Genomic DNA, 104,245 nt, shown 5'->3' with positions numbered 1-104,245 from the left:
AAATACAACATCATTCAAATGTCCACCTAGGGCTTCCACGCACACCTTGATCCGGAACAGGTAATTTTCGATGACTTTTCGGCACACGAATGTTGTCTTTCAAATGTTCAATAGTTTGCGGAGAGTTGGCATAGAAACGGTCTTTCGCATAACCCCACAAAAAAAAATCTAGCGGGTTCAAATCGCATGATCTGGACGGCCAATTGGCATCACCAAAACGCGAAATTATGCGTCCCTCAAATTTCGTTCACAATATAGCCATGTTCGGTCGTGTTGTGTGGCACACACATGTCATCCGTATCCATATCTTCAATTTGTGGCAAAATAAATCGGTTAACATGCGGCCATAGCGCTCACCATTCACAGTTACCGTCTCGCCGTCCTCATTTTCAAAGAAATACGGCCCGATGACTCCACCAGACCATAATGCGCACCAAACAGTGACTTTTGGCGGATGCAATGGCCTCTCAACAATCACGTGTGGATTTTCTGAGCCCCATATACGGAAATTTTGGGTGTTCACAAAATGTGCCTCATCGCTGAAGAAAATTTGATGCGAAAATTCAGCATTTTGCTGCTGTTGTTCGTTCACCCAATCGACGTATGCCCGACACATTCCATGGTCACCACGCTCTAATTTTTGTACCAGTTGGACTTTATATGGATGTAGGTGCAAGTCCAAATGCAAAATTCGCCACAATGATGTGTTTTACAAGCCCAATTGCTGAGCACGCCGTGGAATCGAAACATTCGGGTCATCCCCCACACTGGCAGCAACAGCAGCAATATTTTCGGCCGAGCGCACATTACGATGATGGACAGGTTTCACAATATCCGCTACGGATCCAGTTTGTTCGAATTTACGCACTACATTAGCGATTGTGTGCTCTGTAGGCCGTCCATGACGACCAAAATCCGTCCGTAATGCTCGAAAAACATTTGTTTTTCATCATTTTTATAGTATAATTTAACAAAATTAACACGTTGTGCGATGCTAAAACGATCCATATTGTAAAATGGCAGACATTCAACTAACGATATGACGCTTTGGTTGACAGCTATGTCAAACGGTTGTCAGCGCAGGGCTGTATACTTTCGGAAGCCCGAAATGGAAAACCCTGTATAAAGTCGTTAAGATGGATTTTACAATAGTGTATATCATAAAACCGGCTGCTCCGGTGGCCGAGTGGTTAGCGTCCCACATTATCATTCCCGTTCTGTACTACTGTCTTCGTGAATATCCAATTACTGGTCAAAATCGCCTCTAATGCAATACAGAGTGGTTTCTCGGCATGTCGAATTAAATGTAAATTACTATATAAACAAATTAATGTATAAAGCAACCAAAGTGAATTATGTTGAACACTCATGTGTTGTTTTGTACAACGTCAAATTTTATGGAGAATTATGCATGATTAAAAAAATATAACGAAATTGAATCATAACAGGAATTCATCAATAAAAATATTTGTAAAATTTTAACATGTGAAACTCAGGGTGCTCATACACTGTTTGACCGAAGCCAAATATTTGACTCTTTTTGACAGATAAAATTTGGTCAACGTGTACTGATCAAATATATTCTACACAAAACACGACAAGCAAATATTCAATTATTGGATGCCTAAAATATTTTTTCAGTCTGTTCTTCGAACCTGTCGGTACATGGTTAGGTTACCTTGGATATTTCAGTTGATTTTTTTCCATGTTCGGTGTTTGATATTGTTTACTACTGTTTAAAATTGAAGAGTGGCAAACAAAATAGTGATTGTACAAATATCAAATCAAACCTTATCTGTCAAAAAATATCAAATATTTGACCTCCGGGTAAACAGTGTACGGCCACCTTCAACAAAAACGAAAATCCCCTAAATGTTTGCCTAGCAATCGACTCAGTATTCACACCTTATTTCTACCTAGTACAACACTTTCATGTATCCGCCACCAGACGTCGCCCCGTTTCGCATGATAAAAAAATTCCGTCAAATCTCGGCGTCAGTCAAGGTCGCAAAGTGATATTTGTTTACAAATTCGTCACCGGCAATACACAAAAGTATAAGCGGCATATATTTTTTTGTTCGTGTACTGGACTATTTCACCGTTTTTCTTCACTTTCGTTCACACATAGATATTTCCTACGCACGAACGAAAAAATCTTGAAATGTCCAAAAATGAAGTCATCAGTCGTGTAGTGCTATTATTTGAGTTCAGTGCATGAACGTTGTGTGAAAAACCAAGCCGGGAACAGTTTTCATCACAGAAGAAATTTTCACCAGCAAAGGATGGAGAAGAATCCTGGCGCAACGCTTTTTAATGACCCGGGTAGTATCCACGTTAATAACACAAGTGCATTCCAGCAAGCCGAGGAAGAGGAGGCAATACAGGACCAAAAACGTCGTAATGCAGAGCTGGCCAAACAGATGTATAACGCGTTTGATGATTTGGTCGATGATGACGATCAGAATGATACCTTGAATTCCGTCAACTATTTGTCCAACTATTCCGAGAATCCGGTGGAGTCTCCACCACCACCGCTCCCGCAGAATGATGGAACCACAGACGGTCAAAGGTAAAATATTGATCTGTTGACGATCGAACCAAATGATAATTTAGTTTGTTTTACAGAGTCAACCATAACATGAACACAAGGCATGTAATCAAAATCACTGGCGATGGTCGTCATATGCAAGAGAATGTGCATTGGAAAAGTATGTTTGAGTCAAAATCACGGGAATTCGAACATGTGACCAAACTTTTGCATGAAAAGACTAGAGAATACGAAAAGCAAACGGGTGAATTCAAAAAGCGGTTGCTGCTAGCTGAGGGAGAGCGAGATCGAGCAGAAATGACTCGTACCCAAACGCATGCTCTGCTGGTTGAGAGTAAAACCAAAATATCCGAACAAGAGGACACACTGGCGAAGATGAAAACGAAAATCCAAACGCTCGAGGAAGATAATCTTAAACTTGAAACCGAACTTGAGAATAAAAAGACAATGCTCCAGGATACCCTCCACAAGTATCGCATGGTGGAACAAAATGTCCACCAAAAGGCGGACAGACATACCGATCAATTGCTGAAGCAAACGGAAGAAAGGCATAGCGCGAAAATCACAATGATGCAACAGCAAATAGACAATCTGCGCTCGGAGCTGGACGACAGAACACGAGAAGTGCGTCAGTTCGAAGCCCGCTATAATGAGCTCAAATCATTGCGGGACGCGTTGTTGGTTGAAAAAAGCGAAACAATCCAACGATTGCAGATGAATCTCGAGGAATCTCAGCAGCAGTGTGGGAATCTCATGGCAAAAACGACGAACATCACCGCCTTCAGTCAGGATAATTTACGACTGCAAACCAAGGTGAATGCGCTGGAACAGCAGACACATGATATGCAGCGGACGATCGACAGCCTCACCCATAGGTAACGGAATCAATTCTATCCTGCGTGAACTCGCATTTAATTTTCATTTTTTTCGTAGATTGGAAACAACGAATGCCGAGCTCGAGATGATGGACAGTGTACTCAGTTCGAACGAAGATCACAACGACTCGAATACCTTCGCGGCCACACGTAAGAATCTCATTGGTAGCACTCCGATAAACTCCAACTTGAAGAACACTGAGAATCGAATCGCCAAGCTGAAGCAGGAACTGCTTATCTGCATGAGTGGTCAAAAGGAGAAGCGTGAAACCATCAAGCGTCTGGAGACAGATCTGGCGGCTCGGGACCGTGAGCTCGAGCAGTTGAAAAAAGACGAGAGTCACGCTCTGGTTCAGATGAATCAATACAAGGAAGAAGCGTTTCGATTGAATTCCAAGCTGAAAATCCTCGAGAATGAACTTGACAAGTGCTACAAGAAGGATCACAATGGATCCAAGCAATCGCGGCGATCCAGTTTCGACAAACAGGAAGTGCTGGAGAGCAAAATCTTTGCACTTAAACAGGAAAAGGTGGATTTGGAGGATCAACTGGGCAAATCCGAAAACGAAAGGCAACGGTTGGAAGAAAGATACAAATTATTAGAATCCGATTCAAAAGCACTCGACGCAGTCAAATTGGAACTGGAAAAGCACAAATTTCTTCTCCACGATTCGCAGGGCGAATGTGAAAGATTGAAAAATCTCTACATTGAAATGTCCAGCAGTAAGGATGCCGTGGGCAGGGAACTCGCAGCGTTGAAATCTCAGGATGTGGTAAAAGAGGTGTCGATTTTGAACGATAAACTGTCATCGCTGGAACGGGCCTTGCAGTTGGCGGAGTTCAAATCTTCCGAGCTGGGAAAGCTGCTTGAGAAGGAGAAGGTCGAACACGAGAAATTGCTTAGGGAAGTTCGTGAACGGCACGAAAGCAGTCGGGAAATCAAAGACCAAAAACAATCCGCTAACAGTTGTACCAAATGTATAAATAGTTTAGCGGAAATTTCTAAGGTAAGAAAATTTTGTTATCCGGCGAGGAGCTGTCCACATCACACGTGGACAACTTTAGGCAGGAATAGGGGTTACGACAATGTCTACGCCTTTCCGCGGTGAGGTGGGAGGGAGTAGTAATAATGTCCACGTGGACACGTGAGACAAATATTGAAAAAGAATCCATTCACACCTACCGTAACTCAACTATATTTTGCACAGTTGAGGCTTTTCAAAGTTTAAACCCACCATATCACAAAACAGTAAATGCGGTTTTGAAACTATATCAATAGTAGTAACATTGAAAATGAAAACCGTGAACAATTATTCAGAAAACTACTCAAACAATTTGTTTCTGGAAACATATAATGTGTGTCTAATTCGGCACACTTGAATTTTATTATTCCTAACTCTACACAGGTGTGTATCATTCCTAATTCTGCGCCCCTATAAAATGCAAATTTGAAATAACATCACAAATATTTGCATTGTATGTTTTATTTATGACCCACAAAAAGATCCTCCTGGGAAATTCTTATTTCGCGGGTGAGATTTGATGGAAAATTGGAGATCATTTATTAAAATTATTTAAATTATTGCACATGTAATAGGTAATCACAAATTACCAGCAGTAATTCGGTTTTGACGTGGGACTACGTCTAACCGGAATATATGGAGGGTAAAATGAAAACCTAAACACAGAACATTCAGGAAAAAATGAAAGATTTCGAATGTTTAGCTCGAACATTTCGTACTGGATAGGAGAGATGTTTGCATCACTTGATAGGGAATATTTCTACGCATCTATCGCAACTAACAAAATGTTGTTTTTCATTAGATAAACAATTGAATAACTGTAAAATATTAGGCGTTATCTAAACGCCCTAACTGCATCGTTTTGATTGGCCCGATTTACGGTTTCCCTAACACAGCCATCAAAACCAAGCAGCGTTGGGGAAATCGGCATTGCAAATACATGAAAGTAGGGGGACTTTTGTTCTCATCGAAACATGTTTCCTAACACAGACTTTAAAACCAAGCAGCGAAATCGGCATTGCAAGCACACGAAAGAGCCTAGAGGCGAGTGAACTGAAAAGTTTAAACCCTCTTAAAGCCAAAAAGAAGAAAAAGAACACACGAAAGTAGGGGGAGCTTTTGTTCCCACCGAAATGTGTTCCCTAATAGAGATTTCTAAACCAAGGTGCCTGGAGAAATCGGTATTTCAAATTCATGCAAGTCGGGGGTATTTTTGTTCCGACTGGAATGTGTTTCCCTAACACAGACTTCAAATCCATGAAGCGTGGGGAAATCGGCATTGCGAATTCATACAAATCGGGGGTATTTTTGTTCCGATTGAAATGTGTTTCCCTAACACAGACTTCAAAACCGAGGTTTCTGGGGAAATCGGCTCTGCAAATAAATGCAAACTGCGAGTACTTTTGTCCTCGCTTGCCTTTGTGCAGAGTGGAATATGTCTGTCCTAACATGATCTTCTAAACTTAGGAACCTGGGAAAATCGTGCAGCCACTAGAAGCGAATGAACTTCCCAGTTTCAAGCAAATTCGAGATTCGAGAAGTATGTACACTTTTGGGATGTAAACTTCAGAGGGAAATGTAAAATAAAATAATCGTTTGATAATTTTGTTGTTGTCTTTATTGGAAAGATTTTCAGCCTTAGGCTGGTTCATCAAACGTTTGATAATTCTTCCGTACATATATTTTGTTCTAGTCATCATACCAAACGTAAAAGGTCCGTCATTAAATTTACTTGTAACGAAGAACAATCAATCACAATAAATGAATTGACTTTACACGGCATTTGTTCATTTTTTTCACTCACAGAGCAAATATATTGAACTCAATTGAATTTGGAAACTGTTTCATTCAATCAAGAATTTAATCAATACAAACGAATGATTGCTAAGCTAAGGTAGTTCCACGTGAACCTTGCGGTTATATCATAGATATAACCCACTAATTTTTTTTTGCTCTTTCTGTGGGATTGGGCCTTAAGCTTTTCATTCATCAGTTATCTTTTCTCGCGGTCAATCTTCTTCTGCGATCGTTGTTTTTGATTCTGTTTTTCAAATCACTGTAATACTTCTTGTACTCTTCACTAGTGGTCATAACGGGTGCCTGTGGACGAGTTTTAGCTCCGCTTGGTTTTTACATTGGCAAGGAGTATTTTGGAAAAGTCCTTTAGAATGCTTGCCGTAAGTAGCACTTCGTAGACCATTTGCAGATTCCATGTTTCCCGAAAGAAGCGAGTTTTTAACGTAGGATTACGTCTTTCGGGAACATATTGGGATACAAATTGAAAATCGAAAATCTAGCACATCGTGAAAATTGTCCAATTTCAAACGCTTATCGCTCAGTCATTTCATGATGGATTGATGAGATTTTCGCGTCAATCGATTTCGGCACTCCATAACAATTTTTTATATTGAAGTAAAAAATATTTATCATGAAACTAACTATCGAACAATTGAAAAATCTCAACTCCTATCCTAACGGAAATAACCACTTCTGATTGGTCGAAATTGACGACACATGCGGTGGGTCCCTAACAGAGACATCAAAACCAAGTTGCCTGGGGGAAATCGGCATTGCAAATACATGAAAGTAGGGGGAACTTTTGTTACTACCGAAATGTATTCCCTAACAGAGACATCAAGACCAAGCTGCCTGGAGGAAATTAGAGGTGGGCAAAACGGTTCACTTTAATGAACCGTTCAGTGACCAACCGTTCACTTAAGTGAACTAGTTCTTTTGAGCAGTTCACTCACTCTTTTGTACAGTGGCGGGATATGTCCGATATTTGTTAGAAATAACTTAGCACAATAGAAAATCAAACTTTGATTTTGAAATTTTAATTTTGTTTGAGTCGTTATTCATTATTTTCAGCATAAGCTAGCATTGTGCTGCTTTGCTTACGATGTATTGCAATAAATGCTATAGCAAAACTGTACCCAAACCGCGAACGTCCATCTCAAAATTATCGAGCACAATATGATATAATATAAAACATGTTTCATATTAGCGACGCGAATTTTACTGTTTAACAAGACTGTTTAAATCAACTTTCAGCTTTCAACTATATTTTATAAGTGAGGTAGATTGGCATAACAACTTACTGAAATAATTACCCTGAACTCCAAAATATGAAATTTGATAAATAATTTAACAATCCAATTTAAAACCATCGTATCCTAAACGCAACATAAAAAACGCAACAAGCGTTTTTTATGAAGCGACAATACTGACATATTATTTTTGATGTTTCATGGGGCTATTGTTTATTTCCATTCGTTAATTTGAGAACTATTTACCTTGCAGCACCATTCATCTATCACTCGTTCGTTTTCTTTCCTTTTACGCACCGCTTACCGTACACAGTTCGTTCTGAACTGCATGCACAGTTCTGTATACACAGTTCAGTCGGCGGTCAGTTCGCTCTGAATTGTATTATCAGTTCATTCACCGTACACAGTTCGTTCTGAACTGGGTATACAGTTCATATGAACTGTTGCCCAGCAAAAAAGAACGGCAGTTCGTTCACTCTTTTGGGTGAACTCGTTCTTTTGATCTGTTCATGAACGGTTTGCCCATCTCTAGAGGAAATCGACATTGCAAATACATGAAAATAGGGGGAGCTTTTGTTTCTACCGAAATGTATTCCCTAACAGAGACATCTAAACCAAACTGCCTGAGGAAATCGGCATTGCAAATATATGCATGTCGGGGGTATTTTTATATTGCAAGCGAGGTGAGTGATACGATAAATTCTAGCAAATAAAATTTTAATTTGGAACTTGAATGTTGGTTGCTTCGTGAAATTTCATATAAATGATCGATCGTTCATTGTGAAAAATTTAGCACAAGTGTGAGTATGATGTATGGTAGCAGCTGTGTTGAAAATGACTTGATATATGAAACGATTTATTTCAATTTTAATAAATAAAAACCAAGGTTTGTTCGCGCTCGCGAACGGGTCGTTAGGTTTAATCTTGTTGTGTTTATTTTCACCCAAGGAAAGTTAATACGGCAGAAAAATTGGAAAAGTGAAGATATATTAGAAAAAATGATTTTCCATATGCTCTACATTTAGTATTAATTGTTGTTGTACAAAATTCGCATTGGGTTGAATAAACACCCAGAAAGTAAAAAAATATAGAAGAAAATTACCTTTTCCATTTCAAATACGTTTTCTCTATATCAAAGCAAAATTGATAATTGTGTTCGGTATTATCTTATATTACAGTGGTGAGTTTTTTTTATTTATTTCATCCATACATAACACAGGAGCCATCTCGTCTAGGATCACAAAGGGCAGTTTCAATCATATCTCGTTCCACTTTGGTATCTTTTATCTGATACGCACCATCCAACGACTGTTTACCATCCTTGTGTCATCATCACTCGGTAAACACTGGTGGAGTGAACAAACCATACCCAACAACCAAACAAAACGGCTCTTTTCAGGGCCACCAAATCATTATCAAAGAGTTTTACGATGTAATTCTTCAAACATAAGCAAAATCAACAGATAGCCTAACGGAATCCTACGTCAACTATCACGACCCTGCTGTGACTTTTTTTATATCGTGTTTCAGTGGGCTCGATTTCTCTTGATACTGTTGATTACGGAACGCCGAATCAATACGATAACGTTGATCTGAAATAGGTAATAAAATGAATATAAGTGATCCTTCCATACTTTCTACTGGTACAAACTTCCTACCATTTATATTTGATTCGGTAAATCCATAGAACGCTTCGGATTCGTCCTGATTTGGTGATGCTTCACGGTTTCTCTGTTGTGTATATAACAGATTTGTATAGTTGACAGGATCGGGTCAAGTCCCATTCAGAAAGTTTTCTTCGAACCGCTTTAGGTGAGCCACATAGAGAAATTCTCCCATACCAACCAAAGCTTAGCCACTTGTATCCTGTAACATCTCCCTTGAAATATGCAACGGACGTCTTCAAACGTTTCGTATCAATCGGCCACTGTCACCCACTAAACAATGCTTTCTTCCTGTTCCTTCCTCAAAACTGAGTGCTTTCCATGGCGTTTCACGTTATCATTCAGTTTCAGTTGTGCACGGAGAGTACTTTCCGGGATTTCTTGATATTTTGCTGCTCGACGTTTTGAAATACTTTTTCTTGTCATCTACATGGCCAAGACAAGCTGCTGACGGAAATAGCGCATACGTTGCTTTCCCTGGGCCGTATCTGTTTCATCTTGCGCAGAGTAAGGAACATAAACAAAACATTAACCCGTTTTATGCCAAGCGTTCGAAAAGTTGAGCAGCAACTTTGATAATTTTCCATGACTTTTTGCATAACCTCACAAAACCTAATAAAAACAAAACCTTATAAAATTCTAAAACATATAATCTTTTCTACAGTAATCTTCTAACTTCTATATACATAAAAATGGGTTTCTGTCTGTCTGATTCGTATGGACTCGAAAACTACTCAACCGATCAACATGAAAATTGGTATGTAGGGGTTTTTGGGGCCGGGGAAGGTAATCATGCAAATAAAACCAAATTGGGTATATTGCGGTTTTAGGGTGCAATTAATGATTCTATGGTGGTTAGACTCTCCACCACCCCTCTCTAAGGGGGGGCCGTCATACAAATAAAACACAAATTTCTGCATTACTCGAGAATTAATCAAGCACATGAAACCAGGTTTGGCATGTGGAGATTTTAGGGTTCAATAAATGTTTTTACGGTGGTTAGATACTCCTCCCTCCTCTTTCAGGGGAGGCTGCCATACAAATGAAACACCAATTTATGCATTACAGGAGAATTAATCAAGCAAATGAAACCAAATTCGGCATGTGGAGTTTTTAGGGTCCAATAAATGTTTCTAGGGTAGTTAGACTCTCTACTCCCTCTCTAAGGGAGGACTGACAAACAAATACAAATGGATACAAATGAAACACAAATTTCTGCGTAGCTCGAGAATTAATCAAATAAAACGAGCCAAGTTTGGCAGGTGGAGGTTTTAGGGGGCAATAAATGTTTCTATGGTGGTTTGACACTCCTCCCCCTCTCAAAAAAAGGGGTGGGGGTTGAATAACTCGAGAACTAATCAAGCAATTGGAATCAAACTTGACATATAAAGATTTTTGGGATCGATAAACGTTTCTTTGGTGGTTCGACACTCCTCCCCTCTCTCTAAGGAGAGGCTATCATACAAATGAAACACAAATTTCAACATAATTCGAAAACTATTCAAGCAAATCGAGCGAAATTTGGGTTTTGAGGGTTTTTGGGTACGAAAAATGTTTCTATGATGGTATGACACCCCTTCCTCTTCTGGAATCGAGAGGGGTCCCGTAAAAATGATACACATATTCGGCCAAACATGACAATTGAAATTTTTGGGAAATAGGAAAAGGGGAAAATGGGAAAATTCAATTCACATATGTTCTACAATTACATAGTGACAAGCGTTATTAGATCATTTGATGCTTGCGCAAACGAAATCGATCTTAGTTCGAAAGTCAAAATGGATTACAATGCGATAAAACTCACTCCTAGATCTTCTTATATCTCTATAAATAAAAATGAATCGCCGAATGTGTTGATTAGAGCAAAACTCGAGAAAGGATTTGTACGATTTAGGGCTGTCTTTATTATCATATTTTCTGTATCAAACATTTATTCCATGTAACGGAGAAACATGTTATTTGCAAGTGGTTGAAAAATCTTGAACGAGAATTGTGTCTTAAAATAATCTGATATTATAATGACGAGTTTTGGTAGAAGTGCTAGGAATTTTATAGTAAAAGGTTATTTGAAGGGTAGATTAGAAGATCAATCAATGAACAGTTCTGCGATTGGACCCATGAACGTGCGCTTAGTAAGAAAACGTGAATGTGATTACGAAAAATAAGTTTTAGGGCGGGACGAAGTTTGCAGGGTCAGCTAGTACTTTGATAAAAGATCACACAATGTGGTGTAGGAAAAAACCATTGGTTTAAACCCCCTACAGGAACAAAAATTTAAGTTTTGATCAATGTTTTTGTTTGGTGGTTTTTCGATTTTTGACGTAGGACTACGTCTTACATTAAGGGTGCCAAATCAGAAAACGTTTTTATGAAATAAAGTTAACGTTAATAACTATTTTTGCTGCGAACGGAATTTAACGATTTGCAATCAATCGAATCGGATTTTTTCTAAGATTTGTTTGATATGCTATACATTACAATCCCATAGTCTGTATATGGTTTAAATTGATGAAAATTGCCATTCCCATTTCCCCATATATTTGTTCTGTCCATTTGTGTGCTTTCCCGAACAGAGCTGTCAATAACGGGCAACTTTTGTCGCTAGAAAAGAAACAACGAAGGGTAAGAAACTTGCATAGTAAGTGAGATGTCGCTAGCGTATAAGTATTGCATCTCCTCTGAGGAAAATTCTCAGAATCGTTTCTTCTCGAAATGATTCTACAAAACCACGCGAGCCAGGGTCCCGGAACTTTTTACTAAAGAGTTATTTATGTAATTCCGACGTATTATCAAATAATATCCGAAATGATAAACCAACAAATTAAAAAAAAAGATTGCGTAGTCCTACGTTCTAAGCGGTCGTGTCTCGGATACAACCCCTCGAATTTTTTGCCATTTTTCGGGAAACGGAAGAACGGAATTTTTTTTTATATTAAATTTAGGGTTTCTGTAACACCAATAATCAAAATTACACCAATGGTTTTTGTTTAACACTCCTATACTCGCGCATTGGTCTGTCAGACCGAGAAATCAATAATTAGTTCATTTCTCAGAAAATATTAACACTACGACTTTGCGATTCTCTCTATCTTCGTTATTCGTCGTTCGTCATCGTTTAGCGTAGCGCATGTGTTGGTACAAAGGGGACGTGTGCCACTTTTTTAACACTTTCGGTCTGACACACCGACGCGAGTATAGGAGTAACTTTTTTGGACAAGTGCCTTTTTTCATATTCTAGAATTGTTGTTGAATGAAATGTATAAATTAATGTTAGTGGCGTGAAATATTTATTGCATATAATGCATAAAATCATTACCGGACTATTCTTATTTGATTTCAGTCCCTTTTGTAACTGGATTGAACGGATCCATATATTGCCTATTCGTCGATATATTCGTCGTAAGATTCATACGTTCAAAAGCAAAATATAAATGTTTGACTTTCGTATAGTTATTCGCTAAATATAATGGTCATACATACACACACTTGTGAAAGAATTTCACTTGTGGAATAATTGTGAACAGTAAACTATAAACTAATCGGTAGCTTATGCTAATTTTTAATAGTTACAGTTTCGGGGATATTTTTTTTATAATGGACAATATCGACAAGAAAACAAGAAAAAGAAAAGAATGTTCTTAGAAATCTTTTTTTATATCATCTTTTCATGCCCCATCTAAAAAAGGCATTAATTCTTAGTTTACCAATAGTACAGAGACAAAGAATATTAGAAATAGGCAAACTTTATATTCCAGAACCTTTATTATCTGGTAATTATCTAGAAGATCGTTATACATTCTTCTCTTTGATAAAAGACCCGAAAAATACGCAACAACTACATGAAATGTAAAAAATATGTTTGTTTCGAACATGCAGTTATGGTATGTTCTGATTCTTACTCCAATGAACCCACAATCGAATAATACGTTTTTATGTTTTTTTTCCATGAATTATATTCAGTTGCTTACTTTTAATTTATAACAGTGAAAAATCCGAATTTCGTTATTTGGGTTGGAGTATCAAAAATTACTCTGTTTTGAGGAGGCAGAATTAGATGACTATTGAAACATAATAAAGATGAAGAAAACATATTTTTTTGAGTTTTTTCATTCAATCATACCCTCTCCTTCAAATAAATGCCAATATAGCCTGAAAAATACACAATGGCAACATTACAGTGAAGTTCAATTTTCGGTCTGTGACACCGTGCGCGAGTATACGTGTTATGATTTTGCACACGAGTACAGGAGGGTTAAGAATAATTTTTACAGCTTGGTTCTTAATGGGTACGTTATAGATCCTCTTTTTCTGAAAGTTTATTTTAATCACTTCAAATAAGTCATATTCAGATACAAAACATTTGAAACTAACAAACTAAAATACCTTTTTTCGCTAAATTGGTGAGAAGAAAGAACTCGTTGCGTCTTAGCGTCGATGCCAACAGGCAGGCGCCCGAAATTTTCGAAGATGAAAAATGAAAATAGATTCTCTTCTCAGTAGCTCCACTTCGACCAGGACTACTTCGGTATTCGTCATCAACAAGATTTGAATTGATGAGAAAATGAATTGACGAGCGTTGAGAGCGAGGATGACTGATGCACTATCTAGTAAACGGTCATTCTAATTGACGTGACTAATGAATACAAATCTGCCTCTTTTTTCAACCTGACTTCAATCCACACTTCTACTCCCCCTGACATAAATCTTGTTACCCGATTACACAATTTTTTTTAATGTACATTTAAATGAGTACACGATTTCTGATGCAAAAAAGTAGTTACATCATTAATGGGCTGTTTATTGTTTACCCATAGTGAACTCAAACCAACGAACTTAGACAGTTATCAAGTATGCTATAAAATTATCAAATTATCAATTTCCACGAAAATCTGAGAACCACTATATCGGTTTGGCATGGAATTGCTGTATATAGATACAAAAAAAATAAAATCTGAAATGGAATATAGGCGCAAAACAATTATTTCCTTGATTTTATAATGAAAAAATATGGAAAAATGTCCACGTGGTTAACAGGGGGAAGGGTGTAGCAATTATCCACGGTGGGAGATGGGGAAGTCTAAAAATTGTGCTTTTCCTGTTCACGTTGCCATCCACACCCATTATACGATTTTTTTTTGTTTTCATCTTCAGCTAGAGATCCAGAACCTTCAACTGCAAAACTCTTGCGCAACTCATCTTCGCGAAATCAACGATCTGAAAATAGCTTTAAATGAATCTCGCGCAACGATACACGAGTTGCACGGAAAGCTTGATTTGAAGGCCGAACGAGATCAACTGATCGACCAGTTGAAGGAGAAAGCGGCCCAATTTGAAGAGTTTATGCGTCATAGAAACGACAACGCCAGCAACAGCAGCAGCGGAAATAGCTCGACAAGAGATAGCGCTACTTCTCCACCACCGCATCACTCACGAGACCAAAGCGTTAATACCTCTCCGGAGCTGCAAGAAATGGGCGAGATCGAGAGCAGAAAAGCAGCTCGAGCACAGGAGCACAGTATACGTGAAGAAATGGCTCGAGCATTCGCTGCCGAGATTAAAGTGATAGAAGAAAAGTTTAGGGCGCAATTTTCGAAATTCGAAGAAAACATCAGCGCGCTGAAGAATGAGTTGCACGACAAAAGTAACGAACTGCATGTACGCAACCATGAGGTAGAGGTACTGAAGTACGCCATCGTAACCGAGCGCGAAAAGATAAGCGAGATTCTGGCAAAAAAAGACACCGATGCCCGAGCCCTCTTCGAGAAGCAAGCGGAGGTGATGAAGAAGTACAAAAGCGAGCTGGATAATTCCCAACGCAAGGTGCAATTTCTCGAGGGTGAACTGCAAGAAAAACAAGAACTCATCCAATCCGAACGGGAATCGATGGACAAGCTTGTCAAACAAATCACCGAAGAGAGGAAAATGTTCCACGAGCGAGAGATTGAAGTGATTGACAAGTTCAAAGAGATCGAACAGGAGTACAACAAAAGTCTGGAGATGGTTACCGAGAAGTACAACTCGGTGAAAAAGACGGCCCTCAACTATAAGGTAGGATTTTTTCGGGACTTGTTTCTATTTCATATAATTGATATTTGTATGATGTTACAAATAGTTCATCGACAGGAAATAATATCATGAAAAACAATATCAAATACTTATTTTGAAACGAATACCCTTTCTTTGCTGCAGAAATACGCCGAAGATAAAGAGCAACACATGCTCAAAGAGTACGACCGCATCAAGGAGGGCTACAACGCAGCTCTTCTAAAAGTACAAAATCGCATGAAGGAAGCGCTGGAAAGCAAAGACCGCAGCATGAAAGAGCAGATCTCCAAGCTGGAATCCGAATACCAGTCCAAACTGAGCGTATTGAAGGGCACTGCCTAGGTGAAACCAAATCAAAGTATTGTGCCTCTCGCGGGTCGAACGCCTAATGTGTTAAGTAGTATATAACATATCCTAAAATGATTGGAAATGATAGCAAAAACTGCCTTCTACGTCTGCCATATCCCTGTAAGACCGTTCTGTTCCGTTATAACATAGTTTAATACGCTGAGAAAAACCCAGTGTAAGAGTGTAGACTAGCACTTCTCAAAGGTCATGAAAAATATTTTATCAACTGCTGTACTATTCATAGGTATTATCAACTGAATAGCTTTAGATGTTGTATACAACCACACGATAAATGTTAGCGTTATCAAAATGTTTTTTGTCTTGTTTTTTCTTGTATTGAGAAATTCATTCGTATTTTCAGAGTGCGGCATCATTAAAGCTTGCATTAAAAAAATGGACAAATTTTACCAATTTTTCATGCGTTAACCTTAACATCACCTTTGCAGCGCTATCAATTGAACTGTGTATGTTATGGCGAAAACAGTGGAGTAACTGTGCTCCATTGTTTGTGCGTACTGGAAGCTTCATTCCGTTGCGATAAAAGTGGATGTTGTCAAGTACTTCGAGTTCGCCGGATACGCCGGAATTTGTAATATCCTTACAATTCTGAAGAAGAATGCGAGCATTGAACAGAAGCCTGGTTCCATTCATTCGATGGTGCTACACGATTTTCAAGTGCAGCTGAAGCTAAAGCAAAAAAGGAGGGAAAGATGGCTACATCGTTTGAGCCTTCGGGCAAAAATGTCAGAGCAACGGTCCAGACAGTGAAGAATATCTAGCCGAGATGGACATCATCATGCGGAAACGTAAGTCAACGCCAGTGGTGATGCTAAACGAATTTTTCCGGTGTAGCAGAACGTCGCGGTCGTCATGGACGAGACGTACTTAACGCTGGATTTGGCAGGGAACCACCTACTTACGTCCCCATCAAAGAGGTAAGTTCCGACGTGAAGTACATCTCCCCATGTTTCTAAAGACGGGCTTCGGTGGCTAACCATCATCAAAAAGGGGACATCAAAGCCGCTCTTTTTTTCATTCAGGACTTGCGGTATACGAGAAGATTTACAGCACCAACTGGTTGCCAAAAGTTACCTCTTTCATCCAAAAATATCATCCGGACAAGGACGTGTTGTTTTGGCCAGGCTTCGCCTCCGCCCATTACGAGAAGAAGTTACTGGAGGAGATAAACTACTTGAAGATAGAGGTTCCGTATGTTTTCGACAGCTATGGTGAAAGTTCTGGTCAAATGTTGGAAGACCGCCCGACAGGGCGTCGAAATATTTTTTTAACATGATCAATAAAATTATGGTTTATAACAAACTAGCTGATCCGACACACTTCGTCCCGACCAAAATGGATTGTTATCAATAGCTTCAAACATTCACGTTACCACCACATTCTTTGTGTGGACACCGACTGGACAACATCGTTGCTGGACGAGCTGGACGGCGAGGGATCGAGTGCCTTTCTCAAGGCAAGAGGGCGGAGGTGGTAGCGCTGGAGTAGAGTAATAGAGTAGAGTAGGGTTCCCGGAATAAATCGCCACAGAAAACGACTGCAACAGAAACCACCGCTTATAAAATGTGTAGTAGGCTATAAATATTGTGGCGCGGTATTGTATTTCAAAACAAGAATTAACCGGGCAAACGTATCGCCCCAGGCAAACGTAACGCCCCGGGCAGACGTATACCGTCCGACGCTCGCTAGAGCTCGGTCGGACATTGCTAAAGGATCGTATCCTATGTTTCAAACTAACCGGGCAATCAGTGGATCCCAGGTTTGCGTGCGAGACACCGCCGCTTCCGACGGCGGGTCGGCGGTGGACTCGGATTGCGTCATCTTGGCGGCATGGGCCGCCTCGATTCCTTATCCTCGCCAAATGGGGACTTCGTCCCCATTACATTGTCCTCAGAATAAATTTCGAAAAACGAGAACAAGAGAATAAATTTATAATAGAAATATGAGGCACATGATGTTTTTCCCGCGCCAAATATTTCTAGCCTACTACACTTTTTCTAAGCGGTTGTTTCTGTTGCAGTTGTTTACTGTGGCGATTTATTCCGGTCACCGTAGAGTAGAGTTTTCAAAGGACCTTTCTCAAGGCTAGAGACGAATGAACTGCAAAAGTTTAAAGTCTCTATAATACAAGACCTTCCTTCCTTCCGTTACCACCATAAAAACATTTCTTGCCCCCTGAAATCTCGACGTGCCAATTTTGGTTCCATTTGCTCGATTAGCTCTTGAGTTATGCAGAAATTTGTGTTTCATTTGTCATTTGTATTGTTCTTTTTTTTTTAACGCAAGCGTTACTACCAATTGAATCATTTAATCGAGAAACCCCATAAGTCCATTTGACACACTTGCGAGAAAACGTCAAAAATTGCTTTTCTCGAAATTTGCTGAAAGTTAAAATGGGTTATGGGGGTGAAATTGAGTCAAAAATGGTTACTATTAGTAATATGTTGACAAATATTGTGAATATTTTTGAAAGCTGTGGGCCGTTTAATAGGAGACATATTTCCACAACTTCCAATGCGTAACACTTAACGGTAGTCTTCTTCTTCTTCAATGGCACTAACGTTCCTAGAGGAACTTCGCCGTCTCAACGTAGTATTACTTGCGTCATTTTTATTAGTACTTAGTTGAGATTTCTATGCCAAATAACACGCCTTGAATGCATTCTGAGTGGCAAGTTCTAGAATACGCGTGATCACAGTGCAAGTCGGAGGAAATTTCTTTGACGAAAAATTCCCCCGACCAGAACGGGAATCGAACCCGAACACCCGGCATGTTAGTTATGACGCTAACCACTCGGTCAAGGGAGCACAGTAGTACAAATGGTTATTTTTGAATAATTCATCAAAGTTTGATATGTAAGTAGCCATCAAAAAACACCTCAGAAAAAATCTCATGCCCAGCATCATACAAAACTACGTAAATTGTAAATATTGGATAGAATTATTCTTGAAAGTCTTGCCAGATGAGCCATTACTGATTTTGAACATCAATTTTTTTCCATTCGAATTTATTTTTTTTTCGAAATAATCTCTTATTTTCACTGAATGGGGGTGAGAATGGGTCAAGCACAAAATTGAATTCCATGCCAAACCGATGCCGACATGATTGTTTTCAGATTTTCATAGTTTTATTCCTCATCGTGAAATATTAGACCCGTATATTTTATTTCTTTCATCAGGGTGGCCATTTTTATTTTATGGTGATCGGAAAAATTAACTTTTCCCCCTTTTTCAATAATTCAGAACTACTGGACCGATTTAGATGATCGATATATCAAATTAAGATCAATGAGGTCAATGATGCATCCAATCGTGCATTGTGTGGCAGGACAAGTACAACGATACGCTTATTGCTCCAGGACTGCCGTATAAATTTCCAACCCGAAAAAGGCGTTAGACAGTGGCGAGATTTGAACATTTCCCTTCCTGTTTTTGTATGCGGTTCTATTGATTCTTGCCCTTTTTATGACTTCCATTTTGTATTCTGCTGTCCGCCGAACACCACACTTACATTTCGGTGTCGTGTCCAGGTCGCAATCCGAATCAAAATACATTCCACTTAAGTTGATTTGCGCATGCTTCTTATGGCACCGGTAAACAATGAACGAAATTGTATATCTATCGCAGTGCCGCCCTTGGTGATAATTGGAAACATTGAACTTATGGGGTTTCTCAAACAAACGACTAATTGAAACCCCAATTGAAGGGGGTTCGTAGAACTAACTTTTTCTGAAATTTTGATAGTCAATGTAGGTATCCTCAAGGATTCAAAAACTGCCAAAAAGTCAATTTTGATAAAAGTGGCGTTTATGGGGTTTCCCAAACAAACAAAAGAATATTTTTTTCGGTCTTTTCTTCGAATATTCGAACCGGTACATGGCAATAAAGTATATATCAAGGTGAAGCAGTACTCGAATTATATTTGTATTGACGAGCCAACTTATGGTGTCGTAATTATGTGCATCCAATATGAAGCGACTTCAAATCTCACCTACACTGAGAGGAAAATTTAGTCAATATGACGAATTTTTTGGTACATGTTACCAATTCTCTAGTCATTTTCTACCCTACTAATCATTGGTACATGTTACAAAAAAAGAATGGTAGGCACATATGCAGTGTTTGCCAAATGATCCACTCATTGAAAAAATCGCTTTCGTTCGTTCAAATATGATCTTTCAGGAAACATTTCCCCCAGCGGTATTCTATTATTGTTATGTGCTGCAAATCACGACACAAAAGAGACCGAGACAACTCTGCATCGGCTCGCACTTCATTGCACACCAGCATGCAAGCAAAGCTATCATATACGCTTTCAGTGCAGAAAGCTTATTTTCTTCTTTGCCTCTAACATATGCATACCGACCTCTCCATGCATCATGAAACAGCAGATTCATACGGACAACGCAAAGCGAAAGATTCATATTCAGCTAATGTAGCAGATCCTGATTTTTAAGTCTCAGAGAGTGCAAACTATATGATTATTTAGCTCGATAGAGGCTAAGGGAAGGGTAGTCAGATTATATTTTCCATTTTTAACGCCGCTATCCCTTGAAATGTGTATATTCATATAGACCGCATAGTTTTACTAGCAACACCACTCCAGTGAGAAGCAAAAACTCTCGCGTTTTATCTCTTTTCCCATTCGCTGCTCTCCGCAAATGGTGACGTAATGATGACGTAATTTTTCTTGTATCATTTATTGCTTTACACTTGTCTGTGCAGTGGGTTTCGCTATAGTAAAATGAGACGATATATGCGGTTCAAACTTGTATGCAGGCTTCGAAAATAGTGTGCCATGTTTGATACAACTCGAATATGCAAACAACAGTCTTCGTTCCTCTCTTAGTTTAATCACTAAATATTACACAAGTGATTACTGACATTCATACAAGTATCTGAATGATCCTCTCATATTTGGTTATATGTTCGTGAGAGTTTACTTGCATGACACATTGTGTATCATTTGATTTTGATCGAAAGCCAAAACACTGCACATATGTCAAACAAACTACAAATTGTTGGTCCAACATTTTTTGCTTCATATTTGTGAGAAGTAATCATCAGGGATAATGACAATATTTTTTAATGATTATTTTTAATTTAAAAAATTGTATTTGATTGCGTTTAATTCTACATACTTAGAATACATTATACTAATAACTTATTCTATAAACAACATCAATAATTCTCGTTGGAATCATTCTATAAACTGCGTACAAGAGGCAAATTTTAATCGCAGCCTCAACCACCTCAATTTGATGAGCATTTCCAAAGCAAGTTCCCGTTCCCGTTCTGCTGCATCGCTCTGATTTGCATTAGCTGATTAGCAGCTGATTAGCAGAGTGACGGTAGAATTAGCACGTTTCATCCGTATTTTGTTCTCTCGTGTCCCTATGAAGAATAGAAATACATATGTTAATGATATTAAATATGCAATAAATTATGTATGTTCACCTTAAGTTTTTTACGGTCGATGATGTGTTGAAGAAAGATTCCAATCTTAGCGACAAACTCGCCGTTACCTTCAATCCCATAACTTGGATGGTTTTTGGTAAATAAGTATTACGAGTCTGGGATCATGCCAGCTGTAAAGACAAGGAAAAAGGTCAAAAGTGTTGTAATGTATAGAATATAACTGATGTTTATCCTTGGCGGGAATATGAAAATAGTTTCCCGACCGAGGTGACTGATGTAATGATGTAAAAAAAACGAACTCTTATCTCCGATTTGTTTATGATGAATGATTGTACTGCATATAATTTTAAGGTCAACTAAAAAAGAAAAAAATGGTATTAGGTCAATTATGTTAATATGGATCAACATTTTTTGTGATATTTTCCCCGCCGAAAATATGAACATAAATTCTCGGGGGAGATGAATACATAATTGAATTCAATAAAAACAAAGTGCTTACCTCCGAATCGCTTCGTCTCCAAAAGACAAAAGACAAAGTGCGCACATCACAGTTGTTAGGTATGACAATAAAAACAAACTTACTAATGGTATGAAGTAAAATATACGAATTCCTGGTAGGAACATTCATTGCGTCTGACATCTTTTTTACGCAATTTTAGTAATATTTACAAAAAATGTGTATATTTTACCAATGTTTTTGCTACCAAAGATTTGGTAGCTGCTTTTACTAAACTATTTCTCCAGTGTAGTGACAAACTATAGTCACGCCATTCGCCTACGGGAATGCTGAGACTTGGGCCATTTCACCTCATTCGCCGCGCGGAATAAAGGGGAGTGTTTGTACGAATTTCAAATCAAATTTTATCTGTCAAAAAGCGTCAAATATTTGACCTCCGGACAAACAGTTTACCCAGCCACCTTTAGTACATAAATAGTTCGTTCGCGAGTTTAAGCGTGAAGAAAGACGGGAGGAAGACAGCAAGGTAAACGAGCAGTATTTTTTTTTCGAATTCTATTCTGAACATTGCAAACGCGACATGATTGTATAATTACAGTGATATAATCACTTTAAAAATATATTATATTTTCACATCAAGCTCTGTGGTACAGTTTGCATTTCAGTTTGTGTGATATCAAATTGTGATTATATTTATTTAGCCAAAAAAAATATTTTCAACCACTGTTTGACGTTGATCAAACTCGTTCTGATTTGTAGGTTATGTTGAAAACAAAACAATTTGTTTCCAGTTCTAGGAGCCAACAACAACAGTGAACGAAATGGAGAACAATTCCAATGATCGCAGGGGAAGCACTGATCAATTGCAGAAGATCATAAATCGGGTTTTAGAGCTACGAGGTAGGTAATCTATCAGCGGCCCTCTTACCAGCACAGTATCAGCAGCAATGGTTTTTGTTTCTTCTCATTCTTACAGTAAACACCAATGAAATGACATCGCGTATTATTTTAGCAAACACCATCGAGTACCTCGAAGAGATTTATTACTTTCGCCAGAAGCAATGCGCGAAAACTAAATCCATGACCACTCCACCCTCGCTGGCGACCTCCGCCGACAACACCCAGCAAAACACAAACGGACCGAAAGAGAAAACAGTGACGAACGTTACTGAATCAGAAAATTTTTAATTTTTCTTTCTTTTCATCTGCTTCTTTTTTGTTTTCTGCATTTTTTCTTTTAATTACAAATTAATAAATATTATACAGGCTGTCCACTCATCGTAACGTAAGCACTTAGATTTGGACATTTGTCTAACTTCACTGTATCCACTTGAAATTCTTTTGGCACTCGTCGCCAATTTTGCGCATCAAAGTAGTAATACGTGCCACGCTCGGTTGTGCCATTCTTCTCGTACGGTGTCATGCCTGGCACACGTGTTATCCACACCTTTTCCTCCAGATGATATCGCCAATCTCTACTATGTCTGTGAATAGGATCAGGAAAGAAAAAAGGAGGGTATAATTTATGGATTTCATTCATCATTTTCAGAGGCAGGATTTTTCTGAACTTACAGCTCTGCTGCGGCGGCTAACTGCATCACATCACCAACGTTCGTGTAAAATAAATAAAATAATAGATCATCCTTATATTTCTGCAACGTTAGCTTCGACAGCTTATCCCTTATTGACATGTTGATCAAATACTCTGGTGGTACGTTGTATTCCATATCTTGGGGTCTGTAATGAAACGAAGAGTATGGAGTTATTTTTGGTATAGTTTAATTTTTTGGAAGAATTCACTAAAATGACAGATTTGCCAAAGCCTAACTCCCGCATTTTCCCTGAGCCAGCAAAGACTGTAGAGACTAGACAGTGAAACCAAGTCGGAGTGAAGCGCACAACTTTTTCAAACTACTCGATCAGCAAGATTCACAGTCGTCTTTCGCCAATTAAAACATTATGAGAAGTTTTCAGTCCCGTCCAATGGCTGAGAATCCTCAACAGTGTAAAATGTACTACTGCCCATGTTTTCATAGGAGACATTTTTGTTGTTTTTTTCCTACAAGCATAACCATGCAAATTTTCCAATGAAATGATCTGTCCAGTTGAAGGATATTATCGGCAAAAAGAGAGCCTATGAGATATTGCGGATCAAAACATATTTTTCCCTTTGGAAAACGCTTGCGTCTATTTATGCGGACAATCAATCGTTTCAATGAACATTTGTTCGTATAGCTAGACATAACCACCAGGTTGTTTTGTCTGTACTGTCGGCATTTACCTTTCCGATAATAGTCTAAACGTATTCGTCGATAGTTTCAGTTGCTGTCGGATGAAATCAAATAGGTTAGGATAAAATTCCAATGAACTAACCGTCACATGACGATATTGACAAAAAACAACTTAGAGATGTTTTAAAGCTTTCATTCAATTTCATTGACAAGCTTCAGCTTAAAAAATCATAAAAGGATTTTATCATTAAAATTGTTTTGGTTATAATACCGATAGATAAACATGACTATTGGATTAATTTGCCAGAGACTCAAATAGATTAAAATTTTACGATTAGTTGTATTAAATCATTAAATAAAGAATTAAATGTGAAATAGGTTTAAAAAAATATCGATGTGTTTTATTGAACTTGGGTTAAGTATTCAAAATAGATGTTTGCAAAATGTTCGTAAGTCTTTGGCTGGATACCATTTAGACTGAAGAAATATTGTTTATATTGATAACGCATGATAAAATGAGCTCTTCACTTATGTAACTGATTATTATAAAAATAAGTAAATGAAACTGACTGGTTATTTAAAGTCTGATTTTATTTAATTACGCCAACGTTATGAGTGAATGTTGAGTTCGTTGTATTATTCGATGTCGAATTTGATGAGTAATAATGCTAAGAACCAATATTATATATATTTTACTACTGATCTGATTGTTTCATTATCTACTTGAAAATTAGAATGCAGAAATTTGAGTAGTCACAACATAAAAAACGAAACTGCTTCTCTACGTTTATCGTAGTGCAGTGAACTGAGAATAGTAACTCTATAAACAGCGTTTCAATGGTTTCATATATTCGATATAACGATAAGTGATAAGATATTATCATAAAGCATATTTGGACTCTACAAAGAATGTGATTCAAATGTAGATGTAGAATGTAGAGCTTATATTTAGTACATAATTCTGGTAATTGTTGATTTTCGAGCGAATTATGAAAACTGTATGGAATTACACCTGTTATGCGTACAAACAGTGATTTTTCGAAAAGGTGTTTTTTTTCAAAATGGCTCAAATGTTTTCGAACAAAAAATGTTTGTTCGTATATTGAGCATACGTATTACATTGTGTAGAATGCGTAACAGCGAAAAAGTCGATTTTATTCATTTTGTCGTTTACGTCTCCTATACAAACATGGGCAGACCAGATGTATCAGTTGCATACGCACTACATACATACAGTGATACACATTCGTTTAGCCGCACTCGAAAAAAAAATTGAAACACTTACAAAACATCTAGGAATGTTCTTTTTATCGGGATACTTATATGTTGTAGTGATAGTATATTTAAGTCACTTTTATTGAAAGGACGTGCGTCACAATCACACACATCGGTGGGTATAAATATTCAAACGTCGTTTTTTCCCGAGACATACGTTTAGCCGCAGGGCATAAAAATCGAGTTTTCGCATAATCACCAAGTCTGAGAATGTTCAATTTGCAAGATAAATATTAGGTGTGCAACGTAAGAAGTTGGTCAGATTAGTGATTTACGTAGAATTTAGAGGAATGGCGAAAGGTATTCTATTGACGGAAGAGGAGCGGAAAATAATAAAGATATTCAGTGAACAAAAGTTTTCTAATCGCTCGATCGTAACAAAAATTGGTCTATCTGAGGAAGTGGTACGGAATTTCTTTAAATGGTGCCAAAAATACGGGATATAACGACCAACAAATGGGAACACCAAAGTTACTTAACGTCTTAATAGTCGAATAAGACACGAAGCAACCAGGAAACGATGTCCTGGTCATACATTAAGGCAGAATCGGTTGTTCCAGTAACGAACAGGGATATTGCGCGCATCTTGAATGAGTCACCAAACATCATGTGGAAGAAACCTAAAGGGAAGCCGAAACTGACCGCCACCCATAAGCAGAACCGTCTCATTTTCGCCCGGCAATACATGGAATGGAAACTAGAATGGAGAAATGTTGTATTTTCCGGCGAAAAAAGTTCAATTTGGATGGTTCGGACTGTTACAGTTGCTATTGGTACAATTTAAGTCAACGGCATGTCGTGAGATCGAAGCGAAACTTTGGGGGCGGAAGTTTGACAGTGTGGGGAGCCGTTTCATATCACAGCAAGCTTCTCATTTGTTTCATTTTCACCCGAATGAACTCCGAAAAGTATCTAGTTTTAGAAAGTTTTGATTGGCCATATTGAGATTAACGCTACCGAGGATGTCGTTTTTTCAGCATAATCCTGCATAGATCCACGTTTCCAAGCAATCGAAGGCATGGTTGGCCGAGAAGGACATTTCGCTTCTTGAATGACCTGTTGGCAGTCGATTGCAGTCCCATAGAGAACCTATGGAGAATCTTGGCCGAGATGGTCTATGCAAACGGATGACAATTTGACAACATTTCCAGTCTCAAGGCAGTAAATCAGGAATGTTCGGCTATAATCAATATGGCAACACTTCAAAAGCTGTCTGACTCGATGCCAAATCGAGTTTTCAAAGTGATCCGAAATAGAGGTGGACATACTAAATATTAGCTACCGATTGGACTCGAAATTTGCCGCACAAATTTTCTTTTATTGAAATTTTAGGATGTGGCTAAACGAATGTCCACCCTGATTCCACATATTTGAATTACTTAGAAAACAAAAAGTTAATTTATACTTTTTTTTTAAATGAATTCGATGGAAATAAACAATAATCGTCTTTTATGAGCAAAACTGTACAAAGAATTGACTTATTTTTAAAAATATTGAGGAAAAATAGGGTGCGGCTAAACGAATGTCTACCACTGTATTCGTCGACTCAATCGAACGAAAAAATCAACGCAGACGAACACGACTTTCCCAGAAGCTCACCAGACTTGACAGAGGAACATTAGACGGTTGAAATGTCAGGAGCGAAACTTGGGCGACTTGTCGGAACGGATCATGACAAGTGTTGCCACACGTACAGATTTATCTAGAAAGGTACAGATTTTCTCGTTATTTTTGGTACAGATTCTGTACCAAAAATTTTCGTTAAAATTACAAATTAATAGATTGTTTTCCGCGTGTGAAATGTCTTACATTTGAACATAGCAACACTAAGATACATGACGACTTTTACGCCACAGTATCGCTCTGTGCTGCTGATCATAAAAGCATCAACAATGCAATAATTGATCAGTTTCATAAGAATGGAATTCCTTACAAGAATCGTCTGAAAGGATTCGAGTCGAACGATGCGACCGAGATGATAGGGGTTTCAAATTCCGTAATGTGCTTGATAAAAACAGATTGCCCAGATCTAGTAGTGGGCTGAAAAATTTCAGGATTTTTAATGAAAACAATCGTTTTTTGGGCAAAACCGTATTTATTTCTCAACATAGTTTCCTTCGAGGGTAATACACTTGGTATAGCGAGTTTCCAACATTTCGATTCCTTTCTGCAGTACGAAACGTCTAAGTGTTCGAAATATGTTTCAACTTTAATCTGCAGACTGTCTAGTGGACTCAGGAGTGTGATGATGGATACACGTTTTATTAATTATCACAAAACATCGAAAGAAGCCCACTCAACAACGCCAAACCGACTGTTAAGTCATGAACGTGCCGCTGTTTTTGGTTGACGGTCAGCAAACGCGGCACCCGTCGCGCGGATAGCTTTTTCATGTCCAAAATGTCGTGTAAAATGTAATATATGTTTTGAAATGCCTATGGCCTTAGCTAACTCGCGTAACTTCATTTTACGATTGTTCAAGACGAGTCGATGCACTTGTTTTACGATTTCTGGATTCGTAGCCTCTTCTGGCATTCCAGAGAGAGGTGCATCTGCGGTACTAGTGCGGCACATTTTAAATTCACTAAACCATCGATTAACTGTTGTTCTCGAAGGAGCAGAAGTGGAATAACATTTCATGATTGTTGAGGAGTTTTTCCAATCAAAAAACAATGTTTGATCATAATACGATATCCCCCTTTTCCATTTTTTATACGAATGCTCAGGTAGTAACACTTAAAGAACTGTAGTTTGTGAACAAATGAACAAAATGTCATGAAACTTCACACATAAGCTAGTGACAGAGGAACCTCTCGAAATGAATCTTGTTCATTTTTAGTGGCGCTATCCGCTGAAAAATCTCGAGTCTTTTCAGCCCATGTAGGGTAACATTTGGATTGATGAATGAAAGTTATCTTTTCTCGATATTGATATGTAGCGTGATGTCCTGCTTTTCCATGTTCGATCTCAGGTGAAAACAGACAAAAGTCTGCGTCGTACATGGATTGATAAGTGTAAAATAAATAAAGAGCATTGTGTGTCTTCTTCTTACTAAAGCACAGTTAATCTGAAGATCGAAAGTCCGCTCATACTGTCTATTTTGCTTTGTAAGGATTGAAAATATCTAAAAAAAACTATCGATAGGTTTAGAGAACATATTGAGATCACAAACTGAAAAACTAAACATCGAGGAAGTTGTGCAATTTTGTCATTTCTTCATGGATTTGTGTACACCGGAAAGTAGTTTACTTAACACGAACTAGAAAACCTAGTTCTACTTCTTGTTAGCATTACTGTCTACACAAATAAGGTAGTTGACCAGGTTTGGAATTATGGCAATCAGACAAACTGTATGTAGCAGAATTGAAAATTTATTGTTTGAACACAACATTCCATTCGCGATTGTTGATAAGCTGCCTAATGTGCTTAAAACGCTCGACCCCAATTCTATTTTTTTACCAATGATAAGATTACTCCGAATGAGTACCGATTTTTTTTATTAATTCCGCGTGATTATCCCATTAACGGATAATCGGATAATCCCAGACTCCCCCAGACTGAATTCATTTTTCTCTCCCATGTATCTTATATGAATGTATCACCATAAATAGAATACCAGGTATATTACATCGTCTGTGTGACACACACATTCTCCAATACAAAGAAGTTTATTTTTAAAACACTGTACAACTTGTACTTGAAATTATGTTTTGTTTTTTTCTTTGCCTACATGTAATGGTAGGAAAAAAGCGGGGAGTAATACACCTGGTATTCTATTTACGTTGTGCATGTATCGATGTTTGAGTTCACGGTGGGTAAACAATGGAGTACGACAACTGCGCGAGTACTTCGCAGAACGCGCGAACCAAAACATGGCGCTCTCAGCGGAGCTTTCTTCAGCAATAGAAGTCGGCACGAGAGCCATACAGGACGGGATAATGCCAACAAGGAACTGCAGGCGGTACGTCCGGCATCAAGACGTTGATAACATTTACAGGATGTGCCCGGGGAAAATATAGAACACATTCTAGCAGGATGCCCGTTTTGACCAGTGCAGCCTACACGAACAAATATTATGGTTTAAGACAAGGGCGACCGAAAAGTCGTAGTGTCAATGATGGGGCACATTTGAATGCGAGTTTTTCAATAACATCTGGAGCGTTTTAGGTGATGATGATGTTTTCCCATATCATAGAAATCTAGAGCACTCAACAAATTAGTGGAAAAGCTGGATGCAGGACCGATCAAAGTTTTTGGGTTTGATCGGCTTTGTTGCAAATTAAATCGTAGGTTAAGGGATTAGAACAATAAACCAATGATTTTTTTAAATGCAATTTTGTTCGTGAACTACCTCCAAAATGACAACCAAAGCCCCTTTTTTAACACATCTCAAAAAACCCACTGCAGAAATTTGTATGAATTCCGAAACGTGAATTCAACTAAGAATGAACTTCATCAGATGTCTGCTCTCACATCCTCAACAAAAACTCGCGTGGGTATTGAATTATTGAATTGAAAGTATTATCTCTTCTTCAGCCGTGGAAGCGGTATGGATACCATAAATAAGAAGATCGCCTGAATAAGTATATTGATTTCAGGAAGAATTTATTGAATAATAGGATATATTTGTAATGTAATGTATTGTAATTGGTCGTTGCATTTTTCTTATCGCACGAAAAGGTTTCCGAACAAACTAGGCGTTTAAATCAGGAACAGAATATGACTTGGAAAGAATCGGCGCTATTAAATGGTTTTCATTTTAATCATGGAATATGCCATCTCTGTGAACATGAAGTAAACGTGTTTGACTTTAATACTACAACCTTTGGAAACGATCTCTTCAAATGAACCATTAAATGATCGCACAGTTTTTAGGTATTTTATGACTCCGCGAAATTAATCGTTGTGCTATAACTGTGGTAGTATATCGCTTTCTGAAGCACCAACTACGAATAATTTATTCATGTCGAGTATGTGACAAGAACGAATTTCGGAAACAACCTTGAATACATCCGTTAGACAGGAGTTCTTGATATTTATCTAACGTTTAAAGCGTATACATTTCAAGCTATGTTAAGGTATTCTTAGGGATTTTTGTTGCCACACAGGTCAAATTGGAGTCCGCTTGCTAGCGAACAATTCTGAGTTCAAAACACGGTCCAAAACTCATGCAGCCTCTCTCTATAAACACGCGCTCTGCTGCTTGTGACAAGAAACACCGGGCTATTTATAATATTAATAATCAAATAGTGGATCCTTCAGCTATCCTGCAGTTCGGTACAGCTGAATAGTGGATCAAAAGGAATACTCCCACATCCTCAAACTTTCCTTCCAAGCCATCTTACAAATTTTGAAAACTAACGGAACTTATCGTATTATTTGTTTTTTTTTTCGTTCAAGACACTAATACATACCTCGCCGGAGAATCGGAGAAGGGACCGCCGAAGCTTGGATAGAGGTTTTCGACCGACGTCAGGTTCAGTCCGAGTGCCGTCAGGTCCTGGCCCATCGCTAACGTCACCAGGTTTGGATCGGATTCGGCGGCGCGGATGAACGTTAACAGACCAACCATACCGAACTGGTTATTGACCATACTAGCAGGAATATTCGTGACCATTCCTGAAAACAGAACCATCAGTAACATACAACGAGGAAATTTTCTTAGTTAATATACCATTAGGTGATGTGTGTACGCCTCGTTTCATAGCTCCTTTGTCCGTGTTCCCGTTCGCACTGCCCGCGTCACTCTGCAAGTCCATTCCCATGCCGGCAGCACCCCCGATCGGACCGACCGATTTACTTAGACTATCGGCACCATGATGATCTGAATGATGATGATGATGAACGCCTTGCAGACCTTGACTCGCCGCCAGCTGGGCATTCTCCGTGTTCTGGGTACCGGGCAGCGCCGGGAAGTCTTCGCTCGACATCGTAAACTCCGTTTGCTCCGACGTTGGCTGTTTTACCATACCAACTGGAAAGATTGGGGAATGAACGGAATGGAATGCTAAGCGGAATGAAAGACGATTGTAGTAGGTTTACTTGTAACAACTAACAGGGGTGTGGTGTGTTGAAAGTCATTTTCAAATTTTTATACTATATAGGATCGTATAACGGTTATAAATATGAAAGTCGGAACGCTCCCCCTCCCACCATCATCTGGCACGGCTTTCACATGTGGAGTTGGTCATTTTTTGGCGTAGTGGTTCAAGACACGAAAGAACATACACGCATGCCTTGACGATTTCTCGGTTTGTCTTAACATGGTAATTAATATAACAATTGATTTTCAGTTCAGGAAAAGGAACCGTCTGGCTCATTACAGTTATTTCGGGAGGAGTGCTCATAGAGAATCGGACTGTACTATTTCTATGGACATGGAGTCATCTTCTCCTTCCTAAATGACACTAATGTTTCTAGAGTAACTTTGCCATCGCAATGTAGTATTACTTGCGTCATTTTTACTGGTACTTTGTTGAGATTTGTATGCCAAATAACACGCCTTGAATGCATTCTGAGTGGCAAGCTCTAGAATACGCGTGGCTACAGTGCAAGTCGGAAGAAATTTATTTGACGAAAAAATTCCCCGGCATGTTAGGCGTGATTCTAACCTCTCGACCACTGAAGCACCCGGGAGTCATCTGCCCAACGCTTATCAACGCCGCCCACAAGAAAAACTCACTAAAATCCTATTCTGACGTCCATCACCGTTAACCAACAGACTCGTGGGCCGGTACAAAGCGGACTCAATGGAAGCCTTTACTGCCACGGATCAGATATTTAGAATCCACGATTTTTACACACATGCCGTAAGTACAAAGTGTTCACGCATCACATTTTCATCGACTTGAATGCAGTGTATGACACAGTAGATCTAGAACAGCTAAGGTCTGTTCCATTTTGAATTTGACTCACAAAATTTACAATTTCTCCATGAGGAAATGAAGTACAAAATCGTTAAAAATATATTCTTGTGGGTTTTTAATCAAGCTTTAAGGGAAAAATATAAGAAAAAATATTCCTCTTTTCTGGTGAACTTTCTAACTTTTCGCTGAATATCTGTAATCGTTTTCTGCACAGTGATTTTGTTAACTGAATCTGACATCTTTTTCCACAACTTTTCCATGTCAGATGATGTTTTGATTGTTTAGTCACGCTTGACAGTCGTCCTAAATTTTTCGATGGGACGAAACTTTGGACAATTTGGTGAATTCATGTTATTTTATCCGGAGAATCCCCCTTATGTATAGTAAAGTATAATTTTTGACCCGGGATTTGTCCGAAATTCATTTTTACATATGAGGGGCTTAGAATGCAAGGGGTGTAAGTGACTTGATCGATTTTTCTTCATCAACTTTTTCTTCAGTTAATAACTCAACTGCAAAAACGTTCCAATTTCAGTTTGCTATAGAATCCGATAGATGAGGTTCTGACCTATCTTCCGCATTGTCAAATACAGCTGGGAATGTATTTGCAGCTAAGTTATGACCAAAAGAGAAAGTCGATGTAGAGAAATCGATCAAATCACTTACACCCCTTTCATTCTAAGCCCCTCATATGTTTTATCATCCATCAAAATACATCAGTTGTACTCAATGTGCTGGAAAAAAAGGTAATGAAGATGGTAGAGTTTTGAGCAACATAGCATGCGCTGCCATAACTATTTCTCAAATAGTGACGTCAGTCGTTGTGTTTATCTTCGATTGCCCACCGCATCCATGTGAAAATGCTATTTTCAGGAAGTAATTTATCAATTAAAAGCGTACATTGTTTTAGAGTTCCCGCTGGATATGAGGCTAATGCGAAAGCGTGCAGTGAATACTTGTCACGTCGAAAAAGTTGAAGTTGATTAAAAAATTAAGTAAAAAGTAAATTAAAACAGTTGTTAAAGCCATAGATCGTTCTGTGGAAAGGAATAAGGAATAATGGGGAATTCCGGAAACGACGAGGAGGAATATTCCACGGAACCTGCTGTAGCAATTCGGGCAATCCACGTTGTCAGTAATTACGGTCGAAGATAAATAGTCGCTGTTGTTTTTTAGGCCTATCAGAGAGGATTTCTAAATCGATCAACTTGCAGCGATCAGGGGATAGCTGGGAAGATTGATTGGATCATTTCATGGGAGCTGATGCAAGGCAAACCGCATGAATTTCTTCTGAATTCGCTCGATCGCAAGGATATGCGTAACCTGGAACTGAGTCCAAACCGGGGAGGCATATTCCAAAATACTGCGAACGAACGACCAGTACAGCGTCTTGAGGCAATATACGTCGGTGAAACCAGAAGCATGCCGACGACTATGTATGCTCTAGCGGTTACGATACTTATATGTTCGTTGAATTTAAGCTTAGAATCGATAGTAACTCCAAGATCGCAAATTGAATTAACACGTTCCAGAGGATCCAGTCCCATGTGATAGTGATGACTAATAACATTTTTGCAGCGTGTGAAGGATATTGTTTTTCACTTTTTGCTGTTTACGCGCATGTCGTTGTCATCGTACCAGATTAGCAGTCGATTTATATCCTCCTGTAATGCAGCACAATCGTTGACGGATGCGATCACCCGGAAAAATTTCAAATCATCGGCGAAAGCAAGTTTTGATGGAGAAAGCAGCTCACACAGTCATTTACATACATAATAAATATTAGTGGGCCCAAAACAAAGAACAGAAAATCGATATTCATGATAGTTGTCGTTGTTATCCGAGTATTAGTATTAGTCACATCATATGTTCTTTTTTGCTAGTGAAAATTTGAAAACCAGTAAAACCAGATCTTTATATGGAGAATGAAAAAAACAGCTGACTTCAAATTAAATTTCATTCAATATGAAACAAAACCAACTGAACATTTAAGACTAACAAACAATAAGTGTATGGACATTCAGTTTGGGTTTCGATCTTTCTCTCATTTTTTCCAGCTCCCGAAAAAGCCCGTCCGGATTCGACGAATATGAAGTTGCCCTACCCCTAGGTTGTTGTGAAGTAAACTGAGATATTTTCCGTTATTTTTCTTCGGAAATCGAACTCAAATTATATAGCCTCTATTAATGGACACCATGAAGACATATCTAATCATGAACTAGTTGAATGGTCCAGCAATATCAGAAGCGATATCCAAAAAAGAATCTGATTTATCCAGATTTAATTTATCATCAGTATTCAGAAGAATCGCTACTAAAGAGTTCCAGTCCAACAAGATGAGATGGATTCAATGTCCTAGAAAAAAGGTAATGAAGATGGTCGAGTTTCGAGTGACATAAAGGGTGTGTCACATCAAATTGCATCACGGAAAAAACGCTGTAGAAATTCGCCCAGTAGACCGATCCTTTTGAAAATTTTAGACAGTAAAATAAAAACTATTAAACAACTTTTGGCATTTTCTTTTTATTCATACTTCGAGCCCAAGCCCGTATGCTCGCACCTTCCTCTTTACCCCGTCCATAAGGTTCTGTACAACGTCAGGTTGTAGTTTTTTTTTTGGACAGAAGTCCATTTTCTCTTGAAGTCCGCCTCCGATTTGACAACTTTTGGGTTTTTCCGGAGGGCCTGCTTCATAATCGCCCAATATTTCTCTATTGGGCGAAGCTCCGGCGCGTTGGGCGGGTTCATTTTCTTTGGCACGAAGGTGACCCCGTTGGCTTCGTACCACTCCAACACGTCCTTTGAATAGTGGCATGAAGCGAGATCCGGCCAGAAGATGGTCGGGCCCTCGTGCTGCTTCAATAGTGGTAGTAAGCGCTTCTGTAGGCACTCCTTAAGGTAAACCTGCCCGTTTACCGTGCCGGTCATCACGAAGGGGGCGCTCCGCTTTCCGCAAGAGCAGATCGCTTGCCACACCATGTACTTTTTGGCAAACTTGGATAGTTTCTGCTTGCGAATCTCCTCCGGAACGCTGAATTTGTCCTCTGCGGAGAAGAACAACAGGCCCGGCAGCTGACGAAAGTTCGCTTTGACGTAGGTTTCGTCGTCCATTACCAGGCAATGTGGCTTCGTCAGCATTTTGGTGTACAGCTTCCGGGCTCGCGTCTTCCCCACCATGTTTTGCCTTTCGTCGCGGTTAGGAGCCTTCTGAACCTTGTATGTACGCAGGCCCTCCCGCTGCTTGGTCCGCTGGACGAATGAACTTGACAAATTCAGCTTATTGGCGACATCCCGGACCGAACTTCTCGGATCACGTCTAAACTGCTTAACTACGCGCTTGTGATCTTTTTCACTGACGGAGCATCCATTTTTGCCGTTCTTCACCTTCCGGTCGATGGTTAGGTTCTCGAAGTATCGTTTTAGTACTCTGCTGACCGTGGATTGGACGATTCCCAGCATCTTACCGATGTCCCGATGTGACAACTCCGGATTCTCGAAATGAGTGCACAGGATTAATTCACGACGCTCTTTTTCGTTCGACGACATTTTTCCAAATTTACGAAAAATTGACAGTGAAGCATGGCCAACGTGATCTATACACTCTTATCTTATTATAAGCGAAAGCTGAAGATATAATTCCTAAAAATTAAATTTCTACAGCGTTTTTCCGTGATGCAACTTGATGTGACACACCCTTTAGCACATAGTGACGTCAGTCGTTGTGTTTATCTTTGATTGCCCATCGCATCCATGTGAAAATGCTTTTTTCAGGAAGTAATTTATCAATTAAAAATGTACATTTTTGTAGAGCTCCCGCTGAATATGAGGCTAATGTGATAGCATGGAGTGAATATTTGTGAAATCACGTCGAAAAAGACAGATAATAGTGATATTTCCATGTGCCATTTTCACTCCCTTACGTTCATAGAAACAAACGAAGCTTCATTATTCTACCGTTATGAAGTTGATGTTTCGAAGGCTCTCAGTGTCGGTGTGTATGTTGTGAGATAATAATCACCAATTAATCAAAATTTCACCGAAAATGTTACTGCTTTCGAGAACTAAGCATACGACTGCTCCCTGGACCTTTTTACCACATAAATAATCGAAATAAGCCACGATATAATTGTCATCTGTTAAAAAACAACCTGTGGAATGATTTCATGAGAATTTTGGCTCAAATTATCATGCTATCGTGAGTACTTTCAACATTGTTTTGTTTTTCCCATATACATTCCATTCCTCTATATCAGGGTTTCTCAAAGTGGTAGATATCGACCCCCTGGGGTCGATTTCGGTCTCCCAGGGGTCGACATGAACGAAAAATGATTTTGGGGGTCAACGAGGTCTGAAAATCGACCCCTGTTGAATATTACAAGTCCTTGTTTTAAGCTTTCAAGATACAGTTTAAGTTGCGTTACGTGATCCAACATGATTTTTAGAAGAAAGTATTATTGTTATAATTGAAGAATGAAGAACTTAACAAATAGATGAACGCGCATAAGATGAAAAATTTAACAAGTGCATTTGGTATTTGCGTTCTGAAATTTGTTGGAACTTGAATACACTCATTTACTAATTTAATTCAAGAGATTACATTAGTAGAAATACAAAAAAAAAATCACCAGGTTCATCTTATAACATTGATTTAAAAAAAAATCACTACCGTGCGATTTTTTTTTTTTTCAAAAAATGATTGCCTGCTCCATTATTTGTGAGTAATTTGTATTAACATATTTACAATTAAATTAATGTTGATATACTTTTACATCTATATATTTTGTTTTATTTTTAAGACAAAATTATCTCAAGTTAACTCGATTATCCCACGGTTGTCAGACTTCCAGACATTGATAAAGTATCCAGATATCCAGACCGTTCTTTGTCTAGTCCAGACGTTCCGCACTGTGCCCAGATTTTTCCAGATTAAAAAAAATCTGCAATCACATTTGACTTTATTGAGTTGGTTTGGAAAACTAGTTTGCGCTAGAAACAATTATTCAAAATAGCATCACTAATTTCACCGAAAGGATTGGGAGCCCAGAGCACTTATTTGGTTGATGCTGGTTTCTACAAAATATGTAGTAAAGACATAAATTGTCTTGGAGGATTGACGGATTTCTTGAAGCATACTGCGACTTAGAAGTACAAAAGCGACCGCTGTGATCACGAGTATTCTCGGAGATGGTCAACACTAGGAGCCCATTAGTCATTTGCAAAGCAATCCGTTCAGTTTAATTGCCGACGAATCGACGAATCTGTCGAAGAAATAGTCACTAGCCTTGAGTTAGCAGCGCACTGTTTGTCCGGAGGTCAAATAATTGGCACTTTTTGACAGATAAAGTTTGGTTTGAAATTTATGCAAACACTATTTGGTTTGCCACTCTTCAATCATCGACAGTGGCGAACAATGTCAAACATCGAACATGGAAAAAAACGACTGAAATATTTAACGTAACCTAACCATGTACCGACAGGTTCGAAGAACAGACCAAACAAATATTTTAGGTATCCAATATTTTTTAGGCAACTGAATATGCTTGTGCTTGTCGTGTTTTGTGACGAATATATTGATCGAATTTTATCTGTTAAAATGAGTCAAATAATTGGTTTTAGTCAAACAGTGTATGAGCACCCTTAGTAGCCAGAACTAGGAAGGATGGTATACAGTTCGTGAATTATTGTTTTTATGACCTTATACAAAGTTACCGAAACGGATTCTAGAACGTTGTATAACGAAATGGTTTCGTTGTTCAAGAGTTACAGGGCAATGACTATGGCTTCACTAGGCAACTAACTTGGCACTTTGCTTAAAATAGATTGTCCATCGCTTTTCATCATGAAGAGTATTTGCTATAGTTCTGCCTTATGCTCTTCGTATGCGTGTAAGCATATCCCAGATGAAATTGAGCAAACCACTAGCTGTCTTAGAAGCAGTCCCTTGCGAAAAACTGAGTGTGATGAGATTCAGGAAATTTTTGAATTAAAACCATTGAAATTGCTGCATCCATACGCGACTAGAAGGCTCTCACTGGAAGCAGTGATGCAAAGAGTGTTTGTCAGATATGATTCACTCCGAATCTGCCTTGGATTTGTGAAACATATTAATCATGTTGAGAACGCCTAAGTGGTAGACTAATATTTATTCGACATTTTTGTCATACATACTCAAAATGATTAACTCATTAAGCGAGAGTTCTACCGATTCTTCATTCGAGCATTTTACGATTTTTCCGCATGATTTATTTTTTTATTAATCCGTTTATTTTTACAGGCTCAGTTACATAAGTTTAAAGGAGCCATACTCCTGACTATATTTCTACTAGCATATATTAACATGTTTCCCTAATTCTATGGTTAATGAAATAGGAAACCGATTACTCGCGGTCGACTCGAGTTTAGAAGGGTGACACATTTTCATTAGGAAAAAGATGGGATGTAAGGAGATGAGTTAACACTCACACTCACATTCACATTCACATTCTCATTCACACTGACACTTCACACTCAATTCTTAAAACTATCCTTACATCTAAAATGTATTTACAATTTAACTTATTCTAATGTTAGTAGGATGGGAGCCGATATTTTTCCGCATGATATTGGATATTTTTTTCACAAAAGAGTTCATTTGACTTGAATGGCGTTAACGTTCCCTGTGGAACTTTTGCCGTCTCAACGTATGCATTAATTAGCGTCATTTATTAATACTTGGTTGAGATTTCTTAAGCCAAATAACACGCCTAGAATGTATCCCGAGGGGCAAGCTCTAGAATACGCGTGACCACAGTGCAAGTCGAAGAAAATTTCTTTGACGAAAAATCCCCCGGCCAGAACGGGAATCGAAACGGAACACCCGGCATGATAATGTGAGACGCTAACCAGTTCATGCAAATGCTAAAATAGCTGAATAAAGATGCGTTTGATCAACAAAATACATAATACGTCTACTTCAACTTCAATGACTCGGTTATGATAAATCTGACCATGCTGGACCATGCATCAGAAAAAAACATCAAGCCATTTTTAGGCTTAATGGAAATTTTTCTACTCTGGAGAAATGATTCAGCCAATTGGTGAGGAATTCAGAGAGCTGCGCAATGTTGATTTTTCAGACTAGTCTCCGGATGAGTGAACCAATGTTGTCATGTTTTGGGGTAAAGTTCTTGCCACAACTACCCGTAGTGGTGAAATGGCATTCTCGCAATTAAGAAAATTTATTCCAAATATTTACTAAACACCGAAGAAAGTGGTTTGGTGCACATGTCTGCAACCATCAAGCTTAAGTATAATGCGTCGATATATGATGAGAAAAAATAACGGTTAAATCATGTTTTACAGTGTTAATTGATTGATTGTGTTGAAATATAGAGACTTTAAAAGTATGCAGTTCTAGTTCTGAGAAGGGCTCTTGTGGACAAACTCAGTCCAAACTCCTTCTTCACCTGCCCTGAGAAAGACACTTCGTTGTCATTGCTCGTCAGCGAACTGTGTCCGCTTCCACACACATCGAACGACGTTCTCGTGAAAATATTCAATAAAATTCGCAATTCAATATAAAAAAAATCCAGACAAATCCAGACTTTCGATTTTCCAATATCCAGATTTCTGTTCAATGCACTTGGCAACCCTGGCTTAACCCTTTATAAGGCTGTGGAAACTTGGTAAGGAATCGATCCAAACAAATTATCTTTGATAAAAAATAAACTATTGAAACAGTTGAAAAAATTGGTGGTAATATAGTTGCCCCTTCCCGTTAACCACAAAACCACTTGGTTAAGCAAAATATTGAAATAATATTCCAAGTGCGACAAAAAAATTAATTCTGTGGGTGTCAATATAGTTGTTACGACCTTATAACAGGTTAACCAACCGCAGTCTCTAAATTAGTAAGAATTTTGTATGAATAAGAGAATTAGAATTATGAATTAGATAATTAGTAAGAATTTTGTATGAATAAGAGAATTAGAATTATGAATAAGATAATTAGTAAGAATTTTGTATGAATAAGACAAAAACGAGAAATAGGTTTTTGTTTGAAAATTTTGGCTATAGGGGGTCTAAGGTATCACTCAACTCTGGATAAGGGGTCTATTGCCCAAAATAGTTTGAGAATCCCTGCTCTATATGTACCTCATTGAGCTGGATTCTACTTTCAAACTCAGCTTTGACGTTTTGTTCAATGATACTTCATAAATAAAAAATGTATATTCGATATTGGTTTTTGAATAGTCCCATCCCTAATATCGACTCATCCGTAATCGTTCGACATGGCCCCTATGAGTTTTTTTTCCTTTTCTATATCTGTAGAGTTTAGAAGAGAGATCGGAAGTGGCGCTGACAAAAGTGCATTATTTTTTTAAGGAACAATAAAATTATTGACGAACTGAAATCAAAAGAATTTCGTTGCTTGTTTATTTGAAACTTGTAGTCTGTTTCCAAAATAACGAGAACTGTAAAGGGTACGGGGTCAATCAAATCCCAACAAAATTAGGCAGTTATTCAGGAAAAGGTACGCTAATTACTATCAATGTTACTCTGAATCCAGAATCACTGATTGATACTGATGTTTGAACTCAGTCGAATCACATAAACTCGTAAACAACAAACACACACACACACACCCCTGTGCCTCCGACGTCACACTGCTACGTGATACTGATAAGGAACAGCGCATCAACTTACACTTACCATACGGTTTACTCCCGGGAGGCTGCAACGCGTTGGACTGCGGTAACGATTGGTCACTCTGGCCACCCCGCGCGTTCGTGAGCGATGGAAACTCGGACAGGTCGAGCAGTGGGGGCGTTCCCGTCTCCGACGTGCCATTGTCGAACACGCTATGGAAATTGTTAATGCTATTCCCGCTCTGAGATCCATATCCTCGTGACTGCATGAACGAGACCATGTTGGACTGCAAAGACAAGAGAAAGAAAAACAAATGATAACGAGTGCTACAGCTGTAAGCTGGATTTCAACATAACATGGTTGATTCTGCCAAACCATTAAACTGCGCACTAAGTCAAATGCAGTTCTTCTTCGTTGTCGTTCCGAAAAGTAGACCACCGCTCAAATGTTTGAATAAAAATCGTATTTCTTGCTATGAGCCAGTCATCAATTTATGCGTATCTCTCCCTTACTAAGCCACCATATATTTACAGCGCGAATGTTTTTTTTTGTTGTTTGCCATTCCCGAAATTTAATAGTATACAAGATAACACCCAAGCGGTGTTTACGTTCGTTCGTTTGCACAGCAAAAGTTTGTACGTGTTGTTCTCTCGCCTACCCACACAGCCACACTCCCAATTCCTCGGTTCCTTCCGCCGTCGTCCGTTGCTTCTTATGGACCAAAACAGATTAATGATTCACCCACCAAAAACTGGTTTCGTCCTAGAGGTAAGCGCCAATTCAGGAGGAATGAGAGTAGAAGCTGTGCTCGATTCCGTGTGAACGAGCGCTCAATTCCCCATGTTTGATATTTTGTAATACGCAAATACCACAAGAATGTGCGCAATAATTCGTAATCGTATCGCATGCCCACAAACCTTATTATCTCACATGCAGTGGTGAAGTGGCGCCAAAGATAAACCTTTCCAAAAGCCTCTCACTCTTGGAATGAAGGGGCGAACAGAAGCATCAAGAAAATGACCGTGAGTCGAAATGTTGAACACTATCACATTGGGTGCTACCAGACGGACTCAAACTTGAGAGGCGCTCTACAACAACACGACCTACCAGGACCTTTAGTTTCTCGACAGCTGAATGATTAGCAGTGTCAGCGTTATTCACGCCAAGTAGCAGTTGGAATTTTGGTGTCAATCCTTATTCAAGCCGGGTGATTCTTCGTCAAAAAAAAAAATCGTTCCGAAATATGCACGAATATATCTTTGTGTTTGTTCCTTGAAAAATATAATATAGGTGCTTTTTTACTAACATATCAAGCACCTCATGAGGAATCATACAATTATTTGGAATTGGAAAAGCGATGTACCAGCCCGGAATCAACGGAATTTTATTGAAGAAGAAAGGAAGAGAAAGTTTGATTGCTACTAACGAGACAACCCCACGGACGAACACAACAAACTTCGGATATCAAACGGATTGAAATCGGAAAATTGTATAGAGAACCAAGAATTAATCAAAGCTTCAAGAATCAATTCACTTCTTCTTCACACACAGTTCACATCCAGAACCTACTATAAGGTGGCCGTGTAAAATCTTGAAGCTGGATATATGGCCTCTAAACTACGGAAGTATACTCCAAGATCGAGCAAACCAGAGAACAATGGTATAGAACGGTATGCCGGTAGAATATTTGGTGATACGCACGTTTGGAAGCAGCGTGTGAAACATGTTTACTAGACGTTAATTTGATATCCAGATCAAAATCCAAGGCCTTCAATATTTGTAGTTCTATACAGCACAGATTCACATCCTATCGTTGATATTTTCCAACAGAAGGAGATAACATAGCACTTCGAAGCATTGAAGCACTTCAAAGGTATGTTTAAAAATAATCATATGCCCTATCCAAGTGTTTATTCTGCGAAGATGATGCAGCATGGCAAATTGCAGTGGGCTGTACATGTGGCCAGAATGCCTGACGAAAGAGTCACCAAATCTAATCTCAACAGAGAAAGATGGAAGAGACGCCGACGCTGCACCCGGTAGTTATGCGCTGTGGATGAAGACGGCGAGCAGCTAGTGTTCGAAGTGATTGGGGAACAGCTACCTAAGAGCAACGATTATAAACAACTGTAATTCGTTCGGCGCAGGATCAGTAACGGTCCGATTTTTTTTTTATCCAAAATATATATTTTATTAAGGCTCATATGGCGTCAGCCTAACGGGGCCGGGAGTTCAATATTTTGACAATGTTTGCTTAGACTATGTTAGTAATATGTAACCGATTACTCGCGGTTGACTCGAGGTTAGTATTACAAGTGTTCTCCTAATTGGTATGTCGCAGTCTTCGATGCTCTGTACGTGTGCTCGACACGGGATACTTCCTATTGGGATGCAGCTGACCATTAATCAGCAACGCCCCCCTAGTCTGTACCCCATATCTAGCGTGGTGCGTCTTTCTCGACTCGAGGAATCCAGGATAGAATGGTCACTAGCCGGCGCAATCATCAGCTCGTGTAGAGTTGTCATGAGCGGTACAACCTTTGGCTCTTGTTGAATAATCAGTGGACTGCAGTAACGGTCCGTTGTCACAAAAGTAAAGTAGACGATCAAAATAATCGTTATCAAGCTTTTGATAACGCATAAAAAACAACAATGTGTGCGTGTGAAGCACGAATGTATAAGCACCATAAGACGGTATGAAAACCGACGCGGTATATCACAGCATTGAGCCTCCACCCAGGATTCAAAACTGCGAACAAAATCGCATTAATGTATGATAGGAATCGCGAATGGCTTCATTAACACTTTCTTCGCCCCGTCACCCAGATATGGGTGACACTTTCCTCGTTCAAACTGAATAGGATTTTTAAAAGGAATTTCACAGAATAGGCACCTAAATCATCATAACCATACAATTATAATGTTTTTACTACACTTTACATTAATTTATAGTACGGAGGGTTTGTACTGCAGCTTTTGTGAAACTCATATAATATGACTTTGAAATGTGTTATTGTTGTCAATTCGTCTTCAAACTAAAAAAAATTGCTAGATCACGTGAAAGTTGTCTACAAACTAAGTTTGATCTTCATTTAATAATTTATTCGCAAGTTGGGACTCGCATGAAACTCGAGAAAATCGCGTTGAGCGACGAATGTGGTAATACCCATATAAGAAGCAAACGGGCAATGTTTCCTCTGGCCACAGTGTTCGTAGAACAGCATTTGAATTTCAAGCAAGTGACCGCTGTGTGTGGTATCAACATTAAGATTGACTGTCGTCTGCTTGTTAGTTAGCTCGTTTTATACCTAATCAGTTACAACAACGGGGGAAGCATAAGTTGTAAAATTTCCTCTCTCCACAGTGTCCGTAGATCGAGCACTGCATTTAACGAATTTCGACTGGTCATTTACAGCACCATCTTAGATCGCAGTAAATCGCTGTGGGCGTAAATACATTGGTCATTAATACAACTTTGCGTACTTGAAATCACAAAAAAAAACTTCCTTTTAGGACCTAAGTTTGTTTTCTTATTATTTTTACAAAAATTTCTAACTCAAAAACTATAATACTCACAAATCTTTAGATGTAGGAAAATGTATAAATTCATTAAAAAAAATTTAAAAATTTAAAAAAATGCATTATAAAACTTAATTAGTTGCACAACTAATCCTCATTTTGATTAAAATTTTGTATTCGACAAAAATTTGAATAATATCAAAATATTGACTTTTGTCAAAAACGATGACTTTTTATCTTTCATAGTTTTTGAAATATGTGACATTTTTGCATGAAACTGAAACTAATGTTTTATTCGTAACAATTTTGTGTACATTCTTATGATTGATGTGTTCTTGGCATGTTCCTAAATAGAGAGAAAAAGTTGGCCGAACATATCAATCGCGAGTATTTATACACAAAAATGTTACGTGTAAAACATTAGTAGTAATTTTTTGAAGGCAACATGAAAAATTTGCTGTTCGGAAAACTCCTTTCCTGTAGAAGTGCTCTTATTCCGATGTGTAGACGACTTCTTACTTATTGTATCAACAATTCATATAATTCTTTTAGGATTAAAAAAAAATACGTTTTTGATAAAAATAAATTTTAATATTTAAAATATTTTTTTAGTGTAATTTTTTTCAAATTTTGTTTTGATATTTTTCGATGATAATTTAAATTATTTCCGACATTTCATTTTTTGACTAAAGTTTTGTTTGTCTTATAGTTTTTGAGTTGGAATTTTTTCTTAAAAATTTTGAAAAACAAACACTTTTCTATTGAGTGTGCAACTCAATTCGTTCCGTTCCTTTGCATGAAAACACAATTATTTGATAATAATAAAGAATTAATACATTATTCAAAATATTGGTCATCGCTAGCCATTACATTTTATATGCACCCGTGGCCGAGTGGTTAGCGTCCCACACTATCATGCCGGGTGTTCGGGTTCGATTCCCGTTCTGGTTGGGGGATTTTTCGTCAAAGAAAATTCTTCCGGCTTGCACTGTGGTCACGCGTATTCTAGAGCTTGCCACTTTAGAGTACATTCAAGGCGTGTTATTCGGCATAGAAATCTCAACCAAGTATTAATGAACGACGCTAGTTAATGAATACGTTGAGACGGCAAAAGTTCCACAGGGAACGGAACGTTAACGCCATTCAAGAAGAAGAAGCCATTACATTTTCCCATCTTTCTAGCAATTTTCGGATTCCATCGCGAAATAAGCGTTCAAGTTTCGAAGCCAAGAATTAATCTAGACAATTTTTGTTACCCTGTAATGTAAAGTGTATTCCACTCAAAGCGCTCTGCGTCGATCAACACAAATAGTAGTCGGAAGAGGTAAGATATGGGGTAAGAACCCGAATTTCCCATCCGCTATTTTCCAAATAGTTTTTAACTCGAACAGCAACATGAGGCCGAACGTTGTCATATTATCGACTCGTCTCTGGTCGTATAATCCGGTTTTTCGGCAATGGCTCGCCTTAAACGGATCAATTGGATCCTGTAGAATTAATCGATTGATCATGTTTTAGCAGCTCATAGTGGATCATACACTTCTGATCCCACCAAATACAGAGAATTACGTTGGCACCATGGATATTCGGTTTCGGCGTTGATTTTTCCGGTTGGTCAGGTTTTACAGACGATCTTTCGCGCTTCGGATTGTCGCAGTGAATCTATTTTTCGTTCCGGAAACGATTTGATGCAGAGAAGACTTCCGGCACAAAATGCCGCTTAAGCAACATTTCGTATATGCAAAATCGCCGTTCGAAATCTCTCTCTTTTAATTCGTATGGAACACAAGTTTCATGCTTTTGAATGTATCCTGCGGCTTTGAGTCGTTTAAAAATAGCTTGTCGAGACACGAATCACATGGTCGAGAAGTGTCTCTAATTGTTCGTCTTCATAATTTTTCGGTTGACCCGGACGCTTTTTGTTTTTAACACTCAAATAACCGCTTTTAATTCGTCCAAACAATTTCCTACAAAATCGGTCGATCGGCCACACTGCCGAGCGTCTGATGCTTGACCAGATGACCAGCTGGACCGCACCACGGCTTACCCCGTAATTCTCAGCGCTAAGATTCCTTACGCTGGAAGTCACGCACAATCGAATTTCGGACCTGTGTTCAGATTTGCTTTTCACCCATTTTCCGGAAGCTTCCTCAGCTTCAAGAACACGTCAAAGTTGACTAAACAGCTACGAAAATAATGTTTGTGTCAGATGTAAATCCACTGTCAAACCTGTCAAAACCGAGGAGTGCATCGATGAAGAAAACACGGTAAAACAAATTTATGCAAGTGGTTTTTTTTAAGTTATATTCTAAAAATACCCATTTAGGAACAAAAGTGATTTTAGTTTTTTACTAAACAAATAAAACAACGATACTGAAATGGCAAAACAGTTTACTATTACCTTTTGAGCAGTATTGACTGGAATATCAAAAAGTTTAAAAAACTTTTAATATTGAAATACTTTGATTTCAAATGGGGGTGGAAAGCAAATGGTGCGCCCATCAGTGTATTTGACATAATGTATATTTTCCTGTGGAACTGCTTCTGTATATTTTCCAAAGACCCATGATGATTGCCTGCAGGTATGGCTCTACTGAGAATAGATTAATCGAGAGCTTTACTCTTTTAAATAACTCGAAAATTGTTGAATAACGTTGAACAGTGCTTTAGAGGATAAGAGAAATGGTGATTTCACTTTGATAGTAGATTCGCAATAGTTCCCAAAGCTGTTTTGGTACAAACTGACCCTTTTCAGATCGCGAAACTGTTACGAAAACGGGTTTTGTAAAATCCTTGAGTGCATGAAAGCTACCATTGTTAGAGTAACGTAACATTTAATCCTACCTACCCTACCTTCGACCGATTTTCCATCAGCGTAGGCGTCATATGATATGCAAATTCATTCGACACCATGAGCTCGACATAACCTAATTTGGTCCAAGCGATTCATCACCAGATATTGTAGATCTATGGGGTAATTGAAAAGAAACCAACTCATCGCCTATATAACTGATGGCGCGTTTACACTGCAAGAAAAATCGTCACATTTTGAAAGTTGACGGTAAGTAGAGGAATAAAAGACGAAAAACATGGAAAATCGAATTGAACGAAAAAGAGTATTAGTATTCTCAATTTCCTCTGGAACTCAATGGAGAATCTGTGTAAACCTTTATATTGCCTAATATATTACCATCGAGTAAACCTAATCTTGGTAATGAAACAGTACCTATGAGCATTCTCACGTTTTACAATTCTAGTTCCACAGTGTTGCGCTACTAGTGCATTAAAAATGCTAAGCGACAATTGTGGAAAAAAAATGTCGGCAATCCACGGCTCCACACCCGCGCGGTCAAACAAAAGAAATCCGATCATCAATGGAGAGAGCCTATTTTCGCATGAATTCATTTTTGCGCTGCATTCATTCCTAGCTTCCCTCACTTTCCGCGATGCTCATGTTTGCGCATTCACCCACGATGAGCGCGCGCGTTGTTGCTCTGTTGCCACAGTGCCCGAGCATCGATGTTGTTTGCTGCCATGATAATCAGCATAATTAATCGTTTCGTTTTCGTACTCTCAGGCCGAATGTGTAACAAACGGCGCATTTACAACGGTCGCAACAATCATTTCAATTATCGCTGACCTTATAAAGACATAGGATTATTTTCGGTGTCGTTTCGCATCATACCCGGGTTTCCGATGCAACCAACATCGCATTCAGGATTGAAGCCCATCAATTTAGAAATGCAAAGTGCTGCGCCGCATTTCAATTCCATTGCACTAATGGACGATGGCGCGTACGTCTCCTCTGCTACTTTTTACAGGTCCCCAACATTTTGCTCAATGACTAACCGTGAATCCGCCACAGACGTCATGCAGTAGCATGTACCCATGTAGGTATATGCCGCCTGTAATGTGGCCTCACCACCACTGAAACGCGGAATCGCAATCGCAGGGAAAAGAGGTGTGCGTATCGACGACTTCTTCCCTCAATGGTTCCATTCGAAATCGCACATGTGCACAAGTTTTCCTGATATGAGTGCTGTTCTCGTCGTCATCATCTGACAGTCAAAAGCTGGTAATAACCGAAAAAATCAAGCTATCACTATACACAACACTTCAACGGCGTCGTCGAAACTGTGTGATTATCCCACACTGCATGGACGCTTTTTCCTGTTGTTGTTTGTAGTTTCTGCTGGAGGAGAAATTAGAATACATATAAAGCTGTTTTGAACGAGTGACAATCCATGTTCGTTGGATTATAATCGATTAATGTTATTAGCGGACGTCGCTGCACGATGTCTCAAGAATACGAAACACCTCATTAAGACCAAAACAAATCGTTCCAAGATTTCTGTAATATAAAAGAAGATTTTAAAGATTGTGTGATTGTGTAATTTCCTCCCGTGCATAAACATGAATATTTCAACCGAGCATTAAAGACTTCTACAAGGTAAATTGAGATTCATGGCTTTCCGCCGATAAATTATTCCAAAGTGATTCGTTGCCATTATGGTTTAGAGAAGCGAAAGCAAACGAGCCGATCATTAAGCCAAAATGAGTAAAACCGATTTTTTTCCATTCTATTTACGAATCATTTTAATGCGGTTAATGCGTAACACCAGTTGTCCTTGCGGCGGTGGTAGAGCAAGTCATGGTCAAATTTAGCAAACGAAGAAAATCCTTGAATGGGTGCAATTTTTGAAGAATTAATTTTTCGATATTCCAAAGATTTGCTATTGTCAGGGACACGGAATTGCTCAAATCGGTATTTCACGATATGTATATCCAAAAGTGTAAAATGCAGTAAAATCATAGACAATTTAAACCTCTTACTATTACTATCAATTTTAAACCAAATCTACTATTCATTCATCTAACCATATTACATGACATAAGACATTTGTCTTTTGAAGTATGACTAACGGGTAGAAACCATATGCACAACAACTGGAAATTTTTACTGCACATGATCTGTTTCAACTCAATTTGATCATTTTTTGATTAAAATGATATAAGCAGCCTTTTTTAAGCGTTGCTTCCAAATTTACACGTTTTATATTGAGAGGCACACTATTCTGAAGGATCTACCGTTAAAAATCCGCTCACACCCAAATTGCCATAACTTTTGATCCGTTGGGTAAAATTAATTGAAATTTTGCGTAGACATAGTTTAATGTGTATTGTTTACACTCTGTGAGTTGATTTCAACAGGTGCGCATTTTTTTCCAAAATGGCGACGAAAGAAGAGTGCGTGTGCGAAAAAATTTTGCACGAGTACTTCGAGAATAGGGATCTGTCACATCATGCCATCGGAAAAAGTTGAGAATCGCGAATTCCACGGTGTCTGGTATCATAAAATGGTTCAAAGAACGTCTGACTCTTGATCGGAAGCGAAGATCCGGAAAAAAGCCGTCAGGTCAACGAGAACGATCACAAACGCGTGTCTTCAAACGGAAACCGAACGCCTCAGTTGGAGATGTGGCTAGAGAGTTGCATGTGAGCAAGACTTTCATGCAGAATACCAAAACTCGAACTGGACTACGTACGTCCCTAAACCGTGACGAGAAACAGACTACGATCGCAAGAAGGCGTGCCCGGAAGTTGTACGACCAGAAGTTAACGAAACCACACTGCTGCGTGATGGATGACGAGACATATGTGGAGGCGGACTTCAACCAGATTCCAGGAAACCTGTATGTGACTGCCAGGGATAAGTTTGGTGCTCCCGAAAACCTCCGGACACAGAAAATGTCAAAGTTCACCAAGAAGTTCTTAATTTGACAAACGATTTGTACTTGCGGAAAACGAAGTACACCTTTCGTTACCGCAATCACAATGAATGTACAGGTGTATTTGGATGAGTGTCTCCAAAGTAATTTGGAAGAGTGTCACACCGTTTCACGACGGTCCAATGATTTCCTGGCCGGAATGGCAATTCACTCTTCAAGGCAAACCAAATCGTTCCTTTCATCATCAAATATTGATGTGATGGAATGACCGACTATAAGCCCTGATTTGAACTCTGTGGAAATTATGTGGGCATCTTATCATAGCATATTTATACAGACGGACGGCAATTACCAGCTGAAGAGACCACTTCAAGAGGAGTGGTCGAAAATTAACTATACTGTCCTTCAATCTCTTGTTGATTTAATGCCAAGACGACTAGCACATTTAATCAAGACAAAAGGTGGTCGTACTGATTATTAACATCCATAACATGGTCAAGTTTTTGAGGCAAAATAAGTCACACTGAAGTGTATGCTATAGTTATTTCCTATGAAACGTTTTATGATCATCCTGCACAAGAGTAATAAATGAATGACATTCAACAAATTAAATGCAGACTTTTGTAGTTTGAATATTAAAAAGCACGCTTGTTCTTTACAACAAAAGCGTTTAATCAGTATTCATTAACAAAACTTTCATTGTACGCTATAGTTATTTTGCACACTGTATATTTGAAGATATAACTTTTATGCCAATACACCCAGGTTTTTTTACGCGGGGGATACATACCTCGTAAAAAAACCGCGTTAATTGGAAAAGCCGCGTAAAAAAACCTCTTAAAAAAACCGCGTAAAAAAACCTGGATGTACAGTAATTATAATTTTTTTAAATTTTATTTTCCGATCCGGCATGCAAAAAAGGATTATCTAAATTGTTAAGTTGTAAAATTCGAAAAATAACCAAAATGGCGACCATTTCTATAAAAAATAGCTGTTTTTGTAAAAAAAACCATTTTTGAAAAATCATTAAATAATAAAAATTGAGATATCAAAAAATGGTTACGGAACAATTTGCATAATTCATTTTTACGTGCGGAAAAAAATCAGCCAAATGGGTTCACTAGATTCTGAGATAAACGTACCACTAGCCGAGAAAACATGGTTTCGAAAAAACGCCGTTAAGTATTCGTACAACAACGTTACTTCTCTTGTCGAATCGTTTTCCAACCTATTTGTCGGTGTTAAGTCAGAGGGAACCAAGTGGCAAAATTTAAAAAAAAACGAGTTATTGCATTAGGTGAAGTATTCGTTTTTTCTCGAAATCATAAAAATGTCACATAGTCCGGTCTGACTTAACCCTTTCGCTACGAGCGTCGTCTATAGACGACATCCGCGCGATGAGCTGTGTGTACGAGCAACGTCTTTAGACGACACGAAAGTGATACTGCACATCGATCACACCAGCGCGATGTGCATACTTTTCGGCGCAGTGCTCCGTACAGCGGTAGCACTCCGGCGGAGCACACTGCCGTATTGAAAGGGTTAATACCGATCAAATTATGATCGGAATCAACGACAAAAGGGTCAAGAGAGAATACGGCTTCCATCATAGTATACATCAATGGCAATCGCTTCATGAGCTTCAAAAGGGGTGCTTTTTTCAATTAAATTGTTGAGAGTTTTTGAATCCATCCATCCTTGGATGCACTGTATAAAATATTACACCTAATTACACCTAAATTCAAGAGGTTTTCTTTCCGATTCAGCTCGCGCAAAATGTCCAATTCACGTTTGTGCCGTACATCGACACTTGAAGAATCTTCTCCAAAGAGATGCTTTTCAGGCTTTCTTTAGAAGCTGCAAGTAAATCCAATGATCGAGATCGTTCAAAGAACATTGACGTAACATAGCAAGGTATCACCTCCTTCTCTTATTCGCCACTAAAAATCTGACGTCCGCATTCATCTGCTGGAAGTTCAATTGCGTTCTGAAATTCGTTGAAACTTTAATCATAATTCACTCATCTACTGATTTAATTCAAGAGATTACATTAGATTGATAGAAAGTCACCAGATTCAGTCGTCACATTGATTTTTTTATCTTTAACTTGCGATTTTTATGTTTTTCAAAAAATTAATTACCTGCTTAAGTATTTGTAAGTAATTTGTATTAATAATTATCCTTGACATTTACTGAATTTGATGTCAGTAGATCTCGACGTTTCATGCAATTTAAAGACGTTTGGCATCAAACTTTTTTTTTCGAAAACCTCAATTTCCTTGGGTGATTTTTCGGGTTTCAAAAAACTCAAACTTTGACGGCTGTGCGACACTAGTAAATGAAGTCCAATTGATGTGATATTTTTTTTCTAGCGTAGTTTTTCGTGGGAATTAAAGTGTTGATAATAAACAAAATCTAATGTTTATCGATGGATAGGAATCTTACGCCTAAAAATGGCTACAGTGTAATATACAACAATAGTTATCCTAAGATAAAAATGTATACGAATAAATTCGGCTCTGTTACAGCTGAGTTGCTAAATGAGCCTAATAAACAGATGGGATAAAAAAAACACTTTTAATCAAGTTCCCTTTGAAAATTCGAGATGGCCATTTCCATTGGCACTCTATTGGACAGGTGTTTGATTTGTATAGTTACATATTGAATTTCAGATTTCTGTTAATGATAACACCTTCTACATGTTATTCTATAATATTTAAACCACCCTATGACAATGAATACTGATCAATAGTGGGGAAGGGAAACAAAAACCGAAAATCATACATGATTAAGCGTGTGGACGTAATTTCACCGGTTTCGATATTAAGTACTTTGAGTGGATTAATATCTAAATTCAATTGACTGATAGTTATACTTCGGTTTGTGAGTCAACAGAGAAGTAATATTAGGTATGTACGGAAAAGTAAATTCATTTGTGAGTGGAACATTTAAATTATTGAAATAATTGTACTGGTGGATTGGAACGGACAGTTGCCAGTGGAAGTGGGATGGACTGTGAAAACTCTGTTTAATCTATTCCTGAGGAATGTCTTACGTCTATAAACGGAAATCAAATCGCCAAAGACGGACTGTTAAAGAGCTGACTGGAACCAAAAGCAAAATAGTTCAGGTGTTGTCCGTTTATACTGCTGAAAAGCACAATATCACTTCTAGGTGGATTAATTCGATTCTTCATCATTTAAAGGAGTTTTCAAAGATATAATTGAAGTTCATCATAACATGTCCGTTATTGCCCCCACCTCCCCTACCACTTTCCACAAAAATCTGAGAACCACTGTATCGGTTTGACATGGGATAGCTGGTTATATAAAATTGATCATATCTTGAAAAAGGTTAGTTCTGAGATAAAACATTATATATAGTTTTATATGAAGAATCGCATGTAGATTCCATTTTTTTTATATAATTTTCACAATGTATTGAAATTCCATGATTTTTTTATGAAAATTCATATCGCATTGCAGCGAAAAGGATATTTTTTGTTGGTGCCAATATAGTTGCCAGTACCCGTAAATAGGGTTAATGCATCCACCATATAATCCAGACCTGGCGATTACCACATTTTTTTCACATTACAAAACTTCCTGAGTGATGAAAAAATTAGATCAAGAAAAGATTGTGATAATCAATTACTAGAGCTTTTCGCCAAAAAGGGCTAAGTGCTTATTTGACCCAAATCGGACAAAACAAAACATCTCAAATAATATTTTGAAATTCACGCAAAAACAATGAATTTCTTTTTCCCCTACCTAATAATGATATTGAGAAATTTTTATCGAAATCGGTCGAATGGTCACAGTGATCACTATGAAAATTCATATCTCCAATTTGAAGTATCCGACATCTAGAGTGCGTGCGGTTTGGCATATGGATCGTACCGTGCCAACAGCCACACATCTGTGCAGTGCACTTTTTATTTTTTATAAAAAATATGCACCGCATCGGCTTTCAAACATTCAGGCGAAGAGTGCTTGTGAATGATTGAATCACACGTACGCATTGCTGCTGTTATGCATTTTCCAAAGATAATGGTGATTATGGTGAAACAAATATATAAAGGGTGTGTCACATCAAATTGCATCACGGAAAAAACGCTGTAGAAATTTAATTTTTAGGAATTATATCTTCAGCTTTCGCTTATAATCAGATAAGAGTTTTTTTTTATCTGTATTATAGTGATTTTCAACTCATTAGGCTGGTTCGTCACTTTTACTTCCATTTTTGGAAGAATGTCGGGAGTGAGAATTGAACTCGTGACCTTTAGCGTGAGAGGCATGGATGTTACCACTACGCCAGATCGCCTCCACATCAGATAAGAGTGTATAGATCACGTTGGCCATGCTTCACTGTCAATTTTTCGTAAATTTGGAAAAATGTCGTTAAACGAAAAAGAGCGTCGTGAATTAATCCAGCGCACTCATTTCGAGAATCCGGAGTTGCCACATCAGGACATCGGTAAGATGCTGGGAATCGTCCAATCCACGGTCAGCAGAGTACTAAAACGATACTTCGAGAACCTAACCATCGACCGGAAGGTGAAGAACGGCAAAAATGGATGCTCCGTCAGTGAAAAAGATCACAAGCGCGTAGTTAAGCAGTTTAGACGTGATCCGAGAAGTTCGGTCCGGGATGTCGCCAATAAGCTGAATTTGTCAAGTTCATTCGTCCAGCGGTCCAAGCAGCGGGAGGGCCTGCGTACATACAAGGTTCAGAAGGCTCCTAACCGCGACGAAAGGCAAAACATGGTGGGGAAGACGCGAGCCCGGAAGCTGTACACCGAAATGCTGACGAAGCCGCATTGCCTGGTAATGGACGACGAAACCTACATCAAAGCGGACTTTCGTCAGCTGCCGGGCCTGTTCTTCTTCTCCGTAGAGGACAAATTCAGCGTTCCGGAGGAGATTAGCAAGCAGAAACTATCCAAGTTTGCCAAAAAGTACATGGTGTGGCAAGCGATCTGCTCTTGCGGAAAGCGGAGCGCCCCCTTCGTGATGACCGGCACGGTAAACGGGCAGGTTTACGTTAAGGAGTGCCTACAGAAGCGCTTACTACCACTATTGAAGCAGCACGAGGGCCCGACCATCTTCTGGCCGGATCTCGCTTCGTGCCACTATTCAAAGGACGTGTTGGAGTGGTACGAAGCCAACGGGGTCACCTTCATGCCAAAGGAAATGAACCCGCCCAACGTGCCGGAGCTTTTCCCAATAGAGAAATATTGGGCGATTATGAAGTAGACCCTCCGGAAGAACCCAAAAGTTGTCAAATCGGAGGCGGACTTCAAGAGAAAATGGATTTCTGTTAAAAAAAACTACAACCTGACGTTGTACAGAACCTTATGGACGGGGTAAAGAGGAAGGTGCGAGCATACGGGCTTGGGCTCGAAGTATGAATAAAAAGAAAATGCCAAAAGTTGTTTAATAGTTTTTATTTTACTGTCTAAAATTTTCAAAAGGATCGGTCTACTGGGCGAATTTCTACAGCGTTTTTTCCGTGATGCAATTTGATGTGACACACCCTTTAGTCATCCGTGGTTGCAACGTGTCCACTGCGAAAAAAAACCACCGTGGAGAGGTGATTTTGATCTTCCAAAAGAAGAAGAACTTTCGCGATACAGATTCAGCGCAGCGCATAATTTCAAGACTACCAAAAATATTTCTACTAAAAATTTAATTTATAAATGTCGATGTATTCTAGAATAATATTCAAAGAGATAAAAAATTATAATTACATAGTCCTACGTCAACGATGTGGCCGTGTCCTAGACACTACCCCTATAATTTTTCAATGAAGTTCTAGAAATTTTGGAAATATTCCAAAACCTATGCTCGTGGTGTATTTGAAACAATTCACAAGTTTCTGAAATTTCATTGAAGAAAGTTTGGAGTTGAAGAAAAATTTAAGTAGAGCCCCGATTGTCCGTCGGATTAGATGGCAAGTTTATCGCGGAAAACACATTGGAAGACTAAAAATGAAGTGCAAACACAAAGCAAAAATATTTTCTTATTATTGGTGCTTGCATAGAAAATTGTTTTTTTTTTGACATTCACCATTTTAAGTTATCCGCGGATCGAAAAATAGGGCCGAAAACGAAATGAACGGCACGCCATTGAACTTCGTTTTACGAATTAAATATAATAATGTGGTTTCAGGCAGAATGAACACCTTTCAAATATAAATTATAAATGAAAATTAACTTTCCCGTGTTCAATATGAATGGAAAACTTTGTTTTTTTTAATGTCAAGCCTAGAGAACGTTGAACTGCAACATCTATCGCCAGAAACAAGAAATATCTCCGAAAAACATAATTGTGTCCGAACTCTACAAAAAAAAATCTAAATTTTGACTGAAAGAAGGTTTATATTAGGATGGGGAAAACGATATTTATTATTTTCTCGGTAGATGACTGTACTGCGTAATCTCGCAAAGTGACGCAAGCGCCAACATTGACATTTTACGTTATTGGTTATAGATCGATAAAGAATACCAAATCCTTCCAAACAACTGTGAAAATTTACAAAAATGTGAAAAAATTACCCCGTGAAAGCTTGAAAACGGAGTGGCGCAAGCGCCATTTTCTCTATGTTGTGACGTAATTTGATAGTGATGCGATGTGATTTTTTTATCTGTTCTGATAGAGTACGATGAACGAGCAGGGACAGCAATATTCACATAACAACTTCTTCCGTAATGAACGTTTAGCATAATAAAAGTCACATGCCTTCTTTCTTGTAAAAAAAAAACACTTTTCCGAGAAGCTTTTCATGCCAAGTATTTTAATCAAAAACAGTCCATCCTCATGTAATGTTACTTTTATAATAGCAATTTTGTTTCAGAATTAGAAATCATGTACTAAGAAGCTCACAAAAACATGTACTTAAAGTATCACAAAATCAAACTCATCTTAAAGTACAGTTATCCTAGATTGAAGTGTATTGCTGTTCTCACATATAGATCATAAAGATTGGAACTAAATAGTTCAAACTCGTCAATTTAATTCAATTTAATTACAAGGATTCCCTAATATGTAGTGTCTTTTTTCTTCAGGCATCAAGGGACAAAGCTTCTTGACGATGTTTACTTTCCTCGCCTGTTCAATTTCTCTTTCGGATAAATTGAAGCTGTGTTGATTGAAGGATAAATGACGAATTTGGTGAATAGCTGCACTCTTCTAAATGCTCCAAATGAAACGAAACACATCTTGTAACAAAACTCAAAACATCCTCGCGTAAACTGAATCTGTTTTACTCGGTGCTGTCCATAATTATTACAATCGGGTTCTCAACTATGTTAACCTGCTCGACTCATGCTACAAAGTTGGGTAAGTATGTGAATTCTTCTCCCTGATGCTTCGCTGAACGGCAGGAGAAAATTGGAGAAAATAATTGGAAACAGATTCTCACATACTTTGATGGATGAACGCCAATCGGTTGTGGAAACAGCGATTGAAATTTGCTGTTTCCAAAACAAATTGGTGTTGGTGGCATAGCTTAAATAAAACTGCATTTTTTTCAAAAATCAAGCCGATGGCAATGTTTTTCCATCAACAATACACATTTTGTACAGATCAGATTTTCGTAATGTACGCGTATGCTGATTATACATGCAATTTTACAAAAAGTCTCGTACTGAAAATTCTTACCTTTGGCACTTGCGTCACTTTGCGTGATTACGGCAGTGTAGTGATCGATATCTCGTATAGTATCCAGAGGCGTCTCGTCCGCCTGTTCAAACTGTTCATAGGACAGGTAGACAATCTCAGAATAAAATGTATATTATTTCACATTTGTAACATGTATGAGGAATTATCGAAGGTATTTTTTTGTGATTGCCATGTTATCCCGAATATCCTTATTATATTTTCTATTCCGGTGGAACTTAAACCCACCGTGAAGAATATACACCCAGGTTTTTTTTACGCGAGGGATACGTACCTCGTAAAAAAAACGCGTAAAAAACCGCGTTAATTGGAAAATCCGCGTTAATTCGAAAATCCGCGAAAAAAAAAACCGCGTTAATTGGAAAATCCGTGTGAAAAAAAACCATGTCACCTAATGATAGATATCAAATGGGACTATCCTTACGTAGAACGAAAGTGAAAAATTGAGTGTTACTCGTTTCCGAAAACCCGTAGTTTTTTTCTGCGATTTCGTAGGATACTGATAGCTATAGTCCGGTTTTCCTCACGAATGAGGACATCTGCTGTTGCTAGAAGATTCCCTTGTGATTTGTGCACTCTACTGCCGATGCACGTGCAGTACTGCTGTTGGACCGTCCAGAGCTAAGTAGACAGGAAAATCCATTCACGAATCGCTGCCTGTAAAAACCCCGCCCCGTTGTACAGCCCGGTGAGCTACCCTAACACCAAAAACCAAGTAAGAATCTTGATAAGGTGCGGCACTAATTTCCTTCATAAGCTCTAAGCACCGTTACAAGCACTAATTACCGTAATATGCTCTGAGAGAACATAAGCGAAAAATGTTAGCCGAGGGGGAGATGTGATATTGCACCGGTCTTTTTTTACGCGGACACCGCGTTAATTGGAAAATCCGCGTAAAAAAACCGCGTTAATTGGAAAATCCGCGTAAAAAAAACCGCGTTAATTGGAAAATCCGCGTAAAAAAAACCTGGTAAAACAAACCGCGTAAAAAAAACCTGGGTGTAATCTGATAATTACATTTGAATACACCCCATTCCGCGCGCAAAACAGCTTTAACGCTACGAAATAAGCAGTAATGACTATCAGGTTCAAACCATTCATCTGAACCCGCCATCATCCAAACACAGGGCAAACACAGTCAACTACGTATGAAACGATCACTATTACTTATGCGCCGCCTTGCGTAAAAATGACGTTCTCGGTTCAATATTTCAGCTGAACAAAACCGTTGCAAACGACGGAAAATACACACCACCGTTCTTCAGTGTTTGTTCGTAGTTGTCATCGTTTCCCTTTCTTTTTAACTTCCTATTTCTGACGTCATTAAAATTTGAGAGAGGGCACGAGACCGCGAGAGTACACAGCATCAAACACCCCGAGCGAGCATGATACAAATAAAAGAACGAACCAATTCATTCATGATTTCTGTTCTTCTTCTTCTTCTTCAATGGCACTAACGTTCCTAGAGGAACTTCGCCGTCTCAACGTAGTATTACTTGCGTCATTTTTATTAGTACTTAGTTGAGATTTCTATGCCAAATAACACGCCTTGAATGCATTCTGAGTGGCAAGCTCTAGAGAATACGCGTGATCACAGTGCAAGTCGGAGGAAATTTCTTTGACGAAAAATTCCCCCGACCAGAACGGGAATCGAACCCGAACACCCGGCATGTTAGTTATGACGCTAACCACTCGGCCACGGGAGCACATGATCATGATTTCTGTGGATGTGGTGATATTCTTCGATGATGTGTGGTATTAATTCGAGCGTTTTTATCGATTTTGTTCATTCGACAACTTGAACCCGGTACATGTAGTACACGTATGTCTGCTTACGATGTAGAGACGAATGAACTCCCAGAGTTTAAAGTCTCTTTAATCCATCATCATCATCATCATTGCTTACATTTCAAAACCTCCGCTGCATTGGCCGGGCATGTGGATGAAATAGCTGCGTACTTTGGTCTTAATGCTGACAAAATTGTGGCCCAGAGCTATGATGGCGCTACTGTAATGTCCGGAGATAAATCTGGTGTGCAAACATTGGTTATTCACTGGATATATTCACTGTCGTATTGAGATTGGTTTTGCTTCACAACAAGAAAACATCATGGTTTTTCAATACGATCTCATCTCTTGCGGCATTTTTCTCGCAGTCGTCGAAACGCAGCGAGCCATTGAAGCAATTCATGGAGACCAAAATACCAAATGTTTGCAAAAATAGATGATTTGAATTATGCACCTATCAATGAATGTGTGAGTGAGATTTACATTGACGACAGTGTCTTGAATGCTGAATCTTCTGCTACATCCAGAGGTCCTCACGCATTCATACTTGAATTCAACACTGTATTCTTGCTAAAACTTTTTGCGAATAAATATTGCACATATGGATGTTCTTTATCAAATTTTGCAAAAAAGGAATTAGACGTAGTAGAATTTGTGCGTATCGTCAAGGCTTGCCTTGCTTCTATAGAGGAGCTCTAAGCAGATCATCATTCCGATAGTACGCTCAAAGATGCAATTGATGTTTCTGGCGAAACTATGATTGACAGTAACGTCATCAATTGATTATAGACCAAATTATTGACGAAATGACGAAACGGTTTAATGAACTAGATGAATACAAATTCGTCGGAACTAGATGAATACAAATTCGTCGCCGCTCTAGATGAATACGAATTCGTTGGAACTAGATGAATACAAATTCGTCGACCGCACAAAAAAAATCGTGCTCGCTAATCAATTTGAAAAAAAAATTTGATCGAAAAATTTCAAGTTTATGCTCGTTGTGAAGGAAAAAGATTGTTGAAATCGATTACTAGAGCTTTGCGCCATTAAGAACTCAGACCTCTATGAGAGAGGCATTATGAAGCTAGCTTTAAAATGGCAACATATTATTCAACAAAACGGTGCATATTTGACCCAAATCGGACAATCCGAAACATTTCAAATAAAGCATTTCTTTTTCTCCAACCTAATACTAATATTGAGAGATTTTTATCGAAATCGGTCGAGTGACCACGGTGATAACTTCGGAACAAGAGTATGTAAAATTTATCGGTACATATGTACTTCGAAAATCCAGACGTCTCTCATCGATGAATCCATAAATAGCTCGGAATCGTATATTCGACGATAATAGTGCTCGGTGGCCGAAACTCGCGCAAGGAAGCTGAACGGGAAGTGGTTTACAAAAATGTTCTGCATTGTAATAGACGATAGGATCTGCATCAAGGCCGACAGCAGACAAATGCAGGGTCAGGAATACTATGTCATCATTCCTAAATTGACCTTCCCTAAAATGTACCTGAGTCGAAATTGTCGAAATTTGCCGCAAATTTTCTCAACGATCGGCGGATGTGTCGGTCCTCCTCGTCGCAACTGACAAATTGGCTCCGAATATGACTTCTGCTCTTCTTGAGATCTCATGTTTTTGTACCAAAAAGATCAACCCTCCATACACTATGGAATTTTGCTCTATCGAGAAATTTTGGACCACCGTAAAACCCCAAGTTTAAAATGAACTTAAACATATGGGCGCGTTTGTGTTAGAAGAGAAGGTTAAAAAAAGTAACAATGTCAAATCATCAGCTTATAACAATAATTCATTTCCAGAAAGCTCAAAGAGAAACGAATATATTTTGTTCGTTCAATACAATTTTAATTTGAAACATATTCTTTGAGTTAAATTTCGAGATTCAATCTTAAACCGAGCTGGTTTATTTCGAGGCTAAACTATGCATCGTTCAAACGTTAGGGAAGAATGACCTGTTCCTTGGTTGATTCTTTGCACAAAAATCGTTTTCTCATGATTATATTTGCGATTGAAAAAAACCAACATTGAACATCAGAAACAATTCACCCAGCAGAGCAGACTTACCATTGTCGTTCCACTGAGTGCCGGCATTGCCCTTCGATCCGCGAAACCTCGTTGTCCAGCGAAGAGATTATTCCGCGCGTTCGTCCCACTTGGAGCCGACGAGTTCGAGGAGGAAAGCTGCTGGGACTGCTGTTGAGAACCGTTAGTGCTAGCACTGGAGGTCGCTGGATTCGTACTGCTTCCGCCGACCACACCACTTCCACCACTGCCGGTTGCTCCACTCGACACTCCGCCGCTTCCACCATTCCGCGCTCCAGCGGTACTCGGGGACAGTTGAGGGGGTTGGTTCTGGCCGCCCTGACCCACCGTTTGCTGCCCCTGCTGTCCCTGCTGCTGTTGCTGCTGCTGCTGCTGCTGTTGCGAGTGAGGTGGTTGACTTGCTCCGAAGCTTCCCGCTCCCGTTGCTGCAGTTGGGAACATACCAGACGTTGGTGTGACATGGCCCGATAATGAACTATTACCGAAGCCACCCGCAGTACCTCCTCTCCCACTCAACGATGCACTACTTGGTATACTTCTCGGAGGCTGCTGGAAATTCAAGTTTGCCATAACCTGTAGAGGTCCGAAGGGTTTTTAATCGTCATCATCATCGTTGTAATCATCACACCCATCATCATCATTGTCGTTATTGTTGATGGTGTTCGTGTAGTAGTAGTAGTTGTTGTTGATGATGTCGCCGTCATAGCGTGAGTCGAAGTAGAACGCGAGTATGAAAAGAGAGAAGGAAAGAAAGAAAAACTTGAATTAATGCACTTCTTCTTGAGATCTTTTCGCTAGTTTCATCGCATCGACTACAAGCCGCACAAACACACGGTGGGTACCCATCATCTTCCCCTATCACTAACCTCATACCGGCCCATCATTATGTAGCCCGCGAGTTCCCAAGGGAACGCTGGCTTGCAGAATAAAACGAAAAAAAATGGAGCCAAAGGAGTGTAGTGAAGAACAAAATCTCTTCTTGTCGTACAATAGAGTATATCTCGACTGCGCTCCGAAGGCCGCTGCGTTATGTTTGGCTTCGTCTTGTTGTCTCGGTGCCGATTGTTCAAATGCAGGAATTTCAAACAGCATAAATTGTGCGGAATGGTTGGAAAGCTTGTGCAGCAGAAAGCGGTTATGCTAATAATGCATAATCACCGGATAATGGCGAACAACTGCAACCTACGGTTTATTTTGATGCAGGGAGCGCCCACGAATGGTTCAATTTTCTCCGGCTTCAGCTCGACAGAAGACGATTTTGGTGAAAGATAGAGCTACGGTTCTCAAAAGAAGTGCATTTAACACAGCTTTTTCGACTTTTCTTCTTCTTTCTGGACAGAGTGCATTCAACAGATCTGAACACACAAACACACATTACATCACATTATTCAGCTGACGGCTAGCGGGAGCTGTCCAGCGCGAGCTGTGAAGTTTTTTCCAGTTGTTACAAAACAAGTTTGAAGACCATTATTATTTCATATTATGATTCGACATTGTTGTTCATCGAGAAAGCGTGACAATTGTTAGTTTGCGTATGTATTGGCATCATGTTCCAAGTTAGTGGCGTGAACCAAGGTATTAATAGAAGACCAACAATAGTTCAAAAAAAAATCTAGCGCAACAGTGTTATGCAAAAAGTTTGAAGACATGTTTTAGGTAATCCGAATGTTGTTTATAACTTCTTCTTCAATTGCACTAAAGTTCCTAGAGGAACTACACCGTCTCAACGATGTATCAAGGGGGGAAGTACACTAGGGAAACTTAAAAAAATTTAAAAAAATATTTCTGGGTTAAAATGTTCTCTGGGATGTCTACTTTATTGTAGTTTTTGTCCCAGGTTTGTCCGATGCTCCGTTTCCAAGTTACAAGCCAATTAGTGGACCTAGGTCTTTGCGTAAGGAACGCGAATCCAAAATTGGTGGGAGTTCTATCCCCGGAACGGTCCATTCGATTTTGATGAAATAGTTTTTTCCAGATTCTCCACTAAATTTTCTGTCATCGTACGTAGGATTTTTTTTTTATATTTTGAAAAATAAAATTTTGGTGAATGTTTTTGTCTCGATTTTTGAGGCAAAAATGTCATTTCGTCAAAAATTTATATTTCGAAAAAATCCTACGTACCATGACAGGAAATGTATCCAAGATTACGTAAAAAAACCATTGGTTTAAATCGGTCCACTAGAAAAAACTTGTAGAGCTCCCAACCGTTTACAAGGTTTTGGCTGTAAGGGTTCAACAAACCGATTGCGGCTATTCAGGGGACAGTCCAATTGACACCAATATCACATCAAATTGCATCACGGAAAAAACGCTGTAGAAATTTAATTTTTAGGAGTTATATCTTCAGCTTTCGCTTTAAAATCAGATAAGAGTGTATAGATCACGTTGGCCATGCTTCACTGTCAATTTTTCGTAAATTTGGAAAAATGTCGTCGAACGAAAAAGAGCGTCGTGAATTAATCCTGTGCACTCATTTCGAGAATCCGGAGTTGTCACATCGGGACATCGGTAAGATGCTGGGAATCGTCCAATCCACGGTCAGCAGAGTACTAAAACGATACTTCGAGAACCTAACCATCGACCGGAAGGTGAAGAACGGCAAAAATGGATGCTCCGTCAGTGAAAAAGATCACAAGTGCGTAGTTAAGCAGTTTAGACGTGATCCGAGAAGTTCGGTCCGGGATGTCGCCAATAAGCTGAATTTGTCAAGTTCATTCGTCCAGCAGACCAAGCAGCGGGAGGGCCTGCGTACATACAAGGTTCAGAAGGCTCCTAACCGCGACGAAAGGCAAAACATGGTGGGGAAGACGCGAGCCCGGAAGCTGTACACCGAAATGCTGACGAAGCCGCATTGCCTGGTAATGGACGACGAAACCTACGTCAAAGCGGACTTTCGTCAGCTGCCGGGCCTGTTGTTCTTCTCCGCAGAGGACAAATTCAGCGTTCCGGAGGAGATTCGCATACAGAAACTATCCAAGTTTGCCAAAAAGTACATGGTGTGGCAAGCGATCTGCTCTTGCGGAAAGCGGAGCGCCCCCTTCGTGATGACCGGCACGGTAAACGGGCAGGTTTACCTTAAGGAGTGCCTACAGAAGCGCTTACTACCACTATTGAAGCAGCACGAGGGCCCGACCATCTTCTGGCCGGATCTCGCTTCGTGCCACTATTCAAAGGACGAGTTGGAGTGGTACGAAGCCAACGGGGTCACCTTCGTGCCAAAGGAAATGAACCCGCCTAACGCGCCGGAGCTTCGCCCAATAGAGAAATATTGGGCGATTATGAAGCAGGTCCTCCGGAAGAACCCAAAAGTTGTCAAATCGGAGGCGGACTTCAAAAGAAAATGGATTTCTGTTCAAAAAAAATTACAACCTGACGTTGTACAGAACCTTATGGACGGGGTAAAGAGGAAGGTACGAGCATACGGGCTTGGGCTCGAAGTATGAATAAAAAGAAAATGCCAAAAGTTGTTTAATAGTTTTTATTTTACTGTCTAAAATTTTCAAAAGGATCGGTCTACTGGGCGAATTTCTACAGCGTTTTTTCCGTGATGCAATTTGATGTGACACACCCTTTATATTTTGTATTTGCTAAGTAATATATACCTAACGAAACGCCAAATAGCAGTGTATTGACCCATTCATTATGGCAGTGTGCTCCGCCGAAGTGCTACCCCTGTACGGAGCACTGCGCCGAAAAGCATGCACATCGCGCTGGTGTGATCGAAGAGCAGTATGAATTTCATGTCGTCTAAAGACGACGCTCGTACACACAGCTCGTCGCGTGGATGTCGTCTATAGACGGCACTCGTACACACAGGACGTCGCGCGGATGTCGTCTATAGACGACACTCGTAACGAAAGGGTTAAAATGCAAATGTTCACTTTTTTGAGACAAACAAAAATGATTGAAAGAATGGCGAAGTGTGTATGAGATTTTTCCGGATTTTGTTTTTAGATGCCATCAGAATAACTGCACTATTCATCCTTCATCACGATAGCAGAGCCCCGATTATCCACGGAATAAGGCAGTGAGATCAAAATAATTAAACTTTAAAAAAAAATAAAAACAGGTAGAAACCTTACCGAGAACTAGGATGCGCAATAAACCTGTCAGTAATATTCAACTATAGCATTCTAGGGTACTTCTCTTCTTGTTATCGCTTGCGTTAATATTGGTTTCTTCACAGTAATTTCAGTTTTTATGGGAATCTGTATTTGAATATGATACGATTGCGGTTCAGGGACTTATATCAAAACTAATAAGCTGACTGAAAATGAAAATACAGTTTAAGAAATCGATGAAGTTACACCACAACGAAAAAAGGATTTTTTTACAAGTCTTTGTAAATTCAAAACATACTGATTAGTATTTGTTCAATACTTCCCATGGCAAGGTACCATGCGATGCGATTGATGGCTCAATAAAACGAATGGAAAAAAAAACAAGTTTAGTTTTATAGCCTAGCCAGAAAAGTGAATTGCTTAACAAAACGTCATTTTGTTATGTGTCACATGAAGAATGCAAACAGGAAGTTATAGAACGAATCTTCTAACAGAAGAAATTTACTTACGCCTACGGTCAAAACAGTACTCTACTTAAATGTTTCCGTGAGTTCAATGTGAATAATTGTTTTGATTTTAATATATCTAAAAATGTGTTTAAAAGTAGCATTAAGGAGCTACCCTAAGGAAACAGTCTGTATGAATCTTTAAATCCAAGACGGTGAAATAAATTTAAAAAATTAATGATAGCTGGTACACAAAATACAAACTGCTTTCGAATAATGAAGTCCCAAGCATTCATAGCGTATACAAATCAGTGCCACAAATTATCAAAATTTATTCACGAATGAAGGAATTAGATTTTTCCCAGTATCGGATGAATTCTCTTCTGATGAAACTCAACACCATATCTGCCATAATGAGTATAACACAAGAGTCGAGACGCGTGAACTTTGTCTGGTATATTGATCGAAAACAGGGGTGACATTGCGCATTTCGAAACGAGTGATTTTTGTTCGTTTCGACCATTTTGACATGCCTTGACCAGCTTTGTTTACGAACCCAAAAATTTAACATTTCTCTACGAGACAAATTTTGCTCTAAATCTAGAACACCGAAAATATGAACTTGAAAAAAATATACATAATACTAAAACCATTTCGATTTGAGTTCGAATTCTCTCGAAACGAGCTACTCGTTTCGAAATGCGCAATGCCACCCCAGCATAAACGAATTTCGAAAAGACTGCATTCAGGCACTTTCATTACTGTCAATAATTTCAGGTGATTATCACTCACGAACGTTAAGTTGATCTTCATCGATTGCAGTGAATTTTTACTGAAAACGTGTCACCCATTGCACATATAAATGGTGGTGTATGCCATTTCCGGGCAATCGTGAGTAGATTCATAAAACGTAGCAAGAGTTATTCTATACATTCCATTGCTGAAGTCGCCAAAAACAAGAATGTTGTGTGATGAATTGCCATCCTTTACCATTAATCGATTTCACTCTCAATTGGTGACGTTGAATTTTATGCTCTGATTTTCACTAACACGCAATGATCTTCATTTTCGAACTTACGAATACCATGACAAAAAGGAAGATGCAAATGAAAAATAAACTTCATGATAAGCTGATGTTGATGTTCATTCCACTGGGGTTCATTGATAGTGTTGTTTCATATTTATCGACTCTCGCTTGAGCAGTAGGTTATCAATACAAGGAAGGCAGAAATTCGCCGAATTTGAATGTCGTGGACGTGAATATTTTCAGCACTGATACAAATAGCTGAAGGAAAAGGCATAGTTTTCTAAACTAATCCAACCAAAAGTACTATAATTAAGAGAAGAGAAAATTTAAAATATAAAAAATGTTTCTTGAATCATCATACCCTATATCTTGTATATGGTTTATCAAATCGTCTTACTTTCAAATAGAGGGTTATGAGGAAGTTATGTTATCAGACATTTAACAAAATCTATTGTAGTGGATAGAGAAGCACGAATAAAATATGAGAAGACTGAATCTTAAGGTGTATATCGAAAAGTAGTCTTAAACATTTAACATGTTATTACATACCAACGGGTGAAGAACTTGTTTTTGTCGTGTAATAGGAGCACGCTTCGTTTACATGTCAAAAATCGAAATACAAGTCACTTGGTCGCGGTCATAAAATTGTTTTCTAAATGTCGCGGATTGATTTGGAAACTAAAACAAAAATTCTGCACAATTGGTGCACCGAAAAGGGTGTTACATACCACAAAATAGCTAAAAAAAATCAAAGTTTGTTCAGAAAATGTTAAACGAATCGTCGCAAAGTTCGGTAATGAGTGTTCTTTCGAGGATGTAAATTAGATTCAGAAGAACAGGTCTGTATTTATTCGTGATTTGGCCAAGAAGTTCAAAACCAGTGTTGGGATGATTAAACAAAGACATGGTCTGAAGACCTATAAAAAGCAAAAAGTGGCCAAACAAACACCGGAGCATCAAGATCGCGCTAAAGCATTCTCATGGATGACTAAACAAGAAGAATTGGTCTGCAGCGTTCAGAGAGTGCACAAAGACTACTGTGAAGAATTTGGTGAGTGGAGTTAAATCTATCGTTGATTCGTGCGGAGAGGATTCTCGTTGACACGGGAACATCCAACAGCGAAAATGTAGACCCAAATTTGGTCACTCAACTATGCAAAGCCTGCCGGCTGAGACGATTATTAAGGCCGAAAATGGGAGCATGCGCTCTCAAAATTGCAATCACTGACTCCCAATGTCGGTAGTAATTTTTAATAATTATTAAGCGTTGCTCGTTCGTGTACTTCATCATGATGAAAATGTTGATTTTGACTAACATTTTGACATTGACAGATCATAAAAATGTGTTGAGAGTTCGGTCACACGAAAACACAAAACTGTCCAGTCGGTAATGAATGACTCTTTATATATTAAAGTTACTATTATGAAGTTTGGGTTTTTGGGGATAAGTTATTTTTTTTATCTCTTTTGTTTATTTTAGGCTCATTAGTATTTAGCTGTAACAGAGCCGAATTTTAATATTGTACATGTTACATGTTTATCATATCTATAACTAGCACATTACACAGTTGCCATTATTCCCTTCTATACCATTGCATATGGTACACATTTACACAGTAGCCATTTAGGCGTAAGAGTTTTCCTTCTGTTCTTCCATTATCCAGTTAGACCGGACAGCGGAGACAGTTGATTGATCATTGTTGAGTTATTTATAGAACAGCAGCCCGATGTGACTTGCAGAGCAGAGCAGTTGTATGGACGAATCGATCTTATTTCGACCGTGGATCGATCTCCATCGCTGATGATTGTTGCGTGGACGTAGCTATTCTATAACAACACAATGAGGGCCCTGAGTTTTGAACTCACGATCGATCGCTTACTAAGCGAACGCGCAGCCAATGTGGCAACGTAGACCCCCTAACCCGTATCCCCCGTATCCTTTAATGGCGCGCGTCTAATTCGTCTTCCGTTTTAAGGAATTTGAAGGGGATATTCTTTTGTAGCTCCATTAAGCTGCACACTTTTAGAGGATCGGCCAGCCCATGGAATGTTATCGAAATACAGCATTGAAATGTCCGGCATCACTTGAACAACTTAATTGAATCGTTTGTTTGAGAAGCCTCATAAACGCCATTTTAATCAAAATTGACTTTTTGGCAGTTTTTGAGTCCTTGAGGGTACCTATCAAAATTTCAGAAAAAGTTAGTTCATGTTTTCGGTTGCCATCACAGGCGGCGCTACGGTAGATATACAATTTGATTCATTCATTCATTTCATACTTGCAAAACTTGATCGATATCAAACCGGTACAACGTCATCGGAAGAGACTTATCCCGGACGAATCAGGTAAACCATTCAGAGGAAATAATTATACAACGTCATCGGAAGAGATTTTCCCGGGCGAATCAGGTAAACCATTCAGAGGAAATAATTATGGGTAAATATTTGCACATTACTCAAACGATTGGAGAGGCAAATCATCTCTCGAAAACTTCAAGCCGTGAACTGTAATCGATCTTATCATACAACACATTTAGTTATTTCCCGTAAAAGTACCCCACTACAAAATCATCGAGATAACTATGAGGAACTTCACGAAAAAACTTCTATTTTATTGCAAAGCAGTGCTCGGAAAACCTCAAATGACTGAAAAATGTTCGGTGTTCAGTCAGACCGGACTAAGCAACATAATTATGATTTCGAGTAAATCAAACTCATAGTTTGAAGCTGCGTAGTTTTGGAAGCTTTCAATCACTCTCCCCAATTGGTTTTCTACAGCTCTTAGCAATTCTTTAACCTTCCTATACTCGAGTATAGGTCTGACAGCAGCATCAATGAGGTGGCTGAATTAAATGTCTATTAAAACTTCATGTTGAAGAAAAAATATTTTTTTGAGTTTTGTTTACTCAATTTATATTTTTTCTTTGAATAAATACCAATAACGCATAAAATACACAATAGCAATATCACAGAGACGCGCACAGTCCAAAGTACACAAATTACGATTTTTCGCCCGAGTATGTAAATATGTAAATTTAATATTACAAAAAAAAACCTTTTTGGGTCAATCGAGAGGGATTACGACAGGCCATGTGTACTTGGTTCACTCTGGCTGAACAGTTTGATGATGAAATCATATAATTTATTCAGTACGCAGTCGAAATGGATTTTAAACAGTAGAATTTTCTCCACTAAACCTATACAATAAAACAAACCGGTTTTATGGTTTCAAACAGTATTTTACTTACCAAAAATAATCGATTAGTATGTTATTGAAAATGTGTAACTCTTGATTTTTAATAAAAATATATTACAACGACAAACGAGTTAGCGTGATTCTGAAGAAGAGTACTTCAAGTCAATGAAAGACCACGGTAAGTTTTAGAATCGACTATGAAAAGTTTAGTAATTACTTAAATAACTTAGAATTGTCTGAAAAGCATACACATTGTGTTTCAATATGAGTTACTTTACCGTGTTTTTTGAAGGACGAAGGGAAGAATCTTCTACTGCGGAGAGATCCAATATTTCATTTCAAATTCATTCCATTTTTTTCTTAATCCACTGACTGCATACTATTATCAGTTTTCACTGATCAGTCAAAATAAATTCATGCCATACACCCGGCTGTTAGTAACATAAGTGTGATCTAATGAAAGTAGAATATAGGTTGAGAATTTCATCATCGTTTGCTTTTATTAACTCATTTTTCATATTTTGTTACTTAGTGCGGTCTGACTCAATACCGACCAAATGGCATTCAAATTTCCGCAGTTCAACCAGTTTTCTCACTTAAAGGACTTCATATTGTCCTTTGAGTGAAATAATACATATTGACACACACATAATATGTCTAGGGTGTAATAATCGAATATGATACCAACAAATAGGAGGACCAGGTTAAAATTTTTGAGAAAAACAGTTTTTGTCGTTTTCTCGCAATTGCGTCAGTTTGACTAATGGGGTTCAATTATTTTAAAATTCAATTATTTGAAAATAATCTTCATGATTATTTTTCCCCACATTTCTATTGGTATCTCATGTCTAGATGAATTTTAGATTGTACGTAGAAGAAAAATCGATTGAATATAAATGTAGTATTTGGGGAACAAAAAGGAAGCTGCAAATTGATTTCGAATTACGAACATCAAAATAACAAAAAAAATGTATGACTGTAATTTCACCAAATTTTATGTAGTTAGATTACTGACAAACAAAGTGCAGTTCGATCATTTGATGAATTTCTGAGTTTCGCACCAACTCGTCTCGGGCTGACAACAATCTCTCATGAATTATCTAACTTTTTGAATGTGGAGATATGAGTTGATTATGTATCTTCAAAAACACAAATTCCAGGTATATATTTGACAGGATGTTCTACATAAATGTATTCCATGAGTGATTAATAGGAAATTGTCTGAATTTTCGTTTTAAAAAATTTCAAGCAAAAAAAACTTTTCAAAAACTAAAGCTCGATCTGGAAAAATTCATTTCATTTCAAATTTCATTTCAAAAAATGTTCTAGTGTTAAAACTAGAGGCAATCTAAGTACAAATCACCCGTACATCACAATATGGACAAATGTAAGGAAAAAAGTGTTTCTTACACAACTTTTAACTTTAATTTTTTATATGATTTTTTGGAAAATATATGAATAATTATTAATTCAAAAAAAAAAACGGTAATTCCTATGAAAATTGTCTGAATTTTTTTAAATGAATCATAAGAAGCTGAAGTATTACACCGAAGAAATGCATTTAAAAAATCTATTCTCTCAAAACAAACCAATTATATAGATAATGGGTGAAAATAACTGACAAGCGATGGTCGGGTATAATCTTGTTTCAACTTCCGAAAAAAAACGAAAACATAATATATATTATATAGAATTTTGCATTTTTTTGATAAAAGATACGCTTCTGCAAAGTGTTCAAATTCTATGAATTTACCAAAATCGATACCGACATGGCCGTGTCTCTACTGACTTCATTCTGCCCATGGCTAGCCCTTCTATTATCTCTCTTGGCAGTCGCAGTTGACCACTCGCAGCAACAGCTGTTTCATAGCGACTCTGTGGAAATTGTTAAACGTATTAGGGCCAACGTTCCTTATCGTAGTGGAAGATATTTTTGTTCGAAAGGGAATGCTTATAAACTTATAATCCTATACTAGTTACCGTTGTTAACATATGAAATACTGTCAATCGCCGGTGACTGACGTGGCAATCAACGTGTTAATCAATTAAAGACTACAAATAACGATTTTCCCTTTGATGTCTTGGAGCGCACTAATTATTGATTTCGCTGATATTGACGGTGAATGACGGATGTCTATAGTAGCTTGTCCGAAAAAGAACCTGAAACTATTGAGAATCAGAGCAGAGGGTCCAAAGCTCATAAGGAAGATGGTTGTAATAGCTGTTATCCATGGTTATTGTGTAAAAAAAAGAAATGGATAAACTCATAATCACATCACTCACCACAGTGATTCCTGATTATTACATTCCCCCACTAACAACTATCCCTTCCTTGATAAACACTAGGGAACCAAGCTATAGAGAAGACCTTTCTGGCCTTCGGGCAACGAATATCATGCTAACATTTGGTCCCTCCTTCGGTGACTGTAAGGACGTGGCTGGCATCACCAATGACTATTTAAAGCTCGATTCACCGAAACTTGCACAATGAGAATGATTTGCTACTCCCAAACGTCATTCGGTGTGTTCTTTGTGCAATTTCGCTGGTTCAGGCCAATCACGGAGAGCAACTACGAAGTGTACAGTCTATCCAAGCTCAAGCTCGTATCGGACGAACTCATTTCCTCCAGCCGGATGTTATACTGGCTGTGCTTGAAAAGTGCCAACAACTCAGCTGTCAGTGGGTTTTCAAAACTTCAAGGTGCCTACATCTCAGCTGTTTTGGTGCTCGAGATGTTGGCATCCAAAGCATGGTTGCCAATCAGAGGGCTAATTTCCTCGAGTGCATTCCAAATCAATAACCGACAAATCACCATTGATTTTTGTTAATCATGAGAATCTGAAGTATTCACATTAAAAATTCAGTTGAAGGGTGATAAGAAATAAGATTTGAGATTTGTGGGGGATGTTTGCACGCGATGGAATTCTGCAAAGCTCTTCTACAACTGGAAAAAGAAACCATCGAAATGTCGCACTTCATTCGCGTTTAAACTAGTGTTTTGATTTGGCTTATTACTAGATTTTTCAATAATTCTTGTCGTTTCAAAAGAAAACCACGATTTTGTGGTTAAAAACACATCTTATCATTCCCCTGAAATACAATGGGGTTCTTCTAATGATCTTCTATTTCAGGGATTCCAGATATGCAGTGAGAATCCGAGAGACTATCGATTATACTGCTACCCGCTGCCAACACAGCCAAATCAGACGAATAGGTTGATCATTGCAACAGTTGCATTTTTAATTCACTGGTGATAGCTTTCTGCTCTAGAGACGAATGAACTCTCAGAGTTTAAAGTCTCTCTAATTCAATACCTTCCTTCCTTCCCTTTCTGCTCTGTATAACAGGATACAGTGTTTTTTCTCATATAACCCTTAAATACGTTTCTGAAAATGTAGTACCATTTGAAGAAACAGGGCGTCGACTCGAAACCCGAAAAAAATTTCCCTGATATTGCCTGATTTTCCAGTAATGTCTCAGAGAAATTCCAGATGTAGACTAGGAATCAAATTATCTACTTCTAGTTCTGTAGTTTCAATTCTGGAAACGTTTAATTAACCAAAACCCAATTCATTTATTGGAAGATATCGACAGACTTTCATAAATTTCATTTTATGAAAGTCTGTCGATATCTTCCAATAAATGAATTGGGTTTGATTTTTGATTGAGTTAAACGACGACAAAGAATTGTCGTAAAAGATAATATATTGAATTTTTGTATACAGTCTATAGTTATCTTGAAGTACAAAGTACAAAACGAGCCATTTTCATTTTGATTCGAATCAATTTCAATTGTTAAGACTTTAATGAAAGGATTTTTTATTACAATCTTTCGGCTTTCTTCTGTACGTTTCCCATTTTTTTTCGAGACTTCTCTTCTTTGTCTTGTAGCCGTTCCATTAACTTTGATTCATTTGGCGCAAAAGCTCGACATTTTTACCACTATCCCTCCAATGTTTCCACACGCATGATTTCATAAAAACATTCGGTGTTAATGAAAAAATCCTCTCATTTTTAATATCATAGTGAGTGAACTTGTTGTTACTAGCAATATTGTTTCAGTGCTGACTCTGCTGGAACTCAACTGATACGTCCAAAATCCGTTAATATAGTCAAAAGCTTCTCGAATCGTTTACCAGCCAATAACGGAAGGATGAAGAGAAGATACAGCTTTCGTCGCAGGATACATCAACGCTTCATAAGGCTTTAAACCAGTGCTTTTGACATTCCTTCGCATAACAGACAAAATTGCAGGATTCGTCTGTCGTGAAATTTTGGCTACTTTTGAATTCATCCTTGGATGCACCGTGTAAAATATTGAATCCGAATACAGGAGCTTTTCTTCTTCATTTCCATTCCCTATCGCAGCTTGCATAAAATGACCAATTCACGTTGGTGCCGTCTAATGCTAGACAACTTTTGATTTCATCATATCTCTCTTTCTGTCTACGCAAACATATCTACCAGATATTAGTAAAAAAAACAGCCGTAGAAGCCATTTATTTTTGCGCTGTTTACACTTCTGATGGACTGAAACCCAACAGAGAGTCAAACTAGTCGAATACAGAGATGAACCAACCTTCAGCTGAAAATCTTTAATAAAGAAAGAAAAAAAACTAGCCAAATATTTTTTTTGTATCACTAACTTGTAGTAATCAAAATTCTGTACGGCAGAATTGCTTTTTTCCAGATTGGTGACGAAATACCCTGATAATCCCTGATTTTCCCTAACCCTGTTTGAATTCCCTGATTTTGAAAGTTTTTCCAGGCAGTCGACACCCTGAGAAAATAAAAAATTTGATAAAGATCTTCAATATTTTAAATATTTTACAATGTTTCTTATTCGATATTCGATAAACGAATATTGAGAGAGCCAAAGACCTTCCAGACGACTTGTGGATAATTCACGATAAATTATGAATGAATGCAGAACGCCGGTTCAAGCTTAGGCATGGCCTTGTTCTTGTACCGGTTGAAGGCAACGTTTGGTTTTCCAAAACCATTCCGTTCCTTGAAAGTGCATCATCAATCATAACTAGAACAATTGAACATAAAATAACACTTTTTGTTTTGTTTCCATTTATTTGTTGTATTATAAACTGCGCAATGTACTGTTCCCAAAAATATGATTGATCACATTGAACAAAAGCATTTATTACTTATTTTTTAAGCAATACCTCTCTTCTATCAATTTTCAATGAAGATTCTAGCATTTGACTGATTATCCGATTATATTGAGACTTATCCTATCGAATAAAAAAGTCGAGAGAGATATACGGTTAGTTTATGTTATTTATATTCATACTATCTCGCTCGGTATGGAATGTATGAAACAATCATAGAAGCTCTTTTGACTAATTAACTATTGAAACCTCCATAATTTTGTACATGACAATAGATTGTTAAGAAGTGTGCAAATCGATTGTACTAAATCAGCTCATCAACTGATCAATTTGGGGTGAAATGACTGCATAACAAAAACATATAGCGAAATGGAAAAACATATTCATATTCTTGCAAAAATAAACTCCCACAAGAACTTAACCATCATTTGTTCCGGATGATTCAATGATAAACTATTAATTTATTGTGTGCATAGTTACATGACGAGATTAGCCCGTCAATATGCGCTATTGGCAAGCTAAACTAATTATTTCACCTGAAAGGAGTTACCAAAAACACTCAAAAATAATTGCAAAAAATGTGCTCCACTCACCTAACTTAATGGGAAATGATTCATAAAAACTGTATCCTTAGGATTCCCTATAGTAAACGAAAACAGCCAACTAAAACCGGAACGGTTTATTTATGGTAGTGGTGGTGGTGGCGGTGGCGAATTTTTTATTGTGGTTTAGGAAGCAAGCTGAATATCAATGCGAAGCGCGTCGATTCCTTGCTGCTGCTGCGACTGTGTTCCGCCGCGCTGCCACAGATTGATGTATAGTTGAATAAATTCGATATCACGACCAAACAATCATAATCCGGAGCACTCTTCCTCTCCCTCCTGCTACTTCTTTCTCACACACTATTTTCTTTTTTACTTCACTCTAGATTGAACAGCCGAAGATCAATATTTCCTTTTTCAGCTGCGTCTTCTTCCACTTGCCTTAATTCACTCTCTTTCACACACGCGCGAAGTGTGTATTAATCACTCGCCTATGCACTATTTCCTCCGGATTATTCCAGCCTCTTCTCTCTCCTTCTTTTTTGTGACTGCACTTCTGGGAAATTCACCAACGATACGGAATCCTATACAGAGACAAACACACAAGACATAAAAATAAGGTGTAAAGCGATATACACAGGTTACGACGGCAGAAATGCTTTTTTTTCTTCTTTGGATTGCTTTGAGGAAAAATGCAGAAAAAGAAAACACTATTGACGGGGCACAAACATGGCGCGCGAAAGAGATAGATAAAATAGAGAAGCGAAAGAAGGAAAAAAAACTTTCGCAAACTGGAAGGTCCTTCTGCATGACAACGATGCACTTCGCCAGCGGCATAGGAAAACATTCAAGAGACTAGGGTGTGCCAATGTACAGTGGACAGTAGGTACTCGTTGTTTGGATTTTTTTGTTCTATCGCCGGTTGGGGATAATATGAAACTGTATGAACCCTTGAGTGAGATAATTTTTCACGATCTTACTGAGATATTTATCAGATACACAAAACGTATTGAAATCATCATGCGATCAGCTCTGTATGCTACCTAAAACCCGCATTTGGTGTTTATTCTACTACTAACAAGATATATTCAAATACTGTTGTGTAACAGTTTTCCATTCATAATGGTAATTATAAAAAAAAACAGCTGGAATGCAAATAAAAGATTGCTGTACTACAAAAATATTGTATCTAATGGTTATCTGAGAATAAAAACAACTACCTGGAAACTGTCGAGCCTGCTGTTCATCTTACAGTAAATAGTTCATCTTACAGTAATTCTTGTGTATGAATTCCAAACATCATACATACCAAATGAGCCAACCAGAAGAGCTCGTTGGACCACATGCGGGCCGCGGGACGCTGGTTGAGTATAGCTGGTCTAATCAACCAGGTAGATCCTTGCATTGGCCGAAACCTCGTTCTATTTGTATTTGTGAGAGTTCGTTTTACTCCAAATTCTTATTATCGCTTTTTTCGCTTATTTGTTTGTAGTTCAAAGGAATTTTAACATGCTGTTTGTAGTAGACAAGTGTTTACAAGGTGTTAGATTACCTAGTAAAAACATGAAACGTGATAGAGGATCTATTCGATAAAAAAGAACGAATGAAAGATAACAAAATTTGATTATAGGATGAAATTGTAGAACATTTCAATGGAAAATTAAGTACCATTCAAAAAGTAAATGAAATTAAGTTGATGTTTATAGGTTGTTACTAATTTTGTTCCTAAAATGCATGATAAGCTTGCCCGTTTCTTCCGGCCAAAATAAAGCTTCCGAATCTCCAATTCGTCCAAAGATTAGGCCATGTACATAGAACGACTCATTTTATCATATATGACCATGCCTTAAAATATTTGCGCTGAATAATTTAGCACTCTGTATACAATTGAAATGTGTTCGATGAACAAACGCAGATATATAATATAGATATATAACATTGAAGTGTGGATAAGATTCAACAACATTTCGGCAGCTTCTACATCGCCCCCGAACGTATTCACAATGTTTTTTCAACTGGTGGTATCGATTTCTTATGGCGGGTTTACATTAGGGAGATCTATAGCTATAGATGGATTTATTACGTGAAAATAGGTGTAAATGGGTGAGAATAAATATGATACACTTATTCGAGGTATATATAACTTGAATAAATTCAGCATATGTAAACGCTTGTGAATTTCTCACTAGTGAGAAATCACTAAAGTTGGATGCAGTTCTACTTCAGGTGTATAAATTCACCGAAAATATGAATATATTCATTATAGAAGTTCACGCTAGTGTAAACGGTTGATGCGATTTCTATAAATCTCATCATATTTCTTCACATGAATATATCACTAGTCTAAACCCACCCTTAGAATCTACTCGACCGATTCGGCTAAAATTCCAGACATAGGTCCTCCCTTAAGCAATTTTATACAAGTTTCCGCTGACTTTGGAACATGTGACTGAGCGTTGTCGTGGTGCTATAAAACCATATGTTCATGTCTCTAGTCATACATCGATTTTTTCCTCAAACACTCAGCTCAAAGGCATCGATTGTAATCATCAGCGACATCCTCTACAGTTTTGTTCGACTCCATTTCAGCTCAATTTTCAGCACTTTTTGGGTGCGTGATAGTGTCAAAACTATTGCTCAGAAAGTCAGCAGTATCTGAACAAATATACGTCGTAAATTTTATCTGGTTATCAATCATTACACCTAGATTTTCTACCACTCAACTTAACCCTATAAGGCCGTGGAAACTAGCCAAGGTATCGACTTCAACCTCAGAGAACAAAATCCTTACATGAGGAAGTTGAAAAATCTGGTGCCAATATAATTGCCACTGCCCGTTAACGCCAAAAACAGTTTGCCTCTGCCTTGTAAAATCACATAGTTTGAATGATTTCACAAGGTCGTTGTTTTTTTAAATTCGTTGTTTTGTTACTTAGAAATGACTCCCAAATTAATATCGTACATTTTTAGCAGCTCAAAAAGAATTCCAGTATTACCAGATACCTTTAGAATCTTTTGATTAAGTAAAATATTGAAATAATATTTCTATTGCAGCGAAAAAATTTCGAAAATTTCGTGGGTGACAATATAGTTGCCACGGCCTTACAAAGGATTAAAAGTCTTTCCACTACTGTCGATCTCTTCGTATATCGCAAATATTTTTCGTGTTGTTCAATCCGGTAAATCCTAATTTCGACTTCTGATTGTGAACTTGAATCGTGAATGCTTATAATGTTGCCATCTGTGCCGTGGTGTTCACAACTCATATTTCGGGAGTGCTTTGTTTATCGTTAGTGAAAATCTATATACTGTACAACCTCGATTATCCGCGAGCGGATGATCCGTGATGCGGGTTATTCGCGAAGGTGAGTACCATAGCAATTATATAGGCTTCCCCCAAATTCGCCAGTGAGGGGCAGGATTTTGCTCTTCCACATTATCTGACCACTTGTGTACATGACCATACAAATGGATAGTTAAATCATATCTGTATTGATAATACATAGTTTCCATGCTAAAATATCTTTCTTCTTTTCGTGTTTGCACCTCATTTTAGTTGTTTAACACGTTGACTGCCACGTCAGTCATCGGTGACTGACAACGAGCTTTCCATTAGGCCGCGTCAGTCACCGCAGAAATTTTACTGTTTCCGAGCAGAAATAGCTTCTTTCGCTAAGAAACGATGGCCATAATACGTTCAAAAATTTCCATCGATTAAATCCTAATTTTCCAGTGTTGCGCTTCGCATGGCTGTACTACGATGTCAGCGCATGGCCTGACAGGAAAGTCGCTATAAAACCGCGTGGCACTCAACGTGTTAATGCGATTTTCGTTATCCACGGTGACCTTGCCAGACTATTCCGAGAATAATCGGAATTCTACTGTAAATGAAAATGTCTTTCTGTCTGTCTTTCGGTCTGTTTTCCTGTCTGTTTCTTATGGAAATTACTGAACGGATCGGCGTGAAAATTGTTATGTAAGGGCAAGTTCTTATGATGGTTCGAGACCCCTCCTCTCTGTTAAACCAAAATTGGAATAGCAGAATTTAGGAATACCAGAAATTTAATGTAAATCCTCTGAAAGGAGAAGAAGGGTCCCATAGTAATATGCATATTGGGTTGGGGAAAAAGAAATGTATATTATCAACGACAATATACGACAAGTTTGCGAACAAAACGGCGCATATTTGACATAAATTGGATAATTTTAAGTATGTTAAATAAAGCGTCAAATTTCGATCAGAAATACGACATTCTTTTCCCCCAACCCTATATTTCAACCAACCATATTAAAAACTAAACATGACAATTGAAAATTTTCCTAATTCTGAACCTTCGGCACCTGAAATCCCTTCGATTTCCAGCTCCTGTGATCGCTGTTCCATTAACCTCGGAATTTTAGCACGTCATCAAAACGTGCGTGAACTGAGGACCAAAATAGATGCTTTGTTCTTGCTGATGCTGATAGAAGTCATCTAAACAGTCAAAAATCTCGTGGTAGAGGAGTATTGATTGCTGTCACGAGGCCACTAACAATTATTTAGATCTTGCAACTACTTCTCTCCTACTTGAGCAACTGTTGATTTTGATGTCGCTTTGGGCACGGCTTATGTAAGACCTCAAGCAGGAATTCAAAGAGTTGAATTTGTGCTCTAATCCCCGTACAACCGCCTTTTGTTCAATACCTCTCGATCAATTTTAGCATAAAACTCGTTAGGTTTCACTCTATAGAACCAACTGAAATATGTGCATAGTGTTTCCCAACAGACATACTACTTTCTTGAACTACACGCAGTATTTTCTGGTGGCTTTATCTTTCGCGAAATAATTATATTTTTTGTAGCTTTGCTATAAGGAAAAAAAATCGATGAGCCGACTTGACTATCCACGAATCTTTATAATACATACTACTGGAGATAGTCAATGAAAGGAAGCTGGCCTTTTGTCGACAAATGGTTGCGCGTCCGCCTACTAAGCGAATCAGAACCCTCTGTTGATTGACCTTCCGGTTGGCTTTCAGTGCAAATTGACCGAGAGTTAATTAAAAATTTGAATACGATGAATTGCTAGTAACATTGCATAAAAACTCAACTCGAACTTTATAAGAACCTCGATACGAGCTAGGAATTATTGTAGCATAAACCAAACATATCCACACTTAGGGAAAAATTCAAAAGAAAGAAAAATAGGTTCCACATGATGTCTGAAGGAGCTATCCATAGCAAAAAGAGTTTTCCGTGGGGTAATGTATTCGTCGGAGAAGGGTGCATTTATTAGGATAATTCCAAATGAAAAAAAATCTTGAGGATACCTTAAATAGCCAACAATATCACGGTCAAACCGGATCATTCGCAGCTATAAAGTAATGTGCTGTATTTTGTCAGATCTGAAAGAAATATTGTATTTTGAGCTATTTGAATGATGAGCTTTTGTGAAAGAAAGACTAAACTAAACAGAGAATAACAGACGCTAAGTTATTTTTCTTTATATTAATGCTCGGGCGCATATTACAAAATTCAATAGAAACTAGGTTAAAATACTTAGATACAGTGAAAAGATCATTTGAACTCTTTTCTGCATCTTTGGTGAAACTTACATTCGTGATTCATCTGTAAAATTTGTCTGAATATTGAGCTCAATATTTACATAAATCCTACACAGCAAATGTCGATACTTAGATAACATAACAAGGACTGATGCAAGAGAATTTAAAAATCGAATCTCCACCAATCTGAATCATACCTTACACGGGTAATCCTTTTATCAATTTCATGACATGCGTTAAGAGATTGTTAAGTCTTAGACAAAGTCTGCTGCGGATAAATCGAATGATCCTTTCGAATGGCTTTGATGACAAATTCTGTAGAAACAGGACCTAAAAAAATTTCCCCAACTTTCAAGCTCGAAACGAGAATTCAGTAAATTCCGTTGCGCATCCTCCGTACCAATGTCCACCATACATTAGCAAACTCTGGGCTGTCGAGTTGCACCAGCGCACACCGATGGCACTTGCAAACGTCAAAACTGTCACAAAGTGACTCCTTCTCTTTCCTTCTCTCTTGCTCTCGTGAAACTATAATTTGACACATTTAACCACAGTAGCCCGTATTCACTCGGGATGCACACAGCCCCCAATGGATAAACAACTTCTGCATATTCCAACCCGATCACCCAATCATATGCCCGAAACCATTATCCTTCCTTTGCGGGACATGACCACAAAATAGCATTTTAACATTCTGCTATCCCACTAGATTCCACCCGCGCGGTTTCTTGTGTCCAGGAAACGAATTCTAGACACACACACGCACACTTGAATATCCACCAACACTTGATTCTCGATATTTGTTCTCCTCATAGAATTCCACGTTTGTGTTGGAACCGTTTTTCCACTTTTCCATGTTACTCCATCAATCGATTAGCTGCTGCTGCTCTTGTACTGGATTTTCCTCCGGCGAGAAAAAAAAATCTGAAAATCCACGATTCTCCTTTCTTTCCCAGCTAGCCAATTTGGGCCACTATTATGACTTTAACTTATATGCTTTCGCTAACGAATGGGTAGGACGCGATTCTTCTGTTGGACCACTTTTCGAGAACCCAAGACGACTCTGGGAAAGGGAATCGCCACACACATAAGCACGAAAATGGAACGAAAATAATTCACTGCAATCTGTAACGCCTGCACTCAATTCGGGCTCAATTTTACCGTAAGATTCACACCAGATTGCTGCCGCGCCACAATGGCTACAGTTTGCACGGAAAAAACGCGAAAAAAGATCGAAAATTACGGACAACCTCTGGCAAAGGGAGTTCAATTTCAAACAATGGCTGACATGTTGGAATATGTGCGAGATAGGAAACCGTGAGAGCAAACCTTTTTTTGCGTATAAATGGAGCGAACGTACGACTGAGTTGAAACGGGAGAAACAGAGAGGGCGAATACTGATCAAAATGGCAGCCGGCGAAAGGCCACAGATAACTGAAAAGAGGAACAGCGTGAGGGCGAAATTCTTGACACGATTTTATATTTACCGTAAAAAATCACTTGGCAGCACCAAGGCGCCTAGAAAGATATTCTGAGGTGTGGCCGTTTCGTCACTAAGTTGGTAGGGGAGCGGTATATGAAAATAGTACGGAAGAAAGCAGAAGGGAAATTATTTGCTTGAAGCGTGAAAGAGACAGACTGATCACGAGCGAACTTGGGCACAAGCGTATTGTGTTTTGTTTACAAACAAAACACAGTAGACTTCCAAGATGGCTGAAGAGTGGTTTTAGCAAATTGGCTCACCTTAGGATATACTTCTAGACACCTTGGGCAACGCAACGCTTGTGCCATCTGCAATAGTGACTCACACTTGTGACAGACATATAACTGTACTAGCTGTTCAATACTCACCTGAAATGAAATTTAAATGTAAATACAGTGACTCAAATCAGTAATCGTACTTCACCATGCAGATCTCTTTTCCCTTCGTTTGAAAGTCGAAAACAAGCTTTCAGAACATTCTATTTAGATAAAATTATAGTGTTATATGAAAGTTAAAAGGTTTGCTATCTGTTTTCAGAATAATGGTTTTCATTTCTCTAAAAATGGCGAATGTATGTGCTAATGTATGAAAATTGACTGAACTCATAATCGTAAACTGGTTGAAATCTCTACTCGATTTCGAAGGCGTTGGCCAATTTCCTAATTCCATCATTATTATGATAGCCCTTGTTCATTGCAACTATCTTTAGCTATCTTTAGATTTATCTACGAGTTTTTTGGTGTATTCGGAAGGTATATTTATTATTTTTTTCATTAAGTGATATTTAAAATCGTCATTTTTAGAAATTTAATGGTTTCTAAATTTACTACATATATAACTTAGTTTTTTACCGGGATTGATGTCGGAAGATTGTGGAAGAATATCAATAACTTTTGAGTAATTGTGATGTAATCATGGACGAACCTTATATCTCTTGAGCTCTGGGTCATTGTCTTGGCAAAACTTGAATCCTCGATTCCTTCCCTTTTTTTTTGAGACTTTGTTTCATATTTTCCTTCAGGATGATCAAGTAAACATTCTGATCCAATACACCATCGATAAAAATCAAATTGTCCCTACATGTACCCTCATTCCATCCCTCCACCACCACCATGTTTAAACGTTGTTTTCGGTTTTTTTTACGCTTAATTCTTCGTTGGCTTCCTCCATACGAAATGATAACCATCGGAGCCAAAAATATCAAATTAGGACCCATCTATGGAAATACCATCTTACCAGTAAGACATGGACGTGTTTCATGCTATTTGGAATAATCATATTGGAGTTACTGATTTTTTTTTTGCTGGGAAACGGTTTGTCTCTCTGTGCACGGGCATTCAAGCCCGTACCTTCCTAGGCACATTACAAACTTTTTGTTTGCTCAATTTGGTTTTTATTGATGGTGTAATGGATCAGAATGTTTACTTGAACAACCTAAAGGTGTAGCATGTAGCAAAGTGTGAACAAAATGAGATGGAATCGAGGATTCAAGTTTTGCCTAGACAATGATCCAGAGCTCAAGACATATGAAGTTCGCACATGGTTACATTACAATTACTCAAAAGCTATTGATATTCATGCACAATGTTCCGATATCAAGCCCAGTAGAAAACTAAGGAAGTTATCAGTGTAGGAAAATTAGAAACCATTAAATTTCTGAAAGTAACGATTTTAAAAACCACTTAATGAAAAAAATGATAAAATAAGTACTGCGGCAATCAGTGCTTAGACACAATTTGGTCCTTCGAGCCGGATAAGTGTACCGCAAAGTGTAAACATTGTGTGTATAAACAAACGGATCGATTAGAAATTCGATTTTATATCGCTTAAGTGGTGACAAATTGCGTAGAAAATCACCGTCGGTAGTGTCCACGAGTGATGATTCGCCATCGTGAAAGTGTTCCCTCCAAGAATCCGCCATCGAGAAAAAATATATCGCCACCGTAAGTACAGTATTGTGTAGTGAACAAACAACAGCAACAAGCGACAGAATCATTCACAGCGCCGGCTGTTTTGATCGCTGTTTGTTTTGGTCGGTCTGCAGCGAAGATGGTGTACCCGATAGGCGATTAAAGTGAAGAAAATATTTCTGGCAAAAGTTTTCGCAAAAAGTTTGAACTTTATTTTGATTGTGGAAAGTGATTCTTGGGGGTTGAATTAGTGCGCGAACCGGGAGTGACACTACCGAAAGAGAAGAAAATAGAAACGGAGACGAATAGCTGAAGTACAAACAAACGGAAGATTGTAGCTTTAAATCGCGAAAGAAGATTTCGAAAATACTGTGGAGGTGTTAAAAGCGCGGTTGAGAAATATTGAGTTGGAGAAAAGAAGGTGCCGCAATTTGATAAAGTGTACTGTGGCATTCAGTGCTTGATCACTAGCGTTGTACTCTGAACATTGTATGTCTGTCAGCATGTACAGCACTAGAACCAGTGGCGTCGACTGGGGGGTGCGAACCGCCCCCGGGTGCACGATTATCGGGGTGTAAAATGAACCGAATTTATATGAAGAAATTGATTAAATATGATTTATTCCTTTTTTAGCAGGGTGGTGACTAGAACCTTGCAAACAACTTGGTACAATCGCTGTATCTGTACCGACCTGTTTCACCTTTGTACATGACGACAGCATGTCAATTTCAACTGTACGCAGCGCCACAGACTGGTAGTGGTAGGCAGCATAAACAAATTTTGACAACACCGATTCAAACACTTGATAAATATTCTTTCCATTGACTTTCTCTTGAGTTAATAACTCAGATATGGAAACATTAACAAACAAGTTTCCACATTTGTTTGATAGTTTGAAAGCTAAATAAAAACCTATTTCATTGAAATATAGGGTGAAAATAGCATGCAATCAATTCAACTTTCTGATTGTAACTTCTTCGCAAGGTTGCTATTTGCAGCAAACGTCAAAATTTTATTTTGATACTTTCCGTTCTGCGTTGGTGCGAAAAAACAATAGTGAAATGGCAAACATGATAGCAACGACCGGCGCGAAAATGGGTTTCTATTCAAAATAGGAATGATAAAAGTTGTGGAATTTCCAACGTTTATAGCAACCCACCGGTGGGGATGCTTTCAATTGCGGAATCTACGTTAGATTTACAACCAAATGGTGTAGCGAGTAAAATGATGATGTTTTGTTTCTTTGGTATGAATTCCGCTAGAATTTTTCTTCAATTTTATCTGTTTTAAGTATTTTTACTATCCTAAAAACTTAGAAATTCATCATTTTACAATGTTTAATTCATTACATACGGAGAATGGCTTGGTATTAGTGTTGTAATTTAAATTCTTACATTCAAACAATGGTTGGCATATGTTGCGTTTCAAATACTGCAGATGTTTCTCATATCGGCCGAACGGAATCTCCTGCATAATCAATGATATCAAACAATTTAGAATTATATCGATTGCATCGCCATTATCCACAGCATTAGCTTCTGAAAAATGTCCGGAAGTTAGTACTCATAACCTATATGCATTATCAAACTTAAACATTTCGAAGATTATCTATATCTTTAGTCCAATCAATCAACAAAAATCTTGTTTTCATACCATTTACTGACGACATTTAATAGTTAAAATGAATTCGAATGGAAAATAATAAAAATAATCATGACCGAATCTCGCTTTTAAGCGTGTAGAAAAACAAAAACAATTACAAAAATCTTGGATTTTCCGAGAAAAAATATCATCGTAAACTTTAAAAAACAAATACAATCAATAATTACGAAAACAATTATTTTTTTCGCAAGATTAATATTTTTAAAGAAGACTATTTATAGGCTTCAATTTAATATATAAATCATCTGTATGGGTCCAGTAAAGTTATAAAAAAGGAGAAACATTAATGTTTCGTATCATGAAGTTTTTCCCATCAAAAAACAATGTTCGATCAAAATACGATATTCCTCTTTTTCCATTTTCTATGCGAATACCCAGATAGTGACACTTAAACGACGGTAGTTAACGCCTCTTCGATGTTTGGATATGTTGTGTAAAAATATTTAAAAATATAGCGTCCTCTATCTTTTATCGAGTAAAATATAAAAACAAATACAACCAATAGTTACAAAATGTAACTGAGCCTGTAAAAATAAACGGAATCATACAAAAAAATATTACAAAAACAAAATCCAAATTTTTGCATATGTAGTATTTTTCTAAGAAAGACTAGCTACTTTGTATTTCAATTACCACGGCTTTGTGGCCAGATTTTACGACATTTCTACCAAATAGTTTGATAAAAGGAACTATCTACGGTCTTCTACCATCATGACCGTCGAACACATCAGGAAATGCTTTTACCGATCAGTTATTAAGAAAAAATGTAAATTAAGAGAATCGATCAATGCAGATAGGTCCTTTTCAAAAGTTACCATTTTAACCGGTTTTTTAAAAACCGACGCGGCACATATAGCACACAGAAAGTTAAACTCAATGTTGTAAATACGAATTGTAGTGAAAATAAAGGAGAGAATACACATAAAATGCATTCCATAACTCATTATTGAGTTGCTAGTGCATGAAAAAGACTGCTTGAACTATCAGTCAAACTTGAATCAAGAATCATGAAATAATTTCAGGTGATTCCTTCTCGGTATCCTATTCCATCTCCATTACATGGCAAAATGTATATCTTAATAATGTAATCGTTTTACTACATTGGCTAAAAAATCCAGAGATTTTTTATGAAAACAATGGTTTTTTGGGCAAAACAGTATTCATTCCTCAACATAGTTTCCTTTGAGGGCAATACACTTGGTATAGCGAGTTTCCAGCATCTCGATTCTCTTTCTGCGGAAATGTCATTCAAAAGGAAAACAGAAATTGCGGTCCGAAATATGTGTCATTCACCCATATATATGTATCTGCTACTGGGATTAATTGGAATTCGATACTGGAGGGGACATGATATGTCGATGTTTGCTTTCAGTCGCTGAGGTGATACATTGAAACATCAGAGCAAAATTGACGTGCAATTTTGGCGGATGAATGCTTTTCAGTTGGATCGCCTGAATTCGCTAACTCCCGATTAAAAAGCGTCTCGACCTGAAAACCCCCAATAAGCGAGCTATGTTAAATCTTATATAATTTCAAATGAATTCAGGAGACTTCGAATATGGCCGCTAAGCGATTTGAACTAGCTGGCCCACCCTTTTTCTGCATACATCTTTATGCCAAAATCATCTGGCATCCTGCTGTCACTTACGCACCAAATTGAGCAAATTCGCCCTGCTCGCCTGATTCGTGGTGTTTCTCTCTCACTGTATCGCTCTCATATGTATTTCTGTCATGTGAGTTATTTTTCGATTGAAGTATCAATCGAGATTATACTCAGAGATCACATTAGCAGTAGGAGCTACTTTTAGTAGTGGAAAGGCCATCTGACGACAAGTGGAGTTGCGTTCGAAGCTGCAGTTAGTGCATTTATATTTTCTCCGGTATGAAAATATTCCTGTATTTTTCAGGGGAATCCCACCGTTGTTCATTGTAAGGCTTCTACATGTTTCACATCATTACAGCACATTGATATTTTTCTAGGCGAATATATATTATTCAACCTCGTTGGCAAGATGGCCCTGAGCGACGCAGATGTCCAGAAACAGGTGAGTGCATATCCCAGAAATGATCACTCGGACGGAACATCGTTGCATAATGTTATTTTGTCCAAGGGGATGGCTTATTTCGAGTGAAGACCTTTGGTTCTTTCTTGCTGAGTCAATTTTTTATTGATTCCACTCTACTGGACGCCTTTTGCGGAGGAATAATTTGAGTTAGGAATCCACTTTCCTGGACATTGAAGTTCCATACGCCCTGTAATTTAAATGTTAACACTATGGAAACAAGATCTGCAGTGCAAAAATCCCAAAATCGTGTTCAAAAATGTATTATTTTTCAATGGTCACGGGACCTATCATGTGAAGCGAATGACATCGTAGTGAGCAGCCACTGAATGCTGTGTTTGTGTGTGTAATATAAGTTTGAATCAAAAAGATAAATCAATCCTTCAATTTGAGACAACTACGGCTTGCAATTCTATAAAAATGTAGAACTTATCTGAAGTAGATCGAGTGAGAATGTTATTGGGAGCAAGCATCGATTTCGGGTCCAAAATTCTGATCAGAAAGCTCAAAATGACGTAAACTAGTGAAAACAAAGTGTCACATGATCGCTTCTACCATGCAGCGGTGACATCTTTGTGTTGTGTTGCTACTTCAGCTCTTGATTTTATGGTTTAAATCGTGTTGCTTTTCGAAAAATATTCTTTAGAGGCGAATAAACTGAAAAGTTTAAAGTCAAAAAAAAAAGAAGAAGAAACATTCTTAAAATTTATTTGTTCGCAAAACATTGAATGTTAAAGATCACCTAAATATCCCAGAAATAATTAGCAAACGTCAATGTCTATATACCATTGAATAGATAATTAAACACTTGTTTGAGTAACCGCGTTATGCCTAGGTTTTATTATGTAATTCGTGAGAAACAAGCATTTCAAAAAACAGGTATTTTGAAGCGTTTTCACGTCCCTAAATAAAAAAAAATCCTACAAAATTAAACGATGTTATAGTAAAATTGAAAAACAAAATCCAACAAGAATCTTCAGTTGGAGAACATTTGGTAGGTGTTAAGTCAGAGGGGACCAAGTCGCAAAATTGAAAATTTCGTGTTACTGATTGTATTAGGTTAAGCATTTCGTTAGCTACATAACACATTCATAAGATACTAGCTGACCCGGCAAACTTCGTCCCGCCCAAAATTTGTGTTTTGTTGTCAATACCTTCAAACATCCACGTTTTCTTACGATGAGCAAGTTCATGGGTCCAATCGCAGAACTGTTCATTGATTGATCTTCTAATCGACCCCGTTGAATTTACCTTTTACTATAAAATTTCTAGTATTTCTAACAAAACTCATCGTCATAATATCAGATTATTTTCAGACACAATTCTCGTTCAAGATTTTTCAACCACTTGCAAATAACATGTTTCTCCGTCACATGGAATAAATGTTTTATACAGAAAATATGATAGAATAAAGACAGCCCTAAATCGGATAATTCCTTCCTCGAGTTCTGCTCTTATCAACATATACGGTGATCCTTTTTTTAAGAGAGGGGGGTGGAGAGTCTAACCACCATAGAAACATTTATTGCACCCTGAAACCTTCAGATGCCAAATTTGGTTTCATTTGCGTTCATTTGCGAACAATGCAGAAAATTGTGGGTGTGGAATGTCTAACCACCATAGAATCATTTATTGTACCCTGAAACCTCCATATGCCAAATTTCGTTTTATTTGCTTAACTAATTCCCGAGTAATGTAGAAACTTGTGTTTAATTTGTATGGCATTTGTATGTTTTAACGATGGTTAGACACTCCACCCCCTCTCTCTAAGGGGGAGCTGCCATACAAATTTCGACGGTGTTGATTAGAAGATCAATCATTGAACAGTTCTGTGATTGGACCCATGGACTTGTTCATAGTAAGAAAACGTGAATGTTTGAAGGTAACAAAAAACAAATTTCGGGCGGAACGAAGTTTGCCGGATCAGCTAGTAGAATATAATCTTGTTTCGACTTCCGGTTTGCTGATGATAGTATCGAATGACAAAAAAAATATAAAAAACCCATACGATATGGGTATTAGGTACAGGTGTCCCACCAGTGGAAGTCAAATATCGTATTCCGATGCAATTTTGGAATCGAGGATGGTGACTTCCGGTTCGTAAAAAAACGGATCTAAAAGACCGAAAATGGCATGAAATCTATCAATACGATCGGGAATGGCAGTATTAGCATATATCCATGGGTTCTCGAAGAAGAATAGAAAAAGAGAATAAAGTTTTATGGTGAGGAGATAGGACTTGAGTGAGAGGTAGATAATGGGCCCTATTCCAGAAAACGAGACGAGCAGACGAACGCTCGTCTCGTTCGTTTTCATGTTCCAGAAGCAGAGCTCGACTAAAAACAGGCGAGTAGCACGTCTGGCTCGACGACCGTTTGGCCGCGCTCGTCGATGAATCAGTCGAATCGTCCAGTTTGTTTGATGTGTTTGTTCACCTTGTTGATTGAAAGCATCGGTATTCTCCTGCTCCGCCTTTACCTTCAAAAATTGTTTCACGGCTAAACTAGTATTGTATAAGAAATGTATGTTTTCAACTGCAACCATCAAATTCAGTTCAGTAACTGCTAGAATTTACGGTTTTTCAAATGGGCCTCTTCCAAACAACACAACCAAATGTAAACATTGAACTCATATCCAGGGATGCTAGATGACTGTTTTGAATATATTAACACGGCACGAAAAGGGTCTTCACATATTGAACGAAAATTTGTAATTCAAAACAACTACTTTATTGGAAATACATATATATAGATTTAAAACTTTTCTTGGTAAATCATTGATTAAGTGAACAAACATTGCCCCTAATAAATCCATAATAACAAAACGTCTTAGTGATGAACCCATATGCTCCAGGAAAAATATCAATGGAATCAAACGATATATGAAATTTATTCCTTTTTGTTATGTTTTTTAATATTTTGGCACTGAGAGAAGAGTATCGATTGATCAGTTTTAAAACTGTTTGTTGTTTTTCTCAAGACAAAAACATGTCTTCTCATCTGACATCACTGATCATACCGAGAAAAACTGACTGAATTCTCTCCAGTCTACCAAATAAAACATTGCCCCCAATAAATCCATAATAACAAAACGTCTTAGTGATGAACCCATATGCTCCAGGAAAAATATCAATGGAATCAAAAGATATATGAAACTTATTCCTTTTTGTTATGTTTTTTAATATTTTGGCACTGAGAAAAGAGTATCGATTGATCAGTTTTAAAACTGTTTGTTGTTTTTCTCAAGACAAAAACATGTCTTCTCATCTGACATCACTGATCCTACCGAGAAAAACTGACTGAATTCTCTCCAGTCTACCAAATAAAACATTGCCCCCAATAAATCCATAATAACAAAACGTCTGAGTGATGAACCCATATGCTCCAGGAAAAATATCAATGGAGCCAAAAGATATATGAAATTTATTCCTTTTTGTTATGTTTTTTAATACTTTGGCACTGAGAAACGAGTATCGATTGATCAATTTTAAAACTGTTTGTTGTTTTTCTCAAGACAAAAACATGTCTTCTCATCTGACATCACTGATCATACCGAGAAAAACTGACTGAATTCTCTCCAGTCTACCAAATAAAACATTGCCCCCAATAAATCCATAATAACAAAACGTCTGAGTGATGAACCCATATGCTCCAGGAAAAATATCAATGGAACCAAAAGATATATGAAACTTATTCCTTTTTGTTATGTTTTTTAATATTTTGGCACTGAGAAAAGAGTATCGATTGATCAATTTTAAAACTGTTTGTTGTTTTTCTCAAGACAAAAATATGTCTTCTCATCTGACATCACTGATCATACCGAGAAAAACTGACTGAATTCTCTCCAGTCTACCAAATAAAGCATTTCAATGAATCTCGTGTACTGGAATTGGATATTTTGCTCGTCTCGACAGTGACTGAAACCGAGACGAGACGAGACGAATTGCTCGTCTCGTTTTCTGGAATAGGGCCCAATATTAGAGTGGGAGGAACTTAGCGAAAGAGCGACGCGTGCGGAGTTAGACGAAAAAAAGTGTACATACAAACGTCGATGGTCAATGTCAACGTGAACCTAAAAGTCATCAATTGACTCAATTTATTCATTTAGTACACCCTCTTCGACTATGTCGCACAGACTGACTTAAAACTGACTATACTAATTCTCTAATCCTAGCACTAAACACGTTTCTTGTCAACATAAAATCAAATTCATAACAAACAACATTAAAGGAACGCAAACAAAAATCAAAACTACTGTAACCGAAGTTTGTTCTGTGGTAAGGAATTGCTAATAATGGAGAGTTTCGAAAACGACGAGGAGGAATATTCAATGAAATTTGAATCTGAATGAATCTGAATATGACCGATTATAACGTCAAAATCAGGGGGTCTTCGTAGCCACTTGGTTACGCGTTCGCTTACCAAGCGATTGATCGTGAGTTCAAACTCAGGGCCCTCAATTGACCATCTTTGTGTTGTTATAGAATAACTACGTCCACGCAACCATCATCAGCGATGGAAATCGATCCATGGTGGAACAAAGATCGATTCATCCATACAACTGCTCTGCTCTGCAAGAAACATCGGGCTGCTGTTCTATAAATAACCCAACAATGATCAATATCAACTGTCTCCGCTGTCCGGTCCGCTGAACAATGGAAGAACAGAAAGAATACCCTTACGACTAAATGGCTACTACTGTGTAATTTACCATAATGTAATGGAACAGAAAACTTAACGCCTAAATGGCTACTACTAACTACTGTGTATTTTACAATTTATAGAAACATAAACATATGTACATGTACACGATTAAAACCCGGCTCTGTTACAGCTAAAATGCTAATGAGCCTAATAAATAAATAAATGAAAAAAAAAAAACGTCAAAATCAAACAGCCTTTATGACTTAGTACGTCTCGATGAAAGCGTTTCTAAGTCAATCAACTTACAACGATCAACATAACAGGGCAGATTGACCGGATCGTTCCACGGGAGAGAGCGCAAAGCGAAACGCACGAATTTTCTTTGAATTCGTTCAATCGCAAGACTCTGTGTAAATTGAAAAGGACACCAAACCGGGGAAGTAGATTCCAAAATACTTCGCACAAGCGAACAAAATAGCATCTTGTGACAACAAACATCAGTAAATTCAGATGCATGACGGCGGATGAAACCAAACACTGTATAGGCCTTATCTGTTATAATGTTGATGTGTTCGTGAAATCTTAGTTTCGAATCAATAGTAACACGGAGATCAAATTGAATTGATACGCTCTAAGGCAACTGATTCCATGTTGTATTGATGGACTACATCGTTACTGCAACGGGAGAAGGATATAACTTTGCATTTATTGCAGTAAACACGCATTCCATTGTCGCCACACCAGACAAGCAAACGATTTATGTAATTTTGCAGAGCAGCACAATCAGCTGGAGAAACTATAACCCGAAATAGTTTTAAATCATCGGCGAACGAAAGGTTGGATGAGGAGAGTGACAGGCAAAGATCATGAATGAAAATAAGAGTGCTGAGAACACTACCTTGGGGTACGCCAGAAGAAATGTCGAAAGTTCTAGAACGCACAGAATTGACCATAACGTATGCGTTACGATTTGACAGATACGAATAGAGCCATTCCGTTATCCACGACCGAAATCCAGTGTGATCCATTTTATCAACGTTAAGATTATGCGGTACTGTATCGAAAGCCTTCGCGAAATCTATATAAATTGAATCAACCTGCTGCTTCGATTCCAATTCAAGTGACAACGCTGATACATAGCATATTAAATTTGATGTTGTTGAACGGTGTTTCACAAATCCGTGCTGACTACTGAAGATAATGGAAGTCGTGACTCGGTAGAGAACTGTGTGAACAAGCTTCTCAAAATCCTTGCTGAGAGTACAGAGTATAGACACGCCATGGTAGTTTTCAATACAGGTATAGCTACCTGACTTGTAGATTGGCACTATGTACGCTGATTTCAATGCGGTCGGGAATACTCTGTCCGAGAGCGAACGATTGAAATTTATATAGCTTATTTTGATGAACATGTCATAAGCAATCAAAATTGCCTCGTTTTGTAATTTTTCGCAATCTAAAAGAACATTGAACTCATGTTCCATACAGGAAAAAAATATTTTTCTCTGTTTTTGAAGCAATGAACGCTAGAATGAAGAGAGCTAGAAAAAAACCTTTTTTATCAATTGTCAGCGCTGTGAAACCTTTCATTTTAGGTTCAGGACCACCTTCCTGTTTAGGATAGACCTTTGGATGGGGAGGGGAGATCTCAGAAGAAACTGAAAAGTATTCAGGGTTATAAATAACATAAAACATAGTATAGCTACAATGCGGTTAAATTCATATTTGATACACTTTGGGCCTGATCACGAACGTCACTTCACGGTGAAAACAAAGTGAATTGTGTACAACCTTATTACGGTTGTCATCGTGTGTGTAGAAACCAGAAGAGTTCATCCGTCGTGACAACTTTGTTATTATGAATATCACGATACTGTCATGTCACGGAGAAAATGCGGTATATTTGTTACTTGTGTTTTAGATGGTGAAAGCTAGTCACGCGGAATGGAGTAAGTTTAATTTCGTATTTATTTAGCTTTTTTGCTAACATTTTGAATATTGTCTTGTCTTGTTTAAGAAACAAAAGATAAACAAACAGCAATTTACCTGCCTGGTGGCCTTTTTAGAACGAAATTCTGACATATCCAGAGGACGTAAACTTGTTTATTTCGATTCCGTAAATGCGCTATGGGATGTAATTAAGGATTAAAAATGTAGCTCCCGTAGGCCCATTGAAACATGGCGAAGGTCCACTTCCGATTGTCCTGAATGAACAGAAATTTGTTGTTTCTATTTTTAGTATTAGACTAAGAGAGAGTTGCAATACCATAAAATGGCAATGGAGGCCACTGGCCCAAATACGACCATTATGATTGATTATGTATAACATTGATTTGTTGATATTTTGAATATAAAATAATAACTGTAAAGGTTTTCCCACATTGCAGAGTTAGTTTTTGTAATTCAAACATTCACAATTGGCGGACCAGACCAGAATCAGGACGATAGTTATAACTTTCTACGTTATAGATATTTTCAACGGTATTGTTTTGAAGACATACTTTGAATGAAAGAATATTAAAAAAGTGCTGACCAGTTTCTGTTTAAATAATTAAATCAAACCTTATGTCCCGTGTATCAAATTACACGAGAATGGGAAGGATAAGAGGATTGATCTTCAGAATCCCATATGGGAGTAGCTCATATTATACTGATCGTGAGGTGGATAAATTCGGGTTTGTTCTGAGATATAGAAGATATTATTATTCATCAGAATTGTAGAAACGGTTCATAAAAAATGATTCTAAATATTTCTCACTATTCAAACGAGTAATACAGAGCTAAGTACAAGAGTATGCGAGATTTCGATTATTAAACATAATAGTCATGTTTTATTTCTAGCGTAAAATTACATTCCTATATGTTCAACAACTACATTATTCCCGAGCAACCAAGTATTCCTCCTCATCTTTGAGCCAGCATTTGATTCAGCAAACTAACCATCGAGGTATAATCGCATACTCGTCATTCTAAAACATACGATTAACTAAATGGAATATTATCTCATACGCTGTATTGATTTTACCTGCATAACGTTTAAACGACCGAAATTATGCAACCGACACAACGTTCAAACACCCGACATTATGCAACCAACATGACTCCTATAAACGGGAATGGACACTTTCACTTCACGGAGTTCATTTTTACACGCAACTGTCCGTGACAATGATGATAGACACAAAAAGATTAAGTGAAGTGTACGTGACGTGCCAGCGTACGTGGCAGTGATGTTCGTGATCAGGCCCTTTATTGATTTTGTGACGTGACAACACTTTGTGGAGACTGTTATTTCGCACAGAGTTTGTTGTCACGTCACAAAATACATGCCGATTTTTGCAAAGTTCTTGCGAGTTTTTTTTTTGAAAAACTGGATATACAGGAATCCTCGTTCATCATTTGTTGACAACAAAATTCATTTGTATGTTTTGAAACGGAACCACATTAATGTTCAAAAATCCGAAACCGCAAAAAGCCAGTTATTGTCACATTACAAAAGTATTGGACTGGCAACGAGCGAATTCAACTGTTGAACCGTCTCAAACTGAATATTCTTGTAGGAATTTTTTTCAATTTTACTTTAACATCGTTCACTTTTTTGGAAATCGTGCGATTTATACATGAAACCGAGAATCAAGCCTGTTTTTATTTAGTCAAACGTTGTCACGTAACGCTGTAATGTTTCATTAGTTCATTTTCGCGTACTGAGTCAAAACAATTCAAAAATGAAAATGGAAATGGAAATATAAAAAGAATGAAATATGAAAAATATGAACATGAGAAAAACCACATATCTTGAATATTGATATTTTTAAACGGTTTTATTTGGTTTCTCTTGGTTCTTCTGTTGTTTAAATTCAGCGTATCCTAAGTTTGATTTTAGCATTCAGTATTTGTTGTCTATTCTGTTATTAGAATTCATATCAGTTTTAGTTGGTATATAATTACAAATTCAATTCGTTTATTTTTCCTTTCTGTCTTTTAAGAAGACACACGCTTCACAACATCTCATGGTAGTTCCGATTCAGATGCAATGTGTGGACAATCGCAAAATTCAAATAAGCTGAAGAGCTGTTCCAAATGATCAGCTCACTTGTATGAGCAGAACGGCTCTGAGCTGTTCACCATGATTAGCTGATTTGCCCATCTCTGATGTGTGAATTGTTAATCAAACGAACAGATAGATGAAACAATCAAAACAAAATGTATAACAATATAAAACACAAAAGAGGTGAAGCGATCGTCTTAAATTATATATTTTTTTTTTGAATGGTTGCACCATTCTCCGAAAGGAGGGAGGTGTAGTAATATGATACACTATCATATTTCACTCTCATGTATCCATATCTATTATTGCCGTTAAACACAAACCATGTGCTTGAGTTTACTTGAACCAAAAAATAAACACCAAACAGGTGTAATTAATAATTATTAATACAAATTACAAAAACAATACTCTCTACTATTATATTCGTCATTCTTATAACAAGTTGGTGCACGTAACACAACTTATGCAGTATCTTGAAAGTTTCAAATATGAACTTGTGTTAATTAATAGGGGTCGGTATTTAGATCTCGTCGACCCCTGGGAAACCGATATTGACCTCAAGTGCCCATCTTCCGAGGTATAGACGTTTTTGTGGAAATTATAAGAGCTAATTATATAATTCTTTTGAGAATATAAAAAAAATCGTTTTTGAGAAAAATGAATTTCAAATCTTGAAAAAAATATTTTAGCTAATTTTTTTTTATTTTTTTATTTATGAAAATTGAAACAATATCCTACATTTCATCCTTCGGCCAAAATTTTGTAGGTATAATAGTTTTTGAGTAATAATTCTTTTTCGAATATTTCAAGTATGCAAAGTTGCTTAAAAGACTCAAGTGTTTACACTTACAACGTTTCACTCTATCTGCCAACGGTCAGTCGAGTTGGCATGAAATTCGTCAAAGGAGATCGATTCACTAGCGGAATCCTCTTCGTCCACCCATGCTCTTCCACTTAAAACTAGAGATGGGCAAACCGTTCGCGAACGGTACGAAAGAACTAGTTCGCCGAAAAGAGTGAACGAACGGTCGTTCTTTTTCAAAGAACGGTAGTTCCCACGAACTGATTGCGAGCGAACGGTTTGTGAACGAACTGATTCCTAAAGAACGGTTTTCGAGTGAACTGTTTGAGAGCGAACTGATTGGGAGTGAACTGTATGGGAAAGAACTAATTGAGAGTAAACTGTTTGTGAACGAACTGCTTGCGAGTGAACTGTTTGGGAACGAACTGTTCGAAAACGAAGTGTTTGCGGGCGAACTGTTTGCGAACGAACGAGTACAGCCGAACTGATTCGCGCTGGACGGAAAAGATAAATATAACGAGAACGCTTGTAAGAAAAATAAAACGATTTTGTCATTTATGAGCAAAATGCATCTAACGCAGGGTTTATTTTGTTATTGTATACTCATTTTTGGGTCAAAAATTAAATTAGATTTTCGTAGTTCTAAAGGCAAAACTATGTATTTTCAATTTCATGTATTCTTTCTAGTAACATTCATATCCTGATTATCAGAAAAAATCTGGGGGAAGCTGAGGCGATTCATGAATTAGGTAAACATAAAATCTTATAGTGAGGGCAAGTTGAGAAAAAGTTTTTTCGTTGCTTTCAATCCATTGTTTGGCATATTGCGTATACGCAATTGTATGATTTTGTATGATTGATTGTTAGTGAAAATCGCTGCTGAATTTTTTCTCTGAATGAACATTATGAAATATGATCATACATGGAACCTGTGTGATGTTCAAACAGAAAATATGAAAAATTGCACATATTTCGTGCGCATCAAATTATTACATATACTTTTGTCGGCCGATAAACATATTTTCACACACAGTTTGTAATTTGTCAGCTGGGGGCGCCTCGTGGCACACACAAAACTCTCTTTATTTAGCCTCAGGGTCGGCAATTGTAATGGACTACGCGATCAAGGAACTACCTGCACGAGCAATCACGCTACTTTTCACCCACTTCCTTAGCCTACATTCACCTTCGTTCCGGGACTCTGGGCCAGGGCAGTGTGGCGACTCACAGCGGCTCTTCCAGCCTCGATTTCGAGGATCTGCTTTATTAACTCTCGCGAACTATCGCTTTAATCGCGAGCACTCGCGAAATCGCACCACCAAACTTTTTTCTCGAAACCGCCTTTAGTCACGCGGATATTCGCGGTTACTTCTGTCTTTTCGCGACACAACCGTTCGGTACAAATGATTCTTTTGAAGTCCTGGTTCTTACGTTTCTAGGCATGGGGTATATACAGGTCCTGTATATACCCCCTAGGCCCGTACTTAGGTACTAGGAAACCGTCGACCTTCGTCCATAAAATTAGTGCCACCTAGTGGCCGGTGCCGATGTCTTCGGGCATGGGGAGTGTAGCATCGTCTCGGCGTTGTGAGTGTGGCATGAAGCGGTGAGCCATCACGCTTATCCACGATATTTCCCATTTAAAGTTTTCATATTCATTATTCGACACAAAACGCTCTAGTTTTGTGCATCTCACCCATGCACTTACACCAACAGTTACAAGTTTGCGACTTTTAAAGGAGAAGCAGCTTATCTTTCCCTACTAAATTTCAAAAATATAAATCCCATACGTACACTATCCAATCCAACGATATCAATTAATAGCTGTCTATGTATGTTGGGTTCCAGCTAACATTCTATGTTGTTTCTAATACCGCTGAACGAAAGAGCGATGGAACGGTTCAAAAGAACTGATTCACTTAGATGAACGGTTATTGACTGAACCGTTCATCAAAGTGAACTGTTTTGCCCATCTCTATTTAAAACAGAAAACATCGGACTATTTTTGATATTAATAACACAACAATGTTTGCCTAATATGAACTTGTTGGACCGGACCAACATAACGGTGGAACAAAAGAGATATTTTTAAGCCGAAAAGGCGATATTGTGTAATTTACCATTGTATCGATACTATAGACATGTACACGATAAAATCTGGCTCTGTTATAACTGGAAATGCTAATGAGTCTGAATAAAATAAACAAATGGGATAAAAATCCCTACAATTAAAATTATCGTCTACGTAGCTCCAGAACAACTAAAATCGCAAGCTCTCGTTCCCCTTGATACAGAGAACATTGTCGAAACAATATTGACGCTACTTTTTCCTCCATTCAGATCAAACACATGATGGCCTTCATCGAACAGGAGGCCAACGAGAAAGCGGAGGAAATCGATGCTAAGGCCGAAGAAGAGTTCAACATCGAGAAGGGCCGTCTGGTTCAGCAGCAGCGTCTTAAGATCATGGAATACTACGAGAAAAAGGAAAAGCAAGTTGAGTTGCAGAAAAAGATTCAATCCTCGAACATGTTGAATCAGGCTCGTCTGAAGGTAGGTGTATACACGTAAATCCTATTATGAAACGGTCAAACAATCTGAAACCGGTGCCGGTCTCGTTCGGATAGGTGCTCAAAGTACGCGAGGATCATGTTGCCAGCGTGCTCGATGAATGCAGACGTCGGCTGGGAGACATTACGCGCGATCCTGCCAGCTACGGCACGATTCTTTCTGCTCTCATCACTCAGGGATTGCTTCAGGTAACCCGATCGATAGAAAATCCGCTTCATTAAATAAAGCTTGTTCCATTACACCTCCAAACAGCTTATGGAAGCGAACGTAACTATTCGTGGTCGCCAAAATGATGCTCAGCTGATTCAAAACATTTTGCCATCGGCTGTTGAGGCGTACAAAAACACTTGTGGCAAGAATGTCGTTGTCACGTTGGACACCGAGCATTTTCTTCCGGCCGACTCCACTGGCGGAATTGATTTAATTACTCATTCAGGACGTATAAAGGTAGCTAGCTTTCACACACTGACATTCAAAAGAACTATATGGCAAATACTAATCTTTTCAGATCTCCAACACTTTGGAATCACGGTTGGAGCTCATTGCCCAGCAATTGATACCAGAAATTCGTAACGCTTTGTTTGGTCGTAACATTAATCGCAAGTTCACCGATTAAATGGCTGTACACAATAGCCCTACGAATACCGTTTTCTTTATTTCGTCATGTTCATAAAAAAGTGTTGAACTACAATAAATTATCGCCCAAAAATTAAAAAAACACAAAAACAGGGTTCCAAATAACACCACGGAACATGGAAACGTCAGAAGGTCAGTTCCACCAGAATCAAAGTTTACGCTATGTTTAATTGCAACAAAAAACTTAGTACTAATGCAGTCCAATTCAACCTTGCTACGAGTTGACCATAGATTCGCCTGAAAGACCATATGCTCCTACTCAAACCATTTACAATCATAATCCCTGAACATCCGGGAGTCTTTTTTTACTTATCGATGGTCACTTATGGTTAAGGGTACACAATAAGTTTATTGTTACTATAATCCATTTTTTTTCTTATGTTTTTCGTTAGTATTTCGTTCATTAGTTTGTATGAAAATTGTTATATCATTAAAAGAACATGTTTTATTAGTATCCTAAGTCAACCAACCGTTGTATAGTAAAGAAATTGACTTTAGGAATAAAATCGAGAAAAAAACATTCCTAATTTCTGAATTCAGTGAACTAACGTTCAACGTTCAGTGAAAGCTTAAGTAACTGACCTGTTACTGCGTTAATTGGCACTCATACGATTTCTTTGTTGTTATTCGAACTCGGTCTGACAGAGCTCATACTGAACCATTCTATACTCATCCTAAAGTATTGAATTTCAAGTCATTTCGGTAGAGAAAAACGTCACTCGGTTGGAAATTTGGACAAACTTTGGAGAATTTTCTGTCACAGCATCTTGCTTTGCTTACACCAAATGGTCATTATATGAGAATATTTGCTGAATGTCAAAGCAATGACAGATTTCTAAGAAGTGATCCAACAGTATTCCGAAACCAGTATGTGTGTGTGTCGTTACCAAAATCCGTGTGTTACAAAATATGTTTTCAGTTAATCGTAACAGCTTACGGATGATCCAATGGTTCAGGATGAAGAACATTGAGCTTCAAATCAAACCGAGCAAATTTGTTATCTTGAATAGTCATCCTTGTTGCCGAAACATATTTGACACAATGAAGAAATCAGTATATTCAAATTATTATTTTTTCCTTTTATCAACTAGCTAAGGAACAGAACAAGTTTTTAAACATGATTAGATTTAATCAAAAATAACGATAAAACAAAAATATATATATGAAGATGATATGAATTAGAAATTGTTGTAATCGTAAATAATATGACTACTAGTTAAAGCATAAAACTTAATTATTTGATCAATAATACATCAGTAACAAAACATATGTGTACACCTATTGTACCAGCAGATGTTTTTCGAGCTTTATTTGGGAGATGCTTTCCGGGAGCGCATGTGTCGCAGGACACAGCAACGAATGAACCACCAACAATTCCGCGGAATCAAAAAAACAGTTTTACAGCATCAAGTTGAATGATGGATTGTTCGCAATTGCGTAGACATAAGTTGTACGTTGTGAACAATAGTTTTCACACCCACAATCACATACGACAAAAACACAAATCATATTTATTCGAGGTAGTGCATGGAAAAAAGAGGAGACAGTCATATACACTATGTAACAGAACAAAATCATTGAATAAAAGTGAATGGTATGGGATGAAGCTCCGGGCAACAAACCTGCTTTGAAGTAGAAACGAAAGAATGTAGATTGAGTAACAATGCCAATCAGAATAGACATGTGTTGCGAAACGGCAATGAATATCTGGTAAGTTTCATTCGTTACAATCTATCCCAATTCTTGAATAAATAGACATTTCTTGATACAAAGGAGGAATGGAAACTATCGCAAACAGCGGTGCAATTTTGTTCAGTGGAAACACCACCTCGATTTTCATGCCGTCTGGTAAAGAGTGCTTTTGTATGTTTGTGATTGTTTCACAATATTTTTCTGAAATTACGGGATTTGTTATCTGAGAATTATTTGGTATAAAACCAAGACATGACACGATGTGTCCAACCATGTTCCTACATTATGAGTGTTTTTGCAATAACGAACGGATGACGACTATTGATCTCCGAGGTCAGTTTGGAACCCAAAATGGCGACTTCCGGTTGACTGAATTGCACTATAAATCAGACAGAAATGATTATGAGACCTCACAACATCGATATTATATTATCGCTGATGAAATATTGAAGAGGCTAGAGACGTCGGTAATTCGACTAATTCAAATAATCGAATATCTGAAATCATAATCGAGTAATTTTGTATCGAATAATTTAAAATCAAGATATAAATACATCGAATAATTGTCACTGTAATCGCGGTCAATGAAAACAGGAATCTTTCTCAAGGTTAATGCATTTCTAGTTTAAGAATTAGGCTATATTTTTTTTTATCCAACATTGTAACACCGACAACCGGATAGACCACGCGACCAAAAAAACAACGTGATACGTGATTATCGCAAGAAATAAATATTCGCTCGATTAATCGAATATTGAAAGACGATTATTCGAATGAATCGAATATTGAAAAATGCCCCAACGATTAATCGATAATCGAATAAATGAAAAATTTAGACATCACTAGATGTGGCGAAGCTAACTTCGTTCATCAGGGAAGCGTTGATGAACGGTGTCACCACCAAGAACCTGTTTGTGCCAACGAAAGACGCTGGTGCGTCGTGTTCGTTCAGGATTCCCCCTAACACCAAAAACGGGTCCACTGGAGAGAAGAATGGTACCGCTTAGAAGGCGACAAAGAAAGCGCCAGCATCGAAAAAGACTACCGTTTCCGGGGGCTGGTAAATAATCTGCCGCTGCTGCCCGGAAAAAGAAAACAGCAAACGATGCAAACAGCAAAACATAACTACAGATGGTAAAAACCCTGTCAACCATTCACCGGTGAACGAGATGATAGTGGCCTCAATCAAAACGTTGAAGGAACACAACGGTTAATCGCTGCAGGTCATAAGGGAAATACCTGGCAATTAGAAGGTTGATGTAGCGAAGCTACCCTTTTTTCATCAAAGCTCTTTGTGCAAACGAAGGACACTGGTCTGTCGTGTTCGTTCAAACCAGCAAGAAAAAAGCTGTTGCGAAAGTCAACTAAATCTTTAAAAAATCCCTGTCCAGAAGCCGAAAACGCCGAAGCCAATGAAATCAGAACTCGAAATTTCTTTAAAGCTAAAAAGTTTATCAAATACTATGATCAAATACATTCTTTTTGTAATTTCTTCGATTAAGTGAGAAAGACGTGAAATTACGTCTTTCGGGAATTTATTAGGGGTACAAAATAAATCTTGAGAA

The 104,245-nt window shown here is 38.1% G+C and overlaps 3 protein-coding genes across 8 annotated transcripts; 2 read left to right on the top strand and 1 right to left on the bottom strand.

Moving 5' to 3' along the window:
* Positions 1-1,993: 1,993 nt before the first annotated feature.
* Positions 1,994-15,845, top strand: LOC129777372 (centrosomal protein of 152 kDa). The gene is made up of 5 exons (XM_055783613.1): positions 1,994-2,569; positions 2,626-3,423; positions 3,482-4,430; positions 14,308-15,204; positions 15,346-15,845. Exons 1-5 carry the CDS (start codon positions 2,283-2,285, stop codon positions 15,541-15,543), a joined length of 3,129 nt encoding a protein of 1,042 aa, XP_055639588.1. The 5' UTR covers positions 1,994-2,282; the 3' UTR covers positions 15,544-15,845.
* Positions 15,846-22,606: 6,761 nt separating this feature from the next.
* Positions 22,607-82,519, bottom strand: LOC129777831 (regulator of gene activity). Of its 6 annotated transcripts, none has more exons than XM_055784351.1 (8): positions 82,500-82,519; positions 75,678-76,210; positions 61,252-61,803; positions 40,499-40,727; positions 30,622-30,954; positions 30,362-30,566; positions 23,014-23,178; positions 22,607-22,925 (listed from the first exon to the last, which is right to left on the bottom strand). In XM_055784351.1, exons 3-8 carry the CDS (start codon positions 61,798-61,800, stop codon positions 22,700-22,702), a joined length of 1,707 nt encoding a protein of 568 aa, XP_055640326.1. In that variant the 5' UTR covers positions 61,801-61,803; positions 75,678-76,210; positions 82,500-82,519; the 3' UTR covers positions 22,607-22,699. The 6 variants fall into 6 exon arrangements, with proteins under 6 accessions (XP_055640326.1, XP_055640324.1, XP_055640328.1 ...); XM_055784349.1 differs by lacking the exon at positions 82,500-82,519 and adding an exon at positions 82,332-82,491; XM_055784353.1 differs by lacking the exon at positions 82,500-82,519 and adding an exon at positions 82,332-82,491 and having other exon boundaries at positions 30,622-30,921.
* Positions 82,520-87,951: 5,432 nt separating this feature from the next.
* LOC129778340 (V-type proton ATPase subunit E) lies at positions 87,952-102,594 on the top strand. The gene is made up of 6 exons (XM_055785206.1): positions 87,952-88,105; positions 88,206-88,270; positions 100,122-100,334; positions 100,409-100,540; positions 100,605-100,799; positions 100,861-102,594. Exons 2-6 carry the CDS (start codon positions 88,238-88,240, stop codon positions 100,966-100,968), a joined length of 681 nt encoding a protein of 226 aa, XP_055641181.1. The 5' UTR covers positions 87,952-88,105; positions 88,206-88,237; the 3' UTR covers positions 100,969-102,594.
* Positions 102,595-104,245: the final 1,651 nt, after the last annotated feature.

This window comes from Toxorhynchites rutilus, chromosome 3 (assembly GCF_029784135.1).
Source record: "Toxorhynchites rutilus septentrionalis strain SRP chromosome 3, ASM2978413v1, whole genome shotgun sequence".
In the NCBI taxonomy this organism is placed as follows: domain Eukaryota; kingdom Metazoa; phylum Arthropoda; class Insecta; order Diptera; family Culicidae; genus Toxorhynchites; species Toxorhynchites rutilus.
This window is presented reverse-complemented; position numbering and strand designations above follow the sequence as displayed.

What these genes read in the sequence shown, in the direction of transcription:
- LOC129777372 (XM_055783613.1), top strand. Translation starts at nt 2,283, where the DNA reads ATGGAGAAGAATCCTGGCGCAACGCTTTTTAATGACCCGGGTAGTATC. An exon ending in GGAACCACAGACGGTCAAAG is followed by an intron (nt 2,570 to 2,625) that starts GTAAAATATTGA and finishes TTTGTTTTACAG; the next exon opens with AGTCAACCATAACATGAACA. An exon ending in ATCGACAGCCTCACCCATAG is followed by an intron (nt 3,424 to 3,481) that starts GTAACGGAATCA and finishes TTTTTTTCGTAG; the next exon opens with ATTGGAAACAACGAATGCCG.
- LOC129778340 (XM_055785206.1), top strand. Translation starts at nt 88,238, where the DNA reads ATGGCCCTGAGCGACGCAGATGTCCAGAAACAG. An exon ending in ACGCAGATGTCCAGAAACAG is followed by an intron (nt 88,271 to 100,121) that starts GTGAGTGCATAT and finishes TCCTCCATTCAG; the next exon opens with ATCAAACACATGATGGCCTT. An exon ending in TGAATCAGGCTCGTCTGAAG is followed by an intron (nt 100,335 to 100,408) that starts GTAGGTGTATAC and finishes TCGTTCGGATAG; the next exon opens with GTGCTCAAAGTACGCGAGGA.
- LOC129777831 (XM_055784351.1), bottom strand. Translation starts at nt 61,800, where the DNA reads ATGGCAAACTTGAATTTCCAGCAGCCTCCGAGAAGTATACCAAGTAGT. An exon ending in GAGTAAACCGTATGGTAAGT is followed by an intron (nt 30,955 to 40,498) that starts GTAAGTTGATGC and finishes CATTCCGCTTAG; the next exon opens with CATTCCATTCCGTTCATTCC. An exon ending in TTCTCCGATTCTCCGGCGAG is followed by an intron (nt 23,179 to 30,361) that starts GTATGTATTAGT and finishes GTTTCATTACAG; the next exon opens with ACCCCAAGATATGGAATACA.